Source organism: Oncorhynchus tshawytscha, linkage group LG15 (assembly GCF_018296145.1).
Source record: "Oncorhynchus tshawytscha isolate Ot180627B linkage group LG15, Otsh_v2.0, whole genome shotgun sequence".
In the NCBI taxonomy this organism is placed as follows: Eukaryota; Metazoa; Chordata; class Actinopteri; order Salmoniformes; family Salmonidae; genus Oncorhynchus; species Oncorhynchus tshawytscha.
The window spans coordinates 24,698,319-24,842,497 of NC_056443.1; the positions used below are offsets into that span (position 1 = coordinate 24,698,319).

General features: G+C 43.4%; 1 protein-coding gene and 1 long non-coding RNA gene across 2 annotated transcripts; one reads left to right on the forward strand and one right to left on the reverse strand.

The window, feature by feature from the left end:
• Positions 1–6,895: 6,895 nt before the first annotated feature.
• On the reverse strand, positions 6,896–73,979 carry LOC112214701 (adhesion G protein-coupled receptor A3). The gene is made up of 19 exons (XM_024373653.2): positions 72,810–73,979; positions 57,382–57,453; positions 26,828–26,899; positions 22,284–22,355; positions 21,756–21,827; positions 21,202–21,362; positions 17,146–17,359; positions 16,565–16,729; positions 15,625–15,826; positions 15,258–15,407; positions 13,641–13,802; positions 13,266–13,469; positions 12,603–12,804; positions 11,902–12,110; positions 11,405–11,529; positions 10,960–11,083; positions 10,114–10,259; positions 9,658–9,753; positions 6,896–8,740 (listed from the first exon to the last, which is right to left on the reverse strand). Exons 1-19 carry the CDS (start codon positions 73,031–73,033, stop codon positions 7,261–7,263), a joined length of 4,152 nt encoding a protein of 1,383 aa, XP_024229421.1. The 5' UTR covers positions 73,034–73,979; the 3' UTR covers positions 6,896–7,260.
• Positions 73,980–75,683: 1,704 nt separating this feature from the next.
• Positions 75,684–80,011, forward strand: LOC112214966. Its single transcript, XR_002948178.2, has 3 exons — positions 75,684–75,879; positions 79,667–79,777; positions 79,918–80,011. It is a non-coding gene; the product is annotated as an uncharacterized LOC112214966 (long non-coding RNA).
• The last annotated feature ends 64,168 nt before the right edge of the window (positions 80,012–144,179 follow it).

Sequence of the window (144,179 nt, forward strand, 5' to 3'; positions counted from 1 at the left end):
GAGGAGCCTCTTAAAGAAGAAGTTACAGGTCTGTGAGAGCCAGAAATCTTGCTTGTTTGTAGGTGACCAAATACTTATTTTCCACCATAATTTGCAAATAAATTCATAAAAAATCCTACAATGTGATTTTCTGGATTTTCTTTCCTCATTTTGTCTGTCATAGTTGAAGTGTACCTATGATGAAAATTACAGGCCTTTCTCATCTTTTTGAGAGGGAGAACTTGCACAATTGGTGGCTGACTAAATACTTTTTCGCCCCACTGTATGACTTCAATTACCTCGACTAACCTGTACCTGTCCACATTGACTCATTACCGGTAATTACTGTTTTTTTTTTTAAACTTTAAACTCAATTGATTTGACATGATTTGGAAAGGCACACGCCTGTCTATGTAAGGTCCCACAGTTGATAGAAAATAAACAAGCCATGATTTCGAAGGAATCTGGGGAAGGGTACTAAAAAATATCTGCAGCATTGAAGGTCCCCAAGAACACAGTGGCCTCAATCATTCTTAAATGGAAGAAGTATGGAATCACCAACACTCTTCCTAGAGCTGGCCTCCTTGACAAACTGAGCAATCGGGGGAGAAGGCCCTTGGTCAGGGAGGTGACCAAGAACCCGATGGTCACTCTGATAGAGCGCCCAAGTTCCTTTGTAGAGATGGGAGATTTTTCCAGAAGTACAACCATCTCTGCAGCACTCCACCAATCAGGCTTTTATGGAAGAGTGGCCAGACGGAAGCCACCCCTCAGTAAAACGCACATGACAGCCCGCTTGCAGTTCACCAAAATGCACCTAAAGGATTCTCAGACCATGAGAAACAAGATTCTCTGGCCTGATGAAACCAGATTTATTTTATTTTTAAATTTCACGTTTATTTAACCAGGTAAGCTAGTTGAGAACAAGTTCTCATTTGCGACCTGGCCAAGATAAAGCATAGCAGTTCGACACATACAACAACACAGAATTACACATCGAATGAACAAAACATACAGTCAATAATACAGTAGATTTTTTTTTTAAAGTATATATACAGTGAGTGCAAATAAGGTCAAATAAGGGAGTTAAGGCAATACATAGGCCATGGTGGCGAAGTAATTACAATATGGCAATTAAACACTGGAATGGTAGATGTGCAAAAGATGGATGTGCAAGTAGAGATACTGTGGTGCAAAAGGAGCAAGGTAGATAGATGGGCTGTATACAGATGGGCTATGAACAGGTGCAGTGATCTGTGAGCTGCTCTGACAGCTGGTTCTTAATGCAGGTGAGGGAGATGGGAATCTCCAGCTTCAGAGATTTTTGCAGTTCGTTCCAGTCAGTGGCAGCAGAGAACTGGAAGGAAAGGCGACCAAAGGAGGAATTGGCTTTGGGGGTGACCAGTGAGATATACCTGCTGGAGCATGTGCTACAAGTGAGTGCTGCTATGGTGACCAGCGAGCTGAGATAGGGCAGGGCTTTACCTAGCAGGGCTTTACCTAGCAGAGACTTGTAGATAACCTGTAGCCAGTGGGTTTGGCGACGAGTATGAAGCGAGGGCCAGCCAACGAGAGCATACAGGTCGCAGTGGTGGGTAGTATATGGGGCTTTGGTGGCAAAACGCATGGCACTGTGATAGACTACATCCAGTTTGCTGAGTAGAGTGTTGGAGGCTATTTTATAGATGACATCGCCGAAGTCAAGGATCGGTAGGATGGTCAGTTTTACGAGGGTGTTTGGCAGCATGAGTGAAGGAAGCTTTGTTGCGAAATAGGAAGCCGATTCTAGATTGGAGATGCTTAATGTGAGTCTGGAATGAGAGTTTGCAGTCTAGCCAGACACCTAGGTATTTGTAGTTATCCACGTATTCTAAGTCAGAGCCGTCCAGAGTAGTGATGCTGGATGGGCGGGCAGGTGCGGGCAATGATCGGTTGAATAGCATGCATTTAGTTTTATTTGCATTTAAGAGCAGTTGGAGGCCACGGAAGGAGAGTTGTATGGCATTGAAGCTCGTCTGGAGGTTAGTTAACACAGTGTCCAAAGAAGGGCCAGAAGTATACAGAATGGTGTCGTCTGTGTAGAGGTGGATTAGAGAATCACCAGCAGCAAGAGCGACATCATTGATGTATACAGAGAAGAGAGTCGGTCCGAGAATTGAACCCTGTGGCACCCCATAGAGACTCCCAGAGGTCCGAACAACAGGCCCTCTGATTTGACACACTGAGCTCTATGAAAGAAGAGGCAATCATTTGAGAAACCAAGGCTGTTGAGTCTGCCAATAAGAATGTGGTGATTGACAGAGTCGAAAGCCTTGGCCAGGTCGATGAATACAGCTGCACAGTAATGTCTCTTATCGATGGCGGTTATGATATCGTTCAGCACCTTGAGTGTGGCTGAGGTGCACCCGTGACCAGCTCGGAAACCAGATTGCATAGCGGAGAAGGTACGATGTGATTCAAAATGGTCAGTAATCTGTTTGTTAACTTGGCTTTCGAAGACCTTAGAGATGCAGGGTAGGATAGATATAGGTCTGTAGCAGTTTGGGTCTAGAGTGTCCCCCCCTTTAAAGAGGGGGAAGAACGTGGCAGCTTTCCAATCTTTGGGAATCTCAGACGATACGAAAGAGAGGTTGAACAGGCTAGTAATAGGGGTTGCAACCATTTTGGCAGATAATTTAAGAAAGAGAGGGTCCAGATTGTCTAGCCCGGCTGATTTGTAGGGGTCCAGATTTTGCAGCTCTTTCAGAACATCAGCTATCTGGATATGGGTGAAGGAGAAATGCTGGGGGCTTGGGCGGGTTGCTGTGGAGGGTGCCGGGCAGTTGACCGGGGTAGGTGTAGCCAGGTGGAAAGCATGGCCAGCCGTAGAGAAATGCTTATTGAAATTCTCAATTATAGTGGATTTTTTCGGTTTTAACAGTGTTTACTAGCCTCAGAGTAGTGGGTAGCTGGGATGAGGTGCTCTTATTCTCAATAGACTTTACAGTGTCCCAGAACGTTTTTGAGTTTGTACTGCAGGATGCAAATTTCTGTTTAAAAAAGCTAGCCTTAGCTTTCCTAACAGCCTGTGTATATTGGTCTCTAATTTCCCTGAAAAGTTGCATATCACGGGGGCTATTCGATGCTAATGCAGAACGCCACAGGATGTTTTTGTGCTGGTCAAGGGCAGAGAGGTCTGGAGTGAACCAAGGGCTATATCTATTCCTGGTTCTACATTTTTTGAATGGGGCATGCATATTTAAGATGGTGAGGAAGGCACTTTTAAAGAATAACCAGGCATCCTCTACTGTCGGGATGAGGTCAATGTTGTTCCAGGATACCCCGGCCAGGTCGATTAGAAAGGCCTGCTCGCAGAAGTGTTTTAGGGAGCGTTTGACAGTGATGAGGGGTGGTTGTTTGCTCGCAGACCCATTACGGATGCAGGCAATGAGGCAGTGATCGCTGAGATCTTGGTTGAAAACAGCAGAAGTGTATTTGGAGGGTGAGTTAGTTAGGATGATATCTATGAGGGTGCCCGTGTTTACGGATTTGGGGTTATATCTGGTAGGTTCATTGATAAATTGTGTGAGATTGAGCTTAGATTGTAGGATGGCCGGGGTGTTAAGCATGTCCCAGTTTAGGTCACCTAGCAGCACGAGCTCAGAAGATAGATGGGGGGCAATCAAATCACATATGGTGTCGAGGGCACAGCTGGGGGCAGAGGGTGGTCTATAGCAAGCGGCAACGGTGAGAGACTCGTTTCTGGAAAGGATAATTTTTAGAAGTAGAAGCTCAAATTGTTTGGGTATAGACCTGGATAGTAAGACAGAACTCTGCAGGTTATCTTTGCAGTAAATTGCAACACCGCCACCTTTGGGAGTTCTATCTTGTCGGAAAATGTTATAGTAAGGAATGGAAATTTCAAGGTTTTTGGTGTTCTTCCTAAGCCAGGATTCAGACACGGCTAGGACATCCGGATTGGTGGAGTGTGCTAGGGCAGTGAATAAAACCAACTTGGGGAGGAGGCTTCTAATGTTAACATGCATGAAACCAAGGCTTTTACAGTTGCAGAAGTCAACAAATGAGAGAGCCTGGGGGATGGGAGTGGAGGTAGACACTGCAGGGCCTGGATTAACCTCTACATCACCAGAGGAACAGAGGAGGAGTAGGATAAGGGTACGGCTAAAGGATAACAGAACTGGACGCCTAGTACGTTCAGAACAGAGAGTTAAAGGAGCCGGTCTCTGGGCAAGGTAGAATATATTCAAGCAATAATGTACAGACAAAGGTATAGTAGGATGTGAATACAGTGGGGGTAAACCTGTGCATATAGTGATAATGAAAGAGATATTGTCTCTAGAAATAGCATTTAAACCAGGTGACGTCACTGCGTGTGTAGGGGGTGGAGCTAAATTGTTATCCGAGGCGTGTTGAGCAGTGCTATCGGCTCTACAGTGAAATAAAACAATAGTTACAAACCAGAACAGCAATCGACACGGCATGGTGACGTTTGGGAAAGGCATGCGTAGCTGGGTGATCATACAAGTCCAGTGCGTGGCTTCAGGCAGTTAGCAGCACGGGGCTAGCAGGCTAACAGAATGCCAGGAGTTACATCTGGAGGAAACCTTGCCCCATCCCTACTGTGAAGCATGGTGTTGGCAGAATCATGCTGTGGGGATGTTTTTCAGCGGCAGTGACTGGGAGACTAGTCAGGAAAGATAAACGGTGCAAAGTAGAGAGAGATCCTTGATGAAAACCTGCTCCAGAAGTTGCTCTGGAACAAGTCTCTAAATGTCCAGGAGTGGCCGAGCCAGAGCCCGGACTTGAACATCTCTGGAGAAACCTGAAAATAGCTTTGCAGCAACGCACCCCATCCAACCTGACAGAGCTTGAGAGGATCTGCAGAGAAGAATGGAAGAAGATCCCCAAATGCAGGTGTGCCAAGCTTGTAGGGCCATACCCAAGAAGACTTGAGGCTGTAATTACTGCCAATGGTGCTTCAACAAAGTACTGAGTAAAAGGTCTGAATATTTACGCAAACATTATATTTCTGTTTTTTTTTTTAAAATTGTATACATTTGCAAACATGTCTAAAAACATGTTTTTGCTTTGTCATTATGGGGTAGGTAGATTGAGGAAAAAACAACAACGTTTAATCCATTTTAGAATAAGGCTGTAATGTGACAAAATGTGGAAAAAGTCAAGGGGTCTGAATACTTTCCGAATGCACTGTATATACTATACATCCATTAGAAAGCACCAGATGTAGAATGTATGATTCATATTTTACCTTACAAACAATGGCTTGACACTGGCATAATCATTAGAAACACTGGTTGCTGATTTATATTTTAATCTATATTTCAGGCCTCTGAAGTTGTAGATAATTAGAACGTTCCAGGTAATATATTAATGTTCCTCTAAACAGTTCCGAGACAGCTAATTGCGACTAGCACAGATGGCCTGACTTCATATTAGGTATCCATTTTTATTCCCCTGGCAAGTTTCCACAACAAAGCCAGATGCTTCTTACAGGCATTGTAGGCAAACAATCTGAAAAAATGTAAGAGATGCATCACTCGTCTGGTAATGCTCTTAGGATACTCAATGGGAGGAAAAATGGATATAATTTTATACATCTCAATATGGCAGTCAACATTTGAAGTTTCTCAACTACTTAAAAAAAATGTTTTTAATTAACTGTCGAGTCCTGGAAGAAATGGATACCCTTTGAGTTCTGAACACACATTTGGGAAAGCACCAGACTTAATATCTGATCTTTAATTCATCCATTTTCTGCCCGAGGAGGTGTCCGCATGATTTCAAGGCAGACTGAATTGGCCTGTTGGTTGACTTGATCCAGAGAGTAAACAAGTGTCAACCTCAAGTGAACTTTTTAACAGATGGGATCGACTCCTTGAAACCTCTGTCATTATTTGAGGTTCACTCTCCTGACTGGAGGGAATCACTGAAGCCAACACGAATCAAGACATAATTGCTCAATACATTATTCAAAAGGTCTTATTACGGTTTGTCATTTCCAAGATGGCTGGGTAATATATCGCTTCCCGCCTGAAATATGCTCTATAATACATCATTAGCAGAAAGGCAGAGTGATGGCTTTTTACTTTCTTTGCTGTGGCCTTTGTGACTGGGACAGTTACAGAGAGTCAATACTTTTTTAATGAATCACTTTCAACGTTACATGACCTTCACACAACAGCTCAGAAACGGACAGGTTGATAAGTAACGGACGCGGTATGTCAAAACCAATGTCAACATCTAAGGCAGATCCTCCTGGATGGATTGCCCTTTGGCCCCCAGGAGAATTGCTAATCAATGGGTTAGGACCGTCGCTGATATCAATTGATGACGATAGGATTCACCTAACAGACTAAAAGGATGGCAATCCGTCTCAGTCCAACACGTTGCGCTGCAAAGGTACTGCTCAGTTGTCGAGTCATGCTCCTGTCCCCCCTGCTGACTCTTTCCTAACAGGGATTTACAGCTGTGAATAGCGCTGATGGTCTGCTAGAGAGGAGAGGAAAGGTGTGAAGGTGACGATGTACTGCATTAATGATCCCTTCCTCTCACTGCCAACAGTGACACGGACTCCGCCCTGAGAATCAGCTGTCAATTACCTCAGGCGTTACCAGTGGGCCCCTGGAAACTTCCGGGGCAGAAAAAAAAATATTAATTAGATCCAGACTAAGACCTCAACCACTGTTAAATAATTGACTCTCCAGGTGAGTGTAAAAAGAAGAGGACACAGTTCACCAAATCCCCAATTACAAGCTTGTCAAGGTAGCTGCCGAGAGAGAGAGAGAGATCTTTTGAAAACCAAGATGCTTGGACTCACCTTTTGCACTCCTCTCGAAATATGTCGGAGTAAAGGTTAGCCGAGAAAAAGGGAATAAGAAACTTTCAATTACGTGAATGGAATTAGAAACGTTTGGTTTATTACACTGAAACAAACTAGAAAATAAAAAAGAACCCGCCCAGTGGATACACACTAGGCAACGGCACAGAACATGCAGTTTCACGTCCATAACTCATTTAATTAGGATTAAATGATAGAAAAATAAACCATTTACAAAATGTCTACTACAGAGACAGACCAGTGGCATCCAAAACACACATGTTCCACAAACTCAAAATAGTGTGACTATTTTGAAGATATTTTTCAATAACAATTGTTTTGAAACATTGTACCATAAAATAAAATAAACAATGATCGAAACAAAAATTTCACAGTTGAAGGGAGAGCGCACGTGACATGCAGTCTTCGGTGCAAAAAACACACTACACAGTAGTTTCGTGTTTCCATAGTCCAGTTTTTATGTTGGCTGAGCACGAGCTCTCTGTGTTGATTATAGGCATGATCTGCCCATTGTTTTTGAGCGTGCCGTTTTGTGTAGCCAGGTTGAGCCCGTACGACTTGGGCTGGCCGTCCACCAGCTCTGTGTTATTGGGCTGCTTTATGCTACTACTGTCTTTACTCGTAACGGACGCAGAAGTCCCAGCCCCCTCACCTTCTCCTCCTGTTCCTACTGTTGATCCTACACTTCCACTTCCCACTACTCCGATAGCTCCGTTGCCCAGGGCGCTAGTGCTGCCCCCTCCCTTGTCGGTGTAGCGTGAGCGTCGGGGCAGGGACGTGCTGGCGTCACTGCTGTCCTGTAGCGTCTGGCTCTGGTGGCGCTCCCTGTAGGCCATGTAGACTGCCCGTCGGCTGCACCGCGCCTGCTGACTGTCGTGGTGTTCGTGGCGATGCCGCCGGTGGGGGCCGCTCTGCACGCTGCCGTCCACGCTGGTGGGCACGTCATAGGCGTACTCGCGCAGCACCGTGAGTCGGCTGGCCCGGTGGGCCCGCGCCCTGTTCTTGTGATGCCGGCCCGTGGGTCCGTTGGCGGCAGGATTGTTGTTGTTGGGCCGGAACTGCACCTCCACGGGTGCCACGTGCATCTTGATCTCATTGTCCACCGAGTGCTCCGTCAGGCTGTTGTCCAGCATGGCTGCCCCATTGGTGGGCAGGGCTAGTAGGGGCAAGGATTTGTTCTGCGCTGCCTCTGCATGCAGATTGGTCAGTTTACTTCCCTGGGTGGAGTTTCGCACACTGGGGCCACTCTTATTGGTGCAGGATGACTCTGCGCTGCTGTGGGCACACTTGGCCGCATCGTCGTTGCCCCTACCAACTGACCCAGCCGCGGACACCGTGGATGCCCCCGGCAGTGGCAGCAGGGCGTCCTCCTGCGCCGAGTAGGCCCGTCTCTCGGGGCAACAGGCCTGGGCCCAGTGGCGCCTCATGTCCTGGCGGTTGACGCAGTGGTGTGCCATCAAAAAGCCACCCAGAGCCAGCGCCGCAACGCCAAACAGGCAGGAGAACACCAGGTCGGCCGGCCTCTCCTTGGACACTGCCATGGCGCCAAACACCCACAGCAACGCGTAGAGCCCCAGAGCAACCGCCGCGCCCAGGAGCTGTAGCGCGAACGTATGCTCGTTCTCCAGCGCTGACAGGGACACGGCATGGGGAGCCGACACCGTCGAGGACGAGGCGTCGTGGGACTGGAGGTGGAGGAGTGTGGCCGGGACGTCTCCGGCATCGCTGCCCGCTACCGCCAGCCGCTGTTGCTCCTCGGCGGGTTCCTTGAGTTCGTAGCGGCGCTCGGGGTGGCGGCGCAGCTGGAGGAGGATGCTAAGGAAGTACATGCAGTCCACGAAGACGATGAAGCCGACGGGGCCATAGAAGGCCCCCAGGCTGGGCTCCCACGCCATCCAGCAACTGAGGAGAAGACAGAAGGGGAAGGCATCAGTACAAACATACAGTAAATATTTATGTAAATGTGGGACACACGTACAATATCATACACACAAATGTATTGTGCAGATGTGTCGATATATCAGCTGCATTCAGTGAAAACACATGTTGTCAATGAAGCCATAAGACAAGTATGACATGACAAATCTTTGCCAGATGAGTCAAGTGTCACCCATTCAAGTGGTCCACAAACCATTTTTAAATTATAACAACTTCAACATTGTTTTGTGTTTGACTCAACCCATAGCTCATTAAATCAAGTTTTTTTTAAAACACACGCAGGCATTGAGTCTCTTTGAAAATGCGAAAAGCGGGAATAGAGTATCTGTTCCGGAATATTCCACGGGGCGGGTTCCATTCGTCTCAGCTGCAAACTAATTAAACTCCAAAGACTTCAGACAGACACAGGTCCAGATTTCCAAATTACAACCCAAACAGCTGCCACCATAAAGTGAGAGAATGAAAGAGGGGGAGAAATGGAGAGGGAAAGAAAGAGCGAGAGAGCGACAGAAAGAGAGAAGCGAGAACACAAACAGAGAGAGGAAGAATGAGAAGAAAGAGAGACCGACAGACTTGGAAAATGGCAGCAGACGTGAGGTGCCGAGACACACACTATAAATAGCGCTCCCCAATCGGGCTCTCGGAACTTCACAGGGACTCAGAACTTTTCTTCCCCCCACAAAATATTTGTTATTTACATAAAGCTATGCACACGCGCATTCTGGCCAGTCGAAAACAAAAAGCGATTTCTCTTGGGTCTAGTTTTATATATACACAAAGCCTTCTGTCGATATAAAACAGAACAATTTCCATTAACACACACTATAGTAGAATAACTAATTGGTTTCCATACAATGTGACAGTAAACTGGCACTACTTACTATGGTGCGTTGGTCTGGCTACCGTAGTTCTTGATGTTGGCGGCTGCGGTTATGCCACAGACGATGATCGGTATCCCTCCGCCTATTAGGTAGAACCTGGTAGGAAAAGGTAGCGGAAAAAGAACTGAGTAGGACCTGCTTGGGATCAAATTGGTGGTGAGTTGGTTGCAGAGGTGGCATGTGTGCTTGAGGCCTCCGTACTGACACCATGTGGTGGGTGTTAAACCAACGACGCAAACCAAACCCTCTCTCTCCACAAGTCACAGGTATATTTCCAGAAGATACATAATACACACATAATAGTATTAGCAGCTCCTTGTAAAGGGAGAGAAACGCAAAATGGGATTGTACAGCATTTCAACTGATCCTCGTCCACACACTAAACAGTTAGTCTGACTCGGCTATAATGACCAAACCTTTTCATATCTGTGCATTGTGGGAAATGTAGTATTTTACCTCAGCATGGGTCGTGGAGGGGGCGGGGGCTCGTCCAGCTCTTCGTAGTGCTTGGCCTTGCGGGTCACTTGCTTGTAGATGTTGCGTGCCGTCACGCCCACCCACAGAGCTGTGGCCAGGGTCGAGTAGTGCAGAACTATGCCCACCTGGAAAAAAATCACCACCAAGCTCAGTCACGATCAGGATTCCACTTTAAACAAACAACTTCATTATGAAAATGTTCAATGCGCCAAACTGTATGAGTGTACCAAGTATCATGATTTTATGAAAAAGTTCACATATTGCCTGGACTATATAAAGTCTTTATAGAGCATTCACAAATTCTACATAAGCACTACATAGATGCTTCACTAATAATTTATGAGCAAAATACTATGCATTCTGAAAACTCACTTCATAAAATGCTATTGTACTAATTGACCGTTTGTAAAGTTCCTTGACAAAGTAGAGCCTAGCGGTAGGATATCCTTTATTCTAGGGGGCAAAGCGTTATTTTCCAAGATGTTCTCTACCAGCTGGGCTCTTTGTGTTAAGGACAATGAGTAAATGAAAAGAACCCAGTGCAAATCAGCAGGGGCTGCTATACTGCCTTCAGTCCCGTTTCTCCACCCTTCTCATGGATTTAATGGTGGAAACAGCAAGTGTACACTTTGGGGAAAAAGGGCGGAGAATCAGGCATCACACTATGTTGCCAAAGGCAATTTTGCCTCCTCCACAACATCTTGAGATCCCCATATAATTGTGAGATGCTTTTGGCAAGGGAAGGCAGGTTGGCAGTCTGGCTGGCAGGTTGGTAGGCAGATAGGCTGGCACACCAGTGGCTTATGGTGGGGGGGAAATACTCACAGCTTGGCACACGCTGGCGTAACGCGTCTGGTTGATGCCACCCACGAAGACGCCGCAGGTGAGGAAGATGTGGAGGCAGAGGTTGACCAGCATGTGCCAGAACTTACGGCTGATTCGGACAGACCTGGACACGCAACCACAAAGAAATAGTGAGATTCATCAACACATATCAGAATCTGTTACGAGTTTGGAGTGGTGGAGATGTGCTCGTGGAGTGGTGAACATATTAGTGGAGACTGGACAGTATTGGTCCCCAAACTTCCTTGCATTGTCACCCACCCAATAAGAAACATTCTGGCCTGGAATCTTGTGCTGCGACCCGAAAGCGAGTCACAGTCCATCATTTGGTAATATTAGATACCGTACTACTAGTAAGATGGATACTTGGTATCTTATGCACAAGGTATACACTGTATTAGATTCTACTAGGAGGTAGAGCTGTTACCTGTGGTGGTAGACGTAGCTGATGATGATGGCCAGCAGACAGAGCAGGAGGACGATAGCTGTGGCATAGAGGACAGGGTGGAGAGGCTCAATGCTGGGAGAGAAATACTCCACCCCAGTAAGATCCTGTGGGATACACACATCAAAATGTTTGAATGTCATCACTTTAGACAATGTGTCATACAAAAACAAATTAACCCTGAAGAAAAGGTATGGGCCAATTTCGTCAACTCAGGAGATTGTCATGTGATTGTCCCAAAACTAAACAGGTAGTGTTTATAGAGCGTGTGAACCCAAAAAGAGATGTTGAACCCGTCTTGAAAAGGCTAATGTCTCGATGTCAGTATCCTAAATACTCAGAAGCATCGTGGCAAGAAAACAAAAGAAGAAGCGTACTGCATTTACTGAGGAAAACATGTTGGAAACAGCCTTATGTTGTCTCCCGGAGTCACATTTGTTCATTGAGTTTAAAAGGCCATTAAACCCCTGGCCACCCACCATGAGCACGGCGTAGTTGCTGAGCGAGTCACAGGAGAGCGTGGTGAAGTTGTCATGGTGCCGCAGGACACGGCAGCCCTCGCTCTGCCAGCCACCCTGCCCACCCAGCAGGCTGAAGTTCCAGCAGGCGGGCACGGCGTCCGAGCCACGGGCAAACCTCCGCAGCGTGGCGTTCACCGGCACACGCAGTCCGCGCAGCTGGAAACCCTCTGACCAATCAGAGGCAGAGAGACAGAGAGAGAGATGAGGAGAGAGATGAGTAGAGCGATGAGGAGAGAGAGAGAGAGAAAAAGAGAGAGAGGCGTGAGTCTTCAAAACATATCCTGGTGCTTTTATTTATTGGTCCTTTTTTTAGCCACCTTTTCTAAAAATCCAATGCAAGACAAAAGGGTGAAAGGTAGCCTAGCGGTTAGAGCGTTGAGCCAGTAACCGAAAGGTTGCTAGATCAAATCCCCGAGCAGACAAGGTAAAAATGTTTTCGTTCTGCCACTGAACAAGGCAGTTAACCCACTGATCCTGGGCCGTCATTGTAAATAAGAATTAGTTCTTAACGGACTTGCCTATCTGTATTACAGATGGATCCCTAAATCAAAAGTCTTTGCCCAAACCACAAAATTCACTCTTAAAACAAGTCACAACAGTATCTTGAACAAAACCCATCTAATACTTTAGTGGTACAGTGGGGTCCATGTCAGACTCACCTATCTTGGCCAGGAGAACGGGGGTGGCCACGTTCCTCCTCTTCCCACCGTCAGCCAGCAGGGTGGAGTTGCCCGTGGATGGGAAGAGCTTGCCGTTGCGGAAGGCCAGCAAGTGAAGCTTGTAGACGTTGTCGTCGGCCTGGCCCAGGTACTGAGAGAACAGAGAGGGGGGGAGCTGCAGGGACGCCTCCACCATGGTGTTCTAGGGAGAGAAAGAGAGGATTTATTCTTTCATTTTATTTATCCTTTATTTAGTCCCATAGAGATAAAAAAAAAATATGATTGAGTGTACAGCATAATGTGTGATTCTGGTTTAACGTTTTAGTCTACAATTCATTGTTTAGTTAGCATTTACTTAGAAAAGACATGGTTATATGGTAAGCTGTTCTTAGGTTTGTGCTATGGGTGAACCTCAAGACAACACACCTCACTTTGGTAAAACATTTCAAGGGGCAATGATGGCGATATCTAAAACGAATGATGCATCATTTTCAGTCTATATATTGTTAAGGCTAAGGGGACCTGTTTCAATGACTGCTGCTGCTTGCTCTTTGCAGTCTAGGCTACTTTATAAGCCCGTTGTGACAAGTGCTGATGTACAAAAGTTTGTGTTTCTACACATTGGATTGATTGCCTCTCCTTCGGTCATTCCTGGATACTGACCTTGAGAGAGAGGCTAGACAGGGTGCTGGTGACGTTACACTTGAAGCTGAGCTGGCGGTCAGGGTTGCCGTCCAGGTCAATGCGTGGGCCCAGGTCTCGGAGAGCGATGCGTTCAGGCATCAGCTTCTGGAACAGTGTGCATGTCATGCCATTGAAGCTGCTCGCCTTGATGGCGTGGGCCTCCAGGGCGATGTTATGGGAATTCTGGGAACAAATGATAGGAAAAATACGCATGAGGTCAAATAAACAACAATCAGATGTACTTTTAAATTCCAAGAGTAAAAACACACATACAAAACGCCACCTCCCAACGACAATGCATTTACACCCCGATGCCATTTGGTAATGCGATCTCATGATCTGGCGCGATCTTACGGTGGAGTGGGCCTGGGTTCCGCTGGCAAGCTGGTGTACAGAGATCCTCTGGAGACACTCCACGATGCGGGAGCAGGCCCTGGCCTCGCGCTGAGCCAGCCGCAACACCCGCTCATCAGCGTGCATCAGATTACTGGAGATGTCCACCATCACGTCCCCCAACTGAGACAGACAGAACAGGGTTAACACACACACACCACGAAACCACAGAACTACACACAGTTACCTGCAAATACCAGACAGAGGCACACGCATACACAGGCCTTATCAATCGAAACAATAGAGTGCTTTGTTTTTTTATCCAACACTCAATGTAGTCTTTATTATCATCGTCCTGGAAATACCTGAATTTGAGCCTTCGGGTTCCTCTCAGCGCTGACGGAGGGCACAGGGCTCTAGACCAGGGCTGCATTCCAAACACTTAACAGACACACCCTATCCCCTCAGCCCTCAAAGTAAGTAGACACTTCTGATGACGTTTCATGATGTCTGACGAGTATACACTTGCAGAGTGAGGGAGGATGGATTTTTTATTCATTTTTAATGGACCACCTTGTCCGGAAATTCGTCATTCGTTCATCCCGCGATGATTGTGTTTTCAGCCACCGGTAGCTTGTGGGTGCTTTATATGCGCTACAGTCAATTATGATTGCATGTCTACTTATATTAACTATGTAATTATTATGATCGCCAGCAAATTATTTACCCAACCAACGTTAGCCTGCCTAGCTACTTCTGAAGGAAAATTTTTTATTTCTACATTTTCCAAAAGCTAACCAAACAAAAACATCATTACTTTTACAAGACGTGTTTGTGCATCAGTAGCACAATTTCTAACTTATTTACATTCATTCTCCATAATGACGTTTTAAGTTTTGGCGATACTTTTCTTAGCGGATGTACAATCATCGCAAATTGAATTATGGCGCGTTTCAGGCCCCGAAGTGAACATAATTGTACACTCGTAAACTCCATTAAAAAACGAGGGCTGAGGGGCTTACTTTGCGAACTTCCCTTGCTTGGCTAATCATTTGGACCGATGACAAATATGGCTGCGGGGATTCCCCCAAGAGCTTAAGGCGAGGGTAAGTAGACAATGGTGTGTCTTTTACGAGTTTGGTACAACATTGCTCAGGTGCAACATTCAAAGCCTTCCCCAATGAGCACAAACTGCCAGGTGTGAAACCCAACGGACAAAGAAACCCGACCCGGCCTTGCTTTGCAATCCCCCACAGCTCGACAGGAACAATCCCCCATTCCAGATCCTAGCTCATTCGCTTTCATTACGATTCCTCTGTGGATTTAAACAGGACAGGGTTGCTCTGTATCAACTATGAGGAGCGGAATAACATAAAGGGCCAAAGTATCAGCAGTAAGCTGGAGGTGAATACACTGTGTGGCATATTCGCACCTCTCACTTGCACACACAGTAAACACTTAAAAAATACTATTACCTAGCTCTACTTAGAACATTTATTTTGGTTCTGACCCCATTTCCTCTCATTACACTTATGCCTGAGGCCGTGCATGTTACTGTCCTCTCCGAGTGTGTGCTTCTTTATATGAACATCTTATTCATCCATAAAGGTGGGACTGGGAGACTTAAGCGGGACACACCTCCTTGTATTTCTCGGCAAACTTGCCAAACTTCTCGATCATCTCAGCCACGAAGATGACGTCCATCTTGTCTGAGAAGTTGGCGGCCTCGAATGTGTAGACGAGCAGCTGGCGGGCCGTGATCACCGCGTTGGTCATGTTCAGAGGCATCTGGAACACAGAGAGACAGAGAGGTTTAGAAGGACTGTACACAAGGGTGAACGCTTCAAAAAACAACACTTGAGTGTAGGAAGACAAAAAGAATGACAACGCCGACAAAATCAAGAGGGGAGACTTGGCGGGAGATATACAATAAGTTGAAGTTGAAGAAAGAAAAGACAGACAAAGAGAGCAAATCAAACATGGTCAGACAGAGTGTCATGGTCACCTGGTTGATGATGTAGAGGAAGCGAGTTACGTCTTTCTGGTACTGGCAGCGGAAGTAGTCGTCCTTGGCCCACAGGCCCCCGCGGTCACAATGCCGCCCCGCAAGCCGCTCCTCACCCACCGAGCCAGAGTAAATTCCTGTGCCCGACGCCAGCTTGTTGCAGGGCAGGTAGGCTGTGATGCCTGCTAGGGTACGAGGCCATCTGAGAGGTGGGGGGGAACGAGAGAGAAAAACAAAGAGAAAAAGAGAGGGGAGCAAAAGATACAATAGATAGAAAGAGAGGGACAGAGAGAGAGAGAGACATAGTATATAGATAGAAAGAGGGACAGAGAGACCGTGAGTAACGTCTTAGAAGGGTGGGTTTGCCACAATGTGGTGGCATGATTCACATGATGTGTTCCAGGAACATGTGATTACTTATCCGCAACAGCGGTTTACTGAGCTCAACATCATCACTGAAAACTGTGGAGCGCTTTAGTTCCTGCCCAGTACTACTTATTCACTCAATGGATTAAATGCTTTTGACAGTCACTCAACTGGTTCGTATTCATTAGTGCACACTGTGGGAAAACATACCAAAACAGTGTACAAACTAAACTATTGGAATTTCAGGTTAGTAAGGTTGGTGCCTAATGAATACGACCCAGATTTTACTACTAACAACAAGTCTAATATTCAGCCACTAGGTGGTGCCACCGAGCTGAGTTTGTTCCAAAAATAACTGTCTGGTACAAACTTGTTTACCTCAACAAGCCCATTAACAAGTACCTGATTAAATAAGACACTAGATATATATTAATACAATAGATAAATATATTAGATTCATAAAATAGATTAATACAACTACAAACATTTACCTGAAAAATTTCACAGACAGATTACCAACTAATAATAACCTAGTCTAGCATAAAATGTGATAGTGAAAGTAGCACCCCCTCACCTGAAGTCACCCTTGTTGTTGGACACTCTGTCGGGTGGGCAGTACTTGGCGGAGCTCTCCAGAACCACAATGTCGACGGTACGGGTGGTGTTCCCTCGGCTGGTCCTCACACGACACTCCCATTTCCCAGTTGAAGCAGGCTGGATGTTGGAGATGGTCAACGCACTGAGTAAAGAACAAAGGGGAACAAGTAAATCAAATATTACTGCCAAAGACGGAAAGAGAGAGTAGACCGCTTTTAACCATGTATGCCGAGAGGCACCATTTGCATCAGATGTTTAAATGCACAATCTGTCATTTTAATTTACAGTCCAAAAGTGGTACCCCAGCTGTCTCTTGCGGCCTACTGCTTAGCTGATTTAAAGAGGGTTAGGTCAGTTGTGCTTTGTGGAAACAATCAATCAAATCCTATTTACATAGCCCTTTTTACAATAACATTTGTCATCAAGTGCTTGACAGTAACCTTCCCTTAACCTCCAAGCAGCAGCAGGGGTGAGGAAAAACTCATCTAAGGGTGCCGTTCTCATTACCACCGTCTTCTATCTATCCACCAACCCGCCCACAAGTACCGTCCCCCTTACCTGGCGATGAGGGAGCAGTTCTGTACCATACTCTTCTCAATGAAGATGCCCTGGGCTGCATCGGGCTCCACCATGCGGCCGTCCTGGTACCACAGCACCTGCATGTCCTCCGCCACGAACGAGGCCTGGCACTGGAAGGGCAGGCTGTCGCCCTGGAACACAACCTGACGCTGGGACGGAGTCAGCTGGAAGGAAGGCAGTTCCAGGGGTGCGTCTGGAGGGTAGGGGAGTATGGGGGTTACATTTTAGTGCATCACTCTCTCTAGACTGCATGTCTGGGTAGGATTGGGTTAATTCAAGTTATTTGTTCACAACTGAATTCTTCTCCTCAGGGGTGAAGCCAGGTGCGAAATGAAGCCCATCTGTAAATAGCACACCCAACTACCTCATCCCCATATTGTTTTTTTTTTGTTTTTTTGCTATTTTGCACCCCAGTATCTCTACTTGCACATGATCTGCACATCTATCACTCCAGTGTTAATGTTAAATTGTCATTATTTATTGCCTTACCTCCCTAATCTTATTACATTTGCACACACTGTACATACACTTTTTCTATTGTGTTATTGTTGTTTTTGTCGCACTGCTTTGATTTATAATCTTGGCCAGGTCACAGTTGTAAATGAGAACTTGTTCTCAACCAGCCTACCTGGTTAAATAAATGTGAAATAAAACTTTAAAAATAAAAAGGGGATCATTTCAAACATTGCTACCTATTTGTCACTCGGTCATGTGTCTCCACTTGTAAAAGCTGTGCCACGTATTTCCTAACCCGTGCAGTGAAGAGTGCCAAACTGATAAGACAGGGCAAGCACAAACAAAACACTGCAGTGCTCCGTACTGCTGGCCCTTCCCTTATCGCCTGTGTCATTGGACAACTCCCACTCCCAACAACGCCAGCAACTAAAGCCATCTCTGAACTGAACACAAAATAACTGCACTATACGCCATTTGTTCATCTCTCTGCATTTTGATATACCCTGTACATCCACCGTATATCAACTGTATATACCCTGTACATCCACCGAATATCAACTGTATATACCCTGTACATCCACTGTATATCAACTGTATATACCCTGTACATCAACCATATATCAACTGTATATACCGTGTACATCCACGTATATCAACTGTATACCCCCTGTACATCCACGTATATCAAATGTATATACCCAGTACATCCACCGAATATCAACTGTATATACACTGTACATCAACCATATATCAACTGTATATACCCTGTACATCCACGTATATCAACTGTATATACCCTGTACATCCACGTATATCAACTGTATATACCCTGTACATCCACCGTATATCAACTGTATATACCCTGTACATCCACCGAATATCAACTGTATATACACTGTACATCCACCGAATATCAACTGTATATACCCTGTACATCCACCTGTATATACACTGTACATCCACCTGTATATACACTGTACATCCACCGTATATCAACTGTATATACCCTGTACATCCACCGTATATCAACTGTATATACCCTGTACATCCACCGTATATCAACTGTATATACCCTGTACACCCACCGTATATCAACTGTATATACAATGTACATCCACCGAATATCAACTGTACATCCACAGTATATCAACAGTATATACACTGTACATCCACCGTATATCAACTGTATATACACTGTACATCCACCGTATATCAACTGTATATACCCTGTACATCCACCGAATATCAACTGTATATACCCTGTACATCCACCGTATATCAACTGTATATACCCTGTACATCCACCGTATATCAACTGTATATACCCTGTACATCCACCGTATATCAACTGTATATACCCTGTACATCCACCGTATATCAACTGTATATACCCTGTACATCCACCGAATATCAACTGTATATACCCTGTACATCCACCGAATATCAACTGTATATACCCTGTACATCCACCTGTATATACACTGTACATCCACCGAATATCAACTGTATATACCCTGTACATCCACGTATATCAACTGTATATACACTGTACATCCACCGTATATCAACTGTATATACCCTGTACATCCACCGTATATCAACTGTACATCCACGTATATCAACTGTATATACACTGTACATCCACCGTATATCAACTGTATATACCCTGTACATCCACCGTATATCAACTGTATATACACTGTACATCCACTGAATATCAACTGTATATACCCTGTACATCCACCGTATATCAACTGTACATCCACCGTATATCAACTGTATATACCCTGTACATCCACCGTATATCAACTGTATATACCCTGTACACCCACCGTATATCAACTGTATATACAATGTACATCCACCGAATATCAACTGTATATACCCTGTACATCCACCTGTATATACACTGTACATCCACTGTACATCCACCAAATATCAACTGTACATCCACCGTATATCAACTGTATATACCCTGTACATCCACCGAATATCAACTGTATATACCCTGTACATCCACCGTATATCAACTGTATATACCCTGTACATCCACTGTATATCAACTGTATATACCCTGTACATCCACTGTATATCAACTGTATATACCCTGTACATCCACCGTATATCAACTGTATATACTTTACATCCACTGAATATCAACTGTATATACCCTGTACATCCACCGTATATCAACTGTACATCCACCGTATATCAACTGTATATACACTGTACATCCACCGTATATCAACTGTATATACCCTGTACATCCACCGAATATCAACTGTATATACCCTGTACACCCACCGTATATACACTGTACATCCACCGAATATCAACTGTATATACCCTGTACATCCACCTGTATATACACTGTACATCCACCGAATATCAACTGTATATACCCTGTACATCCACCATATATCAACTGTATATACCCTGTACATCCACCGAATATCAACTGTATATACACTGTACATCCACTGTATATCAACTGTATATACACTGTACATCCACCGTATATCAACTGTATATACCCTGTACATCCACTGAATATCAACTGTATATACACTGTACATCCACTGAATAGCAACTGTACATCCACCTGTATATACCCTGTACATCCACCGTATATCAACTGTATATACACTGTACATCCACTGAATATCAACTGTATATACACTGTACATCCACTGAATATCAACTGTATATACCCTGTACATCCACCGTATATCAATTGTATATACCCTGTACATCCACCGTATATCAACTGTATATACACTGTACATCCACCGTATATCAACTGTATATACATTGTACATTCACTGTATATTTGTATATAAACTGTTCTTTCTCCCGAGTGGCACAGAGGTCTAAGACACTGCATCTCAGTGCAAGAGGAGTCACTGCAGTACCTGGTTCGAATCCAGGCTGCATCCCATCCGGCCGTGATTGGGAGTCCCGTAGGGTGGTGCACAATTGGCCCAGCACAATTGGTAGGCCGTCATTGTAAATAAGAATTTGTTCTTAACTGACTTGCCTAGTTAAATAAAGGTAAAAAAATAAAAGATCTTATAGCTCTATACTCACTCTACCTAGTTGTATGTAAACTCTGTTGTCTGTATTCTGTCTCTAAATGTAGTCGATCACTAGCACCATATATCACCAAGTACAACTCTGAGCATGTGTAAAGGTAGCTACTTGGCGAATAAAGGTGATTCTGAACTGAAAATAGAGTGCAGAGCCAAATGCTAGAGGTTGCACGTCCATCTGTTCTGTATATCGGTCTTGGACGACCGCGTGCTAACGACTGATGCCATGTAAAAATGTGTTCATGTGAGGTCGAAGTGCCCAGATCAGATGTTTGGGCATGGTTATGCGTGACTGTGCTAGAGTTTGAAGATGTGTGTGTACGCATCAAAAGGTAGTCTCTTACTAGGAGCTCTGGTACAAACAAGGTGATGTAAAGGGGTAACAGGTGTGTGTTTGTGTTCTCACGAAACTTTGTATGTACGTGGAGCTTAAGGGCTTTAAGGTGATGAGTAGTTGTAGGACCAGGTGTGTGTGTGTGTGTGTCCTTACCACAGGTGAACAGCTCAGGCTTGGTGGAGGTGATGAGCTGGCCCTGCAGGGAGCGAGGGTAGGAGCAGCTGGTGTCCTTCACCCCCACGTTGTTGTCTTTGATCCAGTGCAGCAGCCACAACAGGTTGCAGTCGCAAAGCAGGTACGGCGTCTGGAACTCCCTGAGGTAACGTGGGGACAGGCAGAGTTAAAAAATACATTAAAAAAAGGAGCATTACTTTCAGTTTCATTTACAGTGAAAAGTGAACCTACTTTCTATGCTGTGTTCCTCTTATCTACTTTTTATTGCCTCTCTGCAATTGTTTGTAAACTGAGGGTTGGGCCCTTGGTGGATGGAACCATTAGAATCTTTGTTTTGCTTCCTGGCTGAATGTGTTTGCATTACCTTGAGTTGTGAACCAGGAAATAAAAGATACAGATTGCACCTATTGGTGCATTTCTACAACAGGGTATTGTACTATACTCTTTAAAGTACCTCGAATAGAAAACCCACTACACTGCCACAGGGTGTCATGGAACAGCGTTGCAGGGCCTGAACTCTAAAGCATACTTACAAAGTCTTCAATGACACCAAGCTGTCAAACGTCCCTTGGGCCAGCGATGAAAACATGTTTCCTGAAAGGTTTCTGAAAGGACAAGATGAAGGCTATCAATCATCTACAACAGATCAAATCATATATGCCAATCTGTCACATCACACAATCAGAACCCAAACACAACCTGTCACTGGCAACTCCATTGAGATGTCCAGGAATCTTAATCCTCACCTTTGCATCGTAGGGAAAAGGACATGGAATTATATGTTGCAGCTGTGGCACTGAGACCCGTGGGGGAACCATGGGTATTATGCTAATATCACAGCACCTGGAAGCCACCATTTTCTGAGCAGGGCAATTACTATTAGGGCGTTGGAGCCAGATATGTCACATTCACATGAATGTCCTTATCAATGACCTTATCCTTATCAATGACTTATTTTTAGGGTGGATAGGGGGGAAATGCAAACAGTTTTCAAAGAAAAACAATACTATGGATCTGGCGTATTTAAACAAAGTAATAAAGGAAAAATAACTACTACTTACAGTCGAACTAGACTTGTGAGGCCTTTGAATATGTCCACGTTGAGGCAGCCAATGCGATTGTTGGACAGGTCTCTGTAGAAAGCAAAACAAATGGAGATTCTGGTTATATTCTGTCCTGATTTACTCAAGTCAAACAGCAGCAACAGTCTAAGAAACGTAATATGCCATCGTAAATTGTACAAACAGCATGAAATTCATGACTAGAGTCAATTGACCTCATGTGGTGACTCGGCGAATTCTAATAAATCCACATTGTAGCTCAACAAATCAAAAAGTGGAGAAAACTGTCAACTCAATTAAAAGACGGGTGATGTCATTCGCAGAGACAGGTTGGGACAGAGGCAGGGATTGAAAAATCCAGGTCTGTCAGTTTTACAACTTTTCAAGGTGATTTGAGACGATGCCTGTGTTCGCCCCGAGGCGGCTTTCACATCAAAGCTGTTAGTAACACACTATACTAGTTGAAATTAATGTATTATGATTGATGTCATACACATCAAAGTGTGTCTTTTTCACCAGGACCTGACACAAAGTGTCTGCCAAACATCAGGTAGTATTATCGATCTTTGAAGAAACCGTGTTTGGGCAAGGATTTTATTTAGTCTACATTGTGAAAATATGATTTTGATCAACTCAAAGATAGTTCAAACTAGAAGAAATGATGATGGAAGGCAGTTTGAAACAACCATGTATAAAATCAAGGATGTGGTGTATATGCAAGCCGTTACAGCTGAACAAAACGGATATGCTAAACGACTCGAACGTAAACAAATGACTCGAGTGTAACATTGGAACGGCCAGAAGAGGCCTCACAATACCCTACAAACTAGACCCTGCTAGCTGCAAGCTACAACCCTAGCCCAAGGCCTAATGCCAGGGCAGCATCAGACACTTAAATGCTTAGAAAATAAGTGTGGAGCGCATTACGTAAACATCCTGGTGTTGGTCTAATTATTGTTGTGGTTCCTAGGGAGGGTGGCAGCTGGGGAATTTACTGAGTGAGGTGGTTAGTTCCGCCTGGCCTGGGAAAAACCTTTCAAGGGTTGCCAAGAAGTCATGCTGGCATCCCGTGTCTGAGGAGGATCACCTACTGGGGTGGAACTCCCTTAGCTAAAGGGATAAACTCCCACCCTGCCAATGCTGCCATGGCATAGCATTAGACATGGTCCAGTGCTTTGCAGTTGGGAGTGCAGTGTGACGTCAAAGCAGCCCACATAAGGAGAAAATGGCCATCTCTCACAAATTAGCCACATCATCCCAAATATATTCCAACACATGTTTGTTTTTTAAAATCTTGTGGTCTATCCATTAAAGTAGCAGCAGCGCTCAACATTACAGCAGACCCAGAGCAAGCTGTCTGTTGTGATATGAGCAGATATAAAAATAGACGGGTGTGTAAGTAACAAGACGGGGTCAGTGACTGTTCAGCTGTCGGTGGAATGTAGCGGCTGCTGCCGGGTGGTAAGGCCCTGGAGTGGCCAGTAGGGGGTTGGAGCTTGAAGTTGCCCCTAGACACTGGATCTTGGGTCCATTTTAAATTTCCCCCCCACTAATGGTTAACGTCAGGATTGGGGGAAGGGAGGCTGATCCTAGATCTGTAGATAGGGGAAACTTCACCCCAGAGATACATGAATGGGTTGCATCCAGCAAAAAAAATGTGCTTTGTCACATCATAGGCATCTTATGGCTCTATTGACAACGTATACATTTAGCTGAATGCAGCTGATATATGGACACGTCGCACCTGAGTCTAGACCTACTTTCTGCACATCAGGACCTTGACTAGCTGTATCAGGTGGTAAAACAGGGTTGGAGCTAGCCTCCCTTTGGGCTCTCTCCCCCCAGGGTATTACAGTATCTACTCCACCACCCCTAGCCAGTCAGCCCCAAACAGCTGGGACCAGGCACCATGTGACTGATCCCAGATCAGATGTTTGTCCCATGACGTGTCCAAAGCAACCCTCAAAACGTTGCGGTCATGTTAGCTTTGCTTTTCATTTACTACAGTGGGAGCGGCTCAGTTGCAGCTCGTATCCGTCAGCTGGGTTGAAATAGGATAACATTTCCTAACAATGTACACTGGAATGGACATTGACCTACATTTCGATTCATTACAAATGATGACAATGAAAAGGGGTGAAGTAATACATTGTAGCATGCATTGAACATGTCTGTTTTTTCAAGAGAAACTCCAAGAAAAATGTCAAGTCTGACATCGCTCTCCTCTCTCCGACAAGACGGATAAAAGAGGCAAGCAGCTTCGGTTTGGCCAAGTCGCTCGAGTCTTAAAAACGAGCGAAAATCTAATTAGGCTCTTTGAAGTGAGGTACAGGGACAGATGGGAGAAATTAAAGATTGGCTGAGGCTGAGAGAGAGAGAAAACTGAGTCTTTGTCGGGCGCTTTCGCTACTGACTGCATTGGAAGAGAGAGGGAGCGTGTATTTTCATGTCCTCCCTGTCAATTAACTCCATCACCCTTTTCCAGAAGCAGATGAGGGCGGGCTGGAGGGTAGGTGCACAGCGTGCCAGCAGTCACCACAGGGCTTCTGTTTACAGCACCAGGCCCAAGTTCAAGACTCATTTTACCTCAGCTACTCCTTTCGCACTTTTGCTAGTTGAGGAATATGTTGTAAGCGATATGTTGGAGACGCAGCCAGAGACAGGAGCAAATTCATGATTTAACCACCTCCTGACAACCTGTCTGTGCTGTATATTTCCACTGCCAAACATGTTAAATTATGTGCAAAGACTGCTGTGTCTTCTGACCATAATACTGATGCATTTATAATCAGTGGATATCCAGTGTTTCTGATCAATTCATTTCGACCCAACGTTGACATTGTGTTATATAGGCGCATGCAAGATGAAATAGCTGTTGGCTGAATGATTTGTAGGTTGGCTGAGGGAATTACAGTTAGCTATACGTTTAGGAAATATAGGTCTACAGTTGGTTGTAAAATGGTTGAGGCTTGACAAGGGGAAATTAAGCTCTGCCCAAGCCAAGGAGACAACCTTCCTGTCTCACTCACAGCTCCGCACTAGCATCCAAACTATAGTTTATGTTGGTAAGGACCGGCAGTTATAAGATGATTGCAATACACAAAAGGCGCACACACACAGACAGAGACACACAAACACTCAGAAGAGTGCACAGGCACAAACACACTCATACGCGCTCTCTCTAGCACAGACACACAGACCCACACACATGCCCATCCATCCATTCCCCTTTCCATGAATGTGTGAAAGTAGATAGGGCCTCATGCAGTCTCAAGTGGTCCCTGGCAAGGGCCCAAGTGGACTGGTGAACTGAATAGAACATTGCTTGAAGCATTAAAACACAGAGAATCTCACTGCCGATAAGTACCTATCGGCAGTCTATCACAGTGGGAGGCCGTTCCTTCTCTTGCTAGAACAAAAGCGGTACCTGCCGACCCGGTAGCAACGAACGTACCGATTTTACTCGTAAAATCACAATGCTTGTCAGTGGCCAACAACTTTACTTTGAGCCAATCAGACAGCACAAATCCCTACGTGGGAGAGCAAAAGAAAAGGGGGATTTTCTCTGCACATCCACGGGTGAGACAGTCACACTTCATATGCAATGTAGGCTATGGGATGGTAGCTAGCTAAGTGCGCAAAACACTTCTTCCAAGCTAGATAACCATTGTATCTAGAATTGACATTATAATTCAATCACAATGGATTAGCTAGTTTCCATGATCAGCTGCCTGTGTTAGCTGCCGAGTTAGTGCAGGGTCCTTAGCTAGCTAGCTATGCTGTGTTAGCTAACGAATATGCTAACATTAGCAAGTTAGCTAAACATTTGGCTCTTGACTGCCACTGGCAGTATGGGATAATGGAGTGTGAATTAAATAGTTTCTTCGTCATCTTGCTAGGTAGTGATCTAGCTGTGGCCATCTGGCTAATATAATAAGGACTTTTTACAAAATAACAATTAAAATTGCAGACAGCTTGGAATCTAGACCATTAGCAATACCCACGGATATGCATTGCCAAACGAAGCTACTGCCACCTTCTGGTTTGGAGTATTTTAACAAGGGGCGAGTGGCTGACGACTTCGCTGTGTGAACACACAAGAGATCGACTGCCGACACTCTGTTCAAAGGCGCTAAGTACTGTTGCCAGGCAAAAGTTTTAAAATCCTACCAGTGTGTCTGAGCTTTTACAGCTGTCGCTTACATAGACTGGATAGGCTAGACACAGAGTTAGCAATTGCCTCTCTCTCAGAAACAACAGATAGGGCCAAGAGTATTGAAACCTGGCAAAGACCGTTCGGTCGAAATGTTGCATTGTGGGAGCATATACAACAGTGTGTATTTTTTTTCTTTCTTTTATACAACAGTTTTGGACATGGTGCGTTATGGATGCAGTATAATAAATCTGATGTTGAGCAATAGAGGATCGGCTTAGACGCATATTTAAAACCGTTCAGCCCATGACTCGTCCATCTGCCAAGAAAATGACAAATTTGATTAAGATGAAAATTATTTATTGCTGATGGTGATATTGATAATACTCACAGTCTTTTGAGTGCGAGCAATCCAAGGAAAGCCCCAGGTTCAATACGGCTGACGATGTTGTTCCGCATGTCCCTGTGAAAGACAAACAAAGGGTAAGCCACAAGAAAATAAAAAGGCAATCTAAATGTCAAGTGCACAACAAAGAACGTCTGGTTCGTGTCACGGCATATTGCAATCAACACATTATGAATATTTGCAGCCAACTTGATCCAAAAATACCATTCCCCAATGAGTAAGACATATTATTTTACGCATCTAATAACACAAAGATATTCTCTCTAGGCCTGCTCAAATAAATAAAAAATTACAGTCGAAGAAACACACTTCAGATCAGAGGTGTTCCCGAAATCCACATAAATACAGTGGATTGTGAGAAAGACAAAAGGGACAAAAGGTGGAGTTTTTCCTTGACTTCTCCAAGGACGTTCAGGACCAGAGAAAAGCGTTCATGGAGGTGAGACACGTGCATGAAAGTGTGTCGCGGACGTCAATGAGGCCGAACGATCTGAGTGGCGTGGTAGGCTATGGAAGATCCCCATGATGGCGGTGGTTCATCACGGATTAACTACCATTTTTCTCTAAGCTGAGAGAACTTCCTATGTTGTGAGTAATAGTCTCACTGAGTGTTTATGCTGTGAATGCTGCCTACAATTTATCATTCTGATTTACAGTTGATATCATCATAGTACTCGATTGAGCAGCAATCTAGGCCAAGCATATCATTTGTTTTACGGTCATAGTAGGGATAAACATATATTTTTTTGTTGGTTTTCACTCGCATGTTCGTGCCCTGTGTGATGGGCACAACCCAAAGTGTTAGTTGGCTTATTTATCATTATGACCAATATCGGACACCCTTTGGTGTTGGTTCTCTGCTTACATTCCTGCCTTATGGAATTAGACAGTTCACGAGAAAGATCATCTCTTCTCTTTGGGAGTATAATGAGCAGCCTGTCTTTATGTCCAATGGTTTTGGTTGATCCATGTCATTTCAATGACATGTCATCGCTGTCATATCAAAATGTATATGGTCATGCCTGTATTTGGTGTTGGTAAAACGTCCTTATTCTAGTTGGAGCGTCAGTGCTGGGAAGTCCTCGGTACACTTCACATGGATGAAGGCCTGGTTGAGGGGAGGGCGATTTAAAAAATAAATAATTGTGTTGCGTGCTTTTGGGATATGTTTATGACATATTTGTTCTATGGGAAGTTTAGTGTTCTGTGGGGTGCACTACCAGTCGTTCGCTTTTCTTTGATTCAAAAGCAAAGGCTATCCAAAAGGCATTGATTTAAAATGCTTTAATAGTCATGTTTTGGTAATAGTATATTTACAACCTTTCAGACGTGACCAACGTGATTCAAATGCACAAATCAAGTGGATGCTGCAGTGTATCCAAGTGGCATTTTGAGCAACTGCTTGCACGCGCGTTACCACTCCACTATGCCTCCCTGCCACGGATTTTGCACCATCAGTAGAGATACCAACATGAGCAGCAGCTGCATTTGGCTACATACGGACCGTTAGTGGAATTCCGGCGAGAGAGTAACAGTTAATGTGATTGGATGTTCATTATTTGACTAGGTTGCCTGTATTTGACATTGTGCTGTTATTTCGCTGAACACTAGATGGTTTCATTTTATTTTTGGCAGTGAAACAAGGCTACTCAGGTGAGAGAGAAACTAACTCAAATGTATAACCCCGTTGGAAAATCTAAAATGTGCATTTAAAAAAAGGCCAATCACGTTTTTATTTGGCGTACACCAGTTTGGGAATATCTGCCATAAATACATTCAACCCCCAAAAAAGAGGTGTATATTCTATTTTCCAAAAGTATACATGTTCAAGTGGGAAAATAGTTTAAGGACATAGAGGGACAAATCTTGACTTTACTTGTATTGGTTTCAGGCCAAAATATAATATGAACATTTATGCTCTGAATGAGGAGAACCCAGACTTCTTCTGTCAATTTAACAAAATAATATTGGATTTTGGTTATTTTTCTCTGGTACTAGGGGGGGAGGGACTATAATCAGGTCCCTGATGCATTTTTATACAAATCCAAAAATGGTCTAACCAAGACCTCCAAAACGAGGATGCTGGTGACTGATATATGGAGACTGATCAATCCAAACCCTTGTGATTACACATTCTTTTTGAATAGGCACACTGTTTATTCACGAGTCGACTACTTTATCTCACACTCTCCGATAGATAAAGTGGGTCCTTGCAGTGTGGGCACAATAGCTATGACAGATCATGCACCCATTGATCTGACTGTTGACATGGGAGAAGAAAGATAAAAATGTAAAATGTTGGCGATTGAACAACAGCCTCTTACAGGACAAGGATTTTTGTGAAATCCTTAACACACACACACATTACGACACTCTTTGAAACAAATAGGGAAGCTTTTAAAGCATACATACGAGGAGTAATGATACAACGATCAGCTACTATTAAGAAATTAAATAAACAGAAAATGTATAAACTTGAAACAGAGCTCAAAACGCTGGAGAGGGAATATTGTTCCAATCCTAACAACATTTCTCTGGTAAACCTGACAAAAACCAAATACGAGCTGCATACTTTATTCAGTAAAAAAGCTGAAGCAGAGATGATACAAAATCAGGTGAAAAGGCAGGAAAACTGTTGGCCAGTCAATTGAAATCTAGAGAAACAGATCTTCAAACAGGTGGAATCAGAAATAAGACAGGCAAGCTGATTACCAATCAGAAAAAATAACTACATATTTCAAGACCTTGAAAGCAGAGGCATTCTTTCAGAATGTGAACCTTCCTAAACGTACAGAGGAAGACTGGGCTGGACCACCCCATTACTTTAGAGGAATTGACCAAAAAAAGACAAGCACACAGTGGTAAAACTCTGGGGTTGGATGGGATACCCAGTGATTTCTAGAAAAGGTTTGCAGAGCAGCTTAGCTCAGTAATATTGAAAACATTTAACACATCGATTGAGTTCCGACCTACGCGTGATGCAGTAATCACCCTAATTGTATTTATTTTATTTGTTTTTATTTCACCTTTATTTAACCAGGTAGGCCAGTTGAGAACAAGTTCTCATTTACAACTGTGACCTGGCCAAGATAAAGCAAAGCAGTGCGACACAAACAACAACACAGAGTTACACATGGAATAAACAAGAGTACAGTCAATAACACAATATAAAAAAAGTACTCAGAAATGGAAAGGATCCCCATGAATGTGGGAGCTACTGTCTAATTTCTTTGATAAATTGTTACGGAAAATTGTTTACAAAACTTCTGGCTATGGAGGGTGAATCATAACATTAAGAAAATCATAAATACAGACCAGGTGGGATTTATGAAAAGCAGAACTTCATCTGACAATCCTACAGCATGTCATCTGGAAGGCAAAAGATTTGGATACTTCAGTGGCAGCCTTGTCCCCAGACGCAGAGAAAGCCTTTTATAGGGTGGGCTGGGACGACCTGCATTACACTAGAAATACATTTGGATTTGGACAGGGCTTTCAGAATATTATTAAACATACAGTTGAAGTCTGAAATTTACATACACTTAGGTTGGAGTCATTAAAACTCATTCTTCAACCACTCCACACATTTCTTGTTAACAAACGATAGTTTTGGCAAGGCGGTTAAGACATCTACTTTGTGCATGACAGAAGTCATTTTTCCAACAATTGCTTACAGACCGATTATTTCACTGTATCACATTTCCAGTGTGTCAGAAGTTTACATACACTAAGTTGACTGTGCCTTTAAACAGCTTGGAAAATTCCAGAAAATGATTTCATGGCTTTAGAAGCTTCTGATAGGCTAATTGACATAATTTGAGTCAATTGGAGGTGTGCCTCTTCATTTGGCATCATGGGGAAATCAAATTAAATCAGCCAAGACCTCAGACATTTTTTTGTAGACCTCCACACGTCTGGTTCATCCTTGGGAGCAATTTCCAAACGCCTGAAGGTACCACGTTCATCTGTACAAAAATAGTATTCAAGTATAAACTCCATGGGACCACACAGCCGTCATACCGCTCAGGAAGGAGACGCGTTCTGTCTCCTAGAGATGAACGTTCTTTTGTGCGAAAAGTGCAAATCAATCCCAGAGTGGCAGCATCATGTTGTGGGGGTGCTTTGCTGCAGGAGGGACTGGTGCGCTTCACAAAATAGATGGCATCATGAGGCAGGAAAATGATGTGCATATATTGAAGCAGCATCTCAAGACATCAGTCAGGAAGTTAAAGCTTGGTCGCAAATGGGTCTTCCAAATGGACAATGACCCCAAGCATACTTCGAATGTTGTTGCAAAATGGCTTAAGGACAACAAAGTCAAGGTATTGGAGTGGCCATCACAAAGCTCTGACCTCAATCCTATAGAAATTTTGTGGGCAGAACTGAAAAAGAGTGTGCGAGCAAGGAGGCCTACAAATCTGACTCAGTTACACCAGCTCTGTCAGGAGGAATGGGCCAAAATTCACCCAACGTATTGAGGGAAGCTTGTGGAAGGCTACCTGAAACATTTGATCCAAGTTAAACAATTTAAAGGCAATGCTACCAAATAATTGAGTGTATGTAAACTTCTGACCCACTGGGAATGTAATGAAATAAATATAAGCTGAAATGAATCATTCTCCCTACTATTATTCTGACATTTCACATTCTTAATATAAAGTGGTGATCCTAACTGACCTAAGACAGGGAATTTTTTACTAGGTTTAAATGTCAGGAATTGAGAAAAACTGAGTTTAAATGTATTTGGCAAAGGTGTATGTAAACTTCAACTGTATGTACAACGAGGTCCTCCCGAGTGGTCTAAGGCACACTGCATCGCATCCTGGTTCGAGTCCAGGCTCTGTTGGTCGCCAGGTGTACGGAGTTTCCTCCGACACATTGGTGCAGCTGGCATTGTTTCAAGAAGCAGTGCGGCTTGTCTGGGTTCTGTTTCGGAGGATGCACAGCTCTCGACCTTCGCCTCTCCTGAATTCTGTACGGGAGTTGCAGTGATGAGACAAGACTAACTACCAAATGGAATCCACACAATTAGGGAGAAGAAGGGGTAAAAAAACAAACATTTAGTCACTAACAGACTATGATCATCTCCATTTTTAGTAGAACAAGGCACGAAACAAGGCGACTGTCTCTCGCCTCCCCTGTTTATTATAGCATTAAAACCATTTGCCCGAAGCCATTAGGCTGCATCAGTCAAAGGGGTTAATATAGGAGGTAGGGAGAATAAACTACTGCTTTATGCAGACTGGAGGTTTCAATGGGTCTCTAAAAACTTGAAGTACCTGGGGATCGCTTTAAATCCTGGTCTGGAGAACATGACTTCATAAAACCTTGACCCACTACTGAACAAAATTCAACTCCAGTTTAAGAGCTGGGATAAGCTACAAATCTCATTATGGGGTAGGAAACAGGTTATAAAAGATAGTCATAGCTCCTCATATTACCAGTGTTCATACCGGTCTATACCTTTAAATCCATAGACAAAATGATTACTAAGTTTGTATGGGCCGGTAAAAAGGCCAGGGTGAAACTAGCGAGACTACAGGCAAAGACTGAGAAGGGAGGATTAAGGCTCCCTAACATGTCATTATATCGAAAAGACTTAGTACCTGCCCAAATAGGCGCTCTCTTTACTGAAAATTCTAATAGGCCAATTTTGGAGGACATGGAATTGAATGCCCCATTCGGCACATCAGATTATTTGAGTCAACAAAAGGTGGGACTGCAGAATCCAATAATGTCCCATACAATAATATATGGAGTCAGATTCATAAGAAAGAGAAATCTTTACCTTTCCTGACAAGCTCTGCTTTGTTATGGAACAACCCTAAATTGAAAATAGGGGGACATGTGGTCTTCTGGAAAGATTGGAATAGATAGGGGATAAAGAACATTGGTTGTCTATTTCAAGAATAACTAAGGTCCAAGTATAATTTACAGAAACAAGACTTTTGGATATAACAACAAATTCCATGTAAATTCTGATATAAGTCTTAAGATAGCAATCCTTTGCTAATTACCACATACCGCACGGTTTCTATATAGCCATCTTATAGGTGGATTTAACGGAACTTGTAAGGGCCTAAAGGCCCTAAAAGGGAAAAAGACCAGGGAGGTAACTTTTGGAGCGGAGGAATGGAATATAATAGTACAACAGATGCTCCTCCTTATGAGAGATGCCCAGTCCAAACTGATTCATTTGAAAGTGTTCAATAAGATTTATAGGACCCCTCTTGAGGTTGAACCGAATAGGTTTGATAGAATCCAGTCTATGCTGGAGATGTCAGTCAAGTACAGGTGACATAATCCATATGATCTGTAACTGTCCGAGCTTGTATACCTTTTGGCAGAATGTAATGGAAAAGATTACCTGCAAATCCTGCTTTGCCATTACTGAATATCACTAAAGATGTTGATAGACTGAGAAGCTCATGTTTAAACTGGCTAAAAGCTGCTCTAACCACAGCGAAAAGAGTCATACTGAGACACTGGAGGGAGAAGGACCCTCCCTCATTTAACGAATGGTACATAGCCTTGGCAGAAACAGCTTCATATGAAAGGTTGATTTATAAAATGAATGGTACACTCGATAATGTTTCCGACATCTGGGGACAAAAAAAAAAAGAAACGGCAGCTCCAGTGAGCACACGATCACCAATACTGGACAACTGAGGACTGGGAAAACATTGCCTGGAACATGACAGTGAGGTCAGTTTACTTGGGTGGCCTGGTCAGTCCCCAGACCTCAACCCAATAGAGCGTCTTTGGGATGAGATGGAACAGGCTGTTCACAGCATGAATGTACCGCCGTCCAATCTGCAGCAACTACATGATGCCATCCCGTCAGCATGGACCAACATCCCTGTGGAACGTTTCCGACACCTTGTAGAATGCCCCGAAGAATTCAGTCTGTTCTGGAAGCAGAGGGTGGTCCGACCCGGTACTAGATGGGTGTACCTAATAAAAACTGGCCGGTGATTGTATAAGAGCTTTGTACAGTGCATTCGTAAAGTATTCAGACTAGGGGTCGACCAATTATGATTTTTCTACGCCGATACCGATTATTTGATTAAATCGGTCGATTTTTAATATGTATTTCTAATAATGACAATTACAACAATACTGAATTAACACTTATTTTAACTTAATATAATACATCAATAAAATCAATTTAGCCTCAAATAAATAATGAAACTGGTTCAATTTGGTTTAAATAATGCAAAAACAAAGTGTTGGAGAAGTAAAAGTGCAATATGTGCCATGTAAGAAAGCTAACATTTAAGTTCCTTGCTCCGAACATGAGAACATATGAAAGCCGGTGGTTCCTTTTAACATGAGTCTTCAATATTCCCAGGTAAGAAAGTTTAGGTTGTAGTTATTATAGGAATTATAGGACTATTTCTCTCTATACGATTTGTATTTCATGTACCTTTGACTATTGGATGTTCGTATAGGCACTTTAGTATTGCCAGTGTAACAGTATAGCTTCCGTCCCTCTCCTCGCTCCTGCCTGGGCTCGAACCAGGAACATAATCTCGGGAGTTGATGGGCTTGAAGTCTGAAACAGCTCAATGCTTGAAGCATTGCGAAGAGCTGCTGGCAAAACGCACGAAAGTGCTGTTTGAATTAATGCTTACGAGCCTGCTGGTGCCTACCACCGCTCAGTCAGACTGCTCTATTAAATCATAGACTTAATTATAATATAATAACACAGAAATATGAGCCTTCGGTCAATAAAATGGTCGAATCCGGAAACTATCAATTCGAAAACAAAAAGTTTATTCCTTCAGTGAAATACGGAACCGTTCCATATTTTATCTAACGGGTGGCATCCCTAAATCTAAATATTCTTGTTACATTGCACAACCTTCAATGTATGTCATAATTACGTAAAGTTCTGGCAAATTAGTTCGCAACGAGCCAGGCGGCCCAAACTGTTGCATATACCCTGACTCTGCGTGCAATGAACGCAAGAGAAGTGACACAATTTCACCTGGTTAATATTGCCTGCTAACCTTTCTTTCAGCTAAATATGCAGGTTTTAAAATATATACATCTGTGTATTGATTTTAAGAAAGGCATTGATGTTTATGGTTAGGTACACGTTGGAGCAACGACAGTCCTTTTTCGCGAATGCGCACCGTATCGATTATATGCAACGCAGGACACGCTAGATAAACTAGTAATATCATCAACCGTGTGTAGTTATAACTAGTGATTATCATTGATTGATTGTTTTATATAATATAAGTTTAATGCTAGCTAGCAACTCACCTTGGCTTCGTACTGCATTCGCGTAACAGGCGGGCTCCTCGTGAGGCAGGTGGTTAGAGCGTTGGACTAGTTAACCGTAAGGTTGCAAGATTGAATCAAGGTAACAAGGTAAAAATCTGTCGTTCTGCCCCTGAACAAGGCAGTTAACTCACGGTTCCTAGGCCGTCATTGAAAATAAGAATGTTTTCTTAACAGACTTGGCTCATTAAATCCAAAAATACCGATTTCCGATTGTCATGAACTTGAAATCAGCCCTAATTAAATCGGTCGACCTATTATTCAGACCCCTTGACTTTTTTCACATTTTGTTAGGTTACAGCCTTATCTAAAATGTATTAAATTAATGTTTTTCCTCATCAATCTACACACAATAACCCATAATGACAAAGCAAAAAACAGGTTTTTAGAAACCAAATTATAAAAAACAGAAATATCACATTTTACAGAAGTCCTCAGACCCTTTACTCAGTACTTGGTTGAAACACATTTGAGTCTTCTTGGATGACGCTACAAGCTTGGCACACCTGTATTTGGGGAGTTTCTCCCATTCTTCTCTGCAGATCCTCTCAAGCTCTTTTAGGTTGGATGGGGAGCATTGCTGCACAGCATTTTTCAGGTCTCTCCAGAGATGTTCAATCGGGTTCAAGTTCGGTCTCTGGCTGAGCCACTCACGGACATTAAGAGACTTCTCCCGAAGCCACTCCAGCATTGTCTTGGCTGTGTGCTTAGGGTTGTTGTCCTGTTGGAAGGTGAAACTTTGCCCCCCAGTCTGAGGTCCTGAGTGCTCTGGAACAGGTGTTCATCAAGGATCTCTCTGTACTTTGCTCCATTCATATTTCCCTCGATGCTGACTAGTCTTCCAGTCTCTGCCACTGAAAAACATCCCCACAGCATGATGCTGCTGCCACCACCATGCTTCACCGTTGGGATGGTGCCAGGTTTCCTCCAGACGTGACCCTTGGCATTCAGGCCAAGGGGAATCTTGTTTCTTATGGTCTGATTCCTGTAGGTGCCTTTTGGCAAACTCCAAGCGGGCTGTCATGTGCCTTTTACCGAAGAGTGGTTTCCGTCTGGTCACTCTACCATAAAGGCCTGATTGATGGAGTGCTGCAGAGATGGTTGTCCTTCTTGAAGGTTCTCCCATCTCCACAGAGGAATTCTAGACCTATGTCAGAGTGACCATTGGGTTCTTGGTCACCTCCCTGACCAAGGCCCTACTTTTGCTACCCTTCCCCAGATTTGTGCCTTGACACACTCCTGTCTCGGAGTTCTACGGGCAATTCCTTCCACCTCATGGCTTGGTTTTTGCTCTGACATACACTGCCAACTGTGGGACCTTATATAGACAGGTGTGTGCCTTTTCAAATCATGTCCAATCATTTGAATTTACCACAGGTGGACTCCAATCAAGGATGACGAATGGAAACAATTTCGAGTCTCATAGCAAAGGGTCTGAATACTTGTTTTTATTTTTAATACATTTTCAAAAATGTCTAAAAAACAGATTTCGCTTTGTGGTTATGGGGTACTGTGTGTAGATTGAGGAGGAAAAACATTAATTTAATCCATTTCAGAATAAGGCTCGAAGGTAACAAAATGTGGAGGAACTCAAGGGGTCTGAATACTTTCCGAATGTACTGTACATTCAGAGACAACATAAAGTCAAAAAGAGTAAGGCCTACACCCAAGAGCCAGTTTTGAGCTACAATTTTAGCAGAATGTATGACTGTCCTTAAAATGAAATCCCACTGACGCTAACTCACCCCGTTGACCCCTGGTGCTATGGTACTTGTATTGTACTTCTTTATAGACAATATAACTGCAATGGCCACCAATTTCCCCATATCCTGTGGGACTCTCACCCACTCAGACACCTGTGGCAGGGACACTAGACCCCCCCCAATCAATCAAGCCTCCTCAGCCCAGTAACTGACAGCAATGGGTCTCCAGGGGCCCCACACACAAAGGCTCCCCACCCCGCTTCGCCCTGGACTGAGTTCGAGGCAGCACGGTCACAGATACCTGCTAGCACCTAGCGCTCACCTGCGTCACCACTGCCGAGTCACTCATTACGATCTGTGTTTTTAAAGACCTCGCAGGTCGCCACCTGATCCCCCATACAAAGGCCGCTGGGTAACTGTGACTGGGCTGTTTGATGTTCAGTAGCTGTCATCTGGCTGGAGGGGGATTGGGAGGAAGGGCCACACATGGATCATAGGAGCCAAGCTATTGCTTTTGATGTGTATTGGCAAAATTGGCTTTCCTGTAGAGGGGTGTTGAAAGACAAATGGAAAAGTGGTAAGGCCAAAAAAAGAATGATCTTCAAAATTTGATGAATTGGTGCCTCCATGGCAATTCAAAAAGGCTGATTGAGAGCCTTTTTACTAAATAATGTGTTTGATTTATATGATTGTGTATTGATTTTAGTGTATTGATGTGCATATTGATGTGTATAATGTATTATTGATGTGTGTAGTGTGTATTGATGTGTATATAGGCAATCTGTGAAAGAGACCTTGGTCTCAGTACGACTCGCTGTCAAAAAAAAGGTTTAAAGAATGCAACAAATGGATCACCTTGGACCACCTGTAAGAGGCCAGAAAAAGAGAGGATCTTTGTACTTGCTTACTGTGCCGGATGGTACCTTTAACCCTACTAATAATTTCTCCCCGGCCAATTCTGTTGTCCCCTCTAAATACCATCAAAGTTTCACTTTGAAATGCTGCTGTTGCCTTTGTCAACACTAGCTGTGCTCTTGACCCAACTGTTTCATGTTGGTGACCATAGTAAATCAACCGAGCGGCAAAATGTCACAAGTTATGGAATAGACTCTGGGGGAGGGTGTTCAACAAGGCACAATTTTGGTTCACATTTATCCATGCTTTGATTAGGCTTGATGATACCAGCCAAATGACCGGTGTCAAACGCCAGTGGGGGCAGCCCACAGTTTAGCACCAAAGCCAATCCCAATCTACTGATCCTTCCATTTCCTCAAAGAGTAGTGCTGGAATGCAGTCAAAGGGTGAAACAGTGAACCAATTTTTCTGAACTCGTTTCAAACTGAAATTCAGAATTCTCTGTGATTCCAATTCCTAAATGGTCGTTCTGTGGTTTTCCCAACATGAAAGCTTGGCGTGATCGGTTCTGTGGCGTCTTAGACGGGGGAAACAATGGTCTTTGTTTGGTGGATTACGTTAAGCGAGTCACTGAAAGGTTATGTTTCTGATCTGTTTTTGTCAGTTGTTTACGAAGCTGGTTGACCTACATCTTCTACTGATTGACTGTTAAGTTGTCACAGACATGACTAAGATTAAAATTCTGGGGTGGCATCCATGTATTGAACAAACTAAATCGTACAAATTCAACACTATCACCTTTGTCACTGCACTGGCAGAATTATCAGTAAAAGTACAGAATATTAAACCATTTGAGATTTCCTTTATAGAGAAGCAGAATAACTTGTGGGGCGAGTCAGGTAGTGGTGGAGATAGACCGAGTGCAACCTATCCCAACTCCCCCTCAGGTTCCAAAACTGCCGACCACAAACTACCTGGCACATTTCAAACTCCCTTTGCAAGAACACGCTAGGCCTGCTTGCCATGCTAAAATGTAAATGACTGGATAATGAAATCTGAATTAATTTACCTCAGAGTACTTTAGGGGATTCCCTTGTTCCCTTTTCGGGAATTATCCTTGTGCGCTGACTAGATCGAACCTGAGATTCTGTAGAAGCCTCTGCAGCCATTTTGGAAAGATGTAGAAACACAGCCAAATGCACTGTTAGATATAAGAGCGCAGCAGCTACTGACAAACATAAGCTTGTGATTTGGATGTTGGAAAATATTAAGTCTCTTCAATTTTCATCTGCCACAAGTAATATTAAAGTATATAAAAGTGAAAGTTTCTATGGCAGGTGTCTAACACGTATACTCTATCAAATCTGTCACAAAGTTTATTTTCAAGGTGAACATTGATGTTACAATCACGAGAAATTGCTGATGTTGAAAAAGTCTGTCTGCTGAAACAAAACAGAACACAAGATCACACTCATTCTCAACATCGAGAATTCTCACTCCACCGGAGTCCAGTTCAGTGAGGAACAAACGGAAAATCTCCCACCCCATACTTTTTTATATGTTTAACTTGAGTGTATCTTTATCTTATGCAACATTGATAACCTACAATTACAAAATCTTTGCAGGTTTCTTACATGCATAAAATACTAGCATTCCTCATATACTGTCATTCCCCATAGTAATGGTTCCGTTTGAAACTCAAAACCTCTCCAGTCCTTCCAAATAACAAGAGATTATCCCTGCTTCATTTGTAATAATAACCATTCCCTCTGTCTTGACTCCGTGTCAGCTTTGGGAGAGAATTACTGTGCGACAGGGCTTGGGTTCATATTACTGTATAGGAGGGTGACCATGAGAGTTGATTATTGACTTCAGGAAGCAGAGGAGGGAACATGCCCCGATCCACATCAGCGGGACTGCAGTAGAGATAGGGCTGTTGAGGTCATAACATTTTGTCAGGCGGTTATTGTTATGCAAAAGCTGGCTAGTCTCACAGTAATTGACCGTTAATTAACATAAACAGGTTTAGCATTTCCAGGCACATACAAGCCGCTGATGAGCCCCTTTAGAACATCTACATTAAAAACTGTCTAATAAAATAATTGATCATACACCATCAATGAATCCATTCTTTATTTTAGTCAGGTCAAAAACATAACGAGATGAAGAAAATGTATTTCAGAACAGAATACGAGTTGGCCTATTGTATGTTATCTGGCTATGCGCCATGCCATAGGCTTGTTCATTTTTTAAATGTAACCTTTATTTAACTAGGTAAGTCAGTTAAGGACAAATTCTTATTTACAATGACGGCCTAGGAACAGTGGGTTAACTGCCTTGTTCAGAGGCAGAATGACAGATGTTTACATTAGTCAGCTCGGGGATTCGATCCAGCAACCTTTCGTTTACTGGCCCAACACTAACCACTAGACTACCTGCCGACCCATTTAGCTGACAAGATATGCCATTATTTTATAACATTTTATAGTAAGAAGAATATACTTGAGCTAAGCTGAATGAAATAGAATGGATATTTTTCCTATTACAGAGATGGTTTGACTATGAAGTGCCTATGTTGAGCGTAGAAATTGTCATTTGAAACAGGTCCTAGATTTAGCGATATTGGGCAACTTTAGTTGTGAATGATAGCAACCGTATAAATGTATTAGAAAACATATATGGGCTGCATGATGCGACTATCAGTGATTTGAGAAAATAGCAAAAAAAACATCTTGCGCTCTGCTCCTTGCCTCAGGCTGCACAGCTGTTCTCTCATCAAGTGATCATATTTTCACCCATCAGACTATAATCAATATATTCTTGTCTTTACTAATATGTCAAATTAGTTTGGATTTAGAATGACCCGTTATCAAATTGGGAGGAACAGGGGCGAAAAAAATCAATGTAATCTGTATGCACTTGAATAGTGAATGGAGGCTGCGCTCTTCCCCACCGTCCGTTTTGTTAGGCTACTTTGGTTTTATAGCAGAGCATGCGCTTAATATGAGCAGCTAAAAAAATGAATATCAAAACACTTGTTTCACTCCTCGCATCAACCGCTGTTTGAGGAGCATGCTCTCCCTAACTACAGGTGATATTCCCCCCAACCTCCGTGTTCCATGGGCTCGCCAACCCTGTTCCTGCAGCTACGGTGCTTCATTTGGGAAACCAATTGGAATCTGTTCGGGAACATCAATAGTAACATGTTTTCACAATGAAACATATTTCACTAAACGGTTGACAGCCTGTCTGCTCGCTCAAGAAAGGAATAAAGGAGAGAGGAGGAGATGGACATGCATGTTGATTAGAGGTCGACCGATTAATCGGAATGGCCGATTAGGGCCGATTTCAAGTTTTCATAACAATCGGTAATCGGCAGATTATATTACAATCCACGAGGAGGCTGCGTGGCAGTCCTACCATCTGTTATGCGAGTGCAGGCAGAAAGGAGCCATGGTATGTTGCTAGCTAGCATTAAATCTATCTTATAAAAAACAATCAAACATAATCACTAGTTAACTACACAAGGTTGATGATATTACTAGTTTAACTAGCTTGTCCTACGTTGCATATAATCAATACGGTGCCTGAAATTGTCGCACTTCTCTTGCGTTCAGTGTAAGCAGAGTCAGGGTATATGCAACAGTTTGGGTCACCTGGCTCAATGCGAATTGTGTGAAGACCATTTCTTCCTAACAAAGACCGTAATTAATTTGCCTGAATTTTACATAATTATGACATAACATTGAAGGTTGTTCAATGTAACAGCAATATTTAGACTTAGGGTTGCCACCCGTTCGATGAAATACGTAATGGTTCCGTATTTCACTGAAAGAATAAACATTTGTTTTTGAAATTATTGTTTCCGGATTTGACCATATTAATGACCAAAGGCTCGTATTTCTGTGTGTTTATTATACTATAATTAAGTCTATGATTTGATAGCGCAGTCTGAGCGGTGGTAGGCAGCAGCAGGCTCGTAAGCATTCATTCAAACAGCACTTATTAGGTGCATTTGCCAGCAGCTCTTAGCAATGTTTGAAGCACAACTCTGTTTATGCCTTCAAGCCTATCAACTCCCGAGATTAGGCTGGCAATACTAAAGTGCCTATAAGAACATCCAATAGTCAAAGGTCTATGAAATACAAATGGTAAAAAGAGAAATAGTCCTATAATAAACTACAACCTAAAACCTCTTAACTGGGGATATTGAAGACTCATGTTAAAAGGAAACACCAGCTTTCATATGTTCTCATGTTCTGAGCAAGGAACTGAAACGTTAGCTTTCTTACATATTGCACTTTTACTTTCTTCTCCAACACCTTGTTTTTGCATTATTTAAACCAAATTGAACATGTTTCATTATTTATTTGAGACTAAATTGATTTTATTTATTTATTATATTAAGTTAAAAAGTTGTTCATTCAGTATTGTATATATATATATATATATATATATCTAAAAAACATTGGCATTGGCTTTATTTGGTCCTCCAATAATCGGTATCGGCGTTGAAAAATCATAATCGGTCGACCTCTAATGTTGATGAGATATTCTGTATAGCTGAAGTGTAACGAATCTCGTCCTCCTCTTCTGAGGAGGAGTAGCGAGAAGGATCGGAGGACCAATGTGCAGCGTGGTAAGTGTCCATAATGTTTAATCAAACAGAACACTGGAACAAAACAATAAACGTGAATAAACTAAACAGTCCCGTGTGGCAACAAACACTGACAGGGAAGACAAACACCCACAACTCAACAGTGAAACCAGGCTACCTAAGTATGATTCTCAATCAGGGACAACGATTGACAGCTGCCTCTGATTGAGGACCATACTAGGCCGAACACAGAAATCCCAAATGATAGAAAAACAAACATAGACAACCCACCCAACTCACGCCCTGACCATACTAAAACAAAAGACATAACAAAGGAACTAAGGTCAGAATGTGACATGAAGGTAATGTGTCAATGAATTAATTATGAAAATATTTTTTAAATCCCTATCACGTGGCTATTCAAAATCAAATTAATTAATTGTAGGCTAACTGTAAGCCTCCGTGCACAATCAATGAACCAACAGCATGGCCTAGGGCTACACGTTCTCCGACTCATGGAAAAACATTTTGGAGTGGTGCATAAGGTCCATCCAGTAGGCATTATAATACAATCCAGGCTCAAAGGTGAGTACTAGAATTAGTTTAATTTTGGAGTATAGGATCGACCAACTATGTACCAAAGACATCAAAAATCTGTTTTGTTTCATTTCATGTTTTTCTGCCATGTGTAATATGTTTGTAGGCTATGTATTGTAGAGAGGCACAATCATTATTTTAATTTGGTTATTTTTGGGGGGGCCTGCATTTGCATATGCTCTAATATGTGTATGGGAGTTATGAATGAATCATCACCTTAGAAAGCGCTGTCCATTTACTTAGATTAGGCTTTGAAACAACATCCACAACAACCATATTTTACAAGGTTTCAACCTGCTGTGGAACTTTTCTTCAAATTGATCATCACAGTGAGGTGAGTTTTAAAAGTATGATAGGCCTACTGTTTTTGTGTGTTTGATGTGTTTGATGTGATTTTCTATTGTATTTTAATTGATGTCAGAGTGGTTAGATGGACAATAGAGTCCTGAGTACCAGGCCATTAGGACCTGATGGAAGTTAGCAAGTTGGGTACTACCAAAGCATGTCCTGAGTGCATAAAAGGAGATTACCGTGACTCAACAGTCACTTGAAATTGTACTGCAGTCATGACTCATGACTGCCGGTGTGGCGCTCACAGTCACTGCAACAGCCCTAAGTAGAGAGTCACGAGTTTTTAAGTTCCTCGGCATCCACGTCAAGGACTTGTCATGGACCAACACCACCCCTTGTCAAGAGGGTGCAACAGCGTCTCTACTTCCTATGGCGGCTGAAGAAATTCTGCATGCGCCCCCAGGTCCTGTCCAAATACTGCCACTGCATCACAGAGAGCGTCCTGACCGGTTGCATCATGGCCTGGTATGGGAATTGCACCGTCCACAAGGCCCTTCGGCGAGTGGCGAAAACAGACCAGCATATCACTGGGACCGTGCTCTCACCCATCCAGGACATCAACTAAAAACGGTGCCTGTGAAAGGCACGCAGCACCATCAAAGTCCCCACACACAAGTTGTTCTCTAGCTTACCGTCGGGAAGACCAGATCGGAACATAAAGTCTGATAGAATCTGTCTCTGAGCCTGTTGGTATCTACAAGCCAACAGACTGCTGAACACTGGAACTGGACTGACCACCTGCTCTGATTCTCCACACCTTAGCACACACCCACACAGTGTACAAAACATGAAGAAACCTGCTCTTTCCACAACAGACTGACCAGGTGAAAGCTATGATCCCTTATTGATGTCACCTGTTGAATCCACTTCAAATCAGTGTAGATCAGGTATTCCCAAACTGGAGTATTTGACGTACCCCTGACGGCATTGCGCGTACACCGCCGTCGGGGGAACAGCAAATATTTATTTTATAAACTTTTTTTTAAATGTTCTTTACATTTTCAAACAGTACATTTATATTTTCCAGCAGGGCTATACATTTGTGTGAGTTTTTTTCCCCTCAACTGAGTAGGCTCGTTTCACTGCCAAAAATAAAATTAAAACCATCTAGCGCTCAGCGAAATAACAATGTCAAGTACAGCTAGCCTAGTCAAATAATCAACATCCAATCACATTAACTGTTACTCTCTCGCGGGAAACCTTCACTCTTGCGCAGACATTTAGAAACGAAAGATGACAATTCGAAAAACTAAGCCACGGGAATTTGAGCGAGAATTAAGACTACTAGAGTAGTATGACATGTATGATAGCAACAGATACCACTAATAGGCAGGGCTTTCTCCTATAGAGCTCCATTTTTATGGACCGGTCTGCCTACCCATGTCAGAGACGCAAACTCGGTCTCAACCTTTAAGTCTTAACTGACGACTCATCTCTTCAGTGGGTCATATGATTGAGTGTAGTCTGGCCCAGGAGTGGGAAGGTGAACGGAAAGGCTCTGGAGCAACGAACCGCCCTTGCTGTCTCTGCCTGGCCGGTTCCCCTCTTTCCACTGGGATTCTCTGCCTCTAACCCTATTACAGGGGCTGAGTCACTGGCTTACTGGGGCTCTCTCATGCCGTCCCTGGAAGGGGTGCGTCACCTGAGTGGGTTGATTCACTGATGTGGTCATCCTGTCTGGGTTGGCGCCCCCCTTGGGTTGTGCCATGGCGGAGATCTTTGTGGGCTATACTCGGCCCTGTCTCAGGATGGTAAGTTGGTGGTTGAAGATATCCCTCTAGTGGTGTGGGGGCTGTGCTTTGGCAAAGTGGGTGGGGTTATATCCTTCCTGTTTGGCCCTGTCCGGGGGTGTCCTCGGATGGGTCCACAGTGTCTCCTGACCCCTCCTGTCTCAGCCTCCAGTATTTATGCTGCAGTAGTTTATGTGTCGGGGGGCTAGGGTCAGTTTGTTATATCTGGAGTACTTCTCCTGTCCTATTCGGTGTCCTGTGTGAATCTAAGTGTACGTTCTCTAATTCTCTCCTTCTCTCTCTCGGAGGACCTGAGCCCTAGGACCATGCCCCAGGATTACCTGACATGATGACTCCTTGCTGTCCCCAGTCCACCTGGCCATGCTGCTGCTCCAGTTTCAACTGTTCTGCCTTCTTATTATTCGAACATGCTGATCATTTATGAACATTTGAACATCTTGGCCATGTTCTGTTATAATCTCCACCCGGCACAGCCAGAAGAGGACTGGCCACCCCACATAGCCTGGTTCCTCTAGGTTTCTTCCTAGGTTTTGGCCTTTCTAGGGAGTTTTTCCTAGCCACCGTGCTTCTACACCTGCATTGCTTGCTGTTTGGGGTTTTAGGCTGGGTTTCTGTACAGCACTTTGAGATATCAGCTGATGTATGAAGGGCTATATAAATAAAATACATTTGATTTGATTTGGATTAATAAGAAGGGGCTAGAAGTATCTTATATGGTGAAATACAGAGTGGCTAGGACAGGCAAGCACCATACTACTGTGGAGGACTTAATACTTCCTGCTGCTGCAGATATGGCTGGGACAATGCTGGGATAATGCTGGGGGAAAAGGCCAAAACAACTATACAGACAATGTCTTCATCAAACAACACTGTTTCACAACGCATCAGTGACATGGCAGGAGATGTTTTGAAACAATTACTGCTTCGCATACAAGCCAGTGAATTATATGCGTTACAGCTGGATGAGTCAACAGACGTGGCGGGCTTGGCTCAGCTCCTGGTATATATCCGTTACGTTTATGGGGGGTCATTTAAGGAAAACATCCTCTTCTGCAAACCACTGGAAACCAGAAAAACATGAGAGGATGTTTCTTAAAGTGCTGGATAGCTTTGTGACATCAAATAGACTTTGGTGGTCAAGATGTGTTGGTATCTGTACTGAAGGCGCAAAAGCCATGACAGGGAGACACAGTGGAGTGGTAACGCGGGTGCAAGCAGTTACTCCCAACGCCACTTGGGAACACTCCAGCATCCACGAGAGGCTCTTGCTGCCAAAGGAATGCCTGACAGCTTGAAAGACGTTTTGGACACTACAGTGAAAAAGGTTGACTTTGTTAAAGCAAGGCCCCTGAACTCTTGTGTATTTTCTGCATTATGCAATGATATGGGCAGCGACCATGTAACGCTTTGAGATATGAGCATAAATATCTCTTTACTGAAAACAATTATCACTTGTCTGACTACTTGCATGATGACGAGTTTCTCACATGACTGCCCTATCTGGGTGATGTTTTTTCTCGCCTGAATAATCTGAATATGGGATTACAGGGACTCTGCAACTATATTCAATGTGCGGGACAAAATTGAGGTTATGATTAAGTTAGAGCTCTTTTCTGCCTGCATTAACAAGGACAACACACAGTTCTTTCAATAATTGTATGATGTTTGTGTGCAAATAAACTCAGACTTACAGACAATGTCAAATGTGATATAGTGAAGCACACCAGTGAGCTGGGTGCACAATTACGCAGGTACTGTCCTGAAACGGATGACAAACAACTTGATTCATTATCCCTTTCATGCCCTGCCTCTAGTCCACTTACCGATATCTGAACAAGAGAGCCTCAGAAACCGCTGCCAGATTTCAGGATTGGGCTGCGCTCAGAGTATCCTGCCTTGGCAAATCGCGCTGTTAAGACACTGATGCCCTTCGCAACCACATACCCATGTGAGAGTGGATTCTCTGCCCTCACTAGCATGAAAACTAAATACAGCCATAGACTGTGTGTGGAAAATGATTTAAGATGGAGACTCTCTCCAATACAACCCAACATTGCAGAGTTATGTGCATCCTTTCAAGCACGCCCTTCTCATTAACCTGTGGTAAGTTATTCACAGTTTTATATGTAAGATGGCTAAATAAAGACCAAAATTATTGATTATTATTTGTGCCCTGGTCCTATATGAGCTCTTAGTCACTTTCCCAGGAGCCGGGTTGTGACAAAAACTCACACTCATTCTTATGTTTAATAAATATATCGTATAGTGTGTGTGTGTGTGTGTGTGTGTGTGTGTGTGTGTGTGTGTGTGTGTGTGGCAGGCTTACAATGATGGCAAAAAAATCATTTGAGTGCGCGCTGATCCTGGTGCTGGAGGGGGTACGCAGCTGGAGGTTGAATGTTTGAAGGGGTACAGAACTATAAAACGTATGGGACCCACTGGTGTAGATGAATGGGAGGAGACAGGTTAAAGAAATATTTTTAAGCCTTAAGACAACTGAGACAAGGATTGTGTATGTGTGCAATTCAGGGGGTGAATGGATTGGCAACACAAAAGATGTAAGCGCCTTTGAACATATGGTAGCAGGTGCCAGGTGTCGAACTGCAACTGTTTTTTTCACACTCAACAGTTTCCCGTGTGTATCAAGAATGGTCCAAAACCCAAACGACATCCAGCCAATGGCAGGTCAGTGGTCGAAAACAAGTAATTGATTGATAGAGGACAAACAGTTAGTCAACTGACACTCCAGTCCAACTTTAGTGCCCAAAGACCCCAAAAATAATGCAGAACTCATCGTAGCTTGACATGAATGGGGTATGGCAGCCGAGGATCTTACAGAGTTCCACTTCTTTCAGCAAAAAAAAAACAAGAAACTGCATTTGCAGTGGACGAAAGGAACAAAAACACCGGGCACTGAAGAATTTGGAAAAACATTGCCTGGTCTGTTGAATCCCGGTTCCTGCTGTTTCACGCTGATGGGAGGACTTGGGTATGGAGAAAACCACATGCATCCATCACACCACGTGTCAACATTGCAGACAGATGGTGGTGGGGTGATGGTGTGGAGTGGGTTCTCACACATTGGGCCCCTTGATAAAAGTGGAGCAACGTTTGAATGCCACAGGATATCTGAACATTGTCAATCAGGTGCACCTCTTCGTGACAGCAGTTTATCCATCTGCAAATACATGTTTTTCAACAGGATAGCACACCATGCCACATGGCTAAGATTGTTCAGGTATGGTTCCACGAACATGACGGTCAATTAATCTCACTGCAGTGGCCTGCCCAGTCACCAGATCTCAATCCAATTGAGCATCTGTGGGATGAGATGGAACAAGCTATTTGGAGTCTAGATCCACTACCAGCCAACTTGACACAACTGTGGGAAGCATTGGAGTCGACATGGGACGATATATACCATGCATATCCCGTACATAAGACTAATACAAACTTGAAACCTGTTATCTTATGCAATGTTGGTAACCTACAGGTACACAGTCTTACAGTTCTCTTACATGCATAAAAGACTAGCATTCCTCATATACTGTCATTCCCCATAGCAATGGTTCCGGTTGAAACTCAAAACCTCCTCCAGTCCTTCCAAATAACAAGAGATTATCCCTGCTTCATTTGTAATAATAACCATTCCCTCTGTCTTGACTCCGTGTCAGTTTTGGGAGAGAATTACCGTGCAACAGCAGCTGGCTTGGGTTCATATTACCGTGTAGGATGGTGATAATGTGGACTCAGTGGACCTCATCTCATGCCAGGGCACCTTTGGCCCTCACAAAACACTGTTGTTGCCACAGTACCCTGAGATTTCACGGCCCTGGCTGAAGAGGGCTAATCAATTCCCCCCACTGCCTGCCACACAACCAGCTGAAACCCCAAAACGCACCAATGCACACAGACAGATAGACCTGAAGCAGAGGAGAAACCCCCTTTTTGAGGGCTGTGGTCTGAGAAAGGAGGGAGGGTGTGGAGTAAGGTTGGCGGGGGGGGTGCACAGAATTATTTTTTGTAGTCGGAGGAGAGAGGGTGAGGGGATGAGGAGGGAGGGAGGGAGCTGGAAGGCAGAAAAGCAGGGATGCTTCAGCATGAGGCCGGGCTGGCATTGTGTGTGAATCCCTCTGCCGACACCTCTAGCCTTAGCTTGGCTTCATTAGAATGACAAAGCAAAGAGCTTCACTGGATGGGAGGGGAGCACAATGGGAGCTGCTTTCTAAGGTAAATGTGCCACTGGCTACACGGTTCTTTCACACAGAGAATGAACTCACCAGCCGCAGCGACTGGCCATATACTATGCATTAGGACGAAGTAAAGAGCACTAAAAGACTTCCTCGGCGTTGGAGGATCAAAGACGCTTACACTTAGCGTCAGAAAAAGCCCCTGGTTTATCTTACGGCCTTCCACTCTGAAATTCTAGCATCTGACCCACTTATAAAATCCAGGAGGGAAGCTCTCCCCAAACCCGTAAACAATTTGGGAGTCATGGGAGATCAGGCATGTGGATAGTCCAAGCATAACTCAAAGAACCACGGAGTCTGACGTGCACTCATTGCAGTGCAGTGATATTCTGAAGCAGATCTATGCCTAGGTAAAACTCTAGGTACATTATAGGTAAAACTCTCAAACTTTAAATCACTGTGACCCAACATTAGGGGATGAGTTAGTTCTATCCAACCTTCAACCGCTTGGCTATGGTTTCAGAACCAATACCAGATGACTGACTGCGGCCAAAAAAGGTTTCAAGTACCTCCCACGGGCAGATTCCAGACCCTTTTAACAAGACCTGGAAAAATTTGATGGAAAATATGCCCTTAAAATTCCCCATCGATGCAGTCATCTGTTACTGTAGCCTTGGGTAAAAGCTATTAATGGTCTGGTTATTTTATCTGCATGAAGCCATTCCAAAGCGATAAATCACCAGAGGTCCACAACACACGAGCCGAGAGCATTTCCTCGGAATCTCGGGGGAAACACGGGCGGTGAGATTCCAAACTCCAAAGACAGACGCATTGCGCTGCGGCAGGAACGATGAATTTCGGCAGGCTCACGCCATCGTTCCGAAGCACACTCAATATTGACAGAGCACACTGCCTCAATAAATGTCTTTGCTAGCTATTGACAGGGAGGCAGAGAAAGTAGAGCAGGCCTACTCTCCCCTCTATGCGTTGCTCCTCTCTAGCCTTCACTCTTACTTTCTGACTAATCTTTCTTTTGCTCTCCTAACTCTCACTCTAGCTCAAAGCAATAGGTATACTTTCAACTAAGCTAAATTCTTCCTCACTAACAGGTGTAAGAATAGCTCACAGAATCATTTTTACTCCCATTAGAATCACTAGATATTCTTCTGACTTCTGAAAAGAAACACTAAGAAATTCCTGGTGTGTGGAACAAGCTCGGATTGGATTCTGCATCATAACTGCAATATAGAACAAGGACCAAGTCTATAATAAATAAAGCACATGTGTCTCACATAGCACGTCCACAAGATTCATTTATGCAAAAAGGCCACGAGGGGGTGCGGTATATTGCCAATATACCACGTGCTTAAGTACAGCCCTTAGCCAACGCAACGCGGAGTGCCTTGATACAGCCCTTAGCTGTGGCATATTGGTCATATACCACAAACCCCAGAGGTGTCATTGCTATTATAAACTGGTTACAAATATAATTAGAACAGTACAAATGAATGTTTTGTCATACCCGTGGTTTAAGACGGGGTGGTTCGAGCCTTGAATGATGATTGGCTGACAGCCGTGGTATATTAGACCGTATGACAGGGGTATGACAAAACAATTATATTGCTGTAATTACTTTGGTTACCAGTGTATTACAGCAATAAGGCACCTCTGGGGTTTGTGATATATGGCCAATATACCACGGCTACGGTGTGTATCTAGGCACTCCGTGTTGCATTGTGCTAAGAACAGCCCTTTGACATGGTACAGTGCCTTGCAAAAGTATTCATCCCCCTTGGCATTTTTCCTATGTTGTTGCATTACAACCTGTAATTTAAATAGATATTTTTGGGGATTTCATGGAATGAAAATACACAAAATAGTCCAAATTGGTGAAATGAAAAATATAACTTGTTTAAAAAAAATGTAAATGAATAAATATGAAAAAGTGTTGCGTGCATATGCATTCACCCACTTTGCTATGAAGCACCTAAATACAATCTGGTGCAACCGATTACCTTCAGAAGTCACATAATTAGTTAAATAAAGTCCACCTGAGTGCAATCTAAGTGTCACATGATCTCAGTATATATACACACCTGTTCTGAAAGGCACCAGAGTCTGCAACACCACTAAGCAAGGTGCACCACCAAGCAAGCGGCACCATGAAGACCAAGGAGCTCTCCAAACAGGTCAGGGACAAAGTTGTGGAGAAGTACAGATCAGGGTTGGGTTCTAAAAAAAATATCTGAAACTCTGAATATACCACAGAGCACAATTAAATCCATTATTTAAAAAAATAGAAAGAATATGGTACCACAAGAAACCTGCCAAGAAAGGGCCTCCCACCAAAACTCAAGGAGGGCATTAATCAGAGAGGCAACAGAGACCAAAGATAACCCTGAAGGAGCTGCAAAGCTCCACAGCGGAGATTGGAGTGTCTGTCCATAGGACCACTTTAAGCCGTACACTCCACAGAGCTGGGCTTTACGGAAGAGTGGCCAGAAAAAAGCCATATGGGATGGAGGTTTCCCTTCCAGCAGGACAATGACCCTAAGCATACTGCTAAAGCAACACTTGAGTGGTTTAAGGGGAAACATTTAAATGTCTTGGAATGGCCTAGTAAAAGCCCAGACCTCAATCCAATTGAGAATCTGTGGTATGACTTAAAGATTGCTGTACACCAGCTAACCCATCCAACTTGAAGGAGCTGGAGCAGTTTAGCCTTGAAGAATGGGCAAAAATCCCAGTGGCTAGAAGTGCCAAGCTTATAGAGACATACTCCAAGAGACTTACAGCTGTGATTGCTACAAAAGGAGGCTCTACAAAGTATTGACTTTTGGAAGGTGAATAGTTATGCATGCTCAAGTTCAGTTTTTTTTGTCTTATTTCTTGTTTGTGTCACAAAAAATATTTTGCATCTTCAAGTGGTAGGCATGTTGTGTAAATCAAACAATACAAACCCCCCCCAAAAAATCTAATTTAATTCCAGGTTGTAAGGCAGCAAAATAGGAAAAATGCCAAGGGGGTGAATACTTTCACAATTGGCCATACACCACACCCCCTCATGTCTTAATTTAATTTGAATTTGATTTAAACTAGGTAAGTCAGTTAAGAACAAATTCTTATTTACAATGACGGCCAATCAAAAGGCCTCCTGCAGGGATGGGGGCGGGGATTAAAAATACAAATGTTTATATTAAACACTGGACAAAACACACATCACAACAAGAGAGACAACACTACATAAAGAGAGACCTAAGACAACAACATAGCAAGGCAGCAACACAGGACAACACAGCATGGTAGCAAGACAACATGGTAGCAACACAACATGGTAGCAGCACGAAAACATGGTACAAACATTGGGCACAGACAACAGCACAAAGGACAAGGTAGAGACAACAATAGATCACGCGAAGCAACCACAACTGTCAGTAAGAGTGTCCATGATTGAGTCTTTGAATGACGAGACTGGGATCAAACTGTCCAGTTACAGTGTTTGTTGCAGCTCGTTTCAGTCGCCAGCTGCAGCGAACTGAAAAGACGAGGGACCTCGCACCCAGGGATGCATGTTCTTCGGGACCTTTAACAGAATGTGACTGGCAGAACGGGTGTGGTATGTGGAGGATGAGGGCTGCAGTAGATATCTCAGATAGGGGGGAGTGAGGCCTAAGAGGGTTTAATAAATAAGTATCAACCAGTGGGTCTTGCGACGGGTAGACAGATGACCAGTATAGAGTGCAGTGATGTGTCCTATAAGGAGCGTTGGTCACAAATCAGACGGCCGAATGGTAAAGAACATCTAGCCGCTCGAATGTACCCTCACCTGCCGATCTATAAATGATGTCTCTGTAATCTAGCAAGGGTAGGATGGTCATCTGAACCAGGGTGGAAACCAAGTCTAGACTTAACTTTAGCCTGCAGCTTTGATATGTGCTGAGAGAAGGACAGTGTACTGTCTAGCCATACTCCCTAGTACTTGTATTAGGTGACTACCTCAAGCTCTAAACCCCAAGAGGTAGTAAATCACACCTGTGGGGAGAGGGGCATTCTTATAACCAAACCACATGAACTTTGTTTGAGGTGTTCAGAACAAGGTTAAGGGTAGAGAAAGCTTGTTGGACACTAAGAAAGCTTGGTTTTAGAGCATTTAACACACAATCTGGGGAGGGGCCAGCTGAGTGTAAGACTGTATCATCTGCATATACCTGAGCTGTTGTTGATGTAAATTGAGAAGTGTGGGGCCTAGGATTGAGCCTTGGTGACAGGCAGAGGCTGAGACAACAGATTTTCTGACTTTATACACTGCACTCTGAGAGAAGTAGTTAGCAAACCAGGCCAAAGACCCCTCAGAGACATCAATACTCCTTAGCCGGCCCACAAGAACGGAATGATCAACCATATCAAAAGCTTTGGCTAAGTCAATAAAAATAGCAGCACAACATTGCTTAGAATCAAGGGCAATTGTGAAGTCATTGAGGAACTTACAGGTTGCAATGACACATCCAAAACCTGAGCGGAAACCAGATTGCATACCAGAGAGAATACTAGAGACATCAAGAAAGCTAGTCAGTTGATTATTGACAAGTTTTCCCCACACTTTTGATAAACAGGCAAAATAGAAACAGGCCTATAACAATTAGGAGCAGCTTGATCTCCCCCTTTAAATAAAGGACAAACCGTGGCTGCCTTCCAAGCAATGGAAACCTCCCCGGAAAGGATAGACAGGTTAAAAAAAGTCAGAGATTATAGGGGCAGCAACCGTAACCTCTTGAAGCTAGGGGGCACTATTGTTATGTTTGGAAAAATAACGTTCCCAAAGTAAACGGCCTATTTCTCAGGACCAGATGCTAGAATATGCATATAATTTACAGCTTAGGATAGAAAACTCTAAAGTTTCCAAAACTGTAAAAATATTGTCTGTGAGTATAACAGAACTGATATTGCAGGCGAAAGCCTGAGAAAAATCCAATCAGGAAGTGACTCTTATTTTGAAACCTGTGTCCCTGTCCCTATTGACCATTGAAAGGGATATCAACCAGATTCCTTTTTCTATGGCTTCCCTAAGGTGTCTACAGCCTTTAGACATAGTTTCAGGCCTTTATTTTGAAGAATGAGTGTGAACGACCACATTACATAAGTGGTCAGGTGGGGGGCTCTCAGAGTGATTTTTGCACAAAAGAAAGAGGCGGCCATTGTTCCTCCCGGTCATAGTGAAAATCCAACTGTCCCGGTTGATGTATTCTCAAATAGATATTTGAAAAACACCTTGAGGATTGATTATAAAAAACGTTTGCCATGTTTCTGTCGACATTATGGATATCATTTGGAATTTTTGTCTGCGTTGTCGTGACCGCTATTTCCGGTGGATTCCTGGGCATAACGCACCAAACTAACAGAGGTATTTGGATATAAAAAATATATTTATGGAACAAAAGGAACATTTGCTGTCTAACTGGGAGTCTCTTGAGTGAAAACATCTGAAGATCATCAAAAAGGTAAACGGTTCATTTGATTGCTTTTCTGATTTTCATGACCAAGCTTCCTGATGCTAAGTGTACATAATGCTATGCTAGGCTATCGATAAACTTACACAAACGCTTGTATTGCTTTCGCTGTAAAGCATAAAAGCATTTCAAAATCTGAGACGACAGGATGATTAACAAAAGGCTAAGCTGTGTTTCGCTATATTTCACAAATATTAATATTTTCTCGTAATATTTTTTGACTGTTGCGCTATACTATTCAGCGGTTGCTGATGACAAATATACCGGATCCGGGATGGGTAGTTCTAAGAGTTAAAGAAGAAAGGGTCTAAACCATCTGACCCAGATGTTTTTTTGGGGTCAAGTTTCGGTAGCTCCTTTAACCCCTCGGACTCAGTGACTGCCTGCAGGGAGAAACTTTGTTGCGGGGCAGGGAGAAAAGAGGGAGAAGCATCGGGGATAGTCACATTAGAAGGGATGGGAGATGAGAAAATGTTGGACGGGCAGGGAGGCATGGCTGAGTCAATTATGAATCCTGACTTAATGAAGTGAAGAAGAGCCCAGCCATGCGCTTCTTGTCAGTAACAACCACATCATCAACTTTAAGGGACGTGGGCAGCTGTGAGGAGGAGGGTTTATTCTCCAGGTCTTTAAGTGTTTTCCAGAACTTCTTGGGATTAGAACCACAGAGAGAGAACTGCTCCTTAATGTAACTAACTTTGGCCTTCCGAATAGCCTGAATGCACTTATTTTTCATTTGCCTGAACAAGAACCAGTCAGCTTGAGTATGCGTGTGCCGAGCCTTTCGCCAATTCTTAAGGTGGAGTAACTCTGCAAGATCACGGTCGAACCAGGGGCTGAACCTGTTTTTAATTCTAATTTTCTTTATGGGGCATGTTTGTTAACAATACCACTGAAAATATAGAAAAAGAAGGTCCAAGCAACTTCAACAGAGGGGATCAAGCTGATTCTATACCATTTTACAGAGGCCAGTTCATGAAGGAAGGCTCGCTCATTAAAGTTTTTAAAACAGTGATCACTAAGGTCATTACAGAAAACACCAGACTGATATCCTCACAAATAATCCTGATGGGTAATATCAAGAAGAGTAGCCTTTTCTGGGTGTTTGGAGTCATACCTTGTGGGATTGGTAATAATCTGAGAAAGATTTAGGGATTCCCATTGCTTTAGGACTTGGTCAGGTGGTTTAAGCATGTCCCAGTTTAGGTCACCTAGCAGGACAAATTCAGACTTAGTGTAAGGGGCCAGGAGAGAGCTTAGGTCAGGTAGGGTACAGGCCGGTGCTGATGGAGGACGATAGCACCCAGCAACAGTCAACAAAGAGCTATTTGAAAGTTTAAATGCTCAAAGTCAGCAAATCAAATTGTTTGGGGACAGACTTGGTGGAGACAACTGAGCACTGAAGTTGATCCTTGGTAAAGTGCCACTCTCCCACCTTTGGAAGATCTGTCTTGCTGAAAAAGGTTATAACCAGAAAGGGTTAACATCAGTATTCAAAACGCTCTTCCTTAACCACGTCTCAGTAATGACCAACACATCTGGATAGGAGCTTTGAACCAACACTTTCAATTTATCAATTTTTTTAGGTAATAAGCTTCTAGTGTTAACGTGCAGAAAACCCAGGCTTTTAAAAGACAGAAATCAGTGAAGCAGATACCAAGTCAGATTTGGGGCTACCAACAGTAGATGGGCCAGGGTGTACATGCACATTTCCAGATATCATCAACAGTAATACAATCAAGGCACGACATAGGACAGGGAGAGCTCTGCAGTGCTGATTTATGACTTCTGAATGTGCATCAGATGGCAACAAGATCATATTGTACAGCAATTTCATCAGGTAACATGAATACAAAGTCGACGAGAGCTGGTTAGAATAGGATGGGAGGCCAAAAGACTGTGTACCCAATAGAGAGTCAGAGTCCCAAGTGTGGGAACAAACAGTCTGTCCCACAGTTGGGAAAAGAAAGTTTGTATTTTAAAAAACATGCAGGGGTCATGAGGCGAATAGCGAAATAGCAAAACGCACAAGAAAAAAATAACGACTTGGGGCTAGCCATTGTAAGTTCAGAGTCACTCGCGCCAACAGTGCCTGTGTGCTTAATTGCTTAAATATACCACGGCTTTCAGCCAATCAGCACTCAGGGATTGAACCACCCTGTTTATAATATGGCATATCTGGTAAGGGTGATGGGGTTTGTTTAAGACTCACTGAAAAGAAGCCGGCACATTCCGGAAGTACGGTCCTACTAAGAGCATCCTATTGTCCGACAATAGTTAACCCTGGAGGCCAATACCTATTTTTAACCCTCTCTAGTGCCATCCAAGTGCTGGATGCCTCCTGGTTTTGTGTGACCTGGATGTTCTGTTGGCATGAAGCCAACGTGCATTTCATAAGGCCCCTGATTCTTCTAAATCTACTGGATTGTCATGCAGAATCTCTGTACTGACTGGTTGTGAGTTGCAATAGATGTGCAGTGAATGTGTCTCGTCAAAGAGCATGTGGAGAGCAAGACATGATTATTGATATCGATTGGCACATTGCAGTGTTATTCCTTTTTTTTTTGTGACGGCCACAATTGAAATGCATATACAGGGAAACAGGGATGAAAAGGCATAAATGACACTCATTTGTTGATTCTGTCATGGTCAGAGCTTGTGGGAAACATGAGAATATTATGAAAAATAATAAGACTCACAATCTTTCCAAAGTAGACAGCCCAGTGAAGGATCCATTCCTCAATTCCTGAATTTTGTTGTTGCTTAAAATCCTGTGAAGAAAAAAGAGAGATGTATCAACCAAAGTGTCTACATCAATAATACACCACAAAAGACCACATTTTAACGACAAAAGTACAGCAGCTTTCAGCAGTAAGTAGTGTTAGTAGAGTTTCAACTAAACTACATTTCACATACTACAACTAGCTCATTACCCAAAAAGGAGGAGCCTACCAAGGACATGTTTAACTCCATCAACACTGAAAGAAAGCTAAGCTCTAGTAATCCCATTGTCTCTCAACCCTCCGTTCACGGAATGTTCTCTAGCGCCGAGAAGAGGGGAAAACAACTTTCTGCCCACCGTGTACTCCCATGATGCTAAATTGGTAGCATGTGTCTCTACAGTGTACAATTCATCCAGGTAGGCGAGATGCGATAACGTCTGGTGCATACTTTCCGTCAACCCGCTTCCGCTTTGATGTTTAAAAGGTATAATAATCGGATCCAAAAATGCTGTGACTCACTTTGAGATTGTTTCCAGAGTGCTACATGAAGTCATTTGATGTAACGTTATAGGCTTGATCGTAGACACCGGCAGTTCAGGTGTTTGGTCTCAAACTTCAATAATGATAGAGTCGTTGGCAACCAGGTATTATCGTTTCATAGGGGCTAGATCCACAAGTCACTGGTATTGCTGAATCTAAGATCAGACTAGTCCAGGTCAGGGCAACAATGACTCAATGAAAGTATGCTTTATTTGACTGAGATAAAATTGGATCTGTAGATAGTAAGATGCATTACATCCTTAATGAATTACCTCAAGAATCTATTCAATCAGATAAAATAGCAAGTATTGTACTTTTTGACCCCTTATGAAATTGAGAAAAGCCCTCAGAAGATGCTATGAGGTTATCAACATTGTGGCAGGCAACGGAGCTCCACTCAAAATGCAGTCCACAATTTGATAACGCCTCCATCATTCAACCGATCAGATTGTGCCTCAATTTATAAATGCACCAAAGGTCTCTTCATTCAACGGTGGAAAACGGGAGAGACCTCGCAGAAAACATGTCGTTTGAAATTCGAGTTTCAAATGTCAAGACTAGTGCAATCACATGACCAAAGCTTTAGTTCTTTTTTTTTTATTGGGGGCTTCAGCAAAATGTATCAAACATCGGCAGAGAAAATGTCCTGTGTCAGAAGAGCATACATTTGAAGTAGAGGTCGATGATTAATCAGAATGGCCGATTAATTAGAGGCGATAACGTTTTGTTTTCGAGATGATAGTTTCTGGATTCGACCATATTAATGGCCTAAGGCCCGTATTTCTGTGTGTTATTATGTTATAATTAAGTTTATGATTTGATATAGCAGTCTGACTGAGTGATGGTAGGCACCAGCAGGCTCGTAAACATTCATTCAAAGAGCACTTTCGTGAGTTTTGCCAGCAGCTCTTCGCAATGGCTAGCTAGTTAGCGGGATGCGCACTAATAGCGTTTCAAACGTCACTCACTCTGAGACTTGGAGTAGTCTCAGAGCGAGTGCCACGGCTTTTGTGGAGGGATGGGTAACGCTGCTTCGAGGGTGGCTGTTGTCGATGTGTTCCTGGTTCGAGCCCAGGTAGGAGCGAGGAGAGGGACGGAAGCTATACTGTTACACTGGCAATACTAGAGTGCCTATAAGAACATCCAATGGTCAAAGGTATATGAAATACAAATCATATAGAGAGAAATAGTCCTATAACTCCTATAATAACTACAACCTAAAATTTCTTACCTGGGAATATTGAAGACTCATGTTAAAAGGAACCACCAGCTTTCATATGTTCTCATGTTCTGAGCAAGGAACTTAAATGTTAGCTTTCTTACATGGCACATATTGCACTTTTACTTCTCCAACACTTTGTTTTTGCATTATTTAAACCAAATTGAACATGTTTCATTATTTATTTGAGGCTAAATAGATTTTATTTATGTATTATATTACATTAAAATAAGTGTTCATTCAATATTGTTGTAATTGTCAAGGCTTAGTAATTGAATAGTGATGTTTACTCCTGTGGGAAGACCCAACTGGCTTGTGTTGTGGTCATCCTAATTTTTGACTTTCGGGAGGGGATGTGGTGGGTCACACACAACCAGTACCAACAACCCCCTGCCAGATTGGAGTCACTATGGGTGTTGAGGACTAGCTTTATTACAGGGTTGGCTGGTGAAGACTATCAATATTTTCTCTTCCCTGCTCCCAACCCCTCAGAGAGGAAACACAAACCGTTCCTGCGTTTCACGACTGGCCCCGTGGCCCGTGCATTCTTCTCCGCGTGCTGAAACTCCAGATGTTGGGGCTTGGTGAGGAACGAGACTGCAAAGTCTATCACTGCTCTCGACACATACTGATGATTTAGGCAGAGCCACAGGGGATTCACACAAAGATCTTGGGTCGAGAAAATCATTGAGGAATAACTGGTCTGACCCAGATTTATATGGCCTATGATGTTTTATTGTAAGGTTCAGGGAGGGATGATTTAAATTCCAGTGTGAATGCTAAGTAAAGTAGATCAATGTTTTTTTTACAGATGATAATGAGCACAAAGATGAAAGCAATTAATGCATGATCTATATATATATATTTTTTGGGGGGTCTCTGCTGCCAGGAAGATGGCACCAACAGACATGGTAGCTAGCACTGCTTATAGCTCCTCAGCAACTCTGCAGTATGTTTTTTGTGTGTGTTGTTCCTTACATTATTATCCCAGAACGTTTGTGTTATTACATACAGCCGCAAGCATTTCGCTTCATCCGCAATAACACCTTCTAAATGTGTACGTGACCAATAAAATTGGATTTGATACATTCATAACAAGTTCAATATATTTTCTCTCTCATGACCTGAGTGAGGTGTAGACACATGCAGCTCCAATTGCAGATTTGTTTATCCACAAATATCCCTGCTACTTCCGTAGAAAACCACATAATTGTATTCAGAATTAAAAGACATAACAGCTATATTACAAAACACACACACACACACTCTTAGGAATTATTCAAGTCCGGCTGGATAAATATGCACTTCCAACCTTGTGACTCGCCAACTGTCAAAATAAATCTGTGTAAGAGGCTTCTCCTGAGAGTCATGAGCTCTGTTCTCCCTTCCCCCTCTCTCTTCCTCCCTCCCTCTCTCCTCCTCCTCTCCCTCCTTGTGTCCCTCCTTCCTCCATTCCACCCTCCCTCCCTCCCTCCTCATCCTGACTGGTGTGTGACCTCAGTGCGAGGGGAACTGCTTAGCTTGCACGACTGCAAAGAAACCTGTATATATAGTTTACCATAAACTACGACCTCTGAACAATGTGTGTTTATAGTTCTGCTGTCTGAGCACTCATACCATTCACATATTCATTGGGATAAGGGTTCTGCATTGTAGATAGATATTAGGAGCCTACAACAAAGAACATTTGTTGTAAAGAATAGATGTTGTAAAGCTGTAGAATAGATGTTGTAAAGAATAGATGTAAAGCTGTAGAATAGACGGCAAAGAAGTAGGCCTATAGACTGAGCCACTTCAGCCTGACTGAGCCGGACATGCCTAGTTAAATAGAGGTTAAATAAATAAATAAAAATAAAAATTTCAAAAGTGAATGTAGCCAGCTACAACACCATGTATTGATTCTCAATAGGTAGATAAATCAAGCACTGAAGAACCATATCCAGAAAAGGTGGACAATCTTTTGGCAGTCTAGACACCTTTGACCAATTCAATGTGTTCGATCTGCTGAGGGCAAGTGCCTAGAGGCAAGTGTCTGCTTCTCAGTTTACGTTTGCCTCTGGGAGCGTCTACACGTCTGCATTGGGAGCGTCTACACGTCTGCATTGGGAGCGTCTACACGTCTGGGAGCTTGGGAGCTTCTCTGCATGCACATCTGCGGAGCGTCTACACGTCTGCATTGGGAGCGTCTACACGTCTGCATTGGGAGGAGCGTCTACACGTCTGCATTGGGAGCGTCTACACGTCTGCATTGGGAGCGTCTACACGTCTGCATTGGGAGCGTCTACACGTCTGCATTGGGAGCGTCTACACGTCTACACGTCTGCATTGGGAGCGTCTACACGTCTGCATTGGGAGCGTCTACACGTCTGCATTGGGAGCGTCTACACGTCTGGGAGCTTCTACACGTCTCTGGGAGCTTCTACACATCTGCATTCGGAGCGTCTACACGTCTACACGTCTGCATTGGGAGCGTCTACACGTCTGCATTGGGAGCGTCTACACGTCTGCATTGGGAGCGTCTACACGTCTGGGGGAGCATCTGCTCGGAGCGTCTACACGTCTGCATTGGGAGCGTCTACACGTCTGCATTGGGAGCGTCTACACGTCTGCATTGGGAGCGTCTACACGTCTGCATTGGGAGCGTCTACACGTCTGCATTGGGAGCGTCTACACGTCTGCATTGGGAGCGTCTACACGTCTGCATTGGGAGCGTCTACACGTCTGCATTGGGAGCGTCTACACGTCTGCATTGGGAGCGTCTACACGTCTGCATTGGGAGCGTCTACACGTCTGCATTGGGAGCGTCTACACGTCTACACGTCTGCATTGGGAGCGTCTACACGTCTGCATTGGGAGCGTCTACACGTCTGCATTGGGAGCGTCTACACGTCTGGGAGCGTCTACACGTCTGCATTCAGAGCGTCACACTAGAAGGTACTTAGCATCTGAAATCAGCACCACCTGTAGGTTGTCTCCATCTCACATTTGACTACTAGCTTCCTGAGCGTCTGCACTGGTAAATTCCTCAGGGCTCAGGGGCAGAGGAGGGGAACCACCCTTATCTTGACGCAAAGATAAAACCGCCTTGAGCATGAGCCAGGAACAAAAGAGCAGTGGGATCCAGACAAATCTCATGTAATATGCACTAATGTACTAGGGACTGAAAAAGCACATGAATTGTAGCCTATAATCACACAAACTTTGCCGTCAAACCCAACCATCTCCATTGCTAACTAACATTTCACCAAATCCATTGGGATAATTCTGTTCTTTGCACGCTCTTGGAGTGAAGCAAATAATTCAAAGACAAAAACACAACCTATATTACAGTTATTCTTTCCCAGAAGGAGCCTCACAGTCTTGAGGCTAAGTTTGCACTCATTTTGCATGAGAAAATCTAGCCTTTGAATTGCACCAGCCTCAGGTTATTACCACAAAGTTAACCAGGGATTGAGGAAAAAAAGGCAACCACTATACGACCCCCTCAAAGGCAGTAGGCAATCAAAGTCGACTGGTGCTCTCTCAACACTTGAGACATAACCCTTTAGAAACACAGGGGTAAGAAGTTTGACTGCATAAAAAAAATAGATAGATATATTTTCAGGCAATTACCCCCTTACAAACAGGCACATTTTTACCACATTCTTACCTGCATATGCCTCGTTACACCTCCAGTGTACATGCCGGCATTGAGTGGTAGTAGTAGTGAGCAGATGTGGGTGGGCGTCCGTTTTAATAAATCCATTGAATATACACTGTCAAAAACAAATCCATTATTACTTCGTCTAGGCAGGTCCTAAGAAACATAAGACTAATAAAAATGTTTTTACAAAACAATAGAATGGCATATTGAGTTTGTTATGTCCAACTGAATGAAATCAATAGTTCATTAAAACAGACGAGACACACCTTCCCTGAACACAGCCAACACACATCTTTTGTAGTAAGAATATAACCAAATAAAAAAATTGAACTTGTGTCACGGGAACATGTGGAACCGCTGTCGTATAAGTTAAAGTGTTGAAATATATTTAGAAACAGAGCCCAAGCCTTTTTGATCCACATGTCATCTCTTTCCTACCCTCACTCCACTTTGTGAGTGAGCAGGCGTAGGGTCTTACATTGAGAGCATCTTCATCATGATATCGATAGAAAATAATAGCAATCCTATTTTCAAAAACATGGAAGTCTCGTGTTCATATATCACAACCTCCGCTGGCTTTTGGAGTTGCCTAGAGGCAATCGAGCAAAATAAGAAGCCCACACTTGATTCGGGCTACATTATTGCATGGTAAATGTTTCTGATCAGTGATAGATGAGCTATATCACCTCCACCATTTGCCCAGACAGAAACCAATTAACTAAATAGCCTATACCGATGGGGATTCAGTGAAACAGTCACATTGACTGAGACAAGTCAGTGAAGTCACAGGCTTTTGGTTGGGAGTAGGCCGACGCTACTAAGCCACTGTAGGACAGTAGGCCGACGCTACTAAGCCACTGTAGGACAATAAGGCCGACGCTATTTTCAAAAACTAAGCCACTGTAGGACAGTAGGCCGCTGGCTTTTACTAAGCCACTGTAGGACAGTAGGCCGACGCTACTAAGCCACTGTAGGACAGTAGGCCGATGCTACTAAGCCACTGTAGGACAGTGAAACAGGCCTGAGACAAGTCAGTAAGCCACTTTAGGACAGTAGGCCGACGCTACTAAGCCACTGTAGGACAGTAGGCCGACGCTACTAAGCCACTGTAGGACAGTAGGCCGACGCTACTAAGCCACTGTAGGACAGTAGGCCGACGCTACTAAGCCACTGTAGGACAGTAGGCCGACGCTACTAAGCCACTGTAGGACAGTAGGCCGACGCTACTAAGCCACTGTAGGACAGTAGGCCGACGCTACTAAGCCACTGTAGGACAGTAGGCCTACGCTACTAAGCCACTGTAGGACAGTAGGCCTACGCTACTACGCCACTGTAGGGCAGTAGGCCTACGCTACTAAGCCACTGTAGGGCAGTAGGCCTACGCTACTAAGCCACTGTAGGGCAGTAGGCCTACGCTACTAAGCCACTGTAGGGCAGTAGGCCTACGCTACTAAGCCACTGTAGGGCAGTAGGCTACGCTACTAAGCCACTGTAGGGCAGTAGGCCTACGCTACTAAAATGTTAAATAATAATCTACTTGTTAAACTACATAACATGCTGGCAAAAGGTTCTAATAAATGAGTCAACTAGACAAGGTGATCATGAGTAGCACTCGCCTCAACTAAGCTAACATTCAGTGAAAACAAAAAGCTGACATTGATTGATTTATCAAGACATGTACCCGCTTGTCTCAACGTAGTGCGGTGGCATTGGCCACACACGGGTAGGCTATTGCTTAGAATTAATGACAACGATTGGATGACTCTGGGAGTTTCAGTAAGCAACAATTTGATGCATGCATTCAATTGCATTAGTCTACTTTATTCCAATATTTCCATCATTCAGTGATATGGATCCAACCAGTTGTGGTTAAGGAAACAACATGCCTCACGAAGTTCAGAAAATGGCAGGAGGATGGTTAACTGGAGCTGCTTAGCAACCATTAAGAGTTTAAAAGAGTAGTGCGTGCCACTGCCGCCTCAGCATTACGGCTACGTATCACACTAAGCCGTAAGCAGAAGTTTACCCAATTATCGTTTTTGGCTTTGATACTGGCAATACCTTTCAGATATAAGGAAAAAGCTGAAAAAAAGTTGGCGGTATGGTAAAGTTGGTATGGTAAAGAAAACTGAACATTCATCAAATGTAACTGATACACACATAAGGGTCAAATGTAGCGTTGGAGACCATAAGGATACTATTTGAAATTTGCGATTGATTATTGCTTAATTAAGTTATGACCTGGAAGCGTCTTCAGCTAAATGAAGGCCTGAATACCGTCTCCCATTTGGAAGACAAAGGCCTAGTCTTTGAAAGAATTAACTTTTGTTAGGGCAGAGCTGAAAAGGACACTTGTCATTCAAGCACCGACTATGCTGTGTCACTCTCCCATAGTTATAAGCCTGAAAATATCCCCTTTCAATTCCAGTAAGCCACGGTATAAGAACGTATAGAAAACGGTCATCTTACAACTCCTTCAGGTGCATGGTATACACGGTGCCAACATCCAAATACTGGGCTGACAGCCAAATGAATAGAAACCAAGAACTGGGGCCTTCCAGATAGACAAACAGGAAGGCCCATGTCCTTATACGGAAATTCAGATGCACATACATAAGACAAAATGTATAACCTAGCCTTGAAAATCAACTTGAGACCCAAGTATGGTCTGGCAAACCAAATGCTCAACAGGTCTGAGTGCGTAACAAGAGACCGTGAGCTGCCTGGCTGTGAACACTCAATCGCCAGTCAGTGAATGGCCTTTGGGATTTCGTTATCTTCTCCAAACATCACACGACAGCAAAGAAAAACACGGGGAGCGTTGCTTTAACCCAAATGCTTGCCTGAAAAGCAAAACAAACCATTCTAGCCACCGGACATGCACGACAGTGTACTCCCGGGTACTAGTTCCACGAGCACTTCAAAAGGCCGCCGGCCTGCCAACTTCCCCTTTTCATGTAGGAGCAGCTAAACAAATCAAACGAACAACAGAAAGGATTCTACCTTCAGATTCCACAGCAATTTTAAATTCAGCTCACTCAAATTGAAAAGACAATATCAAATATAGGAGGTAAGAGAATGCGTTGTGTGCATCTGTAGGCCTATAAAGTACTTGTCTTTGCTAGGGCTGGGACGATACCAGTATCGTGATACTCATTGGTATTGTGACAAGGAAAATAAAGTGGATTTAACTTCTTTAGGAAAACAGCCCTAATGTGGGAAACAAACATGTTGTCATCCAGAGGCACATTTATTTATTTCCCATAATAAAGCAATATTTACATACGGCAGGTATTTAAAGGACCAAAGTGTTGGGTCTCATTCATGTTTTCATTTTTGACATGAAAACAAAATTGCGATACTGGTATTGTCACAGCACTTGTCTTTGTCATATGTTTTACATTCTAATATAAATGTATTTTACATCAACTCTAACTATTCTGAGTAAGCTACTCCGTTCTAAAAACATGGTCCAATGGCATCACAGCGGGTTAAGTCTTCAGGAAACCGGATGCATACCGGGCCGTCCCCCATGATTCCCTGCCACGAACCGTGCAATTAGTGCTCTTGACTGTGTCGTCAAATTACACTGCCTTACATGCAGTACGAGGAAATCCCTGTCTCTTCCTGACATCAATCCCACACTCCTTGGTGGAGGTGGACTCTAGGGTGTGTGCTGGGCCACATAGTCAAGCCCAGGTGCCTGCTGGGAAGGATCCAAATGACACTCAACAAGTCTCAAAGAAATATGAGCTCTACTGTTGCTGTACACCAAGAATATGGTTCAACAGAGGCTGCGCTAATATAGGGTGAAACATGAAAAGGTTGAGCCTCACACACATGCAGTTGCACATATATACTTCTTAAACACGACACACCTGAAATTAGCCCACTATGCGGATGAAAGGGTGCAAAGGTTATCAACGCACCAGGGTTGATGTTGCACAAGTCTTTTCTGACAAGAGCTGGTTGTGTCAACGCATTTGTCATTTCCTCTTGGATTACTTTGGCATGCAGTATCAGTTGGGAGTGCAAATGCTGGGAATGCTGCACTCATCCTTTCTTCACAGACATGCATTCAGCAGCCTGAACCCAGAGAGAACCACGCTGGAGAACTGGATGCATTCCACAACAGGGTCGCCAAATACTTCCCCTAGAAGCACAAAGGAGCTGGACTTAAGCCAATCAAAGTCTTCCAACGCTTTGAATTTCAAACGATGGCCAATTAACATTGTTCTAAAACTGGAGGGATTAGTTACACCGACCAAAATGTCTAGAAGATTTTTGTTGATGATTCCAGAAAAATGTCCAACTTGTTACTTTGTTTCATTCAGAGAAGTGCTCAGTTTCACTCCAGACAGGAAACGGGAAGTGTGTGGGTCAAAGAGAGGGAAGGTCGATTATGATTTAATGGGCTCTAATTACACAAGTTGAATTACTGCATCGGACCTGGTCTTTAATTTGCAGAGAAGCAGGCGTGTCAATAGACTATTTAAAATGTCTCAAATAAGTCTGGAAAGGGACCCCATGGAAACGATGCCCCAAATTAACACATTTAGAACATGCTATGCTGGTTTGTCAGACCCCAGACCTGTTGTTTAGGAGTTAAGGCTAGATAAGATTGTGTGAACTCTGTCCAGAAACGTCCATTATCTTCACAAGTCAGAGGTAACTCTAGATTTAAAAAAAAGATTGCCCTGAGATAATGGTGGTGATCTAACACTAAAACTGACAAAGTAAAATGTACTTACTTAATGGTTTGTCTGTCATAGGACATCTTGACATAGTAAATTCACTGGGGAAAAGTTGAAAAGGCCACAAAAACAATCCTTTTCTGGGGTGTGCTCAACGAGAAGTTAAAGAACTCTCTTATTGGCAGTCAATTGATCAATAAACAGAATACTATCCAAATGTTTTAGATTGAGGTTGGATTCCCTACAATATCAACTTTGCTTGTGGCACTTTCTCTCCTCCCAACTTGAGCTTTTAGGGCCAGGAGGGCAGAGTGAATTTGTTGCTCTCACAGAGCAAAAAGGTCTGGGACCTACAGTGTCCAGGTAGGGGGAAGTGATTGATTTTAAGGGTCAGGGAAGGTCGGGCAGAGCAGCAGGGACCCTGACTGTGATCGGGCCAGTCCAGTCCCACTGTGTCCAGACTAGGGCTAGGAATTGCCAGGAACCTCATGATACAATATTATCAAGACACTCAAGTGCTGATACAATATATACTGTGATTCTCACGATTCTACAGTGCATTCAGAAAGTATTCAGACCCCTTGACTTTTTACACATTTTGTTATGTTACAGCCTTATTCTAAAATTTATTCAATTGTTTTCTTTACTCAATCTACACACAATACCCCATAATGACAAAGAAAAAACAGTTTAGACATTTTTTGCAAATGTATTAAAAATAGAAACGAAAATATCACATTTACATAATTATTCAGACCCTTTACTTAGCACCTTTGGCAGTGATCACAACCTCAAGTCTTCTTCGGTATGATGCTAAAAGTTTGGCACACCTGTATTTGGGTAGTTTCTCCCATCCTTCTCTGCAGATTCTCTCAAGCTCTGTCAGGTTGGATGAGGAGCGTTGCTGCACAGCTTGGTTTCACCAGACCAGAGAATCATGTTTCTCATGGTCTGAGAGTCTTTAGGTGCCTTTTGGCAAACTCCAAGCGGGCTGTCATGTGCCTTTTACTGAGGAGTGGCTGCCGTCTGGCCACTCTACCATAAAGGCCTGATTGATGGAGTGATGCAGAGATGGTTGTCCTTCTGGAAGATTCTCCCATCTCCACAAAAGGAATTCTAGAGCTCTGCCAGAGTGACCACTGGATTCTTGGTCACCTCCCTGACCAAGGCCCTTCTTCCCAGATTGCTCAGTTTTGCCGCGTGGCCAGCTCTAGGAAGAGTCTTGCTGGTTCCAAACTTCTTCCATTTAAGAATAATGGAGGCCATGGTGTTCTTGGGGACCTTCAATGCTGCTAAAATAATTATGTGCCTCGACACAATCCTGTTTTGGAGCTCTACAGATAATTCTTCTGTCATCTGTGGGACCTTATAGAGACAGGTGTGTGCCTTTCCAATCATGTCTAATCAATTGAATTTACCACAGGTGGACTCCAATCAAGTTGTAGAAACATCTCAAGGATGATCCATAGAAACAGGATTCACCTGAGATTAATTTCAGGTCTCATAGCAAAGGGTCTGAATACTTATGTAAATAAGGTATCTGTTTTAAATTTGAATTATTTTGCAAACATTTCAATAAACCTGTTTTCGCTTTGTCCTTATGGGGTATTGTGTGTAGAATGCTGAGGATTTTTATATATATATGTAATAATGTCAATTACAACAATCATGAATGAACAATGAACCCTATTATTTTAACTTATTATAATACATAAATAAAATCTATTTAGTCTCAAATAAATAATGAAACATGTTAAATTTGGTTTAAATAATGCAAAATATAGTGTTGCAGAAGAAAGTAAAAGTGCAATATGTGCCATGTAAAAAAGCTCATGTTTAAGTTCCTTGCTCAGAACATGAGAACATATGAAGGCTGGTGGTTCAATATTTGCAGTTCCTCAATATTCCCATTTAAGACGTTTTAGGCTGTCGTTATTTTAGGAATTATGACATGTCAACTATTACTCTCAATACCATTTGTATTTCATAGACCTTTGACTGTTGGATGTTCTTATAGGCACTTTAGTATTGCCAGCCTAATCTCGGGAGTTGATAGGCTTGAAGTCATAAACAGCACTGTGCTTCAAGCAATGCTAAGAACTGCTCGCAAATGCAGTAAAGTGCTGTCTGAATGAATGCTTTCATGCCTGCTGCTGCCTACCACCGCTCAGTCTGACTGTTTTATCAAATATCAAATCACAGACTTAATTATAATAAACACACAGAAATACAAGCCTTTGGTCATTAATATGGTAAAATCCGGAAACTATCATTTCGAAAACAAAACGTTTATTCTTTCAGTGAAATACGGAACCATTCCATATTTAGTCGAACGGGTGGCAACCCTAAGTCTAAATATTGCTGTTACAGTGCGCAAGCTTCAATGTTATGTCATAATTATGTAAAATTCTGGCAAATTAATGATGGTATTTGTTAGGAAGAAACACAGTTCGCAACAAGCCAAGCGACCCAAACTGTTGCATATATCCTGACTCTGCTTGCACTGAACGCAAGAGAAGTGACAATTTCCCTAGTTAATATTGCCTGCTAACATGCATTTATTTTAACTAAATATGCAGGTGTAAAAAAATATACTTCTGTGTATTGATTTTAAGAAAGGCATTGATGTTTATGGTTAGGGACATTTGTGCAACAAATGTGCTTTTTTCACGAATGTGATTGTGTTAAATCGTCACCCGTTTGGCAAAGTTGAAGTAGGCTGTGATTCAATGATAAATTAACAGGCACCGCATTGATTGTATGCAACGCAGGACAAGCTAGTTAACCTAGTAATATCATCAACCATGTGTAGTTAACTTGTGATTATGTGAAGATTGATTGTTTTTTATAAAATAGGTTTAATGCTAGCTAGCAACATACCTTGGCTCATTGCAACCACAAGGTCCTTTTGACGCGGCACTCGCGCAACAGGTGGTCACAGCCTGCCACGCAGCCTCCTCATGGATTGCAATGTAATCGGCCATAATCAGCGTCCAAAAAGGCTGATTACCGATTGTTATGAAAACTTGAAATTGTCCCTAATTAAATCGGCCATCAATCGACCTCTAATCCTGATATGTAACCATATAACAATTTCACTAGACCAGACCACTGTCAACCCATCGGCAGGACACGGAGGTTGTAAACCAGCCCACAGACCACCACATCTTCGGGAGAGGCCTGGCCATTTTACAGGCCGTAAATAAACACCCCCCAAATGTAGCGGTTAAAAGAGCACAGTTTCATGGTCACTAATTTGGACAGAGTTGCAGCGAGTCTATTTGACAGAGATCTTGACATCCTGAAGACCTACCCATTATTATTCCTGAAATCTGTTGACAAAAACATTGAGAGACACATGGGAAGTTTAGTGGGAAACCCATAGGAATGCCTGAGAACTTCATTATCCCTCTTGTTCTGTGGTGGCCATCTTTCATACCTTGAATCATGGAGCTTGGTTCAACGCTCAAGACATGAGCAATATGTTTCCCTTCCCAATCAATCACTGTCGGGCCGAACAAAATGATGGCCCTCCAAGCAGTTCAGCCTACTTTTAACGCATACAGAAATATCACATACCATGACGGAGGTAATAATATCTCAATCTCAAAAATGTAACAAAAACACATTTACTTGAAGAATGAAGAACAGTGTAGATGCAAAGTTTGTGCTGTTTCCATCTTATAGGCCATTCCAAGGCAATGGTAGAGTACTGGTGTAAGGAACTGATGTTCTTGGCTTGTGTACACTCAAAAACACTGCTTCAGTCTTGTCTCCATCGGGGCGACAACATGTGAAATAGGATGCGGTGGTTTAATGGTATGCACAGTGTGGTTGCAATGTACAAACAACTGCATGTATCGCATATGTTGTGGCAATGAAATGAGATACAAAACTGTTGCCAACCACACACTAGATGTGTTCACCAATAACTCTCACTGCATGTTTTTGCTTGGCCCAGGGGCGAACTGGGCATCTGGCATTACAGGCAAATGCCAGATGGACTGGTCCAATTTCATCCTAGTGGGTCTGACTAACACTTTTTTGGGGGGGGGGGGCACAAAATTATTATTATCTAGCTAATGGGGCCTCGAGGAAAACAAATTGTCCCAGTCTGCCCCTGGCTTAAGGTGTCTGCATGATAAAGTTTGGCTGAAGTGCTAGCATACTTCCGTAAAAGACCTTCGCTTGAAAAATGAGAAAAAAAGCGTCAATGGTGCTGTTTGTCCATTTTAAGACAGCATAGCCATCTTTTCATTTCCTCAAAATAGTCAGAATTACTCTAAGATAACTTAAGAAATCTGTCATTAATGTTGACGCTTTTGCAGAGGAGATATTAGTTGCGCAATTTTGCATCTGACTGTGATGTTTGGTGGTGTTTCTCAAGTGAAAGTATTTGCATGAGGACGCGTTGTCTCTCAATGAATGACCACAGGCATTTCATTGAAGAAGACCTACCGTTGACCAATCGCCAATAAGAGGGCGTAGACTCTGGCTCCCAACGTTGGCTTGCCTCGAGAGAGAGAAGAAATTGTGTGTGACCGGACAGCCCCCCCAAAAAACTGTGCCTTCGTCCAAAAAGGAACAAAAACGTCAAAAATGGCATCACAATACATGCAGGAACTGTTCCGAACTCTTTCGGCTGGGAAGCATGCAGACGACTTAAGCCTACATAAATACGCTTTGGATGCCGTACAATTATATACTGCAAGAATTTACAATTATGAAAAGGTATTTTGGTATAAGACATTTCCATCATACGGGACTAGATTATAGTGTGACATGCCAATGACATGTTACATACGATTTATAAGTAAAGGATAATATTTTGTATGCAGCTGACAAGGGACGGATGTGGAGGAGGCAATACAGCTACAAATAGTGACCTCAGCATCTTTGACACAAGTCCTTTGTTATGGACATGGTAACTATATTTGAGCTGGAATGGACAGTATTTGTATGTCAGCAGTTGAAATCATCAGCAGATTTGAGTGATTAACCCCAACAAGATCAGACTAGAACCAAAAACATATATAGTTGGCTATAGCCTATTGGAAGAATTATGCATGACCTCAGTCAGACCATCACTTATCAATTGTCATGTCAAAATACAAATAAATATCGTGTTAGGCTGAAAGTTGAATAAGTTTCTCAAACCACAGGCCGACAGACAGGATAAATTGCAGGTAATAAACAAGGCAAATATTTGGCCGCATGGTTCTTTCTGTATCCCCAAGCTGTTCCAAACAAGGGGAGAGCATCGTCATTATTTTGTTGATGCCAGACAGGCCTATTGATCTATACTTACAACGTGACTGTTCTGTTGGGGAAGGAGTCCGGGGGTAACACCTGATGGAGTTCCATATTGCTGCAGACCACTTTCCTATCCGCCGTGGCCGCTGATGGTGTGCTTTTCCCTGCGCTCTTTGAACGTTCATCATATGATTTACAGTCAGATGATACCGCAGAGCCATCGCCTCCGAGTAGCAAAACAAATAACAATTGCAACAAAGCAACCACACATACCCTCATTTTCAAAATATATTCCAAGATAATTACGCTACTGTAGCATTGGCAAATAAAATAATATATTAATATCAAGTAGCGCAGGAGGCTGGGAATTGTGTGTGTATTATAAAATGGCCTGGTTCTTTCTGGAAATAAGGGTGAGCCAAAACGTCCCTCAGAATACCCGGACAGTTTTAGTCATGTTGCAAACATCTTGTCCACTATAATGTGGATTTGGATTCCCTCCTCCATTTCTTGCAAAGGTTTCGATGTATGTGTTCAGCGTCAATCAATCCGAGAGAGGGTCTGTACATCCTTTGTTTGCCAAACGACACGATTCACAATTCCATTTCGTCATAAGGTCTTTGCAGCTTTCCCGAAAAAAACTGTTCACTTGTAATTGTAACGATTTTTCAGGGTTACAAAACGAAACTTCCGCGATAGAGAAAATATGTTCTTTGTTGCCAATAGCGCGGATCTAATTGAGAATTTGCCTACTCCACCAAGAGACAGCTGCAGTCATCCCAAGATAACACACTCTAATTTCAGGAAATTTGATCACGCCTTAGCTTTAAAAACTTTCTCCTTAAGAGAACTCATCCCGAGAGTCGTAGACTGGAACACTTAAATAGCATTACAACTAACTAAAACAGCTGTAAGCAACTTTTCACTTTAGTGGCGCCCATCGACTCCAGTTGTTGGTGCAAAATGAAATCATGGGACATCTAAAAAAAAAACGAAAGCAAGAAACATAATCCCACTCCGAGTTAGTCAGTAATCTTGTGTTTAAATATGAGTTAAAGTGGGTCCCTTCCAAGTTTGAGTAAATATCCTGAATTGCTGTCCTTGACTTTCAATTGGAGCGTCCACGTCTCTCTCTGAAAGTATTCATTGGCTTTCTTTCCATTGAGAACTCTTCTCCCACAGTCCTGCCCTTGGCTCCATGTTGCAATTCCACCCACTGACGTCACTCCACATAGACCGCCTCTTTCTCCGATTCTCTCTGAGCAGTTGGATCTACCTTTAAATACAAAATAAATAAGACGATACTGTCTAGTAAAAGCATATTGATGCACGTGCATCAGCAGTCATACAGCAAACAACCTCTCTTGATGCAGTTGATAGGTCGGAAATGTTCTTAAATGTCATGGAAAATATTGTCCAAGTATTGGTCAATGAACTTTTGATTGTTCCTGAGACTGAGCAAACTTGTTGATTTGGAAATGTAGCCAAGTTAGTATTTACATACAGTTGTCGACCCGATTTATTGGCCGATGACTTGGATAAAATGTATTTGGTAACACATACTATACAAGTAATACTGCAATAAATACAGTAACAGCATTTTTTAAATGGTATGTAACAATATAACAATACTACATTATTGTTACTAGTGCAATAATAGCATAACCGCACATATCTACCTAGCTACACATGTCTACTTTGATAACAAGGTGGCCAAGAAAATTAAACAATGATTTCATTTTAAAATGTGATTAAAGTAACCCTTGGCAATGCACCCCTTCTCTCTTTTACTGCACCCAGCATTGTATCTCCTCTCTTTCTAGGTGCCTTCACACAAAGCCCTCTTTTCACTTCTCAAACAAGTTCAGGCTAGCTTTGTAATGGGCAATCGCCATGAAAAGCCAGAGTCAGTCAGACAGGAAGAGACCATACAATAATTCAAATATGCAGTACTACAATACCCTTGTATAACACTATTGACATGTAAGGGCCCATAGAAACTAGATAAATACATTTTAGTAGAGTTGGGTTGCCAGACGCTGTCCGTCCGTCCGTCTGTCTATGTTCAGGTCAATTGAGCAGCTTGGCTTTAGAAGAGTGGCTGACAGACAAGCAGCGGAACCTCTCAGTCATCTCAGGAAACGTCATACCCAGAGGCTGCACAGCTTTAACTTCCATTAGCCGTCATTTCAGGATCGCACAGGGCTTTGACATCCACTAAAAGAAGGCTGTGTCCAAACATACGGACCACAGTCATTGTAGTAATAGGTTTTCCTTCTTCATGGAGAGAAAAACAAGGAATACTTTAGGATGACACAATGAAAGTTATTTAGAGGGGCGGTATATTTTGCGTGGCCTTCAATATTGACTGAAAAGAGACCAAAATAAGGTTATATAATACACCAAATCCATGAAATAATGTTATATGACTAATGTAAAATGACTAAATTAAAGATATTTCTCCAGATGCAGGATTGATCTCTATTATAATACACATAAACTATGATAATTGTCACTATAGTCCAATGTATGTCTGTAATGGCTAGCATTGACTGGTAATTTGATTAGTAAATTGTAATCTCCCAATAAAGCGCTCAGGACTAGTCACATGCCAAAGATTCAAGATGTAATTTCATTCTCTGGGTTATTTTTTTTAATCAATTAACTCATATGAGCACATTTGTGAAGTAAAATATAACTTCATGCATTTATGAAAATATTATTTAAAAAATCGAATTCAGCCAGGGTGCAGGACAGGTAACAAGTGATTAATGAGCAATGTGCAGGTTCACAGATACATATGCCTACATTAGCCTCATCTAACCACTATCCTTTTTTTACTCGGCTACATCTTTATTGTAGCCTACAAATATAATTTGTCCAGCGCTAGTTCACGTCATCGATCGTGAACAAGCACTAGTGAAGAGCTCCGAGTCTACGCACCAGTTCTTACTTGCTTGACTATTCAATATTTGACAAGAGAATTGACTTTTTTTTATTTCTTTTTTTACATGTAGGCAAATAGAACCAACAGCCCTGAATGGAATTGTTTGCATAGAACGATGCTGAAACCATGTTCCCGAACTTTGCATGGGGCGCGGCAACATTCCCTTATCAAATCGAGGGTATGTAACAATAGTTTGTCTGGCGCTGGCGGTAGTCAAACAGTCCACGTGATAATTTCTTCAAGCGTTTGTAGATAGCTAGGTTTAGTAATTGGATTTAGGAAAGCTAATGCGCGTCCCCGAGATGAGATTCTCTGGCCAAGTGCAAGAAGTAGCCTACACAACTGCTGACAACCTATAGGCTACAGCAGGGCCGGCTTTAGCTTTTGGGGGCCCTAAACTAGATTTGTTTGGGGAGCCTCCCCACCAAGCAGGCAGACATGTATGTTTTAAAGTTAATTTACTGCAATTCTACACATTTGACCATTGGGACTAGAGAAAATAGAGCCGTTTTAAGCATGCTTTCTGCAGTTCTACACATTTTGCCGTGGGGCGGAGAGAATTTTGTAATTTCATAACACATTTCATACAATTCAACTCATTTTGCCATGGGCTAGATAATTATTTTTGCAGTTTTAACTAAAGTTTTCTGCCGTTCTACAAATTTAGCCATCGGGCAGGGAGAGAAAATGTATACATTTTAAAGTTAACTTCCTGCCATTCTACACATTTTGCCATGACTTATGCCATGTTAATGATATCTGCGTGAGAGTGCCTAACAAAATCAATGGGGTGTCAGGGCCCCTTGACACGTGCCCGGTCTGTACATTTTTTAGCTGACACTGTCAGTGACTGACAAAACAAGAGAATCGTGCGCCTTGTGTACCAGTCAAAAGTTTGGACACACCTACTCATTCAAGGCTTTTTCTTCATTTTTACAATTTTATACATGTAGAATAATAGTGAAGACATCAAAACTATGAAATAACACATATGGAATCATGTAGTAACCACAAGTGTTAAACAAATCAAAATAGATATTAGATTTTAGATTTTTCAAAGTAGCAACCCTTTGCCTTGATGACAGATTTGCACACTTGTGGCATTCTCTCAACCAGCTTCATGAGGTAGTCACCTGGAATGCATTTAAACTAACAGGTGTGCCTTGTTAAAGGTTCATTTGTGGAATTTCTTTCTTAATGCGTTTGAGCCAATCAGTTGTGTTGTGACAAGGTAGAGGTGGTAAACAGAAGATAGCCCCATTTGGTAAAAGACCAACAACAGCTCAAATAAGCAAAGAGAAACGACAGTCTATCATTACTTTAAGATGTGAAGGTCAGTCAATCTGGAACATTTCAAGAACTTTGAAAGTTTCTTCAAGTGCAGCTATGATTAAACTGGCTCTCATGAGGACCACAACAGGAAAGGAAGACCCAGAGTTTCCTCTGCTGCAGAGGATAAGTTCATTAGAATTACCAGCCTCAGAAATTGCAGCCCAAATAAATGCTTCACAGAGTTCAAGTAACAAACACATTAGGTGCGCATAGAAAGGAGTCATGAGTGCATTCAGGTGTGTGTGCTGCGGCTAATTTTCTCCACAATAAACAAACAGGCTCATTCTGTTCAGAACATCCCCGGGTATTTTGTATATTTTTATTTTATTTATTTAACTAGGCATGTCAGTTAAGAATACATTCTTATTTACAATGACGGCCTACCCCGGCCAAACCCTAACCCAGACGACACTGGGCCAATTGTGCTCCGTACTATGGGACTCCCAATCACAACCAGTTGAGATACAGCTTGGACTCGAACCAGGTCTGTAGTGACGTCTCTAGCACTAAGATGCAGTGCTTTAGACCGAAAGCGCCACTCGGGACATGTCATCTTGTAACTGTACATCAAACATAGTGATTGTAAACGTTGACACTGTATATTACATTGATTATGATTTGGAGTGCACATTTGGACTCACAGGTGTTTGGCTTGCTTGAATGACATCAACGTTGTAGACCTATTTATTACAATCCTCAACGAGTCATCTTCATTTACAGCATTTCCCTAACTCGGACAACAAAACATATGCAAAAGTTGACCAATTACCGGGATGGATGAGGGCAACTTCTTGTCACGCACTGTGCTCAAGTTCAGAACCGCTGTCAGTCATACAGCGATGTAAAATGCAGAGCTGCAAGGGTCCTGTGTGTAGCCGGTGTAGAGAGTCAGGCGCAGGACAGCAATTATAAGTAATCAACGTACTTTTACTCAAAATGACAAATGTACAAAGTAACATCACGAGCACACAATGACGGACCGAAAATACAATAAACAATCACTCACAAATACAACGTGTGGAACAGAGGGTTAAATAATAAACAAGTAATTGATTGAGTGAAGCCAGGTGTGATAAGACAAAGACAGAACAAATGGAAAATGAAAAGTGGATCGGTGGTGGCTAGAAAGCCGGTGACGTCGACCGCCGAACAAGGAGAGGGACCGACTTCGGAAGTCGTAACAAGAGCCAGAGCTCTGACATCAGCACTGATGGCACAGCTGCTTCTGAACGCTACCACGCCTTTTCCTTAGGCCGGTTCGCCTGGCCCGTGTTGGTGACCGGGGACTACCAAGAAGTGATAAGGTCTAATTTTGAGGTCAAATGCAAAGGACTGGGTTACAAAGGATCCAGACTGTCCAGGTTCTCCAAGGACGAGCCTATTATTTTTGTTATTGCTGACATCTTTGCGTTGAACTACTAGACGTCTTGGAGGGTGGAGCCTATGAAGTTTTGGGATTGAATAGTGACCAAGAGGCAGAGGGGGTGTTGGATCTGTCCTGGCATGATGACTCCTTGCTGTCCCCAGTCCACCTGGCCGTGCTGCTGCTCCAGTTTCAACTGTTCTGCCTGCGGCTATGGAATCCTGACCTGTTCACCGGACGTGCTACCTGTCCCAGACCTGCTGTTTTCAACTCTCTAGAGACAGCAGGTGTGGTAGAGATAATCTTAATGATCGGCTATGAAAAGCCAACTGACATTTACTCCTGAGGTGCTGACTTGCTGCACCCTCGACAACTACTGTGATTATTATTATTTGACCATGCTGGTCATTTATGAACATTTGAACATCTTGGCCATGTTCTGTTATAATCTCCAGCCGGCACAACCAGAAGAGGACTGGCCACGCCTCATAGCCTGGTTCCTCTCTAGGTTTCTTCCTAGGTTTTGGCCTTTCTAGGGAGTTTTTCCTAGCCACCGTGCTTCTATACCTGCATTGCTTGCTGTTTGGGGTTTTAGACTGGGTTTCTGTACAGTACTTTGAAATATCAGCTGATGTACGAAGGGCTATATAAATACATTTGATTTGATTTGTGGGGTGTCATGGCTGGCTGTGGTTCCTGACGACCTTAAGAAACTGCTGAAGTACATTAGGGGTAAAGAGGACAATGGCCCTGTTCCAGTACTTTGAAAATACTTTTCAAAATGTCCACTTCACAGCTTCCACAAATCCACTTCAGCTCCATTTAAAAGCAGTCAATTCAAAGGATAAATTGAAGTTTGAGAATTGATCATTTCCTGTGTTTTTCCATGAGAGTTATTAAATTCATGACTTGAATCACCTGCCTTGAGCCAATAAAATTGAGCCAAACCTTGAGTGAGGAGAAAGCAATTAACATTAATAGAGTTGCTTGCTATTGTTTATTTTTTTGCACAGTAAACAGATTGAACATCCATTACAGTTGTCACATCGAATTGTGTCACATTGATTGCTTCAGGTGAACACTATTTGAGAATGAGCCATTTCCTTTTGTTGCTGGTTGTCACTTTCCATTAGCATGAGTGGAGTCCTGTAACAGTGCAACGGACACACACACGCACGCACACACACACACACACACACACACGGTGTTGTTTGACTGTCATTTGTGAACTCAGGCGTTGTTGGACAATGATAGCTACCACTTTTCACAGGACACATTCAATAACCCTGCGGTCTACATCACAGAAAATGGCTTCTCCCAGGTGGGGCCAGTGGACATGGAAGACATCCAGCACTGTGGGTTTTACCAGGACATCATCCAGGTTAGTAGCCAGAGGTAATGACCACAGCAGGCCACAATAGAGGTACTGCATATTATGGAGAATCTATCATTTTAGGATGTTACTTTCTTCTGGAAGTCAATTTGACCAGTCGCTTCTTGTACTATTTTAACCTCTGAAAGGTTGCTTTGCACATCAAATCCTAGTATATATGCAAGATCCAGAAACTATGGAGGCTGAGTCACCTGATTCCAATTTGATGATCCTGTTCCGTTGTCTTAGGTATGTAGGCTATTTCACTTCAACAGAGAAAGGTTGAGAGATTATGGCTATCACAATACAACGGGATCTTGTTCTTTTGTAACTTGCAAAGAAAGTATTTTCAGATTAGCCCTTAATGTGCATTGTCACGTATTTAATAAGTATAGCGCCGTCTGTTATTAACTTGTTGTTTGTCCCTTTGTTCTAGAACTCAGAGAGGATGGTGTTGACGTGCTAGTTTAATTCACCTGGTCCTTCCTGGATAACTTTGAATGGGCCGACGGTTTCGCTTTGGCCTGTTCCACATGGACTTTTCTTGACCAGAGTGACCGTGGACCGCGTACCACTCTGGAAGAGGGTACTCCGGGATCATCTCCAAGTACAGATCTCAGACCAGGACAAATAACTAAACAGCCAATGGGCACAGAGAAAATCATCCAAATCAGCCAATAAAAGCAATTTTTTGCTCAATGTTCTGTTCTGATCAACTACAACCAAGCTTGGCCCATTTTGATTTGAAGCCCATCTGAAACACATTATAGTTGTGAAGTCTTTAAGACGGTCCTTCTCACCACTTTTCTCTGTCAACCCTGAAAATGTTTTGTAAAGTGTGCTAAGCTCATTCGGCTCCCTTCGCAAGAAAGTGATTTTGTCTGATTTCTTCCCTGACTTTGGCATAGAACTGCAAGGACCCGGCCAAAGAGTGTTACGTTTATTCAAGTGAAGGCAAATTTGTATTATATCCTGCCCAATTCCCAGTCAATCTGTACAAAGGGTTTTTGGAGGGTAGAGGAGGATGGAGAATTCCCTACACAGAGTATGGAGCCAGCTATAAGCCATCCAGGCCTAGCTGTTGTTGCCAATGCAGGGTTGGTCGGGGGCACAAGTCTACAGAGGAGTGTGTGTGTTTCTGTGTCTGTGTGCCTGCGTGCGCATGCTCGTATGTGTGTGTCGGCATCTTTGTGTGTGTGTCTGTGTCTTTGTATGTGTGTTTGAATGTGTGTGTGTAATCTTATATCTCAACCCGCAAGGCCCCTATATGGCTCAGATGAGGTTTTTTTGAGATCCTATACAGCCCTCATGGTGAAAAAAATACACAATGCCACTCATTGTGCCCGGTGGAGGGTTAGAGTTGAGTGAGCGCTTGATGTAACACTAAGAGTAAATCCTACTGGGCCTGGGTAGGGAGTGGCGCCAGACAGGAGCCCATACCCAGGTATGAATGATCACATAGTCTAATGCAGATTTGTATTTACAAACAGTGAATCAGAGATTATGCACAGGGGTTACTGGGAAGTCAGTACATTATGAGGGAAGAGATTTACGCACATTCAAATGTGCAGGACGAGGACAAAGATTTGAATGGAAAAACATCCACCAACCAAATGTAAGCAAATTGTGCACTTCTGCTCAAGGTTTGTTCACTGTGCTATACAGTGGCAGGGGAAAAGTCTGTGTACATACCGTACTGTCAATATACAAGGGAAACAGTCCTCAGCTTCAATGGTAAAAGGCATCTTCAGATTTGTTCTTATCGTAAAATATAAACGATCCGTCCATAGGGGACTGAGGTAAAGGATCCGCCCATAGGGAGCTGAAGTAAAGGATCCGCCCATAGGGGGCTGAGGTAAAGGATCCGCCCATAGGGGGCTGAGGTAAAGGATCCACCCATAGGAGGCTGAGGTAAAGGATCCACCCATAGGGGACTGAGGTAAAGGATCCGCCCATAGGGGCTGAGGTAAAGGATCCGCCCATAGGGGGCTGAGGTAAAGGATCCACCCATAGGAGGCTGAGGTAAAGGATCCACCCATAGGGGACTGAGGTAAAGGATCCACCCATAGGAGGCTGAGGTAAAGGATCCACCCATAGGGGGCTGAGGTAAAGGATCCACCCATATGAGGCTGAGGTAAAAGGATCAGCCCATAGGGAGCTGAAGTAAAGGATCCGCCCATAGGGGACTGAGGTAAAGGATCAGCCCATAGGAGGCTGAGGTAAAGGATCCACCCATAGGAGGCTGAGGTAAAGGATCAGCCCATAGGGAGCTGAAGTAAAGGATCCGCCCATAGGGGACTGAGGTAAAGGATCAGCCCATAGGGAGCTGAAGTAAAGGATCCGCCCATAGGGGACTGAGGTAAAGGATCCGCCCATAGGGGGCTGAGGTAAAGGATCCGCCCATAGGGGACTGAGGTAAAGGATCCGCCCATAGGGGGCTGAGGTAAAGGATCCGCCCATAGGGGACTGAGGTAAAGGATCCGGCCATAGGGGGCTGAGGTAAAGGATCCGCCCATAGGGGACTGAGGTAAAGGATCCGCCCATAGGGAGCTGAGGTAAAGGATCCACCCATAGGGGGCTGAGGTAAAGGATCCACCCATGGGGGGCTGAGGTAAAGACTCAGAAACAGGACTACAGTGCTGTGGTCTGTAGACTCAGAGACAGGACTACAGTGCTGTGGTCTATAGAATCAGAGACAGGACTACAGTGCTGTGGTCTGTAGACTCAGAGACAAGACTACAGTGCTGTGGTCTATAGACTCAGAGACGGGACTACAGTGCTGTGGTCTGTAGACTCAGAGACAGGACTACAGTGCTGTGGTCTGTAGACTTAGAGACGGGACTACAGTGCTGTGGTCTATAGACTCAGAGACGGGACTACAGTGCTGTGGTCTGTAGACTCAGAGACAGGACTACAGTGCTGTGGTCTGTAGACTTAGAGACAGGACTACAGTGCTGTGGTCTATAGACTTGGAGACGGGACTACAGTGCTGTGGTCTATAGAGTTAGAGACGGGACTGCAGTGCTGTGGTCTATAGACTTAGAGACAGGACTGCAGTGCTGTGGTCTATAGACTCAGAGACAGGACTACTGTGCTGTGGTCTATAGACTCAGAGACAGGACTACAGTGTTGTCGTCTATAGACTCAGAGATGGGACTACAGTGTTGTAGTCTATCGACTTAGAGACAGGACTGCAGTGCTACAGCATAAAGACTCAGGGACAGGACTACTGAATGGTCGCCTCCGACACAGTTAAAAGGGACAGATGCTATGGCTGCATCTCAATGGAGAATGACTGTTCTGAAAGGAACTTGACAGTATAAAAGGTACCCAAAACAGTCCTAGGTCTATTGGTGGGTTTGCTCCTTGCAGTCCTTTCAGATGATGCAAGGAAAGATAGTCACTAAGAGACTTGAGATGTGACATGTATCGTCAGTCTCCCTTTGTAATGCCAAAAATGACAGTCAACCTGGGGTTTATTCATTATGTCTTGCAATGGAAACGGTTTACCATTTAAGAACCAAACGGAACAAAACAGGGCGGGACCAATAGAAACTCTCGTTTTTGTTGCTAAACTTTTTCCGTTCGCAGTAAACGGTTTCTGTGGCAAAACGTTTTTCAACAGAATCGGGGTCATCTATACACCCCTGCTCTTAGTCTCAGATGGTTCTGTTGACATACTGTACGCTCCTAACAATGTTTTTATGTCTTTACTCATTCATCTGTAGCATATGCTCCTTTACCATCTTTCTTTGATTTGAATGTTGCTTTGTCCGTTTTTCTCTCTCCACCCGTTTTCTGTGCTAAAAGTAAGGAATGTAAATATTTACTTCATACCCTTGTGGTCCTGACTGGAACATCCTTTGTGTGTCCTTCTGAACCCGTTTCATACAAATGTTCCTCTGTGAACAATAGTGTGTACTGTACGTCAAGCCTGACCTGTAGCTTTGGTTGGGCCCCTGTTTTGCCATCTCATCTTTTCATTCGATTGAATTCAAAGCCATCAATGCCATTCAATAAAAGGTATTAAACATCCAAATAGATTGACTGTATTATGAGCCTGTCAGTGTGGATAAAACTCATTTCAACAGCCATGCTGAACAACAGATGTCATCCTGCCACCAGAAAACCAGGGTGGCATTTGCGTACGTGCCCCAGCTGCCCCGGCAGCTGTACAAACTCCCGACTGTGAGAAACTACCCAGGGAACAAGGTGAAAATCCTCCCTCAAGTCACGTGTTGACTCTATGTACATAGTGTGGTTAATTCTGGCTTCATTTAATGTATGGACTGTGTACAATGGACTGTAGAACCTGCATAGCTGAGGCTGGTCTTTCTATAGGCAAGCCATTGCAAACCACCACTGAATGGCACGTCATGCACCTAAATATTTTGACGGGAAACTTAGGGGGGGGACAACTTTTATCTGATAAATTAATGAAATTGCTCACTTAAGTTTGAGTGGGCATTGACAATAGAACAGCCTCAGTTGTATGGTGTTAGTATCATAAGAAGGTGGTATAAAATTGAATGTTTTCTTAACCCTGAAATTATACAAATTAAATCATATGTACTTGTTATTTTCAACTACATAAGTGGATTTATTTGTTGTTTTGTTTTTAAAGCATTAAAATATGTTCCTTTCACTCTACTTGGATACGAGTGAACGTTGGATGATATTTTTGTTGTCTTACACTGCCACTGTGTGGAACCAAATAGAACTACAGCTTTGTTGCGAAATTAAGTGATCATGAACACAATGTAACATCACACAATACGGTGTTTTGAACCCATAAAAATGATCACCAACCATCTCTCCATAACCTCCTAAACCATATCTGTCGTTATGATATATTTAGCATACAAATAAGATGAATATAAAATATCAATATTTATGCCCCAGTATGAAAGGAAGCATAATTTGTATTATGTATTATGCGACTTTGTTGTTTGCATTAATAAGCATATTGTGGCATGACGTATTGTCGGCTATGCAGATTGTTTTCAACAGATGTGAAAAATGCCTCCGTGGCCCTCCTCTAAGTCAAGCAGAATGATATTCTCTTTTGTCTTGTGATGAATAACAACCTATTGTGCGGTCGTCAATAACGGATTTGAAACCAGCGGTGAATATTTCTACGCAGGTTTTTTAAACATATGTAAGATTTAACAATATTTTACACCACTTCTCTAACCTGACTTGAAAACATTTGGCCCAGAAAATAAATGCTTTGAAGTTAATTCAAGTTTGCCTCTTATTTTACAGTGAATAACAACATTAAAGGCCCAGTGAAGTCAGAAACGCGGTTTCCTGTGTTTTATATATTTCCACACTATGAGGTTGGAATAATACTGTGAAATTGTAAAAAAATATATACAATAATGCCCTTTTAGGGTAAGAGATGTTGAAAAGACCAGTTGAAATTTCAGCCTGTTTTGGTGGGATGGAGTTTCTGCCTGCCTGGTGACATCATCAGATGGTACATTTGTTAATAGACAGGAGAGTTCCAAACCTCTCTGCCAATAACAGCTAGTTATCAGTTTTCCCCTCCCCACTCAAATCACTCCCATGAGTCTTAGCAAAATTCTTTCTTGAGAAATTGCTCTTTGCTAAGAAGCAATTTTTGTTTCTTTTTGACCATTTCAATTGAAAACAATAAGAGTAAAGTACTTCGTTGTTACCCAGAAATGATTTGATATTAAGATAAAAATGGCTGCATTGGACCTTTAAGAGCAGAATATAAGTATGGTAAAGGGGTACTTCACTACTTTTTTTAAAGCACCATAATTATTCTCTTCAGCACCATACCAAAGTCTCCATATATGAAAACAGCATTGTTCTACTTTCTCCAGTCAAAAGGATAAGATGAAAAGGTTCTAAGAAAATTACTCCCTATGATGTCATCGAGGGTAGCGATAAAGTGTGGAAAATAGTAAATTAACACACTAATAATCATTTTATGACAAATCAATAATTACAATTCAGTTAGGATCATACAAAACTGTGCAACCTATAGTCCTACCAACTTTGCACACATTCAATTTGGTAAACACAATAATAAAGTGGTTGTTTTCAGTATCAAATTGAAGGTTAAACAAAATATGTTGTTATTTCCCTATGATTTATGCTTGTCAAAGTACGTCATTTTTGCTAGAAATTCCAGATTGGACTGGATGAGTAATTTCCCAGCCAGTGTCTCTCATTACTGATTGATTCATCTTTCCATGTGACTAGCTAGGGAGCAGTATGGATGAGATAACTGCTCCGGAATTGATTGCATGAAATATAAGGAGAAGTTAGTACTGCGCCTAACGAGCAGCAAGATTGGCCTTTTGTGATAGTCTGAATGGGATAATATGTGCCTATTGCAGGTTTGAATGCTGAAACATTAATTAACATTTAAATAATTTACTGTTACAGACTATTTTATTAAGCCCCACGAATATTCAACTTTAATTCATTACAGGGGGAATTTATTCTGATTAGGTTGTGATGTAGAAAGTCGCTCAGGAAGCCGTTTCCAAACGTGCTTTCCAATTAAGCCGCAAATATATCATGTATATAGATAGATATAGATTGATTCTGAATTAGGACGTTTAATTGTAACATTCAATCACAGTCGCCGATGGAGATTTGTGCCGATGAACATTCCCACAAATTAGCAAGGGAGGCACATTTGTATTTGGCCAAACTTAACTTGTTATATTTTGACAGGCCCTATAAAATATTCAACGGCCAGAGAACTCATTTACCTAATATAAATATCTGAATAATTTAGCTGCTAATTAACTAGTATCTCCATAATAAATTATGTAAAAATGTCTGAGTTTGATGCCTTGACATATTCAGGTACAGAGGCGCTGACTTCTAGAAAATAATTACCTTTTCTATTTACTGATTGCCCTCATATGCATATTCCCGGGAGAAATGGTGTAATGAAATTGTTTCTTTAATGTCAAGATAAAGAGATGTACCCCTTGTGTACTGAACTGATAGCTTCCATGTATCTCCCCATTTCTTTCTCTCTCACATCCCTGGTCTTCTTATCTCAGTCTCTCTCTCAGCCAATCAGAAAGTGACAGAGGCGAAGTTTCTCTTTCACCCTCTCTCCCCCTCTCTCATATGTATATGTATGCCTCTGTCTATCTTCCCTGTCTCGCTTTCTCTTTCACCCTCTCTCTCCCCCCTCTCGACAGAGCTCATCTCTTTCCCTCATTCTAATCGTATCGCTCAGTCTCCGTTGACAAGAGAGGAGAAGAAAGAAAGAAACAGCCCAAACTTTATAAATCCCATTGACCTATTTCACCAGACTTTTAGCTGGGAATGTATAATCATGCCAAACACTGAAGAAGAAATTTAGAAGTAATGTGTTATTTTTCCCCACTTCTCCTCATCACAACCTCGATATCCCCCTCTTCTTTGAGCTGGAAGCCATTTCTGTGGAGGGGGGGGGGGATAAATGCTTTTAGGTGGCGTTACTCGCTCTTTCAAAGCTCCGCAGCTACTTTTGTCCACGTCGTAAGAAGCGTGACATCGGAGTTAAAAAGTGCTTTGGATAGCCTCGACATTGATTCTTGAATTTGGGGATGAGACAAGATTGAGGGACGAATGCTTCTGCCTCGAAGACAGGAACCGGAATTAGTGCTAGCCATGCAGAGAACTAAATTACACAGAAATTACAGATGATCTCAACCGCATACAACCAATTTTGGGATCTGTGTTGAAACATATCTATAGCAGAACAGCAAAAATGCTCATATACATTTATAGAGCTTCTGATCATTTTCTTGCCTTAGTACCTGACTTGCATATCTTAGACCAGGGTTTCCCAAACTCGGTCCTGGGGCCCCCCCTGGGTGCACATTTTGGTTTTTGCCCTAGCACTACACAGCTGATTCAAATAACCAACTCATGATCAAGCTTTGATTATTTGAATCAGCTGTGTAGTGCTAGGGCAAAAACCAACACGTGCACCCCAGGACCGAGTTTGGGAAACCTTGTCTCAGACCGCCCTTTGCAAAATATTAAATACAAATGTAATCTGTGAATACAAAATTCACTGCTAAGTGTTTTGTCCACAAAACACATTGTTTTTATCAGTAGAGAAACGTGTGAAATTGTGTTCACTGTTTCCGGAAATCAGTTAATCCTCCTGCACAACATTCTAAATCATCCCATCAGTGTCATACCATGGTCACAACATATTGCAAGATCTAGGCAATGGGGGCTGTCTAATTGTTATGCTTTTTTACAATATTGCGGACATGCAGAGGTGCAGAGAATTAAGTTGTGTTACTTCTACATAACATAACATACATAACATACATAAGGCCTATACATTCATATCAGTTGTGTTCCTTCGACATAACATAACATACATAAGGCCTATACATTCATATCAGTTGTGTTCCTCCATTATATTATTCAACTTTCCTTAGTTCTATTGTGGATTGTGTTGATATGTGCCAATGGAAAGTCTACAAAACTATGAGCAAACCAACCTTTGTTTTGAATACGTGATGGTACCGATTAATTAATGCCATTATTTTGTCAGGGATAATATTTGATTTGATGTATAATGAAATTGTTTGGTAAAATATGCATTGCCCATAATTCTGCACCTTTGGATAGATGAACTTCTAATTTTGATCATTAGGAATTAGTGACGGAAAAGATAATGTATTGATCTACTGGGATTTTTAAAACACAGACTGACTTAGTTTTTTTTTTTCTGCCAAACGACTGTTCAAGCCCAACTTTTCCCCGTGTATGACGGCTTTTCGTGATAGAGGTTCTCAGACCCCTTGGAAAATGTCAAGCTAGTAGTATATTCAGCCGCTCCTGAGAGCACAGCGGACAAAGTGTAAGGAGATTGGTATTCAGGGTGTGTGGGTGCTGTAGGTAGACCTAGCAGGGCGAGAGAGAAGCCGCCTGTATGTGTCAGCCAGGTCGTTCAATTTGATGTCGAAATTGGACGTCTATCCATGTCTGAGGACGTCGGGAAATGCCTTGGAAAACCGTCCACAAGGGCCAACAGCGAGTATTACTACCATCAAGTAGGCTTGGGTTTTACTAGGGAGTTGTGGAAGGCGATGGTAGATCGGTGTAATCCCACGAATCCGGATCAGAAGGTTGTGTGATATTTTTTCGTCGTTGATTTGAACCCTATCGTAAACCTGAACCCTTACCTTAATCGTTCCCAAATGAGTGCCTAAAATTAACCCTCAACTTCAAAATGTGACTTTTGTAGAAATGGAACGATACCGAGCTGCAGGAGCAACAAAAAACACGTAGAAATTTGACGTTTGGAGAAACTTCGAAGTTTGACGTTTGGAGAACATGGATGAACGTCTAACTCTGTAGTGAGACTGTGAGAGCTTGTTGGTATGTGTTGAGGTGGCCAATGAGCCACCTCAATCATGGCAGAAACCACAGGGGAGAGAGAGAGAGAGCGAGTGAGTGTGTGTCTGAGTGTGTGTGTGTGTGTGTGTGTGGGTGGGTGTATCACACCGGGACAACTGTAACCAGTTGAAATAAGAAGTGACTATATTCTGATGTGATGATACCAGGAGTAGCAAAGAGAGAATTATACACTACTGTTCCCTTTGAAAATGTCAACAAAGACAGAGACAAAATCTGAAACACCCCTGTCATTGACACTCACCAAAACCACAACACCCCAAAACATTATCTAACCATTTCCACAAAAACATAAATTATCCCTACCAAAAATGGTCAATAAAACTTTCCAAGCCCCAAAATCATCCTAAAATCACCCTAAAACATACAGTTTCAGTAATCCCCGTCGAATGCTGCCTCCTTAGCCTCACGCCAAAAGGTATCAGTTCTAAGTAAACGGAGATGCCTCCGTCCACCATCCTCTCGCTAGTGAGAGAGCAGGGAGGTGAGGTGGTGGTGGGGAGCAACAATGTGCCACTGTCTCGCTAACACCAATTAGCTCTAAGTGTTGTACGACATGCTCCCTCTCATCCACGTTGTCACTCAGGGTTGGAGTGTGGCTAATGAGAGAGTTATCTAGGCCCTTGTAATAACGCATTCAAATGAACACCGCTGACCTGACCTATGGGATGGCTTTTTAATCTCACCACTTAATTCTGATCAGACGGTTCCCTCAAAGCTCGTTAGCTCAACTTTCATTTGATCAAACAGGTGTTAATTATGTTTAATTGCTCTGTGACTTTGCACATGGATCTTCAGGTGTTTTGGGTGATGGGGAGGGGGAGGGGGGTGGTGCCCTGAGGAAAAGGGACATGGGAGTGTGTGTTAGGGTGTGTAAGCCCCTTATCATGGGTATACAGTCAGGGATTAGGGAGGTTAGTAAGGTCACGGGTTTACAGCGGATTTCCGCCACATGTAAAACAGCATTCATTTTGTTTGGATTAGCATGATCATTATCAATTGGCGCCAAAACGCAACGCCGGACTGTTGTGCAAACATTGCTTTCTGACGCAATGCAAAACTTCCGAGGGGGGCCGGGGAATTGTAACAATATTTACCTGGGTGATATTAGTCATTTAACCATTCACACTTCCGCAAATAAGCTTGCAGTTCTTTAATTGGATAAAGGTATTGTTGTTGTGAGCGGCGAAATGTGTGTCTGGTCAGTTTCTGCCTCTCAGCTAGATGGCATTGAACCCCACTAACATGAGGAATAACCCCCTTCAGGTGTTTGGCTGTTGGTGTTTTTGTTTTTCCATGTTATACCGGTAATAAATAGCAGATCAGGTGGAGTTCAAGGCTACAAACAAATGGGCTTATGGGGGCTTGTATTGTTAAACATCTCTTGCATGTTTGTGTGTGTGTGTGTGTGTGTGTGTGTGTGTGTGTGTCTGATGGTCTGTCTGTGTGTGTCTTTTTGTCTGTGAATGTGTGTGCATGTGTGTGTTGGGGGGGAGGCATTAGCATTGTAGAACAGGTCTATGAAGGTAAATCAAACTCCCTTGGCCCTCTGACATCACAGGGAGGAGACAGAGCCATAACCAGGGTTTGAGTTTTAGTGAGGTCTGGAGGAGGGGAGGGGAGGGTGGGGGGCATTATCATCACCTTGGCTGCTGTAGGTTCATTCAAGCACATAGCCTATTAGCATCACGACTGCTCAATCAGTTGTAATGACGTATTGTATAAAACCATGAATACAGATATCTATTTTCTCGAATTGCATAGCGTTCATGTTCGTATTCCTAGGCATTACTAATTAAGCTCCGCACAAACGGACACAGATGATCGCATTATCACATTCACATGAATTATTTGAATATTACTTACGATTCTGTATTAATATCAGTAATGTATTGGTAAAAAAAAGGTGTGTAATGGATAAGACAAACAACCACCCATACAAACAAAAGGTATGACATTTTTACAACTATATTGTTGTCACGCCCTGACCTTAGTTATCTTTGTTTTCTTTATTATTTTGGTTAGGTCAGGGTGTGATGAGGGTGGTTTGTTTAGTTTTTGTATTGTCTAGTGTTTTTTGTATGTCTAGGTTTTTTTTTGTAAGTCTAGGTGTTTATATTTCTATGGTTGCCTAGATTGGTTTTCAATCAGAGGCAGCTGTTTATCGTTGTCTCTGATTGGGGACCGTATTTAGGTAGCCATATTCCTTGGGTAGTTTGTGGGTTCTTATTCTATGTTAAGTTGCCTGTCTGCACTAGCCGTATTAGTGTCACGGTTGATTTGCATAGTTTGTTCAGTGTTTGTTCTTTCATTAAGAAGTATGTACGCTTACCACGCTGCGCCTTGGTCTCCTCCATATGATGACCGCGACAATTGTCTGCATTTTACTGCGGAACTAGGCCTATAGGGAAGATAGGCCCATCTCTAGATGTTCATACTGAAAAATAATTCAGTTCCTTGATAAAATTAGTACAGATTTTCTCAAGTTTGGGAACCACCGTCCTAACCTCTCTCTCTGCTCGCTAGCTCCTTCTTTCTCCTCTGCTTCCTCCCGCATGCATTGCAGCCTGCCTCAGCCTCACTACTAAGTGCCACATCACCGTCTGTCTCAGTAACCTACTCTCTGTAAAGCAAAGTTATTATGAGAATTTAGGAGCTGATTTTTTTGCTGCTGCTGAGGAAGGCTCTGTTTAACGTTAGCTGGCTGAGTAATAGTAGCCAGAGCCCTTCAACGTTTCTGCAATAGTCTCTGCACGAAGCTATTCACTTGACTGACATACAGCACATGTATAATACTTTTTTTACTACAAGAAATGACCGAGGTCTGGACCTTGGTTTCCTCATATGTAGTTATGGCCAATGGGAGGAGAGAAAGGAAAAAGGCACACACACATGTGACTTACCCAGAAGGCCCACTACTCCCCAAACTCATTACATCCCCCTTTATGTTGTGTACAAACAATTTGAAGTGAACTGAATGGGGCGCAATAAAGAGGGATTTTACTGGATTTGCTAAGAGCGTCACTCCGAGGAGACCAAGGCCTATACATTGGGTAGCCAATTCATTTTAGAATGTATGTTTCCAATTCAATTTAAAAACGCAACAATGGCCACTTGAAGTGTTGCTCGAAGACAACTGTCATCACACGCCACCCACGGAAACTCAATAACAACGGGATTAGATTCATGGCAATTGTTATTCCAGCAGCCCCTTTTTGTTTAGACAACAGCTTTTTGTTACTGCATCGCTCGGAAACAACCTTCCCCTCCCCTGTGCCGCTCCAATGAAGGCAAAAACTCCACCAGTCTGTTGTGTACTGTGCACTGAATTGAAACATGTCGGATACTGTGTGATCATTCTGATATGAATATAGCTATTCTGGAATATACTTTTCAAGGGAGACTTGGCCCAAGACTTGACCATACAGTACATGGTTATTGCATAGATGTGAGGACAATCCCAAACTGTGGGGCGCACCACCTAGGGGAACTCAGTCCGGCTTTCAACTCACTTTCGACAGTTGTAATGGTAGAATTCACAAGGTGCAATTTCTGAGGTAGTGCATCTTGGGTAGTGCATCTATCAGTTTTCCTCTTGTCATGTCAGTCATTGCATACCTGAGAGAGCTATTTATAACTTGTCCGGGCGTGGGATGTTCCCCAATGCTGGAAGGGGGACCGAAGTGAAAAGGTGGACCGTTCTTGATACACACGGGAAACTGTTGAGGGTGAAAAAGCCAGCAGCGTTGCAGTTCTTGACACACTCAAACCGGTGCGCCTTGCACCTACGGACAGACCCCGTTCAAAGGCACTTCAACCTTTTGTCTTGTCCATTCACCCTCTGAATGGCACACATACACAATCCATGTCTCAATTCACACCACTTGACTTTTTCCACATTTTGTTGTGTTACAAAGTGGTATAAAAATGTATTTAGGTCACCAATCTACACAAAATACTATGTTATGTCAAAGTGGAAGAAGAATTTTAACATTTAGTAATGGAAAAGTAATGGAAAATAAAACACAAAAATATATTTATTAGATAAGTATTCACCCCCCTGAGTCAATACAGGGTAGAATCAGCTGTGAGTATTTCTGGGTAAGTATCTAAGAGCTTTACACATCTGGATTGCACAATATTTGCCCATTATTCTTAAAACAAATCTTCAAACACTGTCAAGTTGGCTGCTGATCATTGCTAGACAACCATTTTCTAGTCTTGCCATAGATTTTCAAGCTAATTTAAGTCAAAATCACAGCTAGGTCACTCAGGAACATTCAATGTCATCTTGGTAAGCAATTCCAGTGTATATGTGGCCTTGTGTTTTAGGTTATTGTCCTGCTGAAAGGTGAATTCATCTCCCAGTGTCTGTTGGAAAACAGACCAAACCAGGTTTTGAGATTTTGCCTGTGCTTATCATAATTAACTCCCTAGTACTTGGCAATGACAAGCATACCCATAACATGATACAGCCACCCCCATGCTTGAAAATATGAAGAGTGGTATTCAGTGATGTGTTGTGTTGGATTTGCCCCAAACGTAACGCTTTGTATTCAGGGAAAAAGTTAATGAATTTTCCACATTCTTAGCAGTTTTACTTTAGTGCCTTATTACAAACAGGATGAATGTTTTGGAATATTTTTTATTCTGTAGAGGCTTCCTTCTTTTCACTCTGTCATTTAGGTTAGTATTGTGGAGTAACTACACTGTTGTTAATCCATCCACAGTTATCTCCTATCACAGCCATTCAACTCTGTAACTGTTTTAAAATCACCACTGGCCTCATGGTGAATTCTCTGAGCGATTTCCTTTCTCTCCGGCAACTTAGTTAGGAAGGTTGCCTGTATTTCTGTAGTGACTGGGTGTATTGATACACCATCCAAAGTGTAATTGATAAATGCACCATGCTCATAGGGATATTCAATGTCATTTTTTTTTAACCCATCTACCAATAAGGGCCCTTCTTTGCAAACCACTGGTCTTTGTGGTTGAATCTGTGCTTGAAATTCACTGTTTGACAGAGGGACCTTACAGATAATTGTATGTGTGGGGTACAGAGATGGGGAAGTCATTTAAAAAGAATGTCCATGCAACTTATTTTGTGACTTGTTAATCAAATTGTTTATCTTGAACTTATTTAGGCTTCCATTACAAAAAGGTGGAATACTTATTGAGTCAAGACATTTCAGCTCTTCATTTTTGACATTTTTGACACAAAATCTCATTTTAATCCATTTGATATTCAGGCTGTAACACAACATAATGTGGAACAAGTGAAGGGACGTAAACACATTCTGAAGGCACTAGGTTTAGTAAACAAGCCTGTCATTGGTTAAAATGGCATTGTACACTAGCCTCTGCTTGAGAGTGTTCTATATAGGCTGTGGGAGGCAGGTTCGGCTCTCTATCTATCGTGGTGAGGCCCATTGTCATGCAGTGCCTCAGGTAAAGAGCCCAGTCGTCACTCATTCCTGTGACGGCCGGCGCTATCTACCCTGACGGTGACTGATACTGATGAACGGAGTGTGTGTGTGTGCGTGTGTGTGTGTAATTTCCGAGGTGGGTCTGGTGAATGGAGGCTGTGTGTGGGAGAGATGGATGCCACCATGGCTGGAGGTTCTGTTGGAGGCTGGTGGGCAGTACCCTGCCAGGCAGCCTTGCCCGTGAGGGGGATGGACGGACGACCAAGGATGACCACTGTTGCCATGATGGATCAGTTGTCACATGGTTGTGGAAGGGCATGGTAGCAAAACAGCAGAGTGTGTCCATTGGTGTTTCTGCTGTGTGGCTCAGTTAGTAGAGTAGGGGCTTGCAACGCCAGGGTTGTGGGTTCAATTTCCATAGGGGACTGGTATGAAAAAACATATATGTATGCGCTCATTACTGTAAGCTGCTCTGGACAAGAGTGTCTGCAAAAATTACTCAAATGTACTGTCCACTTCAGTGGCTGGTGGTACTGTGTTTCAGAGGGTGCACATTTTAGTTCAGTCCCAGCACTGACATCTAATCCAACCAATTGAAGGCTTAGTCATTAATTGATTAGTTGAATCAGGTGTGTCCGTGCTGGAATAGAACAAAACAGTGCAGGCCCTTTTGAGAAAGACCCAGTGGCCAGTATGATCAATCACCAGCCTAGCCGAAGTGCCTGGGGCCCCCTAGTGGACGCATGGGTGTGTCCCTCAATGTGACCACGTGTCATTCCTGGACCAATAACAGGGACTTTTCTTTGAGGTGCTGAGGTGTGAGGTGTTCAAATCACCACAACGTGCTCTGGGAGCTGAGTGTGGATGTGTGTGTGTTTGTGTGTGTGCGTGTGTGTGGGTGCGTGTGCGTGTGCGTGTGTGTGTGTGGACGGAGGCTGAAGGTGGTGTGTTTGTCCATGAGTGTATGTGTCTGCGTGCGCTGAAGGTGGTGTTCTTTGGATTCATTGCTTTTGCGTGCATGTGTCTGCATACATGTGTGTTCTCACGCAGCCTTCCCCCAGGAGATCGATGTGTCTCCATGGAACATTGTCCTGACTCCCGGCAAGTGGAGTGAGTAGAGACTAAGGGGTTGTTGGAGAGGAGGGGGAGAAAGAACAGCACAGTAAATGTGTGCTATGCAAATAGCCCCAGAGGACATCGCAATCAATTTATCTTATTGAAACAAATGGGGAGAGCAGCTCGGCCGGGGTGATATTTTTTGTTGTTGTTTGCCGCCCCCATTGTTATTGTAATTAACCCTCCCAACCCAAATCCCTTACACCTCCCTCTTCACTCACCCCCTGCACCCCAATCCTGGCGACCCCATTGCCGGGCCCTGCCTCAGATCCCTTTAACCTTAATGAAAAGCCCTGGCGTTCGCAGGTAACATGCCCTGTTAGTCCCAGGTGACATGCTAAAAGCCATATGAGATCCGCAGAGGAAGGCATATCGGGGAGGGTATTCCATGTAGAGTGTGGACCACCTCCTTCTCAGCAACCCTCCAAGATGGCTTATGGTCATTCCCAGAACACTCTCATGTTGATAATCTCAGCAACATTAATGGAATCCCAATATACAAAATGGACACGCTTCAAGATGACCTCGGCAGACTCTAAAGTTGGCCACTCCAGCACAATGACTATTTCATATACATATACATAGCCGTCCTATTGAGAATTTGCCATTCTTGTTCTTTTTCTTCGGGTGGCTGTATTGATGCCTGTAGTTCCCAGCGGCTATTCCTGACTGTGGCGTGGGCATTGTGTGTGTTTATGTGGCCCTATGGAGACAGATCGATAGCTAAAGGAGAGAGCTGGGGTCACAGTAGCGATCAATACATCCGTACAAACGACCTCGAGCCGCCGCATGATCGGCCGCTTGACACCTGAGACGATCTTTACACCAAATGTCCTTCAGACAGACATTCCACGACAGCGGGGCTACGGGGTGCCACAAACCGCTTCCTGCTCCTCACTTCAGCTCCAAAAACAGCAAGAGGCTGTATTTAAACTAGCGTCCGGCAAACTTCCGCTGGTGTATAGCCCATGGTTTACCCAGCATCACCTAAGCACAAACGCATGCAGCTGAGAATGCCAATTACCCCGTGCGTGGTGCATGCACCCACCTCTCGCGGCTCAGGCTTAACAGGCAAATTGGGATTCATTCGGGAAAGGTCCGGCGTGGAGGTGACACTGTGTCGTTCTGCCCCGAAGAAAGGGGGTCGTCCGCGGCGAATGTGGAGCGACGGGCGACACTGATTGTTCCCCCATTACCCGCGTGCCATTTTGCATAAGCGGCACATGGCTGTGATGAAAACTAGTGGCTGTTGGTTTCAGGTGCGAGGCAGACACCCTGGAAATGAGCTTTTTTCTCTATTTTCTTCTCGCCCTTTTCTGCCGCCGTCGCCACCTCCGCATAATTCAGCGGACCCATCTTGTAGAAATGTCAGCGTGTGATGGGGTCGCAGAGCAGCCAGCGTGACAGAATGCAACGCTTCCCAGGCTGCCGGGCTCAAAGACGGGCTGAGCAGGCCGAACGGTGCAGCCCGTCTGACCTTGTGGCTGTTGATGTATGCAGCCGCATTTGCGTCAGAAAAACGGATGCTTCTCTTCTTCTTGGTGGGCTTTCGTCGCAGTGAGTGAGAGCACGACTTACCAGCCCCCCAGTTCATGGAGAGGTAGCGCATCTTTCAAAGAGAGGGTATTAGGTTTTTATTTTCCAGAGGAAATATAAATACATTCATTTTTTTCTTCTCCTTTTTTGAAGAGGTCAATTCTCTTCTTCACATATCTTTATGTGCCCTCCAATTCTTCACCATAGCCTTCGGCACATCCGAAAACGTTCCCCTGTTCTATCACAACCAACCCCACCCCCTACTTCCTACCTTGAGAACAACACCAAAGGTACCATCTCCATTTCTTCCCCCCTTTCCTCTCTCCTTCAGAGACCTGATTACAAATGGTCAATTTGAAAATAGAGTCGAAAGTCCCCCAAGGCCGCTTGCTTGTCAAATTGAAAAGGCACAAGGACGAGTAAGACGCCCCTGTCCTCGTCCTGATATTCCGAGGCGAGAGAGAGAGAACGAGAGAGAGGAAAGAGAGAGAGCGAGAGAGGAAAGAGAAAGACACAGAGCGAGAAGGGGCGAGAGAAAAAAGGGAACATAACAAATTCCCCCCGTTCGGCAGGCGAGGCGATGCTAGGCGATGGGGATGCAAGGCGAGGCGATGGGGATGCAAGGTAGAAGCAGAGGCAGAGGCAGCAGGGGGAAGCGGAGATCTTGAACATCTAGCCCTCAGCATTTATATCAGAAGTCTCCACAAAGCGCCATGGATCACTCCAGTCAGCTGGTGTTAGTGGTATCAGGAAAAGCCATGGAGCTGTCACCAGAGTATGGGCCTTTCATAATTTACCACAGACAGGCCTTACCCTTCTCTCCCTCAGCCTCAGTCAAATGCAGACACAAGCCTTTGAGGATAATATATTTTCAAATCTCTCCTCCTCATGCTGAGAGAAGGCAATTTTTATTTAATATATTTATTTAATTTCCTGACTCTCTCCCTCTTGCTTCCCCCCCAAAATCACCCCCAAAGCAGTCCGCAGAGTGGTCATGGCACGGCTTATTTTCCTGTCTGCACTAATCTACCAGGCCTTTGTTTTCCTTGCCGTTGTCCACAATGATGCACTTCTCCACAGTGGAAGTGGTATTGTCTTGTCTTTTGAAGTTGCATATATAATACCAATTTCCACAGTCCACATTCTACTATATCCGCCGTGGTAATTTAACAGTAACTACAACGGGACGAAAACATGAGGTAGCGAAGCCCCAAAAACATTTCATCTGAAATAAACCTGAGCCAGTGATGATTCGCAAAGGGAAACCATCTAGTTTGTCTGGAAATGAACTCTCCTAATAATATATCACCCATATTTCACCCAACCTGAAATGCTGCAAACAGACTGAGCAAATACTATCCGCTATGAGAGTTATCATCTAGGCATCTGCAGTGACTTTTTCACATTCACGATGGCCTGTTCTCTGGTTAATAATAACGGTGATGGAGAGTGCCCTTTGAAACACTCCAGACATCGTTTACACCGCAACTCGTCGGAGAGGGCTTGTAATCAGATGGGATACACGCCCCCCCCCCCTCGCCGTTCCCCCACTCTCCTCGAAATACATTATGGAGGAATATGAGCAACACATCTTATTTGATACGGTGAGGTGAATTGAAGAGGTTGTGAACATTGTGTCGCACTCAAACAGCTGAATGGTAATAGACAGTAGAAGACGGAAGAAATAGAACCGTGAGGCCGTCACTCACCAGGAAGTGGCAGGCTGTGTAAGTACACTGCCCTCTTACAGATACAAGGGAATATTACCATATGTCACTCTACCAGGCCGTTGTCATGCGGGTGATTATCACTGACCCGTCAGAAGTGGCAACATGACCCTAAATGTATGTATCATGTAAACTTTCCCCCACCTTGCATGACATAAGTCATTTTTCACTATGAATGCTGAGTTAGCCTTTAAGAGCAAATGGACAACCCAAAGCTAGGAAAGCAGAGATAATGTGTAGCTCTTCCCTGGAGGCTCAATGATGCCATTAGTATTTAGACCAGAAACACACCTGGTTGAATACAGCTATATTCCCGATATAATATACACTGAGTGTACAAAACATAAATAACACCTTGTTAATATTGAGTTGCAACAAGGTGTCGAAAGCGTTCCACAGGGATGCTGGTCCATGTTGATTCCAATGCTCCCCACAGTTGTGTCAAGTTGGCTGGATGTCCTTTGGGTGGTGGACCATTCTTGATACACATGGGAAACTGTTGAGCGGGACAAACCCAGCAGCCTTGCAGTTCTTGGCACAAACCGGTGCGCCTGGCACCTACTATCATACCCCATTCAAAGGCACTTACATTTTTTGTTTTGCCCATTTACCGTCTGAATGGTACACATACACAATCCATGCCTCAATTATCTCAACGCTTAAAAATCCCCCTTCAACCCGTCTCCTCCCCTTCATCTACAATGATTGAAGTGGATTTAACAAGTGGCATCAATAAGGGATCATAGCTTTCACCTGCATTCACTTGGTCAGTCTACATCACGTAAATAGCAGGTGTTCTGAACGTTTTGTACACTCAGTGTATTCCTTTTGTTTGGCCCTGATGAAGGCATTTGCCCAAAAGATGCTGGTTTTATCAATAAAACATAGTTCCTACAGACACCGACAGTATAGGCCACTGGACAAACACAAGGCTGAATGGAACTAATTGTTATTATTTCCCCTCTACTCCTCCTGTCAGTTGGTTCTTACTCACGGAGACACATTTGAAGCTGCTCTATATTATTCTTGATGTAGTTCCCTCTAACCACAGTTAAAGAGAAAACGCTCCTGTCCTCCAGTTCTCGACTAAGCGGGGTCTCAGTGTGGCCCTCTGCTTACGGGGTTGGGGAGGGATGGGATGGGGGGTAAGACTGCTTGGGTAAGCAGAGTAAGGATTCCTTCTTTTCCAGGAAGCCCCCTTTAGCCGAGACGCGTTCTATCCCCGACCTGTATTATTATGATTATCAGCAAACAAGTATTTTTTGGGGCGATGACCAGTAAAAGCGGCAGACATGTGTGTCGGGTGCAATTCTCATGGGAATAGGAAAAGCGCTGTGCTGATTTTTCTTTTTCATTCAGTACCCAACGTTCACAGCGAAAATGGTGTGTGTGAGGGTGCTTATGGTCTGTTGTATTTGCTATTCTCAATTGGGGGAGATGAGGGCAAATGGTTGAAAGTAAGTACGCCTAATGGCATACACAGTACATTTATGTCATTTAGCAGGCACTCTTATCCAGAGTGACTTACAGAGCGACTTGAAGGTGGTAGATCATTGAAAGCCACTCATTCCAAGAGAGAGCACTGAGCAGTCAAGAGGGCACGGACAGACACACATACGCACGCCCAATGTGGATAATATCCTATGAACAAAACGTCAAAGTGTACTAGAGAGGGGAAGCCGCAAGCAGAGACGTTTCACTTGCTAAAGCAATCTATAAGCTCTTTATGTTAGTAGTACCACAACCTGGTACAACTTCAATTCCATGTGTAGGATGCATGGGAAAAAGTTGAGGCCCATTCAGTCAGAGTATATATATTAGCATAGAATGCTGAATTACAGGCTGCGACTCAAACACACAAAGCGTTAAGAAGGTTCTTCTGCATACTGAGCATTAGCTATTTTGACTGTCCCTTCTAACAATTTGACTGTCCCTTCTAACAATTAGACTGTCCCTTCTAACAATTATACTGTCCCTTCTAACAATTTGACTGTCCCTTCTAACAATTTGACTGTCCCTTCTAACAATTTGACTGTCCCTTCTAACAATAAAACTATCCCTTCTAACAATTTTACGGTCCTTTCTAACAATTCAGCTGTCCGGTGCCTATTTGTAATCCACATATTCCTAGTTTGAGCAACAATGATGAGGAAGACATCAAAAATAGAGCGAGTCGGGTCTATTCCTCCTGACAGAGGCTTTGCATCTCGCCGATGAAGGGAGGATGATGAAAGAGAGGGGTGGACAGGAGGAAGATATCCGCTGAACAAGTGGACACAAATAAACAGCGTCTCAGGGCCCCTAATCCTAGAGACAGGCTCGGCAGTGGCCTGTCAAAACGCGCGTCGCCAATTTGAATGCACAGCAGGAACTCCCCACTCATCAATTTTGTGGGGATCTTGTTTATTTGCAACCCCTCTCTCTCCACACCACCAACAAAGTCTATTATTTGTTTTTGTGCAGAGTCTGTTTGACATTGAGACGGTGATGACGAGGAGGAGGAGGAAGAGGAAAGAGGAAAGAGGAAAGGAGGGAGAGGAGGGAGAGGATGAGAAAGATGAAGGGTGGTGGAAGATGGGTAAAAAGAGGAGTAAGAGGAAATAGAGGATGAAGAAGAAAAGGTTGATTATAAAATGTAGTCACTAAGGGATAAGTCGACCGAGGACGAAGGATTTGGATATCTCTGTAAAGGTGTTGGCCTTGGGGACAGAACACTCAGTCGCTCGTTGGCTCGTCAGCTATGAAATCGCAGAGGCCTTCAACTCCCGTGCCAAGTATGCCACTCACTGGCTATGGAATTTGAAGCAGGTGTCCAGACCAATATATCAGCAGGGCTGTGGCTGCGCCAACGGAACGGCACTCTGGGAGGAGAGACTGAGAGGCTAGGTTGAAGGGTTGTGGGGAGGAAAACGTTTAGAGAGAGTTGCCTCATACATTTTGTCTTCATAACCATGCTGTAGTACTGTAGTAAGTGTGGGGGTCGTTCATTACGTATTTTGTCATGTATATTGCATAGAGAGTTGTCATGACGTTGCCCTGTTGGTGAGGTTTATGACTCCCATAAATACCTTTCCCCCTTTTCTCTCTCTACTCTACAGAATGGACTCTTGGAAAGCCTTTGTTAACATAGAGAGAGTATGGTACCATCGGGGCGGCGGCGTTGGAGGAGTAACAGAAATGGTTGCAAGATCAAATCCCCGAGCTGACAAGGTAAAAATCTGCCATTCTGCCCCTGAACAAGGCAGTTAACCCACTGTTCCTAGGCCGTCATTGAAAATAAGTATTTGATTGACATGACAACAGCCAGTGAAAGTGCAGGGCGCCAAATTCAAAACAACAGAAATCTCATAATTAAAATTCCTCAAACATACAAGTATTTTACACCATTTTAAAGATGTTGTTAATCCCACCACAGTGTCCGATTTCAAAAAGGCTTTACGACTAAAGCACACCAAACGATTATGTTAAGTCAGCACCTAGTCACAGAAAAACACAGCCATTTTTCCAGCCAAAGAGAGGAGTCACAAAAAGCACAAATAGAGAAACAATTCATCACTAACCTTTGATGATCTTCATCAGATGACACTCATAGGACTTCATGTTACACGATACATGTATGTTTTGTTCGATAAAGTTCATATTTATATACAAAAATCTCAGTTTACATTGGCGCGTTACGCTCAGTAATGTTTTTCTTCCAAAACATCCAGTGATTTTGCAGAGAGTTACAGAAATACTCATAATAAACATTGATAAAAGATACAAGTGTTATGCATGGAACTTCAGATAAACTTCTCCTTAATGCAACCACTGTGTCAAATAAAAAATAAACTTTACGGAAAAAGCACACCATCCAATAATCTGAGTACAGCGCTCAGACATGAAAACAAGCCATACCCGCCATGTTGTGGAGTCAACAGAAGTCAGAAATAGCATTATATATATTCACTTACCTTTGATGATCTTCATCAGAATGCACTCCCAGGAATCCCAGTTCCACAATAAATGTTTATTTTGTTCAATAAAGTCCATCATTTATGTCCAAATACCTCCTTTTTGTTTGCGCCTTTAGTTTACAAATCCAAATTCACGACGCGCATGCCAGACGAAAAGTTTTAAAAATCAATTACAGTTCGCAGAAACATGTGAAACGATGTACAGAATCAATCTTTAGGATGTTTTAAACATAAATCTTGAATAATGTTTTAACCGGAGAATTCCTTTGTCTTAAAAGCAATGGAACGCAGCTACCTCTCACGGGAGCATGCCTGAATGAGCTCATGGCACTCTGGCAAACCTCTTACTCAATCAGCTCTCAGTCTCTCCTCCTTCACAGTAGAAGCCTCAAACAAGGTTCTAAAGACTGTTGACATCTAGTGGAAGCCTTAGGAAGTGCAATCGGACCAAATTTACACTGTATCTTAGATAGGCAAAGAGTTGAAAAACTACAAACCTCAGATTTCCCACTTCCTGGTTGGATTTTTTCTCAGGTTTTTTCCTGCCATATGAGTGATGTTATAATCACAGACATCATTCAAACAATTGTAGAAACTTCAGAGTGTTTTCTATCCAAATGTACTAATAATATGCACATCTTAGCTATCTGGGCCTGAGTAGCAGGCAGTTTACTCTGGGCAAGCCATAAGAAGTTAGTTAACTGACTTGCCTAGTTAAATAAAGTTTTTTTTTTAAGTTTGGGAACCGAACAATATTTTTGTAATCCAACCAGTTGAAAGTATCTGTTGGTACTTAAAGATTATGATGTTTGATCAGTTGTTGTCTGAGATATTATTACTGATCAAATCAAATCAAATCAAATTTATTTATATAGCCCTTCGTACATCAGCTGATATCTCAAAGTGCTGTACAGAAACCCAGCCTAAAACCCCAAACAGCAAGCAATGCAGGTGTAGAAGCACGGTGGCTAGGAAAAACTCCCTAGAAAGGCCAAAACCTAGGAAGAAACCTAGAGAGGAACCAGGCTATGTGGGGTGGCCAGTCCTCTTCTGGCTGTGCCGGGTGGAGATTATAACAGAACATGGCCAAGATGTTCAAATGTTCATAAATGACCAGCATGGTCGAATAATAATAAGGCAGAACAGTTGAAACTGGAGCAGCAGCACAGTCAGGTGGAAGTTGAAACTGGAGCAGCAGCATGGCCAGGTGGACTGGGGACAGCAAGGAGTCATCATGTCAGGTAGTCCTGGGGCATGGTCCTAGGGCTCAGGTCAGTTGAAACTGGAACAGCAGCATGGCCAGGTGGACTGGGGACAGCAAGGAGTCATCATGTCAGGTAGTCCTGGAGCTCAGGTCCTAGGGCTCGGGTCCTCCGAGAGAGAGAAAGAAAGAGAGAAGGAGAGAATTAGAGAACGCACACTTAGATTCACACAGGACACCGAATAGGACAGGAGAAGTACTCCAGATATAACAAACTGACCCCAGCCCCCCGACACATAAACTACTGCAGCATAAATACTGGAGGCTGAGACAGGAGGGGTCAGGAGACACTGTGGCCCCATCCGAGGTGACTGATGATAGGGCGACAAAAATTGTATCTTGGAAAGTCTAAACATTCTAGTTATTAGATTCACATGGAATTGTTGTGCAATTGAAATGTTTAAATATGAAACTATTTGTGAAAAGATTAAATGTATTTTTAGTTTTAAAATGAGAGAATTGTTTTCATAAGTAAAATATGCTCACTCAGTGGCCACGCCCACGTGAATAGGCATTGGTTGGAAATGATGAACCAACCCCTTTTCTACATTCCTTTTCTACATTCCTGGAAAAGCCACCGTGACCGTGAATTGTCTTATGTTCCCGACGACATGAGGACTGGTGTCCATACGTTTAAAAGGGCTAATTTCAACGTGGAGGTGACGATCGCCACGCTGGAAGGATGAATTTCGACTATACCAGCCAGAATATAGAATGAGCTTAGTAGAATGAGTCTTCCCTTTTTCTTAAATTGCGTTCACTCCCCCTCAAGAATTTAAAAGGCGAATGTAAGAAGTAGGGGTCTTTTAAATCCACAAAGGGGTGTAAGCAAGTGCACAATTTGGGTAGCCGGGCACAGAATCTGAACAAAGGGAGAAAGCACATTTCCTGCCCAGTCTGTATGTGAGTGTTTATTGACCACACTCCTTCCCCTCTGTCCCTGTGTCCCGCAGTCTCTCTCCTCCACCCTCTGTCCCTGTGTCTCCCCCTCCCTCCTCCATCCTCTGTCCCTGGGTCCCCCTTCTCCCTCCTCCCACCTCTGTCCCTGTGTCCCCCTCTCTCCCTCTTCTGTCCCTGTGTCCCCCTCTCCCTCTTCTATCCCTGTGTCCCCCTCTCCCTCTTCTGTCCCTGTGTCCCCCTCTCCCTCTTCTGTCCCTGTGTCCCCCTCTCCCCCTCTCCCTCTTCTGTCCTTGTGTCCCCCTCTCCCCCTCTCCCTCTTCTGTCCCTGTGTCCCCCTCTACCTCTTCTATCCCTGTGTCCCCCTCTCCCTCTTCTGTCCCTGTGTCCCCCTCTCCCTCTTCTGTCCCTGTGTCCCCCTCTCCCCCTCTCCCTCTTCTGTCCCTGTGTCCCCCTTCTTCCTCTTCTGTCCCTGTGTCCCCCTCTCCCTCTTCTGTCGCTGTGTCTCCCCTCTCCCTCTTCTGTCCCTGTGTCCCCCTCTCCCTCTTCTGTCCCTGTGTCCCCCTCTCCCTCTTCTGTCCCTGTGTCCCCATCTCCCTCTTCTGTCCCTGTGTCCCCCTCTCCCTCTTCTGTCCCTGTGTCCCCCTCTCCCTATTCTGTCCACGTGTCCCCCTTCTTCCTCCTCCCTCTGTCCCTCTGTCCCTGTGTCCCCCTCTCCCACTTCTGTCCCTGTGTCCCCCTCTCCCTCTTCTGTCCCTGTGTCCCCCTTCTCCCTCTTCTATCCCTGTGTCCCCCTTCTCCCTCCTCCCTCTGTCCAGCCCTCTCCCTCCTCCCACCTCTGTCCCTGTGTCCCCCTCTCCCTCTTCTGTCCCTGTGTCCCCCTCTCCCTCTTCTGTCCCTGTGTTCCCCTTCTCCCTCCTCCCTCTGTCCCTGTGTTCACCCCTTTCCCTCCACCCCTCTGTCCCTGTGTCCCCCTTCTCCCTCCTCCCTCTGTCCCTGTGTCCCCCTTCTCCCTCCTCCCTCTGTCCCTGTGTTCGCCCCTCACCCTCCTCCCACCTCTGTCCCTGTGTTCCACCCTCTCCCTCCTCCCCCTCTGTCCCTGTGCACCCCCTCTCCCTCTTATGTTCCTGTGTCCCCCTCTCCCTCCTCTCCTCTGTCCCCGTGTCCCCCTTCTCCTTCCGTCTCCCCCTGTCCCTGTGTTCCAATCTCTCCCTCCTCCCACCTCTGTCTCTGTGTTCTCCCTCTCCCTCCTCCCTCCTCTGTCCTGCCAGAGTGAATCCCAGCGCCACCTCTGAGCCACCTGACCTTTGGCTCTGCCTTTTAGAAGTATTTATCCGCCTGCCGCCTGGTCAGTTTAAGCCAAGTTGGCTCCCCTCTCCTCCGTCTCATCCCGCCCACCTAGTTAACCTTCTCACAGAGCGCAACTGTGTGGGTACTCAGCTCTGCGGCCATGCTGTTTGCTTCGTACTCTCAACGAACACCTCTCCACACTCACACGCCACGTCAGATTAATCGGTTTTTAAATGCCTCTTCTTTAAATAAAAAATAAAGAACGATATACAGTACCAGTCAAAAGTATGGTCACACCTACTCATTCAAGGCTTTCCTTTTATTTTTACACTTTTCTACATTGTAGAATAATAGCGAAGATATCAAAACTATGAAATAACACATATGGAATCATGTAGTAACCAAAACAGTGTTAAACAAATCTAAATATATTTTATTTTTGAGATTCTTCAAAGTAGCCACACTTTCCCTTGATGACAGCTTTGCACACTCTTGCCATTCTCTCAACCAGCTTTATGAAGTAGTGACCTGGAGTGCATTTCAATTAACTGGTGTGCCTTCTTAAAAGTGAATTTGTGGAATTTCTTTACTTCAAAATGTGTTTGAGCCAATCAGGTTCTCTGTGGATATGGGAGAACGTTCCAGAAAGACAACCATCTCTGCAACACTCCACCAATCAGGCCAATCATTCCACCAAACAAGATTCTCTGGTCTGGTGAAACCAAGATTGAACTCTTTGGCCTGAATAACCCAGCTTCACGTCTTGAGGAAACCTGGCACCATCCATGCAGTGAAGCAAGGTGGTGGCAGCATCATGCTCTGGGGATGTTTTTCAGCGGCAATGACTGGGAGACTAGTCAGGATCGAGGCACAGATGAACGGAGCGAAGTACAGAGAGATCCTTGATGAAAACCTGCTCCAGAGTGCTCAGGACCTCAGACTGGGGTGAAGCTTCACCTTCCAACAGGACAACAACCCAAAGGACACAGACAAGACACGAGGAGTGGCTTCAGGACAAGTCTCTGAATGTCCTTGAGTGGCCCAGCCAGAGTCCGGACTTGAACCAGATCAAACATCTCTGGAGAGACCTGAAAACAGCTGTACAGCAACGCTTTTCATCCAACCTGACAGAGCTTGAGAGGATCTGCAGAGAAGAATGGGAGAAACTCTCCAAATACAGGTGTGCCAAGCTTGTAGCGTCAAACCCAAGAAGACTCGATGCTGTAATCGCTGCCAAAGGTGCTTCAACAAAGTACTGAGTAAAGGGTCTGAATACTTATGTCAATGTGTTATTTCAGTTTGTACATTTGCTAAAATGTATAAAAACATGTTTTTGCTTTGTCATTATGGAGTATTGTGTGTAGATTGATGAGATAAAGCTGTAACTTAACTAAATGTGGGAAAGGTCAAGAGGTCTGAAAACTTTCAGAAGGCACTGTATTGTATATACAGTTGAAGTCGGAAGTTTACATACAGTTAGGTTGGAGTCATTAAAACTCGTTTTTCAACCACTCCACAATTTTCTTGTTAACAAACTATAGTTTTGGCAAGTTAGTTAGGACATCTACTTTGCGCATGACACAAGTAATTATTTCAACAGTTGTTTAGAGACAGAATATTTCACTTATAATTCACTGTATCACAATTCCAGTGGGTCAGAAGTTTACATACACTAAGTTGACTGTGCCTTTAAACCGCTTGGAAAATTCCAGAAAATGATGTCATGGCTTTAGAAGCTTCTGATAGGCTAATTGACATAATTTGAGTCAATTGGATGTGCACCTGTGGATGTATTTCAAGGCCTACCTTCAAACTCAGTGGCTCTTTGCTAGACATCATGGGAAAATCTAAATAAATCAGCCAAGACCTTAGAAAAAAAATTGTAGACCTCCACAAGTCTAGTTCATCCTTGGGAGCAATTTCCAAACGCCTGAAGGTATAAACAAGTATATCCATATCCATGGTATAAACACCATGGGACCACGCAGCCGTCATACCGCTCAGGAAGGAGACGCGTTCTGTCTCCTAGAGATGAACATACTTCATGGGAAAAGTGCAAATCAATCCCAGAACAACAGCAAAGGATCTTGTGAAGATGCTGGAGGAAACAGGTACAAAAGTATCTATATCCACAGTATAACGAGTTCTATATCGACATAACCTGAAGGGCCGCTCAACAAGGAAGAAGCCACTGCTCCAAAACCACCATAAAAAACACCGACTACGGTTTGCAACTGCACATGGGGACAAAGATCGTACTTTTTTTGTCCTCTGGTCTGATGAGACAAAAATAGAACTGTTTGGCCATAATGACCATCGTTATGTTTAGCGGAAAAAGGGGGAGGCTTGCAAGCCGAACACCACCATCCCAACCATGAAGCACAGGGGTGGCAGCATCATGTTGTCGGGGTGCTTTGCTGCAGGAGGGACTGGTGCACTTCACAAAATAGATGGCATGATGAGGGAGGAAAATTACGTGGATGTAGTGAAGCAACATCTCATGACATCAGTCAGGAAGTTAAAGCTTGGTTGCAAATAGATCTTCTAAATGGACAATGACCCCAAGCATACTTCGAAAGTTATGGCAAAATGGCTTAAGGACAACAAAGTCAAGGTATTGGAGTGGCCATCCCAAAGCCCTGATCCCAATCCTATAGAAGATTTGTGGGCAGAACTGAAAAAGTGTGTGCGAGGAAGGAAGCCTACAAACCTGAATCAGTTACACCAACTCTGTCAGGAAAAATGGGCCAAAATTCACCCAATTTATTGTGGGAAGCTTGTGGAAGGCTACCTGAAATGTTTGACCCAAATTTAACAAGATTGAGGCAATGATACCAAATACTAACTGAGTGTATGTAAACTTCTGACCCACTGGGAACGTGATGAAAGATATAAAAGCTGATATAAATCATTCTCTCTACTATTATTATGACATTTCACATTCTTAAAATAAAGTGGTGATCCTAACTGACCTAAAACAAATTATTTTTACTAGGATTAAATGTCAGGAATTGTGAAAAACTGAGTTTAAATTTCTTTGGCTAAGATGTATGTGAACTTCCGACTTCAACTGTATATACACTGACCAAGAATATAAACGCAACATGCAACAATTTCAACGATTTAACTGAGTTACAGTTCATACAAGGAAATCAGTCAATTTCAATAAATTCATTAGGCCCTAATCTATGAATTTCACATGAAGGGGCAGGGGTGCAGCCATGGGTGGGCCTGGGAGGGCATAGACCCACCCACCTGAAAGCCAGGCCCACCCACTGGCGAGCCAGGTCCAGGCAATCAGACTGAGTTTTTCCCCACATAGGGCTTTATTACAGACAGAAATACTCCTCAGTTTCATCAGCTGCCCGGGTGACTTGTCTCAGACGATCCCACAGGTGAAGAAGCCGGATGTGGAGGTCCTGGGCTGACATGGTTACATGTGGTCTGCGGTTGTGAGGCCTGTTGGACCCACTGCCAATTTCTCTAAAATGACGTTGGAGGCGATTTATGGTAGAAAAATTAACATTCCATTTTCTGGCAACAGCTCTGGTGGACATTCCTTCAATCAGCATTCCAATTGCACGCTCCTTCAAAACTTGAGACGTCCCTGGTATTGTGTTGTGTGACAAAACGGCACATTTCAGAGTGGCCTTTTATGTCCCCAGCACAGGGTGCACCTGTGTAATGATCATGCTGTTTAATCTGCATTTTGATATTCTCTACCTATCAGGTGGATGGATTATTTTGGCAAAGGAGAAATGCTCACTAACATGGATTTAAACAAAAAAGGATTTTTTTTTAGAGAAAATAAGCTTTTTGTGTGTATGGAACATTTCTGGGATCTATTATTTCAGCTCATGAAACATTTCAGCTCCTGGACCAACACTTTATATGTTGGGTTCATGTTTTTGTTCAGTATATATATTCTTTAAGAACCATGAGGTTGGCATTCAGGCGCAGGGTCGTGGGTTCTAAATATAGTTTTTTTTAATTGCGATGTCCTCGTCCTCTCTGCCGTGACAGGCAAAGGCACTATTCTCGCTGCCACGCAGAGTTCTGGGGCGGCAGGCGTGCACACTCTGTGCCAGTTGTTCCTGACACCTCCTTAGCAGCGCCAGGCTGACCCGCTGGGAAGGCTAACACACACACACACTAACGCCTGACTGACAACTAACTCCTCCTGTCTGGGTATGTCCAACATGACACTGTCTCTCTCCTGTGAGAGTAGCTTACAAACGGTGCTTAAACATGGAATGACTAGGCCTTAATCCAGTAACAGCAACAGGAGTTGTCATTTCCATAAACACCCAGTCAGCACATATATGTATACAAATCATAGGAGTTCCATTGCTAGTGCATAAATCACAGGGCCTGTCTGGAGGTAAGTAAGACCATTTTTTTCCCGTTAAGGCCTGAAAGTTTTGCCTCAGAGTTGAGGTCGTAAAGATGCTCCCAGCAAAGGGAATTGTGGGATGGCGCCACACACCACACCGTAGAAGCACACAGCAATTCAGCCGTCTAAACGCCCTGTCACCGCGCTGCTCGCGTTTTCAAGCGTTTTTTCCCTTCCTTTTCGTCTTCCCAGGAGAGGAGAGTTCCAGTGAGGTGTACATTGTGCACCGCTATAAGTAATCCGTGTCAGGTCAAAAAAAACAGGCTGAAGTATGAGGTGCCTTTGATGATGCAATCCCTTTCTTTGTTTTTCCCTTTTCTTGGCCACGAATTGTTTTGCATTCACAGGGAAATGTGGGAGCACCAAAGAGCTCTCGCTGTGTCTTCTTGTTCTGCAGTGCTTTCATGTCTCTAATGCCGGCTAAAACCTCACACAGCGTACAGCAGAGAGTGCATGTTCACTGCTATATGATACAGCTTGGGCTTAGAAGAGACAGTGACAATGGACTTATGAGATGGAAATGGAATTGTCCATTCAATAGACACCATGGCTCCTAATGTAGGTCTATATGTGGCCACTTCCTATACCCCAATTTCCGGTCCAGTCACCAATTCAAAAAAACATGTTGATGTAATTTCTATGCAAAATATGTTCCCCAAACAGGATGATTCAAAGTATATCATGGTTCCAGGACAGATTGGGTTAGGAGTAAAACGCCTGTCTTCCTAGGAGGGAAAGATTACCAAAGCCCAGCCAACATGGAAATGATGCACCTTGTCATTTTATACTGGAAGTGTCATAAAAACTGGAAAGGGATACATTCGGTATCGTGTTCCACTACTACTCTCTTGGGTTGAGTTGAAGCTAACAGTGTGGAGATACAGTAGATATACTGAACCAGAACTCATACTGGTTGTAAAAAACAACAACTTCTAAGGCAGGGTTCCCTAACTGATGACCCCGCAGGTGATTTTATTTGGCCCCCCATGTTTTCTGAGCAAAAACCCCCCAAAAAGTTTAAATGAAACATTTTACTTGAATTGTTGGACATAAAAGACAGTTGTGGGAATCTGTTCCAAAGTACTCCCACGCATAATAGAGAGAAATAGGCCTGTGAGATGTTATACAAATGGAAGCGAGGTTTGAAGTTGTTATGTTTTTGGCAAATATTATATCTGTTTGGGCTTCTTTGTGGTCAATTTGAAGTCTAGAAAAACCAATCAGCCTGAGTCTAGTTGCTGATCCCTGTTCTAAGGCATCTACCGTAGCACCACTGGAAGCCATTGCCACCCTTCCCAACCCACCAGGGTTCTGACATTGACTGCTGGATGAATCATTTACAGGAAAATGAGCTCAAATGCGATCGATCTGGACGAAAAAAATAGAGTGGAAAAAACGTCTGGTTTTCTTTTTTTTAACAAGTACTATATACCACAGGGGACAGAACATGAATGTAAACATTATATTGAAGAACGGGAGGAGGCCTGAGACACACACATGCACAAACAGGCGTGCACGCACGCACGCACGCACACACACACACACACTCCTCAAACACCCTGAATACACCTTGAAATGTCAAAATATACCATGCTCAGATGCATCGAGAAGGTCCCACATGCCCTTGCCCCACTTTCTACTCTCATCTGTGAGTATCCAACTGTTTGGCCCCATGCATAATATAGAGATGCTATACAGAAAAGTTGTTTTATTGAAGCATTGTGTCAGGTGAGGGGGGGTGAAACAGATCCATACCAAATCTGGAGCAAAACCTCCTCTCAATCTCTAGGCTCTAAAATGAACGCTGGGGTATTCTAAAGGCATCTGGTCTTTTTTTAAACTTTATTTAAACCTTTTCTTTTTACACAGAGCTTCGTAAGTTTGCTTCATTATCAGGTCTTCGGAACGTTTCTTACCTGAAAAGTCTCAGACCAACTGAGCGACGAGCCACAGAGAGAGAGAGGGAGAGAGCGAGGCAGAGAGTGAGAGCGAGGTAGGGAGAGAGAGAGAGAGAGAGAGGGGGGGCAGAGTCAAAGAGTGAGAGAGGCAGAGAGTGAGAGCGAGGTAGTGAGAGAGAGAGCGAGGCAGAGAGAGCGAGGCAGAGAGTGAGAGAGAAAGAGAGAACTTGGATTTGAAGCAGACTTTAAACAGATCATGCGTTTCGTCCGGAGCTTCCTCAAAGGATGAGGCCTTTTGGGTTTCACTCCTGCCCCAGCGCTCATTTAGACCCTATTATTCTAATTACTCTGCCAATTGTACATATTTAACATTTCGCGAGGTCCTCTCCCACGCGACGATAAAAAGACGTGCCGCGAACCGAGGTCCATAACAACACCTATAAAATAAATTGCTGAAGCTTGCAGATAAAAAAGCGAAATGGTCGAAATTCATCAGGCGACTATACCAATTATGTTCCTGGATTCGGATGGAACCTCTGGATCACGGACCTCTCCGTCTGCGTGTTCCTGGCACTGTTTCCCAACCCGGCACATGATTCCGACGATGCTCCTGCCCATCCATCTACCTTTGGGAATCTGACCGTCTGAGTTCCGGTGTGCCTAGATATTAATGTTGGGCTATAATTCCCGACATCTTGCCCGTCTGCTCTGTGACACAAGCGGTTTATTAATAGCCTATAAATATTCACTCGATGTTTCGTGGAACTTTGTGGTGAGAGATTAGCTGAAGTTGTTCTCACAGCAACTCAAGGAGGAGGCGGAGTTTTTTGTCTTCTGACAACAGTGCAATGATGGAGCTAACCTTGGAGATCTCAGATGATGGGGGAATGAACCTTGGTTTAAAGCGTCTCTTTTATTCTCGGGCTGTTCATGACTAGCCAGGCGGAGAATGAGGGGCTACATACTCCAGACGACTCCCATATCCTTCAATCCCAGACCTCCAAAATACCCCCCCCCCAAAAAAAATGCAGTCTGGAATTCGAACCCAGGTCTCCAGTTTCCCACAAGATTGCTTCGGCCCGCTCAGACAAAAGTTTGTTTTCAGATCCGTGGCAAGATTACTCATCAATCCATTTCTGTTACATAAGCCAATAAGGAGATGCCTTGACTTGCTCAAATAACGCAGCCAATTCAATCTTCATTCCACCCCAGTTTTCTACAAGTACACCCTGATAACTGAGCCGACACCTTTTATTGTGTAATCCCTTTTCTAATCAAACAAAGCGGAGGCAAAAAGTTTGAGAGAAAATTTAAATGTATTTTGAGAAATGAGTAGGTTGTATCCCTTAGCAAGTGAAGAGAACCAGATCCTTACAGATACCAAGTACAATCAGACAACTTCCTGGAGTAAGCACACACCACAATGTACACCTCGGCTCACAGAGGAACAAATTGCCATCGACAAAGTCTTGTTGCACTTTCTCCTACCCTGAATATGATCTAAATACGTATTGCTATTCATACAGACACTTTTGAATAGAGCGAGAGAGAGAGCAAGTGTGAAAGACACAGATAGAGGTATAGAGAAAGGAAGAGGAGAGAGAGAGAGAGAGAGAGAGAGCGAGAGAAAGGGAGAGAGAGTCTCTCACTGTCTCTTTCAGTCTGGCTAGGTTTGGTTCATTCTAATTCATGGAGACAGGATAGGGGATAGATTGCTAGCCTTGGGTGTTAAAGGACAGCCCATTCTCCCAGAGAGATGGATTAGGAGAGGGAGGGGAAATGAATGATCATGGCTTTTAATGGCCTTTTGGCTTTCTTACTCCCCCTTCTTTCTATTTCCGGCTGGGGGACTTTTGCGATGGTGACATTTCCGCATACAGAGCATCAGCCCTTTGCAGCTTCACACCACCACAACCACTGTTACCTATATCATGTGATTGACTGTTCTCTTGCAGCCAAAATGGGCAAATGGTAACAGGCTAAAGGATAAATAAAGGATTTTGAATGAACCAACCCCTGCAGAAGTACTTAGGCAGAAACGGACTGATCATAGCACAGTTCGAACAAATGCCAGACGGGCTGGTCCATAAAAAATATATAATAAAAATAAAAATAAATAAATCACTATGGGTCAACCATTGCTCCCATGTCCCCTTTCAGACAGGGTTTGCTCTCTATACCCGCTCTGCTGTCGACGTGAGCAGAAGTGTAAAGAGGAAAGAACACACAGCACATTATAAATCACATACGTCTGTGGTAGTTTAGTTGAATAATACACTGCGCCATTACTTTATATGGAAATGTAGCCTTGGGTCTTGGAATAACGAATGGGGCTTGCTCTTAATTTCTGTCATGATAAGTTCTCTTCTTGATTGCCTTCCGTGAGGCAAGAATCTGTCTTCATAAGGCTCTGCTAGGGTCATGTGAACATTAGTGCTAATAATTCATTGGTTTAATTTATTTCTGTAACAATACACCAGGTTATGTATTTTAGAGATGTGAGCGAGGAAGGGATGGTAGAGAGAAGCATGAGGCCGGACAATGAAAAGGAATTTGGGAATGGAAGTCTTGAAACGTCTGTGCGTGTTTGATTTCACTTTTTCTACATTCAACTGTTTTTCATTGACAAAGGAGAAAGCCTAGTAAAAATGTGGAGGTCATCTCCCGGCAGTTCTTTCTCTACTGCAGGGTCTGTATCACCTCAAATCTGATACATCTTTCATAACGTAATAACAAAACACACACACACACAAACTGGACCAAATAAAACAGAACTGAACATTACAACAGGCCAAGAGAAGATGTTTTCGAATTCGTTCTACGAGACAGCTTGAATCCTCATTGTATTATACATGTTCGTTTGAGGCTGTTGGGATGACCATGGAAGATGAGATCACAAAGCCACTTCATCATGCTGTCTCTCTCTTTATTTCCATTGCTCTCTCTCCCCCCTCTCTCCATTCTTTTCCTCTCTTCTCTTCTCCTCCCATCCCACCCCTCCCTCTCTCTCTCTTTTAATCCGGCCAGGGTGGAGGGTTTAGGGCAGAGGATGGAATGAGTTTAGGGGGCTCCGGCCCTGTCTGTCCAGCCCCAGGCATCCGTCACCGTCAGGCAGACCCTACCGGCATCCTCTTTTGCCTCGGTGGGAGAGGGGGATGGGAAGAGGGAAGGATAGAGATGGATGGGTAAGGGGCTTGTGCTCCTCTATCATCATTTCACAGGTCTGGGATTCTGAGACAGCGACACCTCACACTGAGAATCACCACTGACTGTGGTGGAGGATACAGGGAGATATAAGGATAGAGAGAGGTTTGGAGGGAGAAAAAGAGGATTGTTTATGGGCAAAGTGATGAAAAGATCCATGAAATTCTACCTCAACTGGTAAGAAATTAGATTACTTTTTTTCAATTAATTTGATGTCTTTTCACCTTTCAAACACGTTTGCCTTATTAGAAGATGTAAAGGCATTAGGACCGAACTGGCAGGGACACAGCAGTAGTGAGAGGTGAGCAATAGAGACACAGAGAAAGGTAGAGAGAGAGAGAGTGAGAGCAAGAGACACACACACACACAACACAGATTAGGCCACCGCTGGGACTGAGGAAAATAGGTTTCGGGGACCCAGGACTACGTCTGTGGTTTCACGTCTGGGCTTAGACACAGCCTGTCGATAACTAATCCTGACCTTTCCCCAGCCGCAAAATTGAAAATAAGAATACGAAAAATAAAATAGATGGTGGGTGAAATCATGGGGCGGAGGAAACAGTAGAGCTAATGGATTCAGTGCAGAGGGAAGGGCGTTCAGTTGGATGGCACTATCAGCCCCGGGCGAGGCATCCTCCACACAGCACAGGGACTAATTCCTGGCTTGGTCGGCCCAACAGCCCAAACCCTTCCAGAAGAGGAGGAGAGGCAGTCACGGACTGGGCGATGACTCACGGAATTGCGGTGGGGATGGAGGGCAGATGGAATGGGAAATGTGGGAATGTGGATAGATAGAGATCTAGAGAGGTGATCTGGAAATGGAGATGTGAAATGGTTCCTACAGGTAATTGGTGATCTATACAACTCCTAATGTTTGTGAAAACCACTCCCCTCCCCCTGGTTCACTCTATATCTGTCGCCTCACCTATCCTAACCTCCCTTTCCTCACTCTTACACCACACACACACACATACACACACACGGCAGCATGAACACACTTAGAAAAGCACACGTAAACACACGCTCGTAAACACACACTCCCATAAACATACCCTCCTGCTTGCTCTGTCATACCTGTTAGAGCTCTAAATTACCTTCCCATCGCCATGGCGAGGGTTGCCAAGCATCTCAGTGTATTGCATACATTTGGTTACATTATCTAGCCACCCATGGAGCTGGGGGAAGTAGGTATTGGGCTAACTCTCCCCAGGATCTAAAAGCAATTCGTAAAAAAGTGACTTTTTTACATAATTTGAAACAGAATTTCATCACCTGCAGATGGTAGCCATTCCGCTAACTAAATCAACTTTCATGGCACAACTGGTAAATGTGTCACTCATTTTAACATTGTGCACTTCAAAATGCAATCACCACAAGACCAGGTGTTGGCTGTGTCGCCTTTCCACATTCTTCCAAAATATTCTTAATGAAGTTTATCATTTACCAGCCTGTGAAATTGTTAGCTAATTAGCCCAAAATGCATTTTTTAAAGCAATATACATAGGAAAACTAAAACTATAAGCATCTGCAAGTGCAGTGTTAACCTCTGAGCTCTCCAAAACCAGGTGACAAAAAGCCTGGAGTGGATCCTGGCCAGTTCTCCAAAACAGAGCAAAATCCAACAAGGCCCAATCTCACTTAAAATGACAATCAGCACTGTAGTTACAGCCACCCTGTCCAACTGGAGCTCTCTCGTGGGTATACAACCATACGGCAAGCCTTGGCACTGAAAGACCACTCTCACACACAAAGAAACACACATACACAGAGCTGAACACACGGAGGCACACACAGAAGTATACACAAACACACAGACACAAACACCCCCCCCCCCTGCACACACACAAAGAAAAGTGCCAGGCATCATGGTGGCTTAGTTTTTGCAAGGGGCCACTAGGTGGGGTGTTTTCCTCTCTTCTTATGGGACAAATGCAAAGACACAGTCAGCCTGTCCAGTCTGGTCTGTTTAATCTCTTCTATTCTGAGCTGCTGTTGTGATTTAACTCTAGCTCATATATATCCCAGAGGGATTTCAGGTCAGTCCGTTTGCAGCTCCTAATTCCCTGCCTGTTGGTGGTTGGGATAATAAGGTTTGAGGATCTCGGCAGGTTCATTAGGCAATCCTAATCCGCTCTGAACAAGTCGGCTGGACACACAGAGACAGAGAGAGAGAGACAGCCAGAGAAAGGCAGAGAGAGTGAGAGAGAGGGAAAAATAGATAGGGAGACAGAGAGGGACAGACAGACAGACAGACAGACAGACAGACAGACAGACAGACAGACAGACAGACAGACAGACAGACAGACAGACAGACAGACAGACAGACAGACAGACAGACAGACAGACGAAGAGGGAAAGAGAAAGGAAGGAGGAAAAGTGAGACACAGGGAGGAGAGCGAGAGAGAGGGTGGGGGGGAAGACACAAACCTGTACACGTACTGTTTACACTCGCTCACTAAAATGATTGGATTCGCAGACGTTCGGGCATGTGGCCCCGAGAACGAGAACGGTATAATCTCCCTTCCTCCTTCCATCCCTGCCTCCCTCTCTCTTTCGGGTTGGCAGATCAACAGGCCCTACCTGTAACTGCTTCTTCCTGGGCGTTGGCGCATCTCCGCTGCTGAATATGCTGCCATGCCTTTTGATGCAAATAATACACATCTGTAAGACTCATTAGTTGCTCAGTGGGTAATGGTGCCAGACGGATGCAGGAAAACAGGAGGCCCAGCTAGGCAAAAGAAGATAGCATTTTAACGGCCACCACACACTATCCTGCCAAGCGTTTTCATAGCACTGTTGGTTTCCAGATAACCAGAGAACAAGAGCATGGAGGTGTTGTGGGAGACAGGCCTACAGAGATGTATTTGTTTGTTTGATGTATTTTTAACTTTTCTGGATAAATCCAAATATGGTTTCTCTTTTTTCATGGAAAACCAAAAGGCAGCACCACATTTGACTTAAAATGGAAGAAATAGTATCAGTGGAGGTTGGTTTATTGAAAAACTCCCTTCCTTTCCCCTGCCTTTCCTTTCTTTGCTTTCTTCCCCTTACTCTCCTTTCCTTTCTTCCCCATCCTTTCCTTACATTTCCTTTCCTTTCCTTTCCTTTCCTCCCCTTCCTTTCCTTTCCTTTCCTTCCCCTCCTTTCCTTTCTTCCCGCTTCCTTTCCTTCCCCTTTCCTTCCCTTCTTCCATCAACAATCTGCCATGACTGGAAAGGTGAAAGCTACTGTAGGTAGTCAGAACTGATTGATTTAATTTATTAGACCATTTTTAAATACAGTACATACATAAGAGAAGAAAATCATAAATACAATTGAAGAAAATCATCAAGGATAAAACAATAAAGCTCAAAGGCAGCAAGGTTAGGCAGCAATTGTATTGGCTAAAAACAATGACAGACAAAATTAGTTTCATAAAATGTGTCAATAGTACAATACTATTTCCATAATAGACAACACTGGACAGGTACTTCACACTTGTCTCATTTACCCCTGATTTATACAACAATCAATCCCTAATATATACAAGACAATCACAATAAAATACACAATAAGACACCAAACGTCAGTCCATAGACTATCCCGGGCATTTTCTTCTCACCCACGTACTGTAATCTTAAGGTTCACTTTTGAGACACTACTATTTAGCATTTTTTTTCAGTGAGAACTTGAAGCCGACCACGGAGGTTATGAATTTCAAGTTCTTTGGATTACTATTCCAAAGAATGGCAGCTGAGTACAAAGGTTTCTTTCCCCCATACAACTCTTAAATCTGAAAGGAAGAACGTCAGTTTCACTTCTTCCAGTGAAATAGTTGTGGTTATCCTTGACCTAGTTAAAGTAGTTACATAGCTACTTGGGGGACCATACTGTGGGCAATCGTATTTACAAGACTTAAAATGGAAGAACACCCCCATCCACATCGATGGAACAGTAGTGGAGAGGGTAGCAAGTTTTAAGTTCCTCGGCATACACATCACAGACAAACTGAATTGGTCCACTCACACAGACAACCTCAGGAGGCTGAAGAAATTCGGCTTGTCACCAAAAGCACTCACAAACTTCTACAGATGCACAATCGAGAGCATCCTGGCGGGCTGTATCACCGCCTGGTATGGCAACTGCACCGCCCTCAACCGTAAGGCTCTCCAGAGGGTAGTGAGGTCTGCACAACGCATCACCGGGGGCAAACTACCTGCCCTCCAGGACACCTACACCACCCGATGCTACAGGAAGGCCATAAAGATCATCAAGGACATCAACCACCCGAGCCACTGCCTGTTCACCCCGCTGTCATCCAGAAGGCGAGGTCAGTACAGTTGCATCAAAGCTGGGACCGAGAGACTGAAAAACAGCTTCTATCTCAAGGCCATCAGACTGTTAAACAGCCACCACTAACATTGAGTGGCTACTGCCAACACACTGTCAATGACACTGACTCTACTCCAGCCACTTTAATCATGGGAATTGATGGTAAATGATGTAAATATATCACTAGCCACTTTAAACAATGCTACCTTATATAATGTTACTTACCCTACTTTATTCATCTCATATGCATACGTTGATACTGTACTCTATATCATCGACTGCATCCTTATGTAATACATGTATCACTAGCCACTTTAACTATGCTACTTGGTTTACATACTTATCTCATATGTATATACTGTACTCGATATCATCTACTGTATCTTGCCTATGCTGCTCTGTACCATCACTCATTCATATATCCTTATGTACATATTCTTTATCCCCTTACACTGTGTATAAGACAGTAGTTTTTTTGGAATTGTTAGTTAGATTACTTGTTCGTTATTACTGCATTGTCGGAACTAGAAGCACAAGTATTTCGCTACACTCGCATTAACATCTGCTAACCATGTGTATGTGACAAATAAAATTTGATTTGATTTGATTTGATTTGACTTCATTTAAGCTGAGAGACTCTCTCTTTCATTTCAAACTATCTGACACTTTGATAGTGGGAATGGTCAAGATCATAATTTTTTTTAAACATTTTTATTGAACCTTTATTTAACTGGGCAAGTCAGTTAAGAACAAATTCTTAAGATGCATACGTGCTGGAAGTTCAATAATAATCCTGACGAATTTGTTCTGAGATGTCTGCAGCTTGTTTTGAATTATTTTAGGGGCACTATTGTACCAGGAAGAGCATGCATAGTCAAAGTGGCAATGTCACCATTGTGGAAATGTGGAAGTTAGCTAATTAGCTAAGTCTACTGTGTCACCTACTACCAATTTAAGGCCAGGCGATTTCCTAGGTGTTACTTTGGACCCATACAAGATGGGCGGTTTTTCCAAGGTGGAGTGCAATTTACTGACATTCAGAAGCTCTGCACTGAGGGCTTTCTCAACCACGTGTTTGTTTTTGTGGGACAACCACAGTGTAGAATAATCTGCAAAGAAAAGGTCATATGTACAGGCATATTTCAGATAATTTAAATACAACAGAAAGAAAAGTGGACCCAGCACACTCCCTTGGAGTACCCCACAGTTCAAGGTTTTGGGTTGAGACAGTCAGACACATCCACCATCTGTTTTCTTTCTTGCAGAAAAAGCTAACCCATTTCATGACTAAGTTGTTAAAGCCCATGGCTCTTAGTTTGGTTAACAGAATCACACGATTCACTGTATCAAACGCCTTTTGGAGATCTAATGTAACCATACCAAAATCCCTCCATATACTTTCTTCCTGATGTGGTCAGTCAGATATAGTAGGCAAGTGTCGGTGGAATGGGATTTCCTAAAGCCATATTGGAACTCATTCAGTGCATTCAGAAAGTATTCAGACCCCTTGACTTTTTTCACATTTTGTTACGTTACAGCCTTATAATGAAATACAATACCCCATAATGACAAAGCAAAAAAAGGTTTTTAGAAATGTTTGAAAATTGATAAAACATAAAAAACAAATACCATATTTACATAAGTATTCAGACCAATTGCTATGAGACTCGAAATTGAGATCATGTGCTTCCTGTTTCCATTGATCATCCTTGAGATATTTCTACAACTTGATTGGAGTCCATCTGTGGTAAATTCAATTGACTGAACATGATTTGGAAAGGCACACACCTGTCTATGTAAGGACCCATGGTTGACAGTCCTTCTCAGAGAAATAATCAAGCCATGAGGTCAAAGGAATTGTCCGTAGAGCTTCGAGACAGGATTGTATCGAGACACAGATCTGGGGAAGGGTACCAAAACATTTCTTTATTATTGAAGGTCCCCAAGAAAACAGTGGCCTTCCAAATGGAGGATGTTTGGAACCCCCAGAGCAGGCCACACGGTCAAACTGAGCAATCGGGGGAGAATGGCCTTGATCAAGGATGTGCCCAAGAACCCGATGGTCACTCTGACAGAGCTCAAGGGTTCCTTTGTAGGGATGGGAGGACCTTCCAGAAGGACAACCATCTCTGCAGCACTCCACCAATCAGGTCTTTATGATAGAGTGGCCAGACGGAAGCCACTCCTCAGTAAAAAGCACATGACAGCCCGCTTGTATTTTGCCAAAAGGCACCTAAAGGACTCTCAGGCCATGAGAAACAAGATTCCCTGGTCTGATGAAACCAAGATTGAACTCTTTGGCCTGAATGCCAAGGGTCACGTCTGGAAGAAACCAGGCACCATCGCTACGGTGAAGCATGCTGTGGGGGGATGTGGGGATGTTTTTCAGCGGCAGGGACTGGGAGACCAGTCAGGATCGAGGAAAAGATGAACAGAGCAAAGTACAGAGAGATCCTTGATGAAAACCTGCTCTGGAGCGCTCAGGACCTCAGACTGGACAACGACCCTAAGCACACAGCCAAGACAATGCAGGAGTGGCTTCGGGACAAGTCTCTGAATGTCCTTGAGTGGCACAGCCAAAACCCGGAATCGAACATCTCTGGAGAGACCTGAAAATGGCTGTGCAGAGATGCTCTCCATCCAACCTGACTGAGCTTGAAAATAATGGATGAAACTCACCAAATACAGGTGTGATATCAGTTTTGTATTTGTAATAAATTTGCAAACATTTCTAAGAACCTGTTTTAGCTTTATCAGTATGGGGTAGATTGAAGAGGAGAAAAACTAATTGAATCCATTTTAGAATAAGGCGGTAAGTAAAGGGGTCTGAATACATACTGAATGCTCTGTTTTTTTTGTGTTTTTTCCCACCTTCATTTAACCAGGTAGGCCAGTTGAGAACAAGTTCTCATTTACAACAGCGACCTGGCCAAGATAAAGTAAAGCAGTGCGACACAAACAACAACACAGAGTTACACATGGGAGAAACAAACGTACAGTCAATAACACAATAGATAAAGTCTATATACAGTGTGTGCAAATGGCGTGAGGAGGTAAGGCAATGTGAATAGGCCATAGTAGCGAAGTAATTACTTTTTTTTTTTTTTTACGAATGCACTGTATAGGTTGTTGTGTGAGGAAATATAACTGTCAATCTGCTCGAACATGATCTTTTCCATGACCTTTGATGAAATACACAGGATTGAGACAGGCCGATAGTTTCCATGATCCAGCTTATTCCCTTTTTTATATAGAGGAATGAGCCTTGCAAGTTTTAGTTCACTGGGAAAAATCCCTAGTTCAGCCAAAACCACAGCTGAATTGCTGCAACCATTGGCTGGATTGTTCAATCAATCAAATCTCAGGAAATAGCTTGAAGAGGAGAAAATAAGTAATTTTAACAAAGTCAGGTCATTAAAACTTCTTCAGGATTGGTGGGTCCCCTGTGGGATGGTTGAGCTAACATAGGCTAATGTGATTAGCATGAGGTTGTAAGTAACAACAACATTTACCAGGACATAGACATATATGATATTGCCAGAAAGCTTAAATTCTTGTTATTCTAACTGCACTGTCCAATTTACAGTAGCTTTTACATGTTTGGGAAAGAATACCATGCTATTGTTTGAGGAGAGTTCACAGTATTGAACTTGAAAAGTTATTAATAAACAATTAGGCACATTTGGGCAGTCTTGATGCAACATTTTTAACAGAAATGCAATGGTTCATTGGATCAGTCTAAAACGTTGCATATACACTGCTGCCATCTATTGGCCAAAATCTAAATTGCAACTTCCCTAGAATAATACATAATGGCCTTTCTCTTGCATTCCCTCTGACCCAAAAAATACAAAACAATATATTTTACCAGATCTAATGTGTTCTATTCTCATACATTCCTTTCACATTTCCACAAACTTCAAAGTGTTTCCTTTCAAATGGTACCAAGAATATGCATATCCTTGCTTCAGGGCCTGAGCTACAGGCGGTTAGATTTGGGTATGTCATTTTAGGCAAAAATTGTAAAAAAGGGGCCAATACTTAAGAGGTTTTAATGTTACTCCTTGGCCTGAAGTACTATAATAAAACTATATACTTGAAGTAATCGTCTTTGTAAAACCTCTTTGGGCTAGGGGGCAGTATTTTGACGTCCGGATGAAAAGCATGCCCAAAGTAAACTGCCTGTTATTCAGGCCCAGAAGCTAGGATATGCATATAATTGGTAGAATTGGATAGGAAATACTCTAACGTTTCTAAAACTGTTAAAATAATGTATGTGAGTATAACATAACTGATATGGCAGGCAAAACCCTGAGGACAAACCATCCCAAAAAAAGACAATTTCAGCCTCCCCCTGTTTCCAATGGCTGTCATGTTTATTATGAGGTGAAATCCTCCCAGATTGCAGGTCCTATGGCTTCCACTAGATGTCAACAGTCTTTAGAAAGAGTTTCAGGCTCGTTTTTGGAAAAATTAGCTAGTAGTTTTGTAGTTTTTCTAAGTGGCTCCCATTTTGGCTGTAGTGTTTTCAAGCACTTGGATGAGAGTGCGTCCTTTGTTGTTTATCTCCGGTAAAGACAATAAGGATTCTCTGTCTTAAATTTGATTGTTTATTTACGCATTAGGGTACCTGAGGTTTGATTATAAACGTTGTTTGACTTTTTTGGAGAAGTTTATTAGTAATGTTTGGGATTCATTTTGTTTGCATTTTGAAGGAGGGAAACCGGTGGATTATTGAAAGAAGAGCGCCAGCTAAACTGAGTTTTTGGGGAAATAAAGAAGGAATTTATCAAATAAAAGGACCATTTGTGATGTAGCTGGGACCTTTAAGAGTGCCAACAGAAGAAGATCTTCAAAGGTAAGGCATTTATTCCATCGCTATTTCTGACTTTCGTGGCCCACCTGCCTGGTTGAAAATGTTTTTCATGATTTTGTATGCGGGGCGCTGTCCTCAATCGCTGTAAAGCCTTTTTGAAATCTGACACAGCGGCTGGATTAACAAGAAGTTAAGCTTTATTTTGATGGATGACACTTGCATTTTCATGAATGTTAAATATTTCTATTTCTGTCATTTGAATTTTGCGCTCTGCAATTTCACCGGATGTTGTCGAAGTGGGTCGCCAGCGGAACGCCTGCGCCAGAAAGGTTAATACAGTGCATTTGGAAAGTATTCAGACCCCTTGACTTTCTCCCCATTTTGTTACGTTACAGCTTTATTCTAAAATGGATAAAGCGTTTTTCTAGACCAGAACCATGGCCCCTTGCGTTACCTAGCTGGCTTCTGACGTTCATCCTAGCTTTACTATCAATTGGCTAGCTTTGTCAGGCAGCTTTAGATGCGAGGGGAAAACAAATATAATATTTGCTAGTTAACAATCTGATTGATTAAGTTGATATGAATTCTATTAGCTAGCTGTCAACATGTAGCTAGATAGCTAAATTGAACCTGCTGGGGGAAAGTCTCGCACCATCATCACTGTCGCTAATGTTAGGTTTCTAGAAAATAAAAACAATGTATTTGCTAGCAATATTTTAAAGACTCGTTACCTACTTTAACACTTTTTGTCAAGCTACTTTGTTCCACTGCCTCTTTATTGATGAATTGGTGACTGAAAAATCCCCCTCCTTAAGGTTCCCAATCAATGGGTAAAATAATATGTTAATTGTGTAGATAATCTTCTAAGAAAACCAATGGTTCAAACCTGATGTCTCTATCATAATCCATTCAAAATGTATTGGAGTTTTACCCTTGTAGGATGGTAAAAATGATGGTGACCAGGGGCCAGAAAAACAAAGTGGTCAAAAATCAGGAAAATATCATTACATCAGCTAGGCTGGATGCTGTACAAAAATGAAGGCAACCCGACAGGCTTACTATTGAACTTGTCATCTTTTTTTTCTCAAATCCTTTTACATGCTAATTTTTCTATTTGCGACCCACAGAGACAAGAGGACGACCACAAAATGTTTAATCCTAAAAAGTTTCAGTGAGAAAGCTGCATCGCTTGGTGCTTATTATTGGCTGTATAAGGTTAATAATGTATAAGGTTAATGGAATGTTAGAGAATGACCCCACTGAACAATTCAGAACACGAAGAATCATTTTTTTTGTCTTGGTAAAATGTGTTTTATATCATAAAGGAAGTGTCATCACCAAAGCACGTTTTCACCCGCTCTCGGCATCCTACCCTCCTGCAAATAGGCTGTGCTGATTTGGTATCATTTGGATGAACAGGCTTGTGCACATTTACATGAGTGTTTAATTAGCCTAGTTAGCCAAATGACTGACTGACTAGGCTTATTGTTATTCATGTTTTCGTTGTTATTGCATTTCAGGTAGGAGAGGGAGTACGATCACTAGAAAGCAGCACGCTGCCAGACAACCGCAGAACCCCAGAGGTGTTACAGTCAATGCTTACGAACTGGATGTTGACGTGAACGGCCCATTTATATCAATGACACTAACAAAATGGTTGGATTGTTCAGCATCATGTGCAGTAAATGCTAACATGGTTTTGGTGATGAAAGGTGCATAATGCATTTATTGTCATCTCCCCGTCAGGCCTCTGCACGCTGTGACATGGTCCTGGATGGTAACGCACATCTGCTTCCAGCTGCCTGACTGAATTCTGGGGCCTTCAGTGGTACCTTACCTGACATTATAGCCAGAGGCTCCTTATCTCTGACTCGTAGCCATTTAACATTTCAACATGTATTTTATGTAACCTCTCATTCATACAAACAGCTTACTTATTATATTCACTGGTCTATTTGTCATCTTCTTCAGTCTCGTCTGGGATATATATTTTAGTTGGCACACCTGTGTGATGTCTTATAAACATAAACATGTATTCACCCTGGACACGAGACTTGTGTTGATTTTAGATCAAATAAAATAAAAATCATAAGCACTGAGTGTTCTCTTGATGGAGAAAGTCTGCATTTTGTTTGATGTTTAAGTCACCATAGTAGCGCGTAAAAGTTAATAAAAACATTTGAATAAAAACAGGCTATGAAAAAGGTTTGTTTTGTGAAAAACTTAACAAAACTTTATTTTATTTGGTGGTCATCCCCCAAATTTGGCCATTGAAAAGTCTAGTTGCATTATTCCTCAGGGAACTGTCTGCTGATTGCTGACAACACTGTGGCAGTTTTTTTTAAATGTGCTGCTCTAGAGTTCCATGGCCCAGCAGACTCGCCTGGCGACAGAGGGATGGACATATGTTAGTTTGTCTGGGACACTTTTAGAGGGAGGAGATAGCATGAGTTTGAGTGAGCACAGTAAATCCAATCAGTGGCCCTGGATAATACGAGGTATGCATTCACACAGAGACAACCGTGCGTGAAGTGAATGCCACCAGCTAGGAGCTTACTTCTCCGTGGTCTGGAGAGATCGCAGGCAGTTGGTCAGAAGGCTCTGGAGGTCCTTGGAGAATTCTCCCTGTAACATCTGTAGAGAGATGGACAGGGGCACTGAATGCACTTGAAAGAGAGGAAGCACGAGAGTAAACGATTACGTTGATGGTTATTTAGGACTATAAGGGTGCCTTCCAATTCAGACAAATGGATGCGTAAAGGACACAACAACTCAATGGTTTAGAAGGTGTGTGTTGGGAGGAAATGTAGGTTTATGTTGTGCTGTCAGAAAAGTTCAAAGACTATCGATCAACCAATTAAAAACGTAGAACAGTGTTTTCCCTGACCAAACAGCTGCAATAGACAAGCGTTTGAAGCATTTTGGTTGGGTGGTAGCCTTACTCTGGGGTTCAAGTTGTATCTGAATGTCTGTAAGTTGGCTCACACTCCCTCTGACTCTAAGCCCTCACCCCTGACCCCCCATTGGCCCAGGGCCTCCTGCCAAACCCTCTCATCAGTCTCTCTGACAGAGAGTTAGTTCAGAGAATGGATCCTTGCTGTTTGGTTGATCCACATGTGGTCTCAGGTTGGGTGGAGTAGAGGTTGGAGATTGTTGAGTTGGTGAAGGTAACTCGGAGTGGACTCGTGATTTATTATGTTTCTTACACACAGAGGGAGAGGGTGCTCCGTATGACGACATTAGGGACAAGAATTGTGACATGCTTTGCTCTCCGGAGCAGGGCGCCGTTGAAAGGAGTGATATCGGGGGTGGCATTAAGTGTTGAGGAGGAGCTGTTGAAATGGAAGATTCCCTGTGTCTGTAAACCCTGCCTCTTGATGAGATGTAGATTCCGTGGGGAAACGGAAAATACATTATCTGTCACGCTGAGTTTGGATGCAGAATCGTTACCAGATAAGGTCACGGTAGGACGTGTCAGTTATCCCAGGAGAGCTTATGTTCCGAAAATATTACGGTGTTTTAGGTGTTTTAGGTTATGGTCATATTGCACCAGTGTGTAGGAGGGAGATGCCTAAACGTGAGAAGTGTGCAGGAGGGCATGAGACGAAGGAATGTGTGATGTCAGTGGAGAAGGTTATGTGTGTTAGGGGTGGGGGTGATCAAGGAGCTGGAGATCAGAGGTGTCCGGTGAGAGAAAGGCAGATTGAGGTTGCCAGAGCAACACAGAAAGTGTCATATGCCGAAGCAGTGGAGCGAGGTAGAGGAAGATGGGTCCAGGGTGAGGGATCCTGAGAGGATGTCTGTGAGTAGGCAGAGATCAAGAGAGAGTGATGGAAAGAATATGTGCTTCAGTAAGGTGGGATTTTTAGCATTTATTAGCCACGGTTGTTAAGTGTACTGCAGAAATGGATGGAAAGTCACAGCAGATAGAGGTTGTGGTGGCAGTGGCAGAGAAGGACTTGGTATTGTGAGGATTTGGATTTGAATTGTCATTTTTCTTTTCCTTTTTCCCAGTGTTGTATCATTACATCTAAGAATATAATGTAGGTCGGCCGTGAATGGCCTCACACTCCAGTACAGTAGGTGGCGGTGTATGCACTTCAATTCTGAAAATAAGTTATGCTTGCTTATCTTATTGAATGTATTCAAATGTCAAGTTACAAGTTTGCGACCGTTGCTACATTTTTCACACACCATGATACAAGCTTGCCAAGTTATATTTGCGAATCTTACATGCAACCACCAATCTCAATGTTCGACCACGAAATTCAGAATACAAATTCATAGGGTTCAGTCATCATTATTATCCCATAGTGACATACAAACTTGATTCGTGACTTGTCAGAGGAAGCGATATGGAGTGTTGGAGTGTTAGCTGTGCAGTGAGGCTGAACTTTGATTTTGAATTGAACAATAACTATTGAGATCTATTGTTTTGGATCAGTTAACTGATCTAATGATCAATTGGGGCTCCCGAGTGGCGCAGAGTTCTAAGGCACTGCAACTAAGTGCAAGAGGTGTCACTACAGTCACTGGTGCGAATCCAGGCTCCAGTATCACATCCTGCCGTGATAGGTAGTACCATAGGGTGGCGCACAATTGGCCCAGCGTCGTCTGGGGTAGGCCGTTATTGTAAATAATATTTTTTTCTTAACCGACTTGCTTAAATTAAATTAAGATTTAAAAAACAAAAACATTTTCACTCAATATTTAGGCAAAAAAATGATGACCTGCATAACATCTTCATTTGAAATGGACAATGTCTTCAATTCAATTCACTTTCTAAATGGAATCAAATGGCACAGAGAAGGCATACTGCATCCCAAATGGCACCCTACTCCTAGTGCACTACTACCCTATAGGCCCTGCGGTGTGCGAGAGACTAAAGAGTGATCCAAGCCTGTGCCCTGGCGCACACATGCACACACATATCAAATGCATCCAGAGTGCCTAATAAAACAAAGCACTTAAGAACTCAAAGTGAGAACGGCCGGGGCCTGGGAGTGAAGGACACAGATCTGGGGACACACACACAGACATGCTGCTTGGACACCTGCTATGCACACACACTTCATGAGGAAGCTGTGGCTTTTGAGGCTGTACTGGCACTTTCACATACAGAGAAGAAAACTGCACACACACACACACTCACACACACACACACACACTTCCCCTTATATGTTCGTAAATAGATAGCTATAGAAACATTAAAACATGCAGGAACATATTGGAAAACAGCACATACTGTACACTGAATGTACAACACATTAGGAACACCTTCCTAATATTGAGTCGCACCCCCTTTTGCCCTAAGAACAGCCTCGATTCATTCATGGACTATAAGGTGTCAAAAGCGTTCCTCAGGGATGCTGGCCCATATTGACTCCAATGCTTTCTACAGTTGTGTCAAGTTAGCTGGATGTCCTTTGGGTGGTGGACCATTATTAATACACACGGGAAACTGTTGAGCGTGACAAACCCAGCAGCGTGGCATTTCTTGACACACTCAAACAGCTGCGGCTGGCACCTACTGCAATACCCCGTTCAAAGGCACTTCAGTGTTATGTATTTCCCATTCACCCTCTGAATGTGACACGTACACTAACCATGTCTCAAGGTTTAAAAATCCTTCTTTAACCCGTCTCCTCCCCTTCATCGACAGTGATTGAAGTGGATTTAACAAGTGACATCAATAAGAGATCTGTAAAGAATGCGCTGGGAAGCAAGCTCAGGGAGTGAATACATTTCATAAATAAACTAACATGAAGAAAACAAGAAACACGAACAGCGCACCGACTTGAAACAGATACAATGTCATGTATCGTAATGTTTGCTGCCATTAAATGTTATGACTGTTATATGATCAAATCAGTTCTATATGTGTAATTATTCCACGATTAAACTAATCACGGAATAGAAATTAACTAGGAAGTCGGGGCACCATGGGAAAATGTTGTTTATAGAGTTGCAATTTCCCGAATATAACTCTTAAGATACTTTATTATCTTATCGATTAGAGTCTTCTATTAATGTATTATTACCTCATCAGACTCATTCCTGAATGTCACGAACCCTAGCATAATAAATCATTAATCAGCGATATACAAATTGGCTTAATTATTTATTTACTAACTAACTAATCAATCACAGAATTACATAAACACACACACACAGAAGGTCATACATTGGTTACTAACATGACACAAGGAAAAGTCCCTAGTGGACAAAACCGATATGACGGCTTGGTAGACAAAGGAAAGGAGTGGGGACAGCTGGTGCTAATGCTAATACTTTGAAGAGGAACAACCGCTCATTCGAAGAAAAAAATTCAATTGACATATTTACGAGTGTATGCCTTTGCTGTCCCTCTCTGCGGTCGCCGGTCTGTTTGCTGGATAGTCAGTCAACATAAAGTCTCTGGTTTGTCCACCAGAGATCAAAGTATTTCGCAGTTGTAGCTTATTATAATGTATACGTCAGAGTATTATTAGATCATTTGACTGGTTGCGTTTACCAGACTAAAGTACTTAAACAGCTGCAGCCTGAATAATTGCTCTTTAGTTTGTAGATTTCTTAGCCACTTCAACGTGGGAATGATCTCCACGTTCTCTGTTCTTGTCCTTTGGTAGAGTTGCCAACCGTTTCAACATGTAGTGATAGTTTCCATGTTTTCTGGTCTAATGTAAAATTTGTCATGGGTGGTTTTATACAGGAGTAGTTGATAAGGGGGCGTTCCATGACACCGTGTAATGTCTGTCCTCATGGGGGCGGGCCCACTGACTGATCATAAGTTACTATGAAAAACAATTCTCATTTAGAAGACTAAGATCACATTGGTATCTTTCCAAAAGTACTCTTATGCATAATAATTTATTTGATACAACATTCACATGCAACCCCATAACTGAGAAGTGTATACAAAGAAAGAAACAGTACTGTGTGTCTCCTGTCCTCCATGAGGTCACCAAATGAAACAAACTCAACATGACTGCTCCTTAAGTGTCCACGGACCACCCCGACTGCTTGGAATACAGAAATACTGTTCAATGATTCAACCTTTTGATGTCCAAGTGTCTCTCTGTGTTCCACAGTCACATTCCAATCTCAAATACTACAGAGCCCAGAAGCAGAGTATTTTACGACCGCCATAAAGCGCGCCCCCCCCACACACACACACACCTCTGCACCTCTGAGGGAGAGAGAGGGCGCTGTAGAGCGGAACCACTGTAACCTGATCCGTCAGATCTTTATAGGAGTGCTATGACACATGGAAAGAGCAGGTGTTCCTAATGTTTTGTACACTCAGTGTACACAACCAGGCAATGCAATCCCACATAAACAATCACTAACACCAAGACCCCCCTTTCCCCTCCACACACCCCATCCCATCCCTTTCCTAGTTATATTGAACAGCAGAGTCCTTGGAGCACCTTCAATCTGTTCATCTGTTAAAGTGTCAGAGTCTATGCATCATCCTGAGTCCTCAGAGCAGTGGGGTAACAAACACTCATGAGTCCCAAATGACACCTTATTCCCTACATAGTGCACTGCTCATCACCAGAGGCTCTTGGGCTCTGGTCAAAAGCAATTTGGGACGCAACCACAGAAAGAGAAAGGGAAAGGGGAAGGGGGATACCTAGTCAGTTGCACAACTGAATGTATTCAACTGAAATGTGTCTTCCGCATTTAACCCAACCCCAGCATCTCTCAGGAGGTTTACTATATTTCAAATACAACCTGAGCCGTGCAGTTTGCCAAGTAATCAAATCCTACTCCAACATGGCAAGTTATTGTATGAGTTAAACTTCATTATACACTGGCAAAGGGAATTGTATAAGTATGGATTGTCCATTGAGCATTAAAGCATTTTAATTTTGCATCGCATAAGATGCTCATCTCAAGGATCTTATTCCAGAGGAACTAAAGCAATATACAGCCAAGACCTTAAGAAGTGAAGCTGCACGTCCTTGGATGGCATACTTACTACAACGAAGAGCATGCAGTCATGCAAACCAATCACAGTTATACTATTCAGATGAAAACTCATTTACAATATGAGTTTGTCAGTGGAATTAAGTACCAGCTCTAACAGTCTCACGTCAGAATTAGACATTCATCGTTAAATTCCAAAGTTGTTGCAAACGTCAGATTTCGAAGTGTTTAAGGTTATGTTTAGGCATTAACTCTGAGTGGTTAAGGTTAGGCATTAACTCTGAGTGGTTAAGGTTAGGCATGAACTCTGAATGGTTAAGGTAAGGGTTAAGGTTTGGGATAGGCTTAAAACAGAGATACAAAAAAACATCTTTCTATTGCTGCCACTGGATTTGAACTTGAAACCTTTGGAAGCAGAGGTTGATGCTTAGAGGTTGACGCTTAAGCCCATCCACAACACCCGAGCAAAGCCGAAGTCTACTTGAAGGTAACAGCACTTACTGTTGCCCCTAGTGGCCAGTTTTCATGTGATCTCCCGACGTCCTTAGACATGGATGGACGTGGAATACTGACTTGAATCACGGGCGACCTGGCTGGGAATAAAAGTACGCTTACACACACGCACTGAAAGACAGTGACACACACACACACAAAGACAATAACACACGCACAAACAGATTACTTCCATTGGCTCTTTAAGGCTCTGCTTACATTAGCATGCTGAACTAACATCCCCTCTCAATAACACAAGGGGCACCTGGGAGGTGAGTTTGGGAGCTGAGGTGTGCTCAGGTACTACACGTTCCAGGGCATCAATGATCCTTGAGACCTGTGTGTGTGTGTGTGTTTGTGTGTTTGTGTGTGTGTTGGTATGTGTGTGAGAGAGTGTGTGTCAGGGGAGGCTGCGGAGGGGAGGACGGCTCATAATAATGGCTGGAATGGAGTCATTGGAATGGCATCAGCCACATGAAAACCATGTGTTTGATACCATTCCATTGACTCCATTCCAGCCATTATCAGGAGCCGTCCTCCCCTCAGCAGCCTCCACTGGTGTGTGTTTGTGTATAGCTGTCTTTGGGTGTGTACGTCTGCTTGCACTCTTTAACATTCCTGCCAGGTGCCTTTCCAGGGGGACGTTCGGTGTCATCGCGGACGAGTATACAACCGTCACCTGAGCGCCACAATCTCTCTAATTGATCGCGGTGTCGTTGTCGCAGCGCCGCATCCTGACTCAAGAGGCCTCTGTGTCTCCCACTGACACGCCTCACCTTGTTCCCAGCAAACATGGGGCTTCGAGGCGTGCAGTCGTTGTGCCTCGTCACCCGAGAGTGCTATGTTCGCAGAAGGAGGATATTTTTGACTCTATCTTGGATGACGATGAGTCTGAGGTGTGAATGTGTACAGTTGTATTGGAAAACCAGTCTGTGGTTAAATATTTGGCCCAAGCGCTCTAAGTCACTAGTACTCACTACCCCTCTTTTGCAGATTTTCCTCTGTATTTGAAGCCCTCTCTCTCTACCTACCTTGCTCTCCTCCTATATACCCTCCCTTACTGCCAATGTCCCTCTTTCACGCCCTCTCTTTTTATCTCTCTCTCTCTCTCTGTCATTTACAGCCTCTTCCTCTCCTGTGCGCAGTGAGATGTGAGTGTGTGTTTGACGAGGGAGGGGAGGAAGGGTTGTGGTTTAATGTCAAGCCGGACCATGAGCCGCTCTGAGGAGTTGATTCGCTCCAGCTCAAATCAAATCAAATCAAATCAAATTTATTTATATAGCCCTTCGTACATCAGCTGATATCTCAAAGTGCTGTACAGAAACCCAGCCTAAAACCCCAAACAGCAAGCAATGCAGGTGTAGAAGCACGGTGGCTAGGAAAAACTCCCTAGAAAGGCCAAAACCTAGGAAGAAACCTAGAGAGGAACCAGGCTATGTGGGGTGGCCAGTCCTCTTCTGGCTGTGCCGGGTGGAGATTATAACAGAACATGGCCAAGATGTTCAAATGTTCATAAATGACCAGCATGGTCGAATAATAATAAGGCAGAACAGTTGAAACTGGAGCAGCAGCACAGTCAGGTGGAAGCTGAAACTGGAGCAGCAGCATGGCCAGGTGGACTGGGGACAGCAAGGAGTCATCATGTCAGGTAGTCCTGGGGCATGGTCCTAGGGCTCAGGTCAGTTGAAACTGGAACAGCAGCATGGCCAGGTGGACTGGGGACAGCAAGGAGTCATCATGTCAGGTAGTCCTGGAGCTCAGGTCCTAGGGCTCAGGTCCTCTGAGAGAGAGAAAGAAAGAGAGAAGGAGAGAATTAGAGAACGCACACTTAGATTCACACAGGACACCGAATAGGACAGGAGAAGTACTCCAGATATAACAAACTGACCCCAGCCCCGACACATAAACTACTGCAGCATAAATACTGGAGGCTGAGACAGGAGGGGTCAGGAGACACTGTGGCCCCATCCGAGGTCACCCCCGGACAGGGCCAAACAGGAAGGATATAACCCCACCCACTTTGCCAAAGCACAGCCCCCACACCACTAGAGGGATATCTTCAACCACCAACTTACCATCCTGAGACAAGGCTGAGTATAGCCCACAAAGATCTCCGCCACGGCACAACCCAAGGGGGGGGGGCCAACCCAGACAGGATGACCACAACAGTGAATCAACCCACTCAGGTGATGCACCCCCTCCAGGGACAGCATGAGAGAGCCCCAGTAAGCCAGTGACCCAGCCCCTGTAATAGGGTTAGAGGCAGAGAATCCCAGTGGAAAGAGGGGAACCGGCCAGGCAGAGACAGCAAGGGCGGTTCGTTGCTCCAGAGCCTTTCCGTTCACCTTCCCACTCCTGGGCCAGACTACACTCAATCATATGACCCACTGAAGAGATGAGTCTTCAGTAAAGACTTAAAGGTTGAGACCGAGTTTGCGTCTCTGACATGGGTAGGCAGACCGTTCCATAAAAATGGAGCTCTATAGGAGAAAGCCCTGCCTCCAGCTGTTTGCTTAGAAATTCTAGGGACAATTAGGAGGCCTGCGTCTTGTGACCGTAGCGTACCTGTAGGTATGTACGGCAGGACCAAATCAGAGAGATAGGTAGGAGCAAGCCCATGTAATACTTTGTAGGTTAGCAGTAAAACCTTGAAATCAGCCCTTGCTTTGACAGGAAGCCAGTGTAGAGAGGCTAGCACTGGAGTAATATGATCAAATTTTTTGGTTCTAGTCAGGATTCTAGCAGCCGTATTTAGCACTAACTGAAGTTTATTTAGTGCTTTATCCGGGTAGCCGGAAAATAGAGCATTGCAGTAGTCTAACCTAGAAGTGACAAAAGCATGGATTAATTTTTCTGCATCATTTTTGGACAGAAAGTTTCTGATTTTTGCAATGTTACGTAGATGGAAAAAAGATGTCCTTGAAATGGTCTTGATATGTTCTTCAAAAGAGAGATCAGGGTCCAGAGTAACGCCGAGGTCCTTCACAGTTTTATTTGAGACGACTGTACAACCATTAAGATTAATTGTCAGATTCAACAGAATATCTCTTTGTTTCTTGGGACCTAGAACAAGCATCTCTGTTTTGTCCGAGTTTAATAGTAGAAAGTTTGCAGCCATCCACTTCCTTATGTCTGAAACACATGCTTCTAGCGAGGGCAATTTTGGGGCTTCACCATGTTTCATTGAAATGTACAGCTGTGTGTCATCCGCATAGCAGTGAAAGTTTACATTATGTTTTCGAATAACATCCCCAAGAGGTAAAATATATAGTGAGAACAATAGTGGTCCTAAAACGGAACCTTGAGGAACACCGAAATTTACAGTTGATTTGTCAGAGGACAAACCATTCACAGAGACAAACTGATATCTTTCCGACAGATAAGATCTAAAGCTCCAGCTCAGCGCCCGAGGCCGATTAGCATTCCGTCGCTAACCCGAACATACTCTACCTGTACTCATGGCCCCATACGTTGGCCGCCACCGACATACCTTCATCTCCCCCTTTCTTACTCAGTCGTTCCCACCACAGACGCTAATAGTGAGGCCTACAACTATGACTACCACATTCCCTACCAGCTAACCTGAAGGAGAATCTCTTAGTTCTTATAGATTTAGCAAAGTGCTTGCAACTATAGGGGTAATTATCCAAGCAGGAATGTTTTAAAATTTAAATCCCACCCTATGCGAGTTTTACCTATTGTGATGATGCGCTAACTGTTTGGTTCCCCGGAGACCATCCACTGAGACCATCCGGAGACCATCCACTGAGACAGAGGCTTTGTGGCTCTTTAAAGACTTGCTATTGACTTGGTATTGACACTGACACGGCGATCTGGCGTTCGTGGGTCCGTTCCTTCACACAATAAGACAGTGGTAATGCCGATGCCGGCTTGTGAGACGTTGATCGATCTCATATAACCAGATTTATTCTTGTTGGGTTTGGAACGCCGGATTAGCTCCATGCTCGCGTTAAAACAGGGGGTCAAGATAAATTTGATCTGAAAGTTCAGAATGAAATGCATATTGTTTTGATACGCCAAATAAGCAATGGGATAATATTGTAAGATGCAGAGTAAGAAACGGACATGTGTGCTGATATGCAAATAGCTATTGAAGAAGTAAGGACAAACAAGGTTCCATGGTAAAACCTTGTGTCTGAATCTTTGAATAAATACACTTACGTCATATAATATGAAGACAAAATAAATGTTGTTTGGGGGAATGCTAAAATGCAATCAATTAAGGGATTTACATTGGCTTGTTGTCACGGTCGTCTGAATGAATGGACCAAGGCGCAGCGCACTTAGAGTTCCACATGTTTAATAAATATGAAACTCGCCAAAAACAATACAGACGTAAACGAAACGTGATGTTCTGGGCTGCTCACAGGCAGCTACACAAAAACAACATCCCACAAACGACAGGTAGGTAAAAGGCTGCCTAAATATGATCCCCAATCAGAGACAACGATAGACTGCCTCTGATTGGGAAGCATACCAGGCCAACAAAGAAATAGAAAACATAGATTGCCCACCCTAGTCACACCCTGACCTAACCAAATAGAGAATTAAAAGGATCTCTAAGGTCAGGGTGTGACAGTTGTCAATATGTTACATTTGTCTTATTGAACTGATAGTCATGTAACTCTGTATATCTACACGTCTTCTTCAAAATGGTGGCTTGATATCAGAAAGGCTGCCTGGACGCCATCCAACCCAAGCGTTATATCTCCTTACTTGAAACAGCATCATTTGAGTAGGTGCTCAAGGTCTGTTAAATGAGCCATGCATCTGATAGTTGGTATAAAATCCATAGGTGAGGAGTGCAAACTTCATTGAACTAAAGTGGGAACAAACTTTGGATTATTGAACTCACTCCAGATGCTCACGAATGTCATGTTCGATCAGGTGACGGAGCAACGGTACCGAGCATCAGAGTTTGTATTCCACACTTGCAACTCCAGCAATGGAAGACAAGGCTATAACTGCGCAGGAGTAAAGTTACATTGAGAAAGAAGGAGAGAAAAACGAGAGAGTCAATATTTCCAAGTATCTTTGAACCAGCCCACCAATGAGCCCTACGACATTGTGAACGGCGCGCGACGACTCTGAAATAATCATAATAGAAGAATATGAATTTTCAAACGCTAACCTCGAGGCAAAGTGCTCGATCATCGGCGTTCGCTCCCCTAACCCCTCGTCTGGGTGCGGCGCGAGGGCTCCAGCATTTCGCCCTGCCCCAAATCACAGAGCGCCGTCGTTTTATTCTTTCATACATCAAAATAAGAGAGGAGTATGTATTTTGTCTGCAAGTGTATATTTACAAATGAGCGGTTTTAATTTAAAAGAATGACCCAATTCTTCTCCGGTGTCAAAGACATGATGACGAATGCTTCGCCTGGAGTCGCGCTGCGTGATTGGTTTTCTATTGCATCAAAATCAGAGATTCATAGATCATGATAAAGTGGCCTGGACAATGCTTTGTTAATGACTAGGGGAGGCTACAGACTCGGATCGTTTTTTAAAGAAACAGATTTTTCTTCAAATACATCTTCATCAGACTGGAAACGTACATTGCTTTCAATCGTCGTTTAAAAGTATGACATAGTTACAAGACAAACAACAAAAACAAAAGGTTGTACTTGATGCTGGTAGTGCTCAAATGTGGAATTTACAAATTTCAGAAGCCTTTTTAAACCTCAAATGCACTACAAGTTTTACATTTCCTGCATCGCAAGGTGATCAAATGAAGATGATTTATCTGTACTAGTGATTTGACTACATGGTGACTGGGTGCAGGGGTTACAGAGGGGTATTATCATTACAGGAAGCATCATTGCATACTGCGCTGTCATTTTCTCTCAGAAACTGCAGTAAAGCAGTTGGACAACTTTTATGCCAGCAGTGTAACATCCCGTTTGCTTGCTTCTTTCTGACTGCTGTTTTTCCTTCCCTCTCAGTTTTCGGTTGAACTTGAGTCCTTGAGGCAGCTCCCCCGTCCTCTACACTTCCTGGCAGTGTGGGTTTTTAATAGAGAGAATGCCCTCCACCACCACTACCCCCGCCCTCTGCAGCTCTATTTACACTTCCTCCATGGCCCTGCCAAATCAGGGGCCATCAAATTGGGCAGTTAAGGGTCGGAAGAGCAAGGAGCACGTTTTATCACTATATATGTCGAGAAATCGATGCAGGCTCTCCAATGACTGTCTTTTTATGGACAGCCAGGGAAATACACAAATGTAGGAGGAGGGAAGTGAATGAAGGCCTTAATTTTCACCCTCCCAAATTCACACAAAGGCATTAGCACATTAGTCTCTGTAGCTTATAGCTTCCTCATCGGAGTCCGTTTGAGCATTCGGGCATATTCTTTGTTTTCACGGCTTTGCATAAAGCGACAAAGGAAAGTGTACAGATCAGATGACTCAGCATAGCATATCAATGAGGACCTCCTGCATACCTGCTCCTGTACGAGTCACCTATATATAGATACACACAAACAAACACACTGCTTGGCCAGGCACGTCTCCACGATTCCATCACTGGGTGCGTTGCAAATGCCGAAGGGGAAACTAAGCAGCTGATTTAAACCGCGGCGGCTCAACCACAGCCCTTTCTTTATTTAGAAAAGCTGCTGCTGCTCCCCTGGTCCAGACCCCAAGGTCGGTGGTTGCATCACGTATGGTCAGCGGCTGCCAGCGCAGCAGCCTATCAGTCATCAGCCATAATGACGAGGGGTCAGGCAGTTGTTCCAGGTGTAAAAATAGACTCCAGGAGAGTCAAACGCGTAAGCTTTCAGGGAAGAGGCCAGGGATGGGACTTGGCAGTGGTGTACTTCTGGATTATCAGTCCATCCATAGCGTTCGTCTGTCTCCGACCAAAAGCAACAACCGTTGAAGGAGAAGGGGAATAGAAAAAGGCGTCGCTGACTACAGAGGGAAAGGCCCAGATTAATGCACTCACAATAATTTTGTGTCACCCTCCACTGGGTGCTATTCTGTTTGACCTCATTCGGACGAGTAAAGGTCCGTACACAAAAAAGGATGCTGAGCCTATAGTTCATCCTAGTTTGATTTGGCCTGGGTTGGCCTGGTCCAGCTTGGATGGGAATATTCAGCGAGTGCGCAGGGTACGGGTGCTCTCATCCTGTAAGAGCTCTGGGTCCCCTGCGTACGCCACTCAAGTCATGCCACTTCCATTTTAAAAGCGGACGAGACTCACACACGTGTGTACTGTGTGGCTGGAATCTGTCCACTTTCAAGTCAATTGTCTTGTGACTATGTGTCTGTGAGTGTGTGTGTATCTGTGATTGTGTGTGTGTCTGTGAGTGTGTGCGTATCTGTGCTTGTGTGTGTAACATTGTTTGAGAGAGAGAATGTAAGAGAGTGTATACGCTAGATAAAGTGTGTGAGCGAGAGAGAGAGAGAGAGAGATTGGAAGTGTGTGTGTGTGTGTGTGTGTGCTTGTTTGTTTGTGTGTTTGTGCCCGCTAATGCACGTGTTCGTGCATGCATGCACTGGGGCAAGGGTAAAAAGGGGTCAGTGTAGGGAGGGAGTATGCATCTTTAGAAGCCCTGTGAAATGAGAGCAGAAGGAACTTAGAGTACATTAAAGCGGTGTCACTGTTAATGATCAAACAGACGGCAATTAACGCTAACAAAACTCAGATGTCCTTTGGCCCAGAGGGAAGACAAACTATAACAGCTCTGTAGTACACCACTCCGGTAAAGAAACAAGGGGCTATTTAAAAAAAAAAAGCAATCCCAAAAGTTGAGGGAGGATGTATTAATGTTCTCAATTTGGAAGATGAAACTAAGGGTAGAATTCATACCCACCTGCCCTCAGGTAACAGTACTTTCCGGTAATCATAGTACTTCACAAAGAGGTGCTCTGAAACGGCAACTCAGTGTTACACATATCCACCCGATATGACACTTCAAAAGCAATTATTTCGATAGGCAGTGTTAAAAAAAAAATGTAAAAAACGGTCCTTGCTATCCGGGTACCTTGGGGCATCCAACTCTGACATCACACCATTGACGTTGAAATGTTAAATGGTCATGGTTAAGGTTAGGGTTAGGTAAGGGCTAAGGGACATCCTAAGGACCCGGGATAGCACCAAGCTCAACACAGAGGCTGCAATATTCATACATTTGACATTTCTAGAATATAGAACTACTCAGCATCTACACGGAATGCAACAGCATGACCTCGCATCAGTTGACCCGGCACGGACACACCAGAACTAAAGGATGTGACATACATTCCACCGTATCAGGTGTATTATGGTTTCATATTACATTTATGTAATTCTTGTTTATATTGAGCCCAAATGGGTCTCCCTTGTCTCTGCGGCTCTGAGGTAGCTAGCGACAGATGGCAGGCCCCCTTATGGAGCGGCTATAGGCTTAGCTCTAGCATACCCACCAGCCTGGAGTAGCCACACATGTTCCCATTGCAATTAAGTCTAGCTGACCCCTCTGAGCACCCGGTACCAGTGGGGCGTTTTTGTCGCATTTCCCCATGCAGATGCTAGCGCTAGTGCATCCAATGGGAAACTCCCTTTCCCACACGTCACGCCGTGCACATATGGCCGCTCCGTGTAAAGCACAGTTAATAATGCTGACATGTTTAGGAAATAACATAACGTGCTGCTGGAATATCAACGGGAGACATAGATGGGATTTACCATCTGTATGACCAACAATGTTGAGGACACATATAGATGTCCAATGTCTTTGTATCGTGTATATAAAGGGGAAAGCATTTCAGATCAGACTGCAGGTGGTGAGATTGACATTTGAAGGAAGGATAGTGGCTACTGACGAACGAACAGCGTATCACCTATAAATCCAATGGCTCTGTCTCAAATAGTCTCCCCTCAATTACTCGCATCCCGTCTCCTCGGCTCATTCTGAAACTTGTTGGAGGAGAAGGTCTAAGGTACAGCCCTGCAATCCTTTTTCTCCCGTGTGTTTAGAAAAAGGAGGCGAGGAGAAAGGACGTGAGGAATTGAGGAAAGGATTGAGAGAGGGCCAATGTTGGGAATTGATAGGTGTGCTCGTTACTGTAGTTGTAGTAGAACATTGGGTAAGATGAAGGGTTCCTTGCAGATGAAACAGCATGCGAAGTGTTCAGCTTCCTCCCAGCTCTGCACTGTAGACAGCATTAGGGGCAAAGCGTTTAAATCGGTGGGGAAAACCGAACGCTCGATTCTACCTCCACAACCCTCTTCTCCAAGTCAGAACATCTCTGCTCCAAGTCAGAACAAGAATATCCTCTCTTCATGATTATGATTTACTGATTCATCTTCTGATGTTCTGATGTCACTGCCAGGGAGGAAAGAAGAGCAAAAAAAGATGCTTGAGAGCCTTTCCTCCAGTCTAGTTATCAGTGGTGTAAAGTACTTAATTAAAAGTACTTTAAAGTACTACTTAAGTAGTTTTTGGGGATATTTGTTTTTAACTTTACTATTTATATTTTTGACAACTTTTACTTCACTACATTCCAAAATAATTTACTTTTTACTCCATACATTTTCCCTGGCACCTAAATGTAGTCATTACATTTTTAATGTTTAGCATGACAGGAATATGCTCAAATTCACGGACTTTCAAGAGAACATCCCTGGTCATCCCTACAACCTCTGATCAGGCGGACTCACTAAACACAAATGCTTTGTTTGTAAATTATGTCTGAATGTTGTGTGCCCCTTGCTATTCGTACATTTTAAAAGCAAGAAAACTATGCTGTCTGTTTGCTTGATATAAGGAATTTGAAACATACTTTTACTATTGATACTTAAGTATATTTTAAGTAGTATTTTACTGGGTGAATATCTCACAAGTGATATCGAACAATGTCACAACAATACACACAATACACACAAATCTAAAGAAAAGGAATGGAATTAAGAATGATATAAATATTTGGGCGAGCAATGTCAGAGTGGCATAGTCTAAGATACAGTAGAATAGGATAGAATATAGTATATACATATGAGATGAGTGATGCAAAATGTGTAAACATTATTAAAGTGACTTGTGTTCCATTATTAAAGTGGCCAGTGATGTCAAGTCTATGTATATAGGGCAGCAGCCTCTAATGTGCTGGTAATGGCTATTTAACAGTTTGATGGCCTTGAGAGAGAAGCTATTTTTCAGTCTCTCGGTCCCAGCTTTGATGCACCTGTACTGACCTCGCCTTATGGATGATAGTGTGGTGAACAGGCAGTAGCTCGGGTGGTTGTTGTCCTTGATTATCTTTTTGGCCTTCCTGTGACATCGGGTGCTGTAGGTGTCCTGGAGGGCAGGTAGTTTGCCCCTGGTGATGCGTTGGGGCAGACCGCACCACCCTCTGGAGAGCCCTGCGGTTGGGGGTGGTGCAGTTGCCGTACCAAATCCCTAGCTAAAATATATCAGCATATGTGGTTTCCAGTTTGCAGAAAGCCCAGTAAAGTTATTTGAGGGCCGTCGTGGTATTGGCTTGGGGGGGAATATACCATGACTATAACCGAAGAGAATTCTCTAAGGGGGGTAATAAGGATTGCATTTGATTGTGAGGTATTCTAGGTCCGGTGAACAAAAGGACCTGAACAAAAGGATCTATCGGTATCCATCTATCTATTATATCTATTCATATTTACATCTATACATCCACCCATCATCGACCTAGCCACCCATCACCCACCCATCCACCCTTCACCCACCCATCAACCCTTAATCCACCCATCAACCCTTC

What these genes read in the sequence shown, in the direction of transcription:
- LOC112214701 (XM_024373653.2), bottom strand. Translation starts at nt 73,033, where the DNA reads ATGAGGGTATGTGTGGTTGCTTTGTTGCAATTGTTATTTGTTTTGCTA. An exon ending in TTGGTGTCATTGAAGACTTT is followed by an intron (nt 21,363 to 21,755) that starts GTAAGTATGCTT and finishes ACGTTACCTCAG; the next exon opens with GGAGTTCCAGACGCCGTACC. An exon ending in AGCTACGTCTACCACCACAG is followed by an intron (nt 11,084 to 11,404) that starts GTAACAGCTCTA and finishes TTGCGTGTCCAG; the next exon opens with GTCTGTCCGAATCAGCCGTA.